Genomic DNA, 137,919 nt, shown 5'->3' with positions numbered 1-137,919 from the left:
GAAAGAGGCTGTAGAAATAATTCTTCCATTTGTATGAAGTCACTATCTCATTTTCAGTCTATAAAGCCAAGAAAAGAAGAGGCTGCATGAGTAAAACTCTCGGGCAACAGGCTAAGCTGCCTGCCAAATCCGGAGGGAGCTGCGGCAAGATGCAAAGGGAGGGAACCTCTGTCCACACCGAGAAGACAGGTGCTGGAACGGACAGCACGCCCTGCCCTGAGCCAAGGAGACAAGCAAGAAGGCAACCTCGAGTCAGGCCTAGCCTGGAACCTCCCGCTGAGGACAAGAGGAAAGGGGAGCTGGAGAAGCCCTCCAGCCTGGGGCAAGCCATGAAGACTTCTAGAATGGCAGATTGTCCTCTATATCCAAGTAATATGGCTGGAGGGGGCATGCCCACCCACCCCCTCCATTGCTTTCAGGATGACGGTTTGGGTGATGATGGCATTCACAGCACTTGAACTGGGTGGTCTGTACAAATCACCTCTAATTCTCACAACATCCCCCTCCCCATTTTACAGATGATGAAATAGATGCAGAGAGGTTAAGTAACTCACCCAGAGTCCCACAGCTAATCAGTACCAATGATCATTGGAGGGAAAGAGAGGACTCAATGCCAATGAGCCTAACCACAACCTGGAAGAGCCAGGAAGGCTGCCCAGAGGCATACTTCTTTGGTGGGCTTCTGGAACTACGATCGTGTGTGCCCATAATTCCATAACCCTAGGCAGGGAGGAGCTATGCCATGTTTCTAGTCACTGAGATTTACTTCCTCCAAAGGGAAGCCACAATGCAGTATACAGAATAATGTCCCCCGAAGATATCCTCGTCCTTATCCCCTGGGACCTGTGAATGTCACCTTATGTGGCAAAAGGGGTTTTACAGATGTGGCTTTGTTACAAATCTTGAGACGGAGAGGTTAGCCTGGCTTTTCCAGGTGGACCCAATGTAATCATAAGGGGCCTTACAAGGGAAAGAAGGAGGCAAGAGAGAGAGGGAGATGTGGCAGCTGAAGTCGTTGGAGAGAATGATGCAGCCGCGGGCCAAGGAATGTGCCTGACCTCTAGAACCTGGAAAAGAAAAGGAACAGATTCACCCCTGGGCCTCTGGAAGAAACACCACTCTGCCCACATCCTGACTTCAGCCTCAAGTAGAGACCCATTCCAGATTTCTGACCTCCAGAGCTGTGTTATAACACATCCGTGTTGTTTCAAGCCACTGAGTTTGCGACAGTTTGTCCCAGCAGCACAGGAAACAAATCCAGACCGGGGTCAGAGCTGCCTGGGGCTGTGCCCGCGTCCTCACGCAGGTTCCCGCCAGGGGAAGACAGTCCAGCAAGTCAAAGTCCTTAAAGGCGAAAGTGGTTCCAGGTTCATTAAACCGAAGAGGCAGTATGGGGAGATGGGGTCCATGCCCTTTATCAGCTCAGGGGAGCCAGCAAACTTTGGCCAATCTCCAGCTGCCTCATTAACAGGTGAAAAAATATACCATATACCAACTCCAAGAGTTTTGCTAAGAAGTTTTTTTGCAAAGTGTTAAGTGGTCTAAGAATATACAGTGTTCATTTTATGATGCCCATTTTTCATAAAAGACAAGCGTTTCCTTTCAGGTTAGTGAGCACCTTTACCGCCTCCGGTCAGGACCAGTTCTGACCTGAGAAGCCAGATCCCTCCCTCCCTGGCCAGAAGTCCACTCCCTCACCCACGGTCTACACCTGGGTCTGCTCATGCTGGGTCACTTCTCAGTGCCCACAACTGGCCAGGTAGAGGCCTGCATCTCTTCAGCAAAGGTCTGGACCCCACAGAATTATAGGGAAAGAGCTGGAGATTTGGGAAAGAGTTGGGATGGGTTTATCAGCTCCCTACCTCTCCTTTACCCACCCCACTCCGAGGCTCCCCCCTAGAGCAGGAGACCCAGAGCCGTCCTGGGACAAAGACTGAGCCTCTGCCAAGAAGCTCCACATCAACACTGGGGCCAAAGCCACACTGACCGTGGAATAGAATGACCAGGGGCTCCTTGCCCTCCAGCATGGCGCAGGGGGGGCAGGAAGAGGTCCAAACGTATAAGCCAATGGTTCCCAGTCATTTCACCAAAAGGATGCCTTTTGATACCTCCCCACCACACCCCCCAAACATTTGAAAAGTCTGGGCCATTAAAATATCATAATCAATAATATATCTTTCCATATTTTTATTATTACTCAAGAGCGAATTAACCAACTGCCAGTTGGGGCTTCTCTTTAGCAAAAGAGGCCAGTGTTGCACCAAACTGATATGTGATTCCAGTCAAAAATCAAAGAAAATATATTTGAGTTAGCTCCTTTGGACTGATCGCACACACTGCAAAGAGTTTGAGGAACCCCAGGATTACTTCGAGCTTCTCAAGCCCTGCGGACACCTAGCTAGAATCCCAAGTAGTAAACAGAACCACCAAAGCCACAGAGTCCGGTGCAGGGGAGGGTCACGAGGTCATGCAAGGTCCTTGCCCATGCTAATAAAAAGTGGAGTCAGTCAAACCCTGCCATGCTTCACCTGGGGACAGCTTCTTGCCGACTCACGTCCATCTCCACCTCCTCCTTGACTCCCTCCTTCCTCAAGTTCTCATGGCCTTCCAGGAGCAGGGGCTCCCTGTACTAGCCTCCATACCCCATTTCTAGCAGACGGGTACCCCTGTCTTTTCTCCAGAGACTCCCTCCAGCCCACCCTCAGTGGATTTTACTTCTGCAAACCATCACTAAGCCCCTGAACAACTGGCTTCATATTTCTGGATCACAGGTCAAGGTCAACCACAGGTCAAATAGAACAGGGGTCAGCTGGCAAGTACTGAGTCCATCAAATCTATGAAGCTGGGGTATAATAGACAAGCACAAAGCCTTGAGCCGATAAAGCAGAGAAGACAGGGAGGAAGTCCGGGGCCCCCTACAGAGCAGAAGCTGTTCACTCTCCTCCCATAGCCTTTGGGCCCATGTCTGCTGCCAGAAAGACACGGCTTGCTGGCCCTGCTAAACCCACGAGTGCTGGGGAAATAAGGATGGGCAGGCCTTCATCCCTGCCTCGTCTGGTAGAGCAAGCAGGGCAAAGGGGTCATGAGGAACCTCGGTGGGGGGGCTCGGACAGAGGTGCGAGCAATTGTACCTGATGGAAACAAAATACGGAACAGCCCCACGTGGGGATATTGCTCGGTCGTAAAAAAGAATGGGACTTTGACACACGCTGCAACAGGGATGGACCTTGAGAACACTGTGCTGAGTGCATAAGCCAGTCCCAGAGGGCAAATATCATACCCTTCCACACTCAGGACGTAGTCAGGATAGGCTCATTCATAGAGACGGAAAGAAAAAGAGAGGCTACCAGGGCTGGCGGAGAGGCAGGAAGGGGGGGTTACTGTTCAGTGGGCTGGGGATGCTGAGGAAGTTTGGGGCACAGACAACACTGACAGCTGCCCACCACGGGAGTATCGTAATGCCGCAGAACGGCACACTTACCCACGGTTAAAATGGTATTAGCTCATGTTTATTTTACCACACAAAAAAAAAGTTGTAAAGAAATAAAATAGAAAGCCCTGAAGAGGCAATAGTCAGTTCTTCTCGGGGAGGGGGAACTGTGACCAGGAGGTGGCATTTCAGGCAAGCCAAGGGAGAGATGGAGGCCCATCTGTCCCTCACATCTCGGGTACAGAGACCCGAGGAAAGATGATATTTACTCTCTGCTCAGTCACTCTGCTCATAAGAACCCTCTGTGGCCCCCTCTGCCTATCACCCTTTCCATACTCTTCACTCTAGAAAAACAGAGACTGTCTACACCTCCTTCTGGGCCGAGATCCGTACAACACTCTAGAATTGAGGGGCCCCTGCTCATAGGGCAACTGCATCCTCTCCATCCACCCATGTTTCCCACACCCTTCAACACCTGAGTCAAAACTTTTTTTTTTAAGATTTTATTTATTTATTTATTTATTTGAGGACGAGAGAGCATGAGCAGGGAGAGAGGCAGAGGAAGAATTAGACTCCCACTGAGCAGTGAGCCCCACTTGGGGCTCCATCCCAGGACCCTGAGATCATGACCTGAGCCAAAGTCAGATGCTTAACCAACTGAGCCACCCAGGCACCCCTGACTCAGAACTTCTTATCTCCCCAGAAGACTCCTGAGCACTCTCTTTCCTCTTCCTGTTTCTCTATTTCCTATCCCGAAAGGCAGGAGAGCGTGGAGGATTAGAGCATGCCCTGCGTTCAAAGCCTGGCTCTGCCAGCAAATAGCTACGCGACCAATTACTTCACCCCTCCCTGCCTCAATTCTCTGCACTGTAAAACGGGATAATAACTGCATAGGACTATGACAGTTAAAATGAGAAAATCCACATAAAGTGTTTGGTGCATAAGAGCTAGCAAATGATAATTACTATTATTATAACAATTACATATTGCTTTGGCATTAACCTTTATTTTTTTAAAATATTTGAATGGTAGCTCAAGTATGTTTAAATGCCTTATTTAAAAAAAATGCCTTTATCTTTCTTTATTGGCATGGCAAAATTATTTATATAATTTCTGAAAGGGCTTGAGAAAAAATCCTCACTCCCCAAAAAGTTATTCACAACAGCCCCCTCCTGTGTGCACTCTTCTCTGTTCAGAATCTTCTCGATGCTTATAAATTCCGTTCATTCCATGCTCATTTTTGTAATGCTGTGGGAGAGGACTTTTCATTCCCTTGGGCCCCTGTAAAACGTCCCCAGCAGAGCACTCTGCCTTTGCTGGGCATTCTCCTGGGGGGTGACCCATCGGCTGCTCTTCCCTCCAGCCCTCTTCCAGGCCCTGGCTGTCTGCATTTGTGAAGGCCTGTGTGGCTCTGAAGCAGGGGGGTCAGAGCCAGGGGCCGGCGCTGTGTTTAGGACATTAAACCATGCTGGGCGCATCAGCCCTCTCTGGCACTCAGGATGTCAATCTCGGGCCGGCTGCCGTCTTCTGCAGAGGCTCCCAGCCAGCCCAGTGGGACGCTCGCCTTTTTCACTTGAGTCTTGACAGTGGGCACAGATTTAATGATTGGAAAGCACTTTGAGAATTCAGAGTGCTCCATAATTGCTAACTCATAATCCCCAAATTGTTCTCCGTGTGGCTGCGGGAGGTAAAGCATCTGCCCTTGGGAGGGTCTTTGTTAGTGTACCCCCCCCGCCGCCCCCATCAGAACCCGGGCCAGGCAGAGGCAAAGGGGGCCTCTGACCGTAGAGGAGTGCCTGCCTCAGATGCTTCAAAGTGTGCTGAGAGCAAGGCTTCTCTAAGCGTGAGCCAGATGAAGGGGGCTTGATAACAAGGCAGATTCTTGGGCCCTTCCACACCTACTAACTCAGGATCTCTGATGATAACCTCGGAGGATAACCCTAGACAACTCTCATTCACACTAATTAGAGTACTAACGGAGAGAGGGAGATGCATGGGTCTGGGGTCAGAAGGACCTGGGTTTGAGTCAGCCCTGACCCTTATTGTCAGAGCTCCTCAGGCTCCTGACACGAGACCCATAAGATCTAGTTTGGGCAATGCAGCACCCCCCATGTCCCCCCAGGACATGTGCTTTCTAAGACACGTAGCAAATTAGAGGGCCTGAATTGTTACTCTACAAAGAACTCTATTTGACCTAGTACTTCCCAAACTGTCTAACCAAGGAAGTTTCCTTCCTTCCATCGTTAATGCCAGGATCATCTCACAGACTTCGTATCTCAGGAGATAAAGCTCACGAAGGTCCTTCCTGGGAAAAGTGAAGCCTGGGGAGTGAGGGACAGCATGTTAAGGCAGCGGTTCCGGCAGGAAGGAGCCCGCTCCTCCCGCACCAGGGTCCTCGGTTCAGTTTTCCGCAGATCTGCCGCCTGGAGTGGACATGTCACAATAGCGAGGTCACCTTCCTGCTTCGGGTAATTTCCCTTGGAGGCAAGACAGATCCATTTTTAACAGCTCTTCATTTCAGCAGAGAATGCCCTCCCGCCTCTGATGGGGGCTGGGGACCAGGACTGGAAGGGAGGCTTTGTTCTTCTGACCAGTGCTGACAGTTTAATTAAACCCAGCTCCAGACGGGGTCAGCGGGGTCAGGCATTCTTCAACAGGACTCCTGCAGAATATCACATCCACGCCCCTCCAGCCACCAGGGCCCTGTTAATGAGCTATCCTGGTCCTTACAGCAGGGATATAAATAAGGGGAAAGAGGTGCCCTGGGCTGCCTTAATCACCCACCCCCACCCCTTCCAGGTCCAGCAGAGACACAAAAGGTTGATCTTGTCCGGACGCATATTGGTTTCAACGCTAAAAAGCCGCCCAGAGGAACTGGGCTTCCAGAAGTGGTTTCGGGACGAGGAAGAGAATTCAACCAGTGAGAGGAGGGGGCACAAGGTCGCAGCACAGACCCCTCCCCAGATCCGGGAGGACAGAGGCACGGAGGCTGACACTCGCTGTGCTCCGCACCCAAGCATGTGTGGAGACGGGGTTTTGCTGATGTAGGAGAAGTCATGAGGTTCAAACACGTCTGACCCCTGTGTGCATCCACGAAACATCTCCACATTCTCTTGTGATCGATGTCAGGGGATGAGGCCAACCCCAAATCCAGATAACCTGCCACCAGGGTATAGCCACCCTGGCAGGAGACAGGGGTCCAGTCAGTGAAGAATCTGCCCCCACCCACTCCATGCTGCTGTCGGTCGGAGACGAGCGGATTGCTCTCAGAAAGCACTGATGCTAAGCCCTCCCCTCCTGGGCAGACAGTGCCTACCCGTCTGTCTTACACAGCGCACTCCACGTGTTCTCAGCACCGAGAACAGCGCCTGGCCCACAGGAGGCCCTGGGTAACCGGTAGACGAAAGGGTGGGCAGGTGGATGCGTAGGGTTACAGGTGGATTGGTACACAGGCAGGTAGAACTTGAAGGGGTGGGGAGCTGGCTGGGGGGGGGTGGTGGTTGTGGGTAAGCGAGTGGAAGAGTGGATGGGTAGGCGGATGGATTAGGTGGGTAGGAGTGTGTTTGATGGGAGGATGAGCGGGAGGAGGTGGGAGGGTGGAGGGCTGGTACAGGGTGCAGAGACAGATGGGCAGATGGGTGGGCTGACTGGTGAATGAGAAGATAGGTAAGTAGGAGCGCAGATGAGTGGGGGGTGGATGTGTGACAGGTCGGTGGTGTTGGGAGGTTAGGTCGGCAGACGAGTAGGTAGATGGACAAGGAGGTGGATGGGTGGTGAGGAGAGGCTGGATGGGGGGGTGAACGATGTGGAAGGATGAGACTGAGCATCAGAGAGACCACGGTTCGAATTTGGCTCAGTGCCTTGGGCATGTCACAAACCCTCTGAGCTTGCACATCTTCATCTGTAAAATGGGGGAAATGCCGACCTCAGAGATGTTCTGAGGATGAAATCAGATAATATTTGTTGGTTGTCCCCCATGAGCCTGGCACAGAATGATCTTCCATTTGTTCTAACCATTACTGTAACAGCTGTGGTTCCTGAGACCTTTGGTGACGGTCCTGGGAGACCCGGGCGGTGAGAGGACGTCACAGGATAGGCACACTTCTGCGGGGGCTCCGACTCCCTCTACCTATAAACAAGGGGTGGCTGGATGCTCTCTTCTGAAGAGGTGGGGGAGTGAGGGTGCTGAGCCGGAACTCGGGGCCCACCCGCAAGGGGGGCATCCCCAAGGAAGCAAAGAACACACGAGTAACTCCAGGGCCCTAAGAAACATTTCTGGGGCAACTGTGCAATGCTGGTCCCAGGACCCCGCGGCTGCCTGCTGGGCCCTGCTGCTGGCGAGCACGCCAGCCCCCCTCCACAGCCCCTAGGGGTGCCTCTGCAGGCGTGCCTCATGACGTGCAGCCTCTCGTGAAGGGGAAGTTTAAACCTGTTGGGGGAGGTCCCTGCCACGCGAGGGGGTGGTTCTACACGAAGACAGACGCCGGTGGACCAGCGGCAGTGGACAAATGCTCAAGTGTAGGTCAGCTTGGAGGCTCTAGTGCCGCCGCCAAAGCAGGTCACCTGTGGATTTACCTCCTGTTCCCTGAGCTTCTACTACGGGCCACAGAGTTTACACCTGCCGTGAGAGTGGGTCACACCTTTCCCCAACCCCCACAAAGGCCTGTGGGGTAGCTGGAATTCTCTCTGTCTGATAGAAGAGCAAAACAGGACTCCCGGGGTTAGAGGAAGCCCTCCGAGGTCACTCGGCTAGCACTCACTTTAACTCCGACCACAGAGGCTTTCCAGCGCTCGTAAAAGGTGGGAGGTCTCCTACCATAAAAACCACACACACTTCTTACAGAACATCTGGGAAACACAGAAAAGAAAAAAGTCACCCAGAAACATTTTACAGTCTCTTTCTGTGCATTCTTTAGAGTGATTTATTTAGTGATTATATTGTCAGTATAATTTTGCATCCTGGCTTTTGGTAACACAAACATTTAGCTGCATTACTTTACATCTTCCACAGAGACCACATTTAATGAGGATATAAATATTTCCTCAAGCAGATATACCATAATTTACTTAACTGTTCCCCCAACGTTGAACATATATTTCTATATTCAGTATTCTATATTTCAATGTGGGAATATTCTATATTTCAGAATAGGAATACTCTACATTTCGGGGCACCTGGGGGGCTCAGTTGGTTACACATCTGCCTTCGGCTCAGGTCATGATCTCAGGGTCCTGGGATCGAGCCCCACATTGGGCTCTCTGCTCAGCAGGGTACCTAGTTCTCCCTCTCCCCCACATCCCTGCTTGTACTGTCTCTCTCTCTGTCAAATAAATAAATAAAATCTTAAAAAAAAAAAAAGGAATATTCTACATTTCAAAATTCTAAATAATGCTGTAATGAACATGGTTGTGCTCATGTTTTATTGTTTCCTTAGGCTAGATCCCCAAATGTGAGATTTCAGGACCTTTGAAGGCCTGGTATCTAATTCTAACCTGATCACCAAATTGCTCTGTGGTCCAAGGCAAGTCACGTCTCTGGGCCTCAGCTCCCACATATGGAACGAAATGGACAAACCAACACAACACGGGGGAAATATTACTGAAGAACAGCCAGTAACGGGATTTTAACACCTGGCAGCCACACACACAAAGTCAACCTAAATATGGATTGCGCCATCCAACACACTCTGTGACCGCACCTTACCTACACATTTGGTCTCTCTCAAACCTGTTTCACGCTGATTTAGCATAACAGCCTCTGCCGAAAGTCCATGATTTGCTCCAGGTGGGAAGGATTAGCAACGGAGCCCTCAAAGCAGAGGGGAGGTCAACAGGTGAGAGACCAGGACCACCAGGCCCTGCCTCCCCTCCTACCCTGCCTCCTAAGGGAATGTGGTCCCCTCCAGTTCCTGGAGGAGGAATGGGCTCCCTAGTAAGACAGCTCCAGGTGATCCCACAAACCCTCAACACAGCTCGTTGGTTCGGGAATGATCTCATGACCAAAGGTGAGCCAATCAGATTTTTTCCCCAGAAATCTGCAGCTGGGACCTGAGACGTGGGGATTAACTCCAAGGTCACAGGAAGTAGGAGGGGAGTCGGCACTGTGGCTAACCAAAGTCACGGCGGAACTGAGATGCTGCGCATAAGCCCAAGATACTGGTCGGCAGGGAGAAGCAGGACAATAATGAGATATTCAGAAAGAACTAGAATCACTGTTCACCTCTCAGTTCTGGTCCCAGCAATACCTCACTTCCTGTCCTGGGGAGCCTGTAAGTCTGCTGGTTGTGCCTCGCAATACCCCACCACCCTTCCCATCACCAGCCTGCGCAGGTTTCTGTTTCCGGAACCCAGAGTGCCCAAGTGCTCCTCGCCCAGACCAAGCGAACCAGGAGAATTATCAGAGATGTTTGCATTGCCAGGTGCTCAGGTCAATAGACTGAAGGTGGAAATGGGACAAAGAATATTGGCAAATAAATCTTTAAGCACTTGCCCCTGCACCCTTCCTTAGCACAACAAAAGCAACTCAGTGAGCCAGAGCCCAGAGACAAACAACCAGATCAATAAAAGGGTTTGTTTAACCACTTCCCCCAGGATGTGCACTTTTGAGATGGCCTGAACTGGAGGGGCGCCAGGTGGCACTGAACCAGGTTGGGCCCAGTCATGAACTCAAGTCCCAGACTGACCTGAGTGGGGACACTGCACAGGAGTCCTCCCCAAAGTCCTGCTGCCTGGCACACCTGTGCTTACAGATGAGCTTCAGAAATATTAACAGGGGAGCTAGGAAAATAGTTTCCCTTCATCAGGTCTGGCTATGCTCCTGGAACATCTCCTGTGGAGAATTAGGGACACACTGGCTAAAAAGAAAAAGCAGTAGGTACTGGGGAAGGGTTCTGGTTCTAGAGCCTGGAAATACTCCCCAAAGAATCACCAAGCCTTCAATCAGGCGGCCCTTCTCTTGGAAGTCCCTCTGTTCGGTGCTGATTGGCCCCCTCCACAAGACAGCCAGCCGGCCACAAGGGTGAGAACATCCAATGTTTCTGGAGGCCACTGCCTCCTCCAGTTCCCAGCCCCATAGGATGCCAAGAGCAGGAGTCAGGCAGACTCTTATCTTCTTCAATGGCTTTTCCACTCCTTGAATGGAGTTCCTTATGCCAGCCTTTAGATATAAAATCCAGTTATTTAATATTTGTTAAAGCATAGAAGCACTTTTCTTCAGTAAAATATGAAGCCATGAAGAGCACTGGGTGGGGAGTCCCAAAGGAACTTGACTACTGACCCTGAGAAGGTCACTTCACCTCTCCAACCTTGACTTTCATCTTGACTTTCCTCGGCAGTAAAACCATGAGGAACTGTCTGCCTCACAGGGTCACAGGTGTCAGATGAGACAGGTGCACCCGAGTGCCAACTTCCCTGCAGGGCCATTTGCTCACCAACACTGTCAGGAACAGAGCGAACACCTGCTACAGGCCCACCGCAGTCCTGATGCTTTATATGCACAATCTCAACTCAGCCTCACAATAGCCCAACCGTGTACAGGTAAGAAAAGCAGGCCCTGAGAAGTCAGACCACCTGGAGTTACACCTTGAAAAACCCAGGACCACCTGAGCCTTGATTTTCTACTGCTCCAGGCTACCCAGCCGTTCCACTAGGGATCCAATTCTCCAGACACAAGTCAAGAAAGCAGCCGTATGGACCACACAGTGTCACTGCTCTCAGGAGGGGACCCCACGGACATGCAGGGCACCAATGACACTGGTAAAAGGTAGACCCAAGAGCTGGAGACAGACAGAGACCCCTGCAGAGCTGTCCTCTTCACGCCAGCCTCAAGAGCTGGTGGAAGGCTCCGGCAAAAGATGGCAGCCCCTCAAGAGATGAATAGGGCTGGAAGTAACCTCAAGGAAAAGGCGAAAGTTTGTGAATTTAGATTCACATGAGGGGGTCTTGGATATTTTAAAGTAAATGAGGGATGGAAAGAAGCTGTGTCCATCGATGAACAAATGGATAAGGATGTGAGAGGTATAGATATATAATGGAATACCATCCAACCATGAAAAAGAACGAAATCCTGCCGTTTGTGACCACATGGATGGACCTTGAGGGATTATGCTAAGTGAGATAAGCCAGACAGAGAAGACAAGTACTGCATGGTATCACTTATATGTGAAATCTGGGGGAAAAAAAGAAATCTAAAAACAGTCAAACTCATAGAAACACAGAATAGCAAAGTGACTGCTGAGAGCTGGGGGGAACAGTAGGAAGAGGCAGACAACAGGGTACAAACTTGCAGGGGTGAGATGAATAAAGTCTGAGGATCTAATGTATTACATGACAGCCGCAGTTATAAGACCATCTTGCATAATTGAAAGTTGCTGAGAGTAGAACTTAAATATTCTCACACATACACAAAAGCCAAACAAATAAATAAAAGGATGACCGTGTGGAGTGATGGATGTGTTAATTAACTAGATGGGGGACCCTTTCCTGTGTATAGCAAGTCATCGCAGCGTACGTGTTAAGTAACTTTCAGTTTTATTTATCCATCCTCCCTCAATAAAGCTGAAATCTCAAAATAAATTTTTAAAAATTTTTAGTAAAATAAAAGAGAGAGGGTCAAAGCAGGTGCCCAAAGCTCAGTGGCAACCACGTCCTGCACACACAGGCTCTGAAGCCCGGGTGGAGGAAGACAGTGATCAGGGCGGCCAGGGGAAGGGAAACCGAGCAGGCAGATAATGCTGGGACAGTGACAGCAGACGTTGGAAAGGTGAAGAGGGCTTGCAGAAAGGAAAAAGAAAAGTACAGGAGGTCAGCAAGAGAAAGGATGTTCAGGATGAATTTTTGCAGAGACAGAGCTGTGATAATGCCCTTGAGAGCCAGCTTCCAGAAAGGACCGGGCAGAGAAAACAGGAGCTGCTGGAGCCTGGGCAGGGCAAGGCCAGCGCCTGCACGTGACCAGTCCCAGCACAGACTTCAGGTTAAAGCCCTGGTTAGAGAGATGTTAGGGCAGATACCTCTGCTGGGAAGGGCCTCGTGCCTTAGCACTCAAGGCAAGTAAAATGCTCCCCGCATGTGCCTGGCACCGAATGAAAGGCCCAACCTACCGAGTGACAGAGGACTGAAGAAGGCCTAGCTCAGGACTGAGGGTGGCAGAGACCAGCGGAAGGGCTCATCACTGAAGGTCACTGTGGCGAGCCTCCAGACCAGAAGGAAGAAGAAACAGGAAGTGACCTGAGAGACCATGTGGACAGCTTCAAGACAAAAACTTGAAGGCAGTTTCAAGGACACAGGGGCTGCCCCATGGAGACCCCTAGGTTCATCAAGAGCTCTGGAAGTCGTGACATGTGTGCAAAGAATTGGCTGTGTTGAATCCAAACTCCAGGAGCCCGCAGTCACACCGTCAGCACTCAGGCAGTCCTGGGCTGCCATCTCCCACCCAGCCCCCACACCTCAGTCCTGTCGAAGTCACCTGCTGCCTCTTCCTCCACCTGGTGCTGTCCTACAAGCCTCTCCAGAGAAGACTAGCAGCCTTGCTTCCGCACACACAGTGCTCTGCTGGCCACGCAGAAGGTCCCAACAAGGGGTTTTCAGGTTGTAAATGGAAATAACTAAAAGAACTCAAAAACCTCCCAAATCAAAATTCAAAATCCTGACAGCCCTTCAAAAATCTAACGAGAGGGGCGCCTGGGTGGCACAGTTGGTTAAGTGTCTGACTGTTGGTCTCGGCTCTGGTCGTGATCTCAGGGTTATGGGACTGGGCTCTGCGCTCAGGGTGGAGTCTGCTTGGGATTCTCTCTCCCTCTCCCTCTGCCCCTCCCCCCAGATCATGCACTCCCTCCTTCCCTCTGGAATAAATAAATCTTTTTTTTTTTTTAATGTAACAAGAGTACACAGTTGTTCTATATGCTTACAGAAAGCAAAGGTAAGAAAAACATAAATTGTTGGGAAACAGATTTAGGGCTCAAACTTAAGAAAATGTTTCTAATATGCAGATCTGTCCAATAATGCAACTGACTGTCTGGGGAGAGAGTGAACTCCTCATCATTAGAGGCAGCCAAGCAAAGACTGAAGGACCACAGGCTAAGGAACTGCAGAGGAGATTCCTTAGATAATCCCTAAGGTTCTGTCCAACCCGAGACCCCACAAAGTGAAATAAATGTTGAACAATTACAGCCACATTCAGCAAATCATAGAGCAGCAGAATTAGCCACTACCCTTGAAGCTTGAAAGAAGTACATTTACAGCAAATAAAAGTATGACTTTATGCCACAGTTGATAAGCTTCCAGAACTCACGACTCCGATCTGACACTAGAAAGAGATCCAAGAAGGGCTTCACGGAGTGAATCAATATTCGACCCAGGGCAGGTTACCAAAGGCTGGGACAGATGTGCAGGGTTGGAAAGCCTGGCATTATGGCTGACAAGAACACCCCCCCCCCAGAACATTCTGCCACCTGCCCAGTCAGAGTCAGCACGCAGAACTGAATGAGCTGTGGATCCCGGCAGGTGCGACCGCTGAGAAACGACCCATGGAACGAGGTTGAGGGAGAGCCCGGGCCCCTCTGACCAGATGCGCCCCCCCACCCACGCCACAGCCGCAGTGTCACTCACAGCCTCGACAGAGCCTGGTTATTCTGGAACAGCAGTTCCGGTAACAGGTGCAGCTGGTTCCGGTTCAGTCGTCTAAAAGAGAGAAGAAAGGAAGAGTTGGAAGGTGCCTCGACGTCCGGGAAATCCAGAAAGCTCTGGGTTCCGAGTGAGAGGGCACAGGTTCACATCCTAACAGGGTCACTGTGTTGCCTCCAGGGAAATGAGCTTCCCTGGGCCTCGGTTTCCATGAAGTGCGAGTCCGCCATCCGACACTGGGGGAGGACGAGCACCGGAAGGAGCTCCCCGCCAAGGACCTGATGGGTGGCGGGCAGTGGACGCTTCCCACGATTTCCGCCCGCGCTCCTCAACATCATCATGTTACATGCGCAACACCTGCTCGAATCCATGAGGCACTGAAATACTATCTTGGCTTGTGCGCTGAACACCTGACTCCACTTGAAATGGAAGCAGGGGTAGAACTAGCCCCACGGTTCTGATTGTTCATGGCTTTCACCCATGTTTGCCTCGGTGGCAACCTAACTTTTATTGTTTGCTTTAGGTCTTTTTCTCAACCTGAAAATCGCGCTATCGACTTTTTTTTATTATTTAGGAAAATGCATGCTTCATTCTTTACAAACCTCAAATAATAGAAGAAAAAAGTATTCGGCCACCTGCATTTTCCTCACTCGACAATCTGTGGCTTTCTGTCCGTGCAAAACAACAGAGAACAAGCCCTTTATTTTTAGGGACTAGGATGCCCGTCATTTCTCATTGCTCTCCTGGTGGGAAGAACAACTCAGTTTATACACACAGGCAGGAGTGGGAAGTCTGGCTCTGGAACTTGGCCTGGACGGAGGATGCAACGCGGAAAGAACCCAGACTGGCCCTAGGAAAGCAGCAACACCCCACGGAGGTCAGCAGCCTGTCCTCTGACGCTGGAGGACGACTCCTGCCCATCGGGGGAGCGACACCTACACGTGTGGAAGCTTGGTATTCGCACACTGTGGTCCACGGGCCACCGCAGGGGCTTCGCCTGGGAGTTGGTAAGAGCTGCAATATCCCAGCCTCTCCCCCAGGCCTGGGGAGTCAGACTCTGCATTTCATCAGAATTCCCAAGTGATCCGGGCGCACACAGAGGCTGGAGAAGCTCTGGCGTAAAATCCAGCCCCACCCACCAGACCACAGCACAGTTCGGGTCTCGCACGACCATCTCCTTTAACGGCGCGGGACGAGCATAAACCAATTCTACACAAGCCTTCTTGTGCTAGGGGGGAGCAAGAAACGTAATTGTCTGTGGCCAACGGTAACCCGTCTGTGGTTACCTCCTAGGAGGTCACCCTTCATCTGATATGAGAGAAAGGCACCATTTTCCTGCACGGTGCAGACAAGGAGACCAGCTGGAAGAGGTTAACTCAAAAGGGCAGGCTCCTGGGGAAACACATCACTGCCCTGGAAAAAAAAAGGGACCACCACTATAATCCTTAAAGCAACAGAAGTGGACATCAGATCACCCCAAGTTCCTTAACCTTGTCCAGTAAATTAATCCTGTATTTACACTGCCTGGTAATCATTGGTTTTCATTCTGTTTTGTTTTCCCCCAAGACTTTCTCATTTTTCCAGCTTCAATTTCTGAAAACACTGCAGAGGGGGGAAAAATTCAATAGCCAGTATAAAGCAGAAAATCAAAGAACAGCAAAGGAGGGCCCTAGCACGGTGAAGGAGCTGCAGGTACTAAGAACAGGGGCAGCTGTAGTGGTGACCAGTCCTTCTTAGCCCTCGGCACGTGCCAGGCACCGGGACGAGGGGAAAGCGGAAGGCGCAGGTGGGTTTCTTTCTCTTGAGTGTGACAACAAGGGCTCACATTCACGCACGTACCCTCGCGCCTTCTTCTCGCAACAACCCGAGGGCAAGTTTTACCTCTACCATCTCGCCGCATGCCTTGGCTCTTAATAGGCGCTCAGGACGTTTATTGACCTGGCTGAGCTCTCTGTGATAGCTGAGGGAGCTGGGATGCCCAGAGGTGAGGGACCCACCCTCGTCACGGCCAGGTACTAGAGCCGGGTTCTGAACAGCTCCTTTCCCCCGCATTGCACACTGGCCCCCCCTCGGCCAGCACAGGGTGGCTGAGCGTGCCACTCTCCCTCCGTGCCCACGGCACGCCGACCCTTATGGCCAGCAGGACTGCACACTTCCACTTCTATACTCAAGCTTGCAGGAACTGCTTACAAGAACCAGCTATGTCTGCTCCCAAACCTACCTATGCCAGAGGTGCTTATAATTATAGAATGTAATTAACTGTGACAGAAGCGAACAAAATACTCCTGTGAAAAGAGTCATCTCTGTGAAAACTAAATTGGATGCTTTGGAGAAAGTCAATAAACCAAAAGCTGTTCATTAAAGGGCTGTTGAATTAAGTAAAAGATTGGGCCAGGGGCAGGAGGGTGACAAAAGAAACTCGGGGGGGGGGCACCTGGGTGGCTCAGTCGGTTAAGCATCTGCCTTCAGCTCAGGTCATGATCTCAGGGTCCTGGGATCCAGCCTTGCTACAGGCTCTCTGCTCAGTGGGGAGTCTGCTTTTCCCTCTCCCCTACTTCTGTTCTCTCTCTCTCTCATATAAAGGAAGGAAGGAAGGAAGGAAGGAAGGAAGGAAGGAAGGAAGGAAGGAAGGAAGGAAACAAAACTCGGAATTCTTCACCCAGATTGCTTCTAAGGGTCTTTTAAACATCTCACTCCATCTTAAAGAAACCAAAACCAAAAATCTTAAGCAAGTAATTTGTGTGTAGTGTAGGTGAGGAAAACAATACAGAACTCCAGTGTCATACTAAGAAGAAAAGCCTTGGGGAGGGGGTGGAAGGTGGGGGAAGAAGGTCAATAAATGCTCACTTCCATGTTTGCGCTTAAAATGGAATGTTTAGGGGCGCCTGGGTGGCTCAGTCATTAAGCGCCTGCCTTCGGCTCAGGGCGTGATCCCAGAGTTCTGGGATAGAGCCCCACATCAGGCTCCTCCCCTGGGAGCCTGCTTCTTCCTCTCCCACTCCCCTGCTTATGTTCCCTCTCTCGCTGGCTGTCTATCAAATAAATAAATAAAATCTTTTTTAAAAAATTGAATGTTTAGAGTATGTGCGGTGTTTATGACTGCCCGCTTTATTCAACTTGTATGATTGATGGATCACCACAGGTCTCCACCAAGTCAGAAGAGAGGGTGCCAGCTGTCCGCAGTGAGCACCAGACATCCCCGGGGACACGGCAGTCACACCCTCCCAAGAAAAACCGCCTGCTGTGAACTTGCGGGGGACCCAGCCCTGAAGAAAGGAACGGGAACAGGACAGAAGGGACAAAGTCTGCAGTGACAAGTCGTGACTCAAAAAGGAGGGCCCTGCCTCCCACCCCCACCATGTGTCGGCCCCCCGCCCACCATCCTTCCTCCTGCAGAGCTTGGCAGCACCAGAGCGGAGCTGCAGGGGTTCGGTCCAGGTCCGCATCGGGTCATGAATGTGTACTTCGTTCTGAGCCTTTGAAAAAAACAAACACGGCATTCATCATCCATTCTCGCTGCAGGCTCCTTATCGCTCACTCCTAGGCCAGGATGAAGAACGCAAAAGAAAAGACCACCTTGATTTTCTTCCAGGCTGCAGGAAGGCAAGAAGACAACCATATTCTTCTCCCTTTCTTTAATACCTTACTTTCTTTGAAGTAAAAGAGAAAAGTGAGGTATTAGGTCATAGTCATTAAGAGCTCAGGCTTCAGAGGCAAAATGATCCAGGTTCTAATCCCCTCTTCTGCACTTAATTACACTTAATCACCAAGTGCCTGAACTTCAGTGCACCTCTGTTTCTCATCTGTAAAATACCACTGACCACAGCGTTGTTTTAAGGATTAAATGAGATATTGTAGGGCAAAGAGCTTATCCTGGTGCCTGGCATAGAGTAAGGCAATCAACTGTAGCTATAATTATAATTATAAACTCATTGTAAGAAAATCCATAAAAAAGATAAGCACAAAGAGTAAAATTAAAGTTATCTGATATCCCACCACTCAGTGCAATGAGAGTTAATCTTCCCAATTACTTTCGCCCTCCTGTGCTCTATATACATATAAGTTGATGTGATTTACATAACATCACTCCCTGCCTTTTTCATTTAATGCGTTATTGTAAGCACATTCCAATGGCCTTAACTGTTCTTCAAAAATGTGACTTGATACCCTACGTCTCCACCAAAATGGCTTTGTCCATTTTTGTTGTCGTTGTGCTATTTAAATGATGTGCAAAGAATATCCTGTATACACATTTTTAGCCACGTCTCTGATTACTGCCTTAAAATAAAAGGGACTTTCTGGTTTAGAGGGCAGGAACTCTAGGACTCTTGGCACCTCTTGAGAGCCAAACCAAAGCAAAACAGTGAGACCAGTGACCCCCGTGAGTGTGCGTCCACCCACCCCCATGAATGTGTGTCCATCCCCCCTCCACTCACACCACATTCCTTTTTTTTTTTTTTTTTTCATCATTGCCAACCTGAAATGCAAAACTTGATCATGACCCATTTGAAAACCAAGCTCTGGTTTGGAGAAATCATGTAAGTCAGAAATATCTCCACCTTCCAGCTTCTGTGCTGTGGCCCTGAACACCCAAGACCCAGCGTCTCAGGTGGCCGCTGGGTCTCCCCGACAGTCCCCTTGGCACACCAATTCTTCCACACAGCCACACGAACGGGAGGATGGACAGTAGTCATGCCTGGGCTAGGAGGTTAGAGGAAGCAATTTCACTTCCTCTGTACTGCGTGGGGTTTTTGCCATAATTTGTTATCAAGGAAAAACAACAAAGAGAGTTGCATTTAGAGGTATTCTAACATTTTTTTTTTAAGATTTTATTTATTTATTTGACAGAGAGAGACAGCCAGCGAGAGAGGGAACACAAGCAGGGGGAGTGGGAGAAGAAGAAGCAGGCTCCTAGCGGAGGAGCCTGATGTGGGGCTCGATCCCAGAACACCGGGATCACGCCCTGAGCCAAAGGCAGACGCTTAACGACTGAGCCACCCAGACGCCGAGAGTTGCATTTAGAGTGTGGGGTGCAGACACCCTCCAGCTTTGTCCTCACTGTCACACCCTGTGATGATGCCATGACCGCTTCCCTGGCTGTGGCTGCCCCTGGCTCCTACCAGCCAGAGGGAGGCAGGTGGGGCATGCTGTCCTCTCCCTGCACCCTGCCCTTGCTGCCAGACTCAGCTGTCATGTCCCCTCAGCGCTACCCCACCGCCCTGAGCCTACGCCCACAGATACTCACAGCCGCTCCAGCTCCTTCATGTCGTCAAAAGCCCCCCGCTCCACCACTCCAATCTGGTTCTCCATCAGCTGCCTGGGGAAGCAAAGAGACAAGGACAGCTAAAAGATGTTGCACAAGGACTCCTAGCAACAGCTGGCACCAGGAAATGAACCAGGAGCAGGACCCAAGATACACACAGACCCAGGGCCTGGCCTGAGCTGACAAAGCTGCCCCCCAACCTTGCAAATTCCCAACAGGTATCCTCAGCACCCCCAGGCCTGACAGCAAGATACATTTCCAACCCCTGAGCCTGCGTGGACCCCTCTGCAGCCACCGGGGCCACAGGGCACCAGGGCACCAGGCCGGGGCTCCAAAGGCATCCTTGTTCCAGGAAGCCGGGACCCAGGCAGCAGGGGTAACTCCGGGCTTCCGGCGCCCCTGCCCTCCTTCGGCCCAGAGGGCGCATGTCCAAGGGGCAGAGCCGGGGGATGGGCCAGTAGCAGGGGGAGGGGAGCCTGTGCCAACTGGGCAAAGCCCACACACGCAGCAAACATACTCTGCAGTTGGCAGACAACACCCCCTCTCCCTGCACCCCTACACCCCCTGGCCCCATTTGCTGCCAGCTCCACCACCTGGCTCCATGAGACCGCACCTCCTCACCGCCAACGCTCCCCATGGCCCAGAACATCCGGCTGGCGGGCATTTGCTGGTTGCATGGTATCTTTTGAGATCGTCACGTATACTTTTCTCCCTGCATTTTCCCCAGTCCAGTCCTAAGCAGGTGGCTTGGGGTCCTATGTGGACCTCAGAGGAGGTTTGGGGGAGGGCAAGGGGCAGAAGCTGCTACCACACACTTCTCTTCCTCCACCTTGTTTCCAAAAGCCTGAGCTGTTGAGGAGCTCATGCTGGAGGACAGAGTGGGTGAGGGATGCCAGGAGGGAAGGAGGGTTTTCCCAGACTCAGAAGAGATTCCTGGAGCCTGGGAAGGACTCAAAGGTCAGTGGGTTCTGGAGCAGCAGAGACCCCTGCCCAGTGACTGACAGCTATGACCCCAGAGAAGATGGAGACCACAAGGTCCCCAGCCCCACCAAAGACCCTCAGAGCGCCAAAGTAGTTCTGAAAGAACTCAGGCCCGAGGACCCTTGCACTACCCTGGGAGTAGGGGGGTGAGGACCCTATGATTGTCTAATGTTGAATGCATCAGAATGCATGCATGTGTCTGAGAGCCGCAGAGGAGGAAGAGATGAAGGGATCCACCCCTTCCCCTCCTCACTCCTCACCCCTACCCAGCTCGACAAGGGAAATGCTACTGATGGCTCCTTTGCTGGCTAGTGGCCAACCCCAATAGAGCCACGCCTGTCACTCTGATATCTGCCACTGTCAGGCACCCGAGGAGAGCCACTTCTGTCCTCAACTGCCCCCACTCACCTACCCTCTCAAGTCAGGGGGGCTGTAGCCTCACTGGGGAGTCTTTCTGAGGCACAGAGTCAAAAGAACTATGCAGACTGTCATGGACTGGAATGCATTTCCCATAATTCATACACAGAAGCCCTAACCCCCAGCATGATTTGGAGATGGAGCTTATAGGGAGGTAATCAAGGCCTAATGACGTCAAAATGGTAGGGTCCTAGTCTGATAGGACTGGTATCCTTATAAGAAGAAGAAGAGACACCAGAGACCTCACTCTGTGCACACACAGAGGAAAGGCCATGTGAGGTCACAGCAAGAACGTGGCCAAGAAGAGAGGCCTCACTATGAACAACCTGGATGACACCTTGATCGCAGTCTTCTAGCCTCAAGAACTGTGAGACAATACATTTCTGTCTTTAAGCCAGCCAGTCTGTGGTCTTTTGTGAGGGCAGCCCCAGCAGACCAAGCCAGAGACCTAAAGCTTCCTCACGGTCACCCGGTCTGCCCTCATCCCAGGATAAGACGCCCCATCGTCCAGCCCAGGTCCTGCCAGGCGGCGAGCGCTGGTTTCCGCGCTACGCCCACCTCCTCAGGCCTGTGCACGGCAGCGGCTGCTCAGCTGAAGCCTGACTCCCCAGGGAGAGGCCGTGCTGGCCTACAACACTACGACCCACAGCCAGGGGACCCACGGGGCCATTGCCTGGGGGGGGCAGGAGGGCGGTGATAAGCAGGGGCCCGTACTCACAGCACCCGCAGCTGCTTGAGCCCCACGAAGTCGTTTTTGTGGATCCGAGTGATGTTGTTCCCGTTGAGTTCCCTGGTGGAGGAAAGAAGAACAAAATGGTGAGAGGCCCAGGGCGGGCCCCCACGTCAGGGCTCAGCTCCACACTCCCGGTCCACTGAACTCCAGCCTGTCCTCTCACCAATGGGGCTGGGTGTGTCCCAGCCAAGCCCTGGGACCCCCACGTCTATGTCAAGGCCCAACAAGCCGGGGCCCATCCTTGCAGCCAGGGAAATGCACGGGGCACAGGCTCGCTGCTGGGAGAGCTGTGGGAGCCAAAGTCCTGGTTTTTGCCCAGAAAGAGCTCAGGCTGATTACAGAGACAAGAAATTCACGCAGGGAAGATTTTGGAAACTAGCCGAAGGGAGGTCATTCAGGTGGATCCCCCATCTATAAAGTGGGGATAATAACTGTGACTATCTCAGTGGGTTAGCATGGGGCCTAAACAAGTACAGAGCATGGCCTGTGCTGGGAAAGGGCCCCCTTGCAGAGAGCAACGCTATCATCTGGTGGCATAGGCTCCTACAAGCTGTCCAGAGTCAGAACACGAGAGAGCAGGGTGGGCCACGCATTTTAAGGAGACTGAGGACATGGGACTCAAGCTGAGGCCTAAAAGACAAGGCAGATGTGCCCAGTGAGAGGGACGGAGTGGACATTCCAAGAAAGAGCATCCCAGAGTATCTGGGGGCTGAGGGAGGAGACAGGCGGGGGATCAGGAGCTATGGGAAGCAGCATTGGGGGACTGCAAGTCCAAATCACAAGCAAGCAGAGGAAGACAGGGAGCCAAGGAGGCCTGCAGGCAAGAGCCTACCACGAGGTCAGTCCTGCATCGAGGGGAAAGAGGGCAGGGTAGAGGAAGGGAGAGGGCCCACTGGCTGGATCCCAGGGCCAGGCCTGAGCTGCAGTGGCTCCTCTCCCCATTCTACCCCAGCCTCTGGCCCCTCCTCCCTTCCAAGGTTACATGTGTTCCTCCTTGGCCCTCTCCAGCCATGACCTGGGCACCTTGGACATGGAGCCCACCGGAGAGGCCATCTGGCCCCTGCTGAGCCTCCCAGGGAAGCTCACTCGCCTCTGCCAGGCCACTTCTCTTCACAGGGAGCTCGTGCAGCCTCAGAAAAGCAGGTCCTTCCAGGAGGCAGCTACAGCACTCCCCAGGAAGTTCTTCCACTGAGCCACACACAGCAGAATCTCAATCGGCCCTAGCCCCACACCCAGCTGTCACCTCCGCATCTAATCTGTCTCCCTGTGGCAGCTCTGTGTTCACATCCACGCCACCTCCTCCTCTTTCTCACCACGTCACAGTCACTCCTGTGCTTGGCAACAACCTAACTACCCCCATCCCAACGCACATGCGCGCACACACACACACACACACACACACACACACACACCCTACTCCCCTGCAGCCCAGCTTCCTCGCTCACCAACCTGGTCAACCCAAATCCCAGCTACTTTGAAAACAGCAAGGTCCCTCCCCTGTAAGCATGTAGGAAGTGTGTTTGGCCTAGACGATGTTCTAGAGCTGCACCCCTAAAACCCCATATTTTAGTTTCCACAGACTCCAGAACCCAGGCTCTACGGACCACCTCATGAGGGGCTGGAAAGTAGTGAGAGCGCCTATCTTACAGACGAGGACATTGTGCCTCAGAGAGGTCAGGTGTCTTCCAGAGGTCACCAGCTGCTACATGACAGAGCAGAGTGGACACGGCCATCTGATCCGAGGGCCCAGGCTTCTTCCAGCAGGCCGGGCCGGGGACAAGCGGATAACGCATTCAACCCATCACTCCCTCTGCCTTCCCCTGAGCCTGTCTCCTGAGCCTGAGCAGCAGCTGGAAAAACTCATTCCCTCCACATCTCTTTTCAAACAGGATCTCTCAGAGGGGCTTGAGGCCTCTCCAAGGTAACGGGGCCCCTGATGAGAGCCCAGACTGAGCCACTTCCCACCCTAGATGCTGTGAGAGGCCCTCTCCACGTGAGACAGGCTCTTTTCAATGTGAGGGTCTTTTTCTTGGACTAAATATTCTTCCCCGAAACAGCCACCTCTGAGCCTCCCCTGCACCACGCCCCAACCTACTCCTTCTGTTCACAATCGTGCTTCCAGCATCGAGAACATCCTCAACAAGAGCTTCAAATGGGTTCCCTCTGCAAGCAGGGCTGGTTTCCTTTCACCCCCAAACCCAAAACCACAAGGAATTTTTGGTTTCAATTTTTTTATCATAATGATATATCGGCACTGATGACAAGAGCAAAAACGCTAAACGTAAATGGACATCAGCAGAGCAGCATTTAGTTGACCTTCCAGCGCATCTGGGAAACCAGATACTACAGAGCCTTTTAAAAGGGTACAAATCAGGGACGCCTCGGTGGCTTAGTCAGTTAAGCGTCTGCCTTCAGCTCAGGTCATGATCCCAGGGTCCTCCCTGCTGCTTCTCCCCTGCCTGCCGCTCCCCCTGCTTGTGCTCTCTCTCTCTCTCTGACAAATAAATAAATAGAATCTTTAAAAAATAAAAATAAATAAAAGGGTACAAATCAGCTTGTACTAACAGGGTAAGATGTCCATGATATAGTTTGTGGTATAAGGGTTACAAGACAGCTTGTATTCTATGAGCCCGCTCGTAAAAGCTACACACATGTCCATCCTGGTATGTGCGCAAAGCGAGCTCCCTGGGGGCTATCTGCCACATATTAATGCCCATAACTGTTAAATGGTGGTTTTAGTTTCTTTTTGATACTTTTCTGCACTGCTTGAATTTTTTTTTGAAGATTTTATTTAGGGGCACCTGGGTGGCTCAGTCGTTAAACATCTGCCTTCAGCTCAGATAGTGGTCCCGGGGTCCTGGGATCGGGCCCCACATCGGGCTCCCTGCTCAGCGAGAAGCCTGCTTCTCCCTCTCCCACTCCCATTGCTTGTATTCCCTCTCTCACTGTGTCTCTCTCTCTCTGTCAAATAAATAAATAAAACCTTAAAAAACAAATAAATATTTTATTTATCCATTTGAGAGAAAGAGAGAGGAAGCACACGAGCAGAGGGGGAGAAGCAGAGGGAAAGGGAGAAGCAGACTCCCCGCTGAGCAGGGAGCCCAACGTGGAACCCAATCCCAGGACCCCGAAATCATGACCTAAGCCAAAGGCAGATGCCCAATCATCTGAGCCACCCAGGCGCCCTTGCTTGAATTTTTCAATTTACATCTATATTTTTATAAGCCAACATAACAGTCAAGTTATTGCATTTAAAAATAAGAGAAGGGGCGCCTGGGTGGCTCAGTCATTAAGCGTCTGCTTTCGGCTCAGGGCGTGATCCCAGCATTCTGGGATCGAGCCCCACATCAGGCTCTTCCGCTGGGAGCCTGCTTCTTTCTCTCCCACTCCTCCTGCTTGTGTTTCCTCTCTCACTGGCTGTCTCTCTGTCAAATAAATAAATAAAATCTTTTTAAAAAAGTTTAAAAAAAAAGAATTCTAAAAAAAAATTAAATTAAATTAAAATTAAAATAAGAGTAATACAGGGCAACTGGATGGCTCAGTCGGTTGGGTGTCTGGCTCTCGATTTTGGCTCAGGTCATGATCTCAAGGTCCTGGGATCAGGCCCCTGGTCAGGCTCTGTGCTGGGCATGGAGTTCTTGGGGTTCTCTCTCCCCACTCCCTCTCCCCCCCACCCATGCCTGCTCTCTCTCTAAAGAAAATAATAATAAAATAATTAAAAACAAGAGTAATACATGCACATTGTTGAATTTTTTTCAATTTTCTGAAGAATAAAGAAAAAAATTAAAATCACACATAAATTCATCACCCAGAAATAACCCCTGTTAATATTCTGGAATAGTTTCTTCCAAGCCTGTTTTCTTTGGATACGATTTTTATAGTTGAAATACTTTAATAAATACTGATTGAAGACTTACTGTTTGCAAAGCATTTTGCAAGGTTCTAAAGGTATGGGGATGAGTGAGACATACATGGTACGCACTCCTTCCACAATGTTATACCCTGTTTGTTCCCCACTGATCATTTTTGAATGGCCATCAATTACCCCTGCATTTGAATATACCAAGTTACTGGGGTATTCCTTGAACCCTGGCTACTGGACACCTGGGCTGTTTTGATATCGTTCAATTAGCAACGGCACTGCACAAAGCTTGGTGGGCATTTGGGAGGAATACTTTCCTAGATCTGGTATTACTCAGCCAAAAGTCATGAAAAACCTGGTGAATTTTAGAATAACTGCCTCATTCTTTCTCGTGGCAACCATGGTTTATAAGACAATTGACTTCAATAATTGTTCATTTCACAGGCAACAAAACTGAGGCAAAGGAAAATGTTAAGACTTATCTGAACAAGGCAGGGCCCAACATAGAAGTCAGGAATCCCTGAGAATGGAATTCCCACGAGGTGGGGCGGGGGGCGGGGGGGTCTCGCAAGGACTTCTGGTGACATCATAGTCACATGCCTCTCCTCTTACCCTTTGGCACCAGCCCCCCTGCTCAGGCTCCAGACCTGTTCCTTAGCCCAACATCAGGTGGCCCCACCCCCTTGCTTCTGGCACCCCACCCCACCTCCACACAAGAAAAAATCTGGGACAGGCAGGCGAACGATGGGGCAAATACAGCCTCTCTCTCAGGAGGCCCTCTGCTTCCGGACAAGAATGTCCACGGACACCCAAGCCCACCCAGCCCCCTGCCTCCCCCATCAGCGTTGCTCTCTAACCCAGGAGCTAAGGGCCTCCTCTCAGGGCAGCGCCCTCTGGAGGCAGGCTGGGAGGCAGCAGCAGCTCGGATCAGGCACCCAGGTCTGAGGGCTGCTGCTAAGGATGCATTATCGCCACTTGGGCCCAGAGCATGACCTCCACTGGGCAGCCCACCCTCGCCCCATCAGCAGGAAAGCCCACCAGAATCGAGTTTCCAACGTGGGCCAACCACTTCCCCTCAAGCCCTCAGCAGAGGATGATGGAATGAGGCAAGGAGGTCATTTTTCTCCAACATGATTCCTCCAACAGGTGGTCCTTGAGTATTGCCATGGAGACACCCCCCGCCCCCAGCAAGCCGTCTGGGAGCAAAGAAGCTGGGAGAAGCTGCTGTGACCTTAAGACCTTTGCAGCCAGAGCAGCCAAATAGGGTGGGCCTCCAGGGGGGTGCCAGGCCTGGTTTCCAGGAAGAACCCCTATCCAGAGCTCCCCAGGCTCCCTGAGGCTCTTGTGCCAGCGCCCACGTCCGCCACTCCCCCCTGCTGGGCGCCCACAGTGGGCAGGCTTGGAGCCTAACTCCAAGCACGCTTCATCTCACACCGCCCTCACCAGTGAGTCCAGTCCTGTTCTCTCTACCTTGCTGAGGAGGAAACTAAGGCACAGAACTGATGAAGCGATTGCCCAGGGCCACACTAGGGGTAGGGCTAGGATCAAACCCAGGCCGGTATGATTCCATGTTCTTGCCCTCCCCCCATCATGATACCTCCTACCAATGACTCTGTCGAGCCCACCCCTCACCCCAAGTGCTCATGAAAAACAACTTGGAGGCTTTGGGTAGGTAACCCTGGGGCCCTGCACTAAGACCATGTCCTCTGCCTAAGCAACAATATCGGGGGTCCCCAGTCGGCTGAGCCTCGTGTGTTCCTAGTGGCTAAGAGCTTAGCCTTTGGAGCCCAACTGTCCAGCTTCAAATTCCTGCTCCACCATCACTAGCTGTGTAACCTTGGGCATGTAGCTTAAATTCTCTGTGCCTCAGTTTCCCCATTTACACAAGAAGGATAATGGTAGTACCCACCTCTTAGAGGTGTGGTGAGGTGTGAATGACTTAATATTTATTTCAGAGAGGGCCGGGCAGAGGGAGAGGGAGAGAGAATCTCAAGCAGCCTCCCCACTGAGCGCGGAGCCCGAAACAGGGCTTGATCTCAAGACCCCGAGATCATGACCAGAGCCGAAAAACCAAGAGTCAAACGCTTAACCGACTGAGCCACCCAGTGACTTAATATTTCTGAAACGCAGAGAGCAATGCCTGGCACACAAGCACACACACGTGCCCTCTGCATCAGTTTCACCTGCTGCAATTAGGGCACTACTCCAACTACTGCCTCAGCTTCCCTCATGGATACGGCTCCACCAGCTCGGCTCAAGCTGGTGCCCCAGGCACGGCTCAGGCTGGTGCTGGGGCCCAGGGCCGCACTGAGCAGGGAGGGGCTGGCAGCTGCCCACGCTCCGCAGGCCCCGGGATGGGAAAGCCCGGTGAAGGTGGCCTATGGCAGTTCTCTCTCTTGCAACAGTGAGGAGTGTGCGTCCATCCTTCTCCCCCAGGAGGAAATGCACCCCAGTGGCAGATGGCCCTGATTTCCATCAGCTCCTGTGTGGTCCTCGCCTGAAAGAAAAGCCTCAGTGGTAGAAGATTTTGGAGAAAATCCTCTGAAGCAAAGTTACCAAGATAAAAACAAAAAACACACAAGGATTCCTCGAATCCTCTCAGGAAACAAAAAGCGGACCCCCAGTACCTGGGTGTTTGGGGATACACTGAAAGCACGAACCCTCGGCTCTCCAAGTGCTGCAGGAATAAACAGCCCGGGTCCCTCGCGGTGTGTTCTAGGGGGTCCCACATGCCTCACGAACATTTCTTGCCCTAGAGCTCCACCACTTCTGTACTAGTTCCCTAAGGGACCAGAACCTTCCCACAACGCCCCAAGGCTGCAACAGCAGCGGGGAGGCTCAGGCCACCCTCCAAATCCCTTCCTGCAGGATGGCCAAACAAGGAAACACAGAGCTCTGACTGGGGCCAAGACAGGCCTCTGGGCTGGGCGCTGTGCCTCTTGGCTCTGTCCCCCGAAGTCCTCTGCTGGCCAAATCCGCGGCGATGAGTGCCTGCAGAGTCTGAAGGGAGAACGGAGGGAAGGAAGAATGGGCCTCCGGACGTCAGACCGAACACCCCAACCTGCAGGCCGCCCCACTGCACGCCCACGCCCTAGTGCCTGGAGTGCCCGGGGCCCCATAGAGCCTCCTCACTGGGCGCCCCACATTCCCTCCGGCTCCCCTCCGATCTGCTCTCCTAGCCACAGCCGGAGGGATCCTTTCAAGATGCAGATCTGATCGTGTCACTCCCCACTTAAGCCCTTCCGTGAATCCCCATCGCTCTTGGAATTGAGACAAAAATCTCCTCACCAGGAACTACAAGGCCCACGTGGCCTGCCCCACATGCCCCGTTCTGATTCGCTCCCTCCTGTGGCAGGGCCTTTGAAGGGCCATCCCTTCTGCCTAGAATACTCCTTCCTCTTTGCCTGATTCCAACTCTTCCCTCCAGCGGGTCACACTCCCTATCACAGGCCTGCAGAATACCCCAGGCCCTCCTCTGCAGCTTGAGCCAGAGGCAATCTGACATGGATCCGGGGGCTTCCTTGACTGCTCTCTCTGCCCCTACAGGGGTTTATAGCTCCTCGAGGACCTGGACTGTGCTGGTTTCTTCTCACTATTGTATCCTCAGGACCTAACAGGGTAGTGGCACCTCAGAGATGCTGCAGGGAGTATTTCTTGAAGGCATGAACAGATTCGCATTAAAATGGACATATTCCAAACAGCATCGGCTGAGGGGGTTTTCTGAGTTTCCCTGCCCCCCAACACAAAGGGAAAAAAAGCTACACTGAGAAATGTTCCCCCTCGGGGCACCTGGGTGGCTCAGTTGGTTAAGCATCCAACTCTTGATCTCAGCTCGGGTCTGGATCTCAGAGTCATGAGTTCAAGCCCCATATTGGGCTCCACCCTGGGTGTGGAGCCTACTATGAGGAAGGGAGGGAGGGAGGGAGGAGAAATTCTCTCCCTTACGAATCATTATGTTGTACACCTGAAACTAATGTATCACTGTATGTCAATTATACTTTGACCTAAAAATAAATAAATCTGGGGGGCACCTGGCTGGCTTAGTCAGTAGAGCATGCAACTCTTGATCTCGGGGTTGTGAGTTTGAGCCCCACGCTGGGAGTAGAGATTACTTAAAAATTTTTAATTTTTAAAACAAAAAAAATCAAAAATTAAAAAGAAATGCTCTCCCCAAATGGACATGTGCCAAGAAAAGCTCCACCCACACAGGACACTGCTGTGTTACCAATGACTTCCCACACAACCCACAGGTTAAAAGACGGATTTTTCCTCGGTAGCTCCCACAGGAAAATTGCGACCCCCAGGGCTTCAGCTGCTCCACTCCTCTACTTCCCTCAACACACGGGCACTCCTGACGCAGAGCCTTTGCCCATGCTGCTCTCTCAGCCCAGAACTGCCCAGAACAGTCCTCTTCTCCTCACCGGCCCGCCAACACACACCCTGACTGACCCCGACCCTCCTTCGGGCCTTCGGTGGAAACAGCTGTTCCAGACCAGCCTCCCCGATGCGTCCGCTCAGCTACTCCGCCAGAGCTGGGATTGGAACTGGGAGTCGTGTGCAACACGAGCCCTTTGTGAAAGGCCAGTCCCTCTCCTGCCAGGCTAGGAGGGGAGAGGGCACCCGTGGTCTGCTCTATGCCCAACACCCTCAACACAGTGAGCGTTCTCTAAATAGAGTGAAAATAGGCCGACTGAGCAATCCTGCCCACCGCGCCCAGCTGCTGCTGGCTTATCTCAGCCGACGCGCGGCCCACTCTCCCATCAGCTGGCGGAGCCTTGCCCACAGTCCTCAGGAATCAGTGGGTGGGTCATGATCGGGAGGCTCCCCTGATCCGCTCCTCCCCCCAGCAGAGCCCACAGGCCTGGTACCAACGCCCCGCGCCGGGACTGCCCTCCAGCGCGCAATAAATCCAGAAGCCCCAGAGACGAGTAGTCAGGGGCCCCAGGCTGGGGCTGAGTTGCTACGGGTCCTGCTCTGCCCGGGGCTCCCGGGGACCCGGCTTGTCGCCTTGGCTTGAATACTAACAGTATCTATCCTATCACAACCAAGCCAACTCATTGAAGCCTCATGACAGCACCGATTCAAAGGTTTATTATCAGTTCTGACTCACATTATGAGGAGACTGAGGCATAAAACACGTAAGTGACTTGTTCAAGATCAGCTAGCTGGTAAGGACGTTAAGAGGCAAGCCCAAGCATGTCTGACTCCAGGGCCCAGCTCGCTCTTTCTTTTTTTCTTTTCTTTTAATTTCCAATAAAATACACATAACAAAATTTACCACGTAACCCATTTTCAGTTCGGTAGTGTTAGCATATTCACGATGTTGTACAACAGATCTCCAGAGACTGTTTTCATCCTGAAAACCCGAAACTCTGTTCCCATTAAACAATAACTCTCCACTCCTCCCTCCCCCTTGACCCTGGCAAACACCGTCCTGCTTCTGTCTCTATGAATTTGACTACTTTTTTAAAGATTTTATTTATTTACTTGAGAGAGAGAGAGAGAAAGCACACGAGAGAGAGAGAGAGAGAGAGAGCGCAAGCACACGCACAAGCCGGGTGGAGGGCAGAGGGAGAGGGAGCAGCAGACTCTCCGCTGAGCAAGAAGCCTGATGTGGACTCGATCCCACGACCCTGGGGTCATGACCTGAGCTGAAGGCAGACACTTAACCAGGCGCCCTGTGAATTTGACTCTTTTAGATTCTTCATATAAGTGGAATCATATAGTATTTGTCTATGAGTGGCTTATTTCATTCAGCATAATGTCCTCAAGGTTCATCCACGTTGCAGCATGTGACAGGGCTTCCTTCTTTTCTAAGGCTGAACTACATTCTACCGCACGTGTGCATACACACGGTGTGTTCGTCCATTCTACTGCGGACGGACACGTGGGCAGCTTCTACCCTCTCGCTCTTGTGAATGATGCTGCAGTGAACATGGGTGTACAAATATCTTCGAGACCCTGTTTTCAATCTTTTGGGTGTCTACCCAGAAGCAGACCTGCTGGGTCATATGGTAATTCTGTTTAATTTTTTGAGGGATCATCAGAATGGTTTCCAAGGGGCTGCACCATTTTACGTTCCCAGAAACAGTACACCAGGGTGCCAATGTCCCCACATCCTCGCCACCAACTGTTATTTCCTGTCTTTTGAGAGCAGCCATCCTGATGGGTAGGAGGTGGTCAGGGCCCAGTTGTTAACCCCAATTCCGTGCTGTAGTCTATTCTGAGGTCCAGACCGTACAGCAGTCTCTTCATGACCAACGCCTGGCCTTGCTCTTGCCAATCCCCTTCCTAGGTCTGGGGCCCACCCCTAAACCACAGCCCTGCAGCCGGTGCCCCACTGCCAGCCACCAAGCCTCTGGGTCCACTGCCTGTCAGCCCTCTCTCCACCCACTGCCCACTCCAGGCCCATGAGAGGTTATCCGCCAGCTAACTCACCGACACTGACCTCCATCTGCAATGCCACCTCCCTGCCTCCCCCCAGCTCTGCTCGCCACCCCCAGCCTGAAGCTGGACACCCTCCCTGAGCCGGCCCGCACTTAGGTCCACCCCGTAAACGTGTGCAGGTTGGGCTCATTCGTGGCCAGTTTGCCGCTATGCTCCTGCGCTAAGCCCTGGCAGGGGTTCTATAGGTGCCGAGTGAATGTTTGATAAATGAATGGATGCAAGAAGCCAGGACTTACTAAGATAGGTGGTATGGCAGTCTGATTTAAAAACCAAACACGTACACGTCTCAGAGCCTCACGGCTCGGGGACCCTGGGCACCCCACTCACCAGCCATCTGTGCCCCCGAGCATATGATGCACCTTCCAACCTTCTCCTCATAGGCAGAGCGGTGACAATACCTTCCTCCCAGGACCGTTGTGAGCAGTAAAAGGGCAGAGGAGGGTAAAGCATCGCTCTGAGACTGGTCCGGGGGATGGGGGGGGGAGGACTCTCCGTGGTGACCGCAGACACCACCCCAATTCCTCACTGCCACTCTCCTTCTCTGACCCATCTCCCCCATCCCCAATTGTCTGGCTCCTCCTTCCCAAATCGCTCCCCTCCCCTCCATGCTCCAGTCCACCCGCTCCGCCTCGGAGCTCCGGCGTGTTCTCTCCTCCCACAGACTTCCTCACCACCGACTCGCTCCCAACCATCTGCCTTGCCTCCCACTTCTCCCAGGAAACCGGCTACCCAGCTTGGCCGGTGACCCCACCACCACAGGTCCAGAAGCTGTTCTCGGCCCTGGTCCTCAGACAGCCTGGCTGCTCTCCCAGGTTAAGCCTCCTCCTCATCTCCAAACTCCTTCTCTGGCGTGGGCAACAACTCCCGGGCCAAGTTCAGATGCACAAATGCCAGGAGCGCCCCCAGCCTCTCCACCTTATCCTCCTTGTTGTCTGCCCTCTTTTTTTTTTTTTTTAAATTGAGATATACGACTGACATACAACATTATATTAGTTTCAGGCATACAACATGTTGATTAGATGTCCGTATATATTGCAAGATGCTCAGCGCGGTGATGAGGACTTTAAAGATCTACTCTCTTCGCAACTTCCAATATACAATAATATACAATATAGTATTATTAGCCGCTGTCTTCACGCTGTACGTGACCTCCCCAGGAATTACTGATTTTATAACTGCAAGTCAGTACCTTTCGACCACCTTCAGCCGTTTCACCCCCTGCCATGTTACTGTGGGCAGAAACTAAAGGCGGTCCTCATGGGTCCACAAAGGATGTACTTTCCTCGCCAGGAAACCCCAGCAAGGAGCAGTGTTTCTCATGTGGCGCTCTGGGCACCTCCCGCATCTGAAGCACCTGAATCGCCTTTGCCAAAAACCTGCTGAGTCAGCGTCTCTGGGATGGGTCTGGGAATCTGCATTTTATAGCAGCTTCCCAGGAAATTCTTTCTTTTTTTCAAGATTTTATTTTTTAAGTAATCTCTATACCCAACATGGGGCTCAAAACCACAACCCCGAGATCAAGAGTTGCACGCTCTCCTGACTGAGCCAGTTAGGTGCCCCCCCCCCCGCCCGGAAATTCTTATTCCCGTTGAAGTTTCTGTTCCAGCTCTTCTCCAGGAGGCTCTCCCAACTGTGTCTCCAGTCCACATACTCTACAGAGTAACCATCCCCTATCCCCACCCTTAGGGTCATCTTCTTCACGTAGCTGATTATTGGCAATTCAAACAAAAGAGGTAGAAGCCAGCTTCATGGCTTCTCCTCCAGGATCAGCCGCCCTCCCCAGGTTCGCTCCATTCACAAAGTCATTCTCCCAGGCTGGAGCCTCGGGGCCCCATGACCCTCCTATTTGCTCTCTCTGCACCTTCTGCCTCGGTCTCGATCTGCTTCCTCCTGTGCCTCAGCCTCTGTGGCCTAACTCCACGAGGACTGTGGCCACGGCCTGCTGCTGATGTGACAAATTACCACACGCTCAGGGGCTTAAAACAACACAGATGTATCCTCTTACAGCTCTGGAGGCCACTTTTGGCTCGTGGCCCCTCCTGCCACCACTCCCACCGCTTGCTTCCATTGTTACATCTCCTCCTCCCGGGTTGACCCTCCTGCCTCCTCTCTCTTACGGGGACCCGGGGATGACGTCGTGCCCACCCCGATAACACAAGATCTTCTCTCATCTCGTGATGCTTAGTTGCATCTGCAAAGCCCCTCGTGCCACGTCAGGTGACACAGTCACAGGTTCCCAGGATTGGAACATGGACATCTATTCGACCCACAATGACAATGTCTTCTAAAGCAAAGATCAGAAACATAAAATGTCCTACCAAATGTTTAAAAAAAGAAAAAACAACTCATCGAACACACTTTTGTGAGCCCCTACCATGCACCAGGTAATGGGAATGCAAAGATACACAAGACACAGCCCCTGCCCTCAGGAAACTCAAAACCCAAGGCACCCATCACACAAACCAGTTTCTTAAAAAGCAATAAAGTGCTCTTCCCTACTGAAGAATTCCATTTAATAAAGGTAGAAGGAATGAGGGAAATAGAACATCAAAATTGGATAATAATGGTTGCAGGCAAGATCCATTAATGGGTGCTAAAATTAGTAGGTGAGAATTTGAGGACAAAGAGGCAATGGCAATCTTAACATATCTCTCCCAGATGTTTATTAACTGCAGAAGCAAATTCAGGAATGTCACAGGGAAGAAAACTGGCAGAACACCATCGTAACCAAGAGATTAAGGTTAACATCCCCAGCAATGAGACGTATCAGTGTCACCGGCCCCACGATGGGATGCCCCGAGAAGGGCACACCATCCCTATCGCATTCCGGCAGAAATCCATAACCTCAATCCAATCAGGAGGAAACAGCAGACAAAGCCAAACTGAAGAGCACTCTACAAAGTAACCTACCAGTACTTTGCACAAGTGTCCACGTCATGAAAAGCGAGAAAAGACGAAGGAATTGTCACAGACTAAAGGAGAATAAGGGGAAATGACAACTAAGCGCCATGTGGAATCCCGGCCCAGATCCTGGAATAGAAAAAGGACGTTATTGGAGAAGATGGTAAAATCCACATAAAGTCCGTAGCTTAGTTAGTAGTCCTGTACCCATGTTAATTTCTTAGTTTTGATCATTGCACTATGGATAAGAAAGATGTGAACACTAGGGGAAGCTGGGTGAAGAGTATATGGCAACTCTCTTTGTACTATTTTTGCAACTTTTCTGCAAGTCTAAAAGTATTTTAAAGTACAAGTTTTCAGAAATTTTTAAAGAATAAAAAATACAGCAATGGCAGCAAAACCATTGTCACGGACAAGCCAGAAATCACAGTCATGGTCACCATAACCAACTGTTCTCCCCACCGCCAGCTGGTCTCCTGTTCCGTTTATCCTCCACACCAACAGAATGGTCTTAAACCATGATTTTGCAGTTGTCACCCTCCACTCAAAACCCATGGGGGTAAGTGCTCAAAGGGTCTTCTCAAAAGGACACAGGGGGAGCTTGAAGGGGCTCCCACCAGCCAAACGTGGGACACTCTGAACAGCAAAATAAATAACGATAGTAACAAACTATAACCCAAAGAATAAAATAATAATCCATGAGTCCATACAGTAATAAACTGACAAACAGATGGAGGAGAAGGGAAAGTTCTTTCTTACAGTAGAATGCCAACTAATAAACGGAGAAGAAATGATGAAGTTAGAAATGTCTCAGCAATGGGCATTACCACTACCGAAAGTTCGATGAAGAACAGGATAGTTACATAGCCTCAAGGTACCCCCCTACAAATGGCTTATTAATAATAAAGGGCTCCATCCCATGACCCATGCCATCATGACCTGAGTCGAAACCAAGAGTCAGACACTTAAGCAACTGAGCCACCAGGCGCCCCTAATCTTCTTTCATTTTATTTTTTTTTAAAGTAAACACTATGCCAATGCCCAATGTGGGGCTTGTACTCCTGACCCCAAGATCAAGGGCCGCATGCTCTACCAACCAAGCCAGCCAGGCGCCCCTCCAACCTAATCTTAAATAGTTCCCAAAAAACTGTACATGTGTATAATACATGATAAAGCAAATGGGGGAAAATATAAACAGTTGAATCTGGACAACAGATATATAGGAGTTCCTAATACTTTTGTTGCAACTTCCCTATAAATTTGAAATTATAACAAAATAAAAAGATACAGTGGCACAAAGGATTCTTCTGGGGTGATAAAATATTCTAAAATTGGATTGTTGGTGACATTTGCACAACTCTGGAGATTTAAAAAAATCACTGAATAGTTTAAAAAAAAATTATAAAAATACACACACACTCCCTCTGTTGGCTCCCTATTTCCCAGCCCCACGACCTGGTGCCCACCCGTTACTTGAATCTCCTCTCTCAGAACTCACCAACACAAATGTGCACCCCACCGCCTGGATCTGCTCCTTACCCTCCTCCCCAAATGTATGGCACACACCTTCTGATGCCCCAGATGCCCCCACCCTCACTTTAGCTCTGTCCCTCCTGAGGCCCTGCCCAGCCCTCAAGCCCCATCAATGCGGGGGTCCAGCCCTCCCTTCCACCCCCACGCCCATGTCCTCATCTCTAACACTGACCGAGTACCTTCTATGCACCAACATTATTATAACCACTCGACATGGAGTATTTCATTCGAACTCACAGCCCTGCAAGGTAAGTGCTATCACTGGCTCCACTTTACAGATGAAGAAACTGAGTCACCAGTGAGCCAGCTGGGATCTCTCGGGTGATCGTTGAAGGAGGCAGGATTCAAACGAGGCTGTTCTCACACCAAAGCCTGCACTGGCAGCCACTGCACTCTGCGTCCCTAGAGACATCTTTACGCATTTGTTCTTCTGCAGACAGACCTTTCTCGCCCACCAGCCTGCAAGCTCCCTGGGGAGCCGGTCCACACTCTGGACCTCTCTCAACACTCTGCACCCGGCAGGTGCCCAACAGCTGTTTGTCCGCCACAGGCTGGGTTCCAGAAAGAAGAGGAGGGGGTCGCAAACTCCATCAAAAAGAGGAGCCAGTTCTCCACCCCCCCGAGCACAGCCCAGCTCGCTGGCTACTGCCCAAAGTCCGGCCGTCATCTGCTCTGGGTAATAAGTATTTGTATGGCGATAATTACAGCATTTGGGGAGAAAATCCCATTAAGCGAGAGCCCTGCCGAGCTGCTAATGCCGGCACAGAACGGGAGGCGGCAACTCCGCCGAGCTCCCGTCTGCTTCCAATAATGCAGGAGCTGCCTGTCCCCACCGCCCTTCACCCGGCCCCAAAGAGCACGGCCGCCCCTGCTGGCAGCCTCGAGCAGCCAGGGCCACCGAGGGCCAGCCCCCTGCCTCAGAGTGGGCGCGGAGGCAGCGGCAGGGTGCACAGGGGATCCAGGGCATGGGGGGCTGCACAGTGAGGGAAGAGGGAGCAGGGCCAGGCTGGGATCCAGCCCTGAGTGGCACCCTAGTTCCTTTCCTGTCCCTGCAATTCTGTCACCTTAATAACAATAATAATACTACCATTAATGGGGCACTTGCTGTGTGCCAGGCCCACTGCAAAGTGTTTCTCCCAGCACTGCCCTAGGTAATCCTCACAACCAGCCTGTCCTTTCAACCAGCAGGCCCTGTAATCGTCCCCACTTTAGGGGCAAGGAAACAGCAGTGCTGGGAAGTCACACATTCCTCCGGAGCACTGCCCCAGTTTGCAATTCCGTGTTTATTCTCATATAGTGCCATTCATCGCTTCCTCCCTTGCTGGACTAAAACTCAAGAAGGGACAGGCGGTTTGGGCTTCTGTCCGGCGCCGTTCCCTCAGCACCATGCAGACATTCCATAGACAGCTATCTGTTGAATGAATTAATTAAACCCCATAATTTGCCCAAGGTCCCCCCAGCTGCTGCGTGGCAGAATGGGGCTAACATCGCAGGCAGTCTGGCTCCAGAACCATGCCATCACACCATCCGCCCTGCAGAGAATCCCTGCCTGCTACCCCCCTGCTCCTTCTTCCAAACTGCAGGAGACGGAGACAAAGGTGCGTGGGGACAAGGAAGGAGTGCTCCGCTCAGCCAGACTCCAGGAGAGCAGGCTTGCGGCATGGTCAACACTCCTGTGCTCACCTCCCAAGCTCTCTCCTGCCCCACTGAACCCTCAAACCTTTGCTTGAGCTCCTCAAATAATAAAAATAATAATAACATCAACACCTAGTTAAATCACAAAGCATTTTCACACCCCAGCCCTGTGCCAAGCACGCCACCAGGCCGTCTACATTCATTGGCTCCCTTAACCCTCACCACCAACCTGCAACACTGTCATTATCCCCTTTTACAGATGGGGAAACTGAGTCTCACAGCAGATGGAGTGATGGCACCAGAGGCCTGCCTCCAGTCACGCAGAACCCAGCAATAAGCCCAGGGCACCTGCTACTAGAGACGCAAGCCCCACCTAGAGGCAGCCTCCCCTGCACAGTACAGGTCTCCGTTGCAGGAGACCACGGTGCAGACATGGCTTCCGTCTGGCCCCCTGACCCCTCTCCATGACCACCACCCAATCATGATTTGGCATTCCCAACAGGCTCCCAGACAATCCAGCTGGGGTGCTCTGGGAAGTCTTCCTTGGGCCTTACCACCCAGCCCCATTGAATGGGGCCTCCAGTTTCACGGGGCCAAGCCGGGAAAAGGCAAGGGCCCTCCAGGCCTCTGCAGCAGGCAGGGAGCTAGGGCAGTGGACCAACTGGCCAGGAGGCAAGAGAGCAAGCCCCCAAAAACGGACGAACTGCAGACCACACTGGGCTGGGAGTGCAAATGGAAGCCAGTGGGCCTTCCAGGGCCCTTCCTGGCCTTGTCATCCTCGGGCCTCTCCTATCTCTGCACCCAGGACCCACAAGCCTAGAATGTCAGTAACCAGGGTGGAAGGGAGAAGCGGTGTCCCCCCACGCTACACTCTCTTACCACACTCTCCTGGATGCTCTAGTCTAAAAGGCTTTTTTAATTTAAAAAAAAAAAACAAAAAAACAGAAATTCAAAGTCCTTGAGTGGAAGAAAAGACAATTAATAGTGGCCATGGCTGGGTCCCTCTGAGGCTGAATTCTACAAAGAGATGAAGCTTCCAGGCCTCCTCCACCACACCCCTAACCCTCACTCTGTATTTTAATTGTTCCACTGCTGTGAATTATTCAGCATCCTCACCCAGCCCACCAGCCCCACAGCCCCTCTGGCCGAGCCAATTTCCTCAACAGCTCTGGGACCTGCACAGCCTCTTCCCAGAAGTCCCCGCAGCACACCAATTTCTTCCCACTTGCGGGGATAGGCCTGGACCCGGAGTTATGGGATATAGGATCATAAAGTTGCCGGGCCTCACAGGCTGCCATAGAAACTGCCCACGAGACAAAAGGCGAATGCACAGCTGCAGTCTCTCCAAATTTCACAGCCTCAGAGGCTGCTGTTCTGGGCCTGGTCCTGCACAACACCCGTATCAATGAGAGAGAGCCTTTGCTACAGTTATTTTGAGTCTGCCTGGGCTCTCACCAAGGCCTCTTTTCGGGGTATTCTTTTCTTCCTCAAATGGCTCTTTCGAGGCCTGCCTGCTGCAAAGACAGGCTCCCTCTGCTTTCTACATCCTTTCCCCACCCAAGAAGTTTTACACACAGCAAAGACCAGATCTCCCCTCACTCCTCCACAATAACTCACCCGTGGACTCCATCCCTGATGTCCCCAAAGGGAAAATCCAAGAAGACAGGCCTTCCTGACTCTTTCCAACCTTCCCACCCTCAGGCCTCATCACATCGGACTGGACACGGCACGCTGCGGCCCCGGACAGCTGGTCCGTTCACCCATCAGTCTGGCTCGGGCGCACCTGCAGGCCCTCTGCTCAGGCATTCCCTCTGTTTGGGCTGCCAGCCCTCTCTGCTTAACAGGCTCCCACCAACCACTGTTGGGTCCCAAAGTGTGTAATAAAATGGCCCATCCTTTGGGGTGCCTGGGTGGCACAGCGGTTAAGCATCTGCCTTCGGCTCCGGGCGTGATCCCGGTGTTGTGGGATCGAGCCCCACATCAGGCTCCTCCGCTATGAGCCTGCTTCTTCCTCTCCCACTCCCCCTGCTTGTGTTCCCTCTCTCGCTGGCTGTCTCTATCTCTGTCGAATAAATAAATAAAAAATATTTTTTTTAAAAAATGGCCCATCCTCTGAGAAGCACCTTCCAAAAGAAGGTGCTTTTCTTCCCAAGAAAAGTGCTTCCCACCCCAGTGCTCTCCACCACAGCCCCATCACACTGCCAGCCTGGCCCTCTCCCAAAAGCTGTTAGGTGTTCCATTTGGGCCTCTCCACTATACATCCCTTGAAGACAGGGACTTGCTCACTCCCTGCTGGAGCCTCAGCAGTGAGGGCAGTTCCTGGCTTTGTAAATGTTTGCTGAATTAAATAATGAGACTCTTCTCCTGACCCTATCATAATAATGCCTCTCACTCAGTGAGCACCATAACGAACTAGGCACTTACCACACTTTATCCTTGGTCCTCGCAAGAACCAGAGATTTCAGTATCAGCAGCCCCATTTTCTGCATGGAAAGCAACTAAGGCTCAGAGAAGTTAAGTAACTTGCCCAAGGTCACACAGCAACATAGGCAGTTGGACCCCAACTCTTTCTTTTGCACTAGGAAATTTCACTTCCATTCCACTCTGATTGCAAGAGAGCTCAAGAATTCTGAATATCAAAATAGACACTGTCCTCAAAACTAAAGGTGGAGAGAAAGAGCAAGGAATGAGATGAATTCAAGATTCAGATCCAAAAGCAAAGGCAAGGGGCTACCGTGTCTCAGACCTAGGCTGCTACCAGGATAACAACTGCAGGAGAAACGCCCTGTGGATGATGTGAAGGAACAGAGGATAGATCCAGAGTGAATAGGTGTGGAGATGACCCTGCAACCTCAGGGGTCCTCTGCACAGATTTCCAACCCTCAGTCCCTCTCCATGGCCACATAGCATAATGCATAGGAAACCTGATTTGGTCCAACCTCTCTCCACACCAGCATCTCTCCCCAGCCCCACAATACACACTGTCTGCACACACACACACACACACACACACACCCCGATTCCCATCTAAGATTGCATCTAGATTGCAAATTCTCTGAAACCTCCACGGGAATTTTTCAGACTCAGCCAAGAAGAGTCTGGGGCAAATGTGTGCTCACTAATTGCTGACCTTGGTACAGAGTTTGATCCAGGAGACAGCTCTCCCCGGGGTCAAATTTCTGCCTCTGGCCAGCTGGGAGCCATGAAAATGTGCTCAAGTTATTGAAATCTGCACGCCTTTCCTGAGAGCCACTGCAGTTGCCCAGGAGCGTGGGGAGGAGTATGCAGGTTTCAAAGCAGCCGGCAGCCTTCTCCAAAGTCCAGTTCAAAAATCTCCTGAGGCAGTCACCTCTGCAGGCAGCACAAAGACCCCACATGTGACCAAAAATCCACACACATGGCCCACGTACAGGGACTCTCACAACCTCCCATTACTGAGGTGACACCACGGATACTAGGAATTCACACAGACACACATTCTGCAGTAGAATCTAGGAAAGTGAATTATATAGGTCCATAAACACACACACACACACACACACACACACACACACACTACAAAGCTCGGCGGGTCTAGAAAGGGCTGAGTTTCCTCAAGAATTTAGAAGTGAGAGAGAACGAGGGAAGAGAAATGATTTTTTAATGACTTTTCATGGTCAATGTCTCCACTCAAGGCTCCTGACCTCTCAGCATGATTCAGGGGTCTCCCAGTCCAAGTCACACCTACCCCTTTCTTGCTGCCGATGTAACATACCCCAGGCCCCAAACCCAAATCCCTCAGGCCCCATTGTCTGCCTGGGTTGGGGATGGCTGGATGTGAGTTGGGGGACCAATGCCTGACACCTGCAAGAGAAGAATTCTTAAGGCTCTGGGGCAAACAATGGGTAGGAAGGGGAAGACTGGAAACTTCAACTCCATCCCATCTTGCTGCCCATCACCTGCCTGCTAGCCCTCAGAGCCCAGTCCACACAGGCTGCTCAGAACACAGCCAAAGATCCATGTGTCCAAAAGGAGATATGGTCCCTGGCAAGTGAGGAGCTTCCCCCTTGGGTGCCAGGCAGGCTTTCTGGCACCAATTCACAGCACCCTGGAGGAATAAAGTGCTGGCACAGTGGGAAGGGCCTGCCAGCGCTGAGTACAGGGTGCAGGTGTGAGGCTGGGAGCTGACAGCCCCGCCAGGGCCCTTTGAATCCCAGGAAAGGGAAACAGTGATGCTGCCGGCTCCTGGCTCCGGAAGGGCCCTGGCAGGCACTGACCCATCTATTGGCTGCGGAGCCCGGGGCCCCAGCGGTCCTGCTCCCACCCCAGCCCCGAACTGCGTCTGGGTGGGAGGGCAACCTCGGGGCTCCCTGGGGAAGGGGGCCGTACTCACAGGCGCTCCGTGTTCCGTGGGATGTTCTTTGGGATGGCCTGCAGCCCCGTGCCGTGGCAGTCCACCGTGGTGCCGGTGCAGGTGCAGAGGGCGGGGCACGCGGTGGCACCCAGGCGCCACGCGGCTGCCCACAGCAGCAGCCAGAGCTCGGGCCGGACGAGCCCTGCCGAGGGCCCCCTCCGGGGCGTCAGCGCCATGGTGCCCTCACCGCGTCCCGCTCCTGTGCCAGACGGCGGCAGCCGCTTACCATCCCCGTCCGGGGCGGCCTCCAGGTGCAGTCCCGGGGCAGCGCCACCGAGGAGGCTCGTGCGCGGCGCCCTCACGGGCTGGGAGGCACCTTGCTCCTCCAAGCGACGGCGCCTGTGTGCGGACCGAGGGAGGGCGCCTTGGGCGGAGGGCGCTCGGCTCCTCTCTGGTTTCTCGCTGGCTGCGTCTCCCTCTCTCCCTCCCTCCAGCTCCCAACTGACTGCTGCGAGGAGGAAAATGGGCAGGCCCCGCGCGCGCACGCACCCCGCGCACACACACACACACACAATCACACACACACACAATCACACACTCACACCCGCACGCTCACTCCCACCCGGCAGTCATCCATCAATCGAAAAGCACACATCCAGGGCCAGACTCCTCCCCGCCCTCCCCCAGCACCCCCCGCCCCCGCCTCCCGACGACCACTCGGCGGCTGCAGCGAGCAGCGTACAGTTTCAAAGGTGGAACCTTCGAGGCGCCGCGAGCGGGCAGGGGGTGCGGGGGGATGGGAGGATGGTCACGACCCGACCTGCCCAGTCTTGGTCCTGGCCAGCTACACACACACACACATACGCACACACGCACACACACACACACCGCGAGTATGTGCACACTTAGACGCACGCACTCAGAACGCGCAGCCCCCGCAGCTGGACCGGAGTGGGGAAGGAGATCTTATCTGGCCGCCTGGACCCCTTCCCCAGGGTCACAGACATGCTTTCCCCGACGGCAGAAATGCTTCCCAGGCCCGACCAGACTTGCTTTGTCAATACTCGGTGAAAGCAAGCCCCGTGCCCCAGCTCTCCAAGCCACCTGCCTTGCTTAGCCTGGGACTTGGAGGACAGAGCCTGGGGGCGGGGGAGGAGAGAGTGTACAAAAGCCCTCGGCCGAGTACAGCCTTCTCTCCTGCCTCCACCAGGATGGCAGCAACCCCACTTGTCTGATGGGAAGACTGAAGCTAACTGCACCCAGATGAAAATGGCCCTCACTTGGACATTTGTACTTCCGGGAGATATTATTTCTGCCCATTGGGCAGGTGGGGGTAGGGGAGTTGGCAGAATATCAGTGGGGGTTGGAAATCCAGCAAATACCTTCCTCCACTCACACCAGCATTCTTCCATTTCTGACAGATGAAAACGAATATTCAGTCCTGTCATCCGAGGACTGCAGAGAGGGCTGGAAAAGGGCTGGGTGGCCTGCTTGGGAGAGAAACTCCACGGGCCACCATTGTGAGACCCCAAGCTTTTACCCTCCTTCGGGCAGCGACTTTTCTTACTCTAAGGCAGGTATAGACATAGGTGTGGGCATGGGTGTGAACAGGAAATCCAGATAGGGAGAGAATTATCCTCAAGCCCAGAAAAGATGAAGGACCTTCCCAAAATCAAGAACAGCCACGGTTTGCTTGTGCTCTACAGGACCCAGACATCCTTTGTCCGCCGATCCCCTGATTCTGGACCAGCTACAGGCTGGCAAGAAGAAACACTTAAGCAGCTCAAGAAGCACCACCCTTCCCAGGAGTTGGCTACCCGGGTTTCCCCCTGGCAGAGACCTGAAAGAAAGGTAGCTGGTCCGAGATGCCGGGGTAGGCGCAGCAGGGATGCCGCTTGTCAGAGGGGGCTGGTGGGATGTGGATAGGCCGCACTACATTAAAACCTTCTCCCCCAGGTAGCCAAGACTTGGGGTTTTCTTTGTTTTTCTTTTCTATCTTGATGAAAATTTTACAGTAGCTCTACTGTCATAGCACAGATAGAACTGTGGCCAGTGGGTCACAACTAATGTGGCTGGTGTTATGGGCTTCTGACCGTTCTTTTTTAAAGTTTTTACACACTCCTGGCCTGACCTGCATCCAAGGCCATCGGTTCTTCAGCAGCAATTCAATGACAACTCAGGAGGAAGGGGCTTTCTCACAGGTCCCCAGGGGGTGTGATCTTAGAGGAGTGTCCCACAAATTAAGCCAGCGCTCCTCCTCAGCCTATGAGGGCCCCCTCACGCCTCTCCCTCACAAATTTCTCCTGCTTCTCCACAGGGTGCTCAGCCCCCTCTCCTCACCGGCCCTCCCCAGCTGCCTCTGGCAGAGTTAAACCCTCATTCCTCTGAGCCTGCTGCTTTGTTTACCCCTCCTAGCTGGAGCTGTTTACACATGTGGTTCCTTCCCTGACACTCCTCCGGGGGCAGAGCCCGCCTCTTACCCCCCCACGGCTTCCTCATTTCCTCATTTTGGCACTTAACCCAGCACCTGGCACTTAGTAGGCCTGTCACAGACAGCACTCAAGACTGTTGAAGACGTCCAGTTTCCAACCTTCTGCTCCAGCGATGTCTCCCCAGCCCCGTGACCTCAGAGGGTGCCCCAGAAGCTAGGACCCATGTGGGGAAAAGGGAGAGTGTTGATTAACTGGGCCACATGCCCTGGGGGTTTCAGAGTGGTCCCGTGAAGGGGTGGAAGGAGGGGTGGGCGAGGGCAGGGGGTGGCAAGATCAGCCCTGCCTGTGTCTCCCAAGAGCCAGCCAGTGCCCTAGAAGCTTCTAGACTAGCCTGGACAGTGAATCCCAAATTGTCACCACCCGGCAAAGCCTGCCCTTTCCTATAAAGGGGAGGAAAGGAAAGAGGGCCCCCTCAGACCCAGGACAAAGACTCCCCTCGCCAGCTTAGTCATGGGAGGCCCTGCCCCAGCAGCCAGGCAGCTCCCCAACTTGGCTCCTATCCCCAGTTCCTCCACCCCAGAACCTGGCTGGCTCTCCAATCTGGGAGGCCGCTAGCCATGAATGAACGCAGCTCATTAGCGTTCCTAGCACATTTACTCGTGAAACAACCGCCTGGCCAGCAGCTCACCCTCCACCCCCACAAGGCTCTGCTGGTTAGTTTCCTCTCCCAGGCCCCTCCCTCTGTTGGATCTCCCTACCCACTCCCCACAGCAAGGCCACCTGCTCCCTCTGCACGGGTGGGGAGGAGGCAGCCCTGTCACGTGGCTTCTGCCAGGAATGCTCTGCCAAAGCCCACTGGCCACCATCAGGGCAACCCCGGGGCGGGGCGGGGCGGGGCGGAGGTCTCCCCATCCCGGTGGTGGGAATCTTCTCCAGTACCCTCAGCCATGCATGCTCAGGAGTTGAGGGCCACCTCCTGCCTGTGACTCGGCTAGACTTTGGTGAGTGCCTCCTTCCAGCTTTCTGCACAGGGCCCTCTTCCTGCCTCCAACAGCCCTTCTGAGGCACCAAGAAGCAGAGAGCCTGGGTAAGGCTGTGGAGCCCAGGGGCTTGGATTTCTGGACTGCAAAAGGCAAGAATGAGACAAAATGCCTGCTAGCTGGGCATCTGTTAAACACCATTTATTAAATATCTCTGTCCTAAGTGCCTTGGCAAATCAACAGGGAGTAAGAACCAATCCTGGCCCGCACTGAGATCACAGTCCACTGGGGAACAGAAAGAGGAAAGTCCGCTCTGCATGATTAGTTTGGTAACAAGGAGTGTGGAATTGCAGAGAAGCCCCAGAGTGTGGGGCTCAGGGTAGGGCCAGAGGGCTCCCTGGAAGAGGAAGCACTTGAGCTGAATCCTGAAGGATAAGTAGGCTTTGGCTGGGCAGCAAAACAGGAAGAAAAGCTTTCCTGGGCAAAGAGAAGGGCAGAGGTAAGGCACACAAATGGTGCAGTGTCCTCAGTGGCTGAGCTGGGGCAAGTGCAGCAAGGCTGCAGTGGGGTGGGGGTTCAGGTAGGAAGTGAAGGCAGAGGTCAGAGAGGGGGGTGGGGGAGGGGGGAGGACGAGAGGGAAGGCACATCGATATATCGACACATCGGGCCCTGGTGCAGCCCTTCTGGCTTTACTGGGCTTGCAGAATTCCCTTGCCTGTCCCCGTACTCAAGCACAAGCCCTTATATGTATGTGCCTGCCATGCACTATCCCTGGAACCGGGGGCAGTGGGGGCTCCCAGGGAAGGGCCTGGATGATGGCCAGGGAACAGTTTCAGCACATGCTTCTACTGCTAGGATTTTTTTTACCTGTATAGTATGACTTAACCTCTCCATCACCACCAATGCATTTTTAAATCCCCTTGGATGCTTATTATAAATGCCAATTCCCAGGACCCACCCCAGACCTTCTGAATCAGAATCTTCACTATTAGCACACTGGGGAGTGAGGCGGTATGATTCTGATGCAGGTGGCTCCAGAGACCATGCTCTAGAATCGAGGCCTGGTGTTTTGGGTTAATAAGTTTGAACTTGGACCTGAAAAGTCTGGGAGCCACTCAAGGAAAGGGCCCAGCAAGGACAAAGGGTCTGAGGCCTCTCTGCCTCCCTCCTCTCGGATTTCCACACACTCTTAGAAGAATGAGACACAACAAAGAAAAAGATAGCCACAGGGGACTGGAGGGGAGGGGACAGAGCCATGTGACACTAGTGCATCATAGCTTCAATCACAAGATGTCAGAGCTGGAAGGGGATAAAGAAATGATCAAATCTAAATACCACCGTACAGTTGGCAGCCCAGAGAAGTGAAGCAAGCAGCCTAACCTCGCATGGCAAAGGAATTGCAGAAGTGAACCATGAACACGGCTGGATCTTGCTCTGCTAGGCCTCACATCTGGGGAGAACACAGCATTCAGTCCATCCTGGGCACTCCTCTTGACCCTGCAACCCCCACAGGGACTGAAAAGCCAGGGGTCCCTGGGAAGTCATTCCAGAAGCACTCGGGATATTTTAGCTTTAATCTCTAAACCCCTTGATGTACTCAAATTTGAAGGAGGCTGGCTGGACTGCTTGAGGCTTTCAGTGACAAAGCCTAAAGCAGAAACAAGCTCCTAGACTTAAGATCAGTGGCTTTTACAGAGGGTACCACATGTATGCAGGACAACTCTGACAGATAAGAAGCAAGAGAGAAGCAGAGAGGAGAGAGAAGAAAGAAGGAGAGGAAAGGAGAAAGCAGGGGGGAGAGTCTGTGCAGGCAGCAATTTGCTCATTCATTTATCAGACATTGATTGCATGCCAACTGTGAGCCAGGCATTGGAATGTAAGAGATTTTTTTTGCTTGGGATTCATTGGGTTTCTTGTATCTTGCTCATGGTTTTCATCGAATGTGAAGTTTTCAATCATTATTTCTTCGAAAGTTTTTTACATCCCCTCCTCTCCTCTCCTCTCCTCTCCTCTCCTCTGGGGACCCCACTTACACGTATATTAGGCCACTTGAAGTTGTCCAAAGCTTACTGATGCCCAGTCATTTTTTTTAGTCTTCTCTGTGTGTTTCATCTTGGCGAGTTTCTAGTGCTGTGTTTTCACGTTCATCATCTTTCCTTCTGCAGTGACTAATCTGCGGTCAAGCCCATCCGGCACAGTCCTACCTCAGACATTGTGGTCTGCATCTCTAGAAGATCTATTTGGGTGTCTTTTTCTCTTCCATGTATCTTCTTAATGTGTTTATGTTTCCTCTGCCTTCTCATGCATGTGGAATATAGTTGTAATAGCTACGTCTATGAATTCTCTTATCTGTATCCTTTCTGGGTCAGTTTTGTTTGCTTTTTTTCTTCACTTGGGGTCATATTTTCTTACTACTCTGTATCCTGGTAAATGTAGAATGGATGCCAGACATTGTGGATTTTACCTTATTGGATGCTGGACATTCTTGTATTTTTAAAAAATAATCTTGGGCCTTGTTCTAGAACAGAGTCAAGTTATTGGGAACAATTTGATCCTTTCAAGGCTTACTTTTAAACTTTCTTAAGCAAGATCAGAGGAGACTTTAGAGCTGACTTTTCCACTACTGAGAAAATACCCTTCTGAATATTCTACTCAATGCCATGTGAATTCAGAGGCTTTCTACTCTAGCTGGTATAAACACCAGCGCTGTGGGAGCTCCAAGGATTGTTTTTTCCTACTCCATTTGCATGGAACTTTCCCCAGCTTCAGGTAGTTTACAGTATGCCCTGATTGGTGCTCAGCTGAAGACTGGGAGTGGGATGGATCACAGGCAGAAACCATCTACAAATCCCTGGCTGCTCTCTCTCTCTTTCTGCAGCAAGTTGTTCTCCCTTCTCCCGAGAACTCTAGCCACCTTGGCCTCCCAAACTCTTAGCTTCAACTCTTCAACTCAGCTTCATGCTGGGTTCCACCTCGGGGCCCCTCTTGCTCTGTGGCCTGGAAACTCTCTAGCCTATAAGCCAGGTCAATTATAATCTTCACCATACTTGTTTTTCCTCTCAAAGGAATCACCACCCCACATTACTAGTTGTCCAATGTCTGAAAACAGTTGCTTCATTTTTTTGTTTTTTTAGTTGTTTAAGGTGGAAGGGTAAATTTGGCCCATTACTCCATCCTGCACAGAAACAAAGTTTGTAAAAGATTTTTAACAACACTCTGTACCCTTTAAACACTCCCAGCATGCTAGGAAGATACTGCCAAGCAAACAGCCACTTGACTCTGACAAGTACCATGAAATTGGCCAGAGAGGAAGGGGCCTCAGCCACACGGGGCTTCTCTCACTTTATAAAGCACCTCACACTCCTTGCATAGGACAGTCCCTATGCCAGCATGCTCTTTCTGCTGTTCTCAACCTGGCTTAGTCCTCCTCATCCTAAGCAGCACCTCCTCAGGGAAGCCTTCCCTGATCCTGGGTTGAGCCCACCCTCTCCCCTGTCATGCAAACTCCTGGCTCCCATGCCACCTTCAGAGCACTGATACTGTCATTTGTAATCACTTGTTTATCTAATGTGTCTCCTCCCTCCTAGGCTGGAGCTCCACGAGGGCAGGTTGCCATCATCTTGTTTCCTAATGCCTACTTTAGGGACTGGAACGTGGAAAATGCTGAATAAATATCTGTTTACTGAAACACAGGGGCTCATTCAGGAGAGGTGTATCTTGAGAATAAAGGTGCAAAAAAGGCAGATCTCCTGTCAAAATCAGGGCAATGAAGAGTCATATTTAGCTAGAAAGAGAATTCCCCAGGGAGCAGTGAGTTAGGGTGTTGGGGGGAGAGCTGGATGCTGAGGGAACCGGAGGCCAGGCTGAGACCCCTGGGTGTAATGAGCCACTGGATAGATGGGAAGAGTCAGCACAGGGCCCAGGCTGGGTTCCTGGGAGGAGCCTTTGGGATGAAGAAGAGCCTACAGAGCATTTATTAGGGAATGTTCTCAGGATCAAGGTTGTGGGAGGGAGGGAAAGGGCAAAGATTGCACAGAGGCGATGCTGATCTACGATGTCATTTCAATAGCAGGCTTAATAAGCTCTACAGAAAGCTCTGAATAGAGAACGCTTTGCAGTGTCCCAAGTTGTGGCGATAGTGCAGGGCCTTTGTCCCATGGCATTGACCAGTCACTGGACCAAGGCTGCTCCTGAAGGGAGGTGTAACCCTGTGTGAGGCAGTTTCTCAGCTAAGGGCAAACCCCAGAGAGGACTGACTGCTGAGGACCATCTTCAGGCAGCATTTCCAGAAGCTGGGGGAAAGTCCTTCATTCCCGAAGGTTGATCTGGGAATGGGGTAGGAGAAGGCCCAGAGGCAAAAATAGGCACAGAGCCTTTGGCATGACTGGGAGTAGCTTTTCCAGGATGGAGATGAGACTGGAGTGGTGGTCAGAGGGGGACAGATCTTGAAGAGTAGATCTGTTGAGGAGTTGGGTCAAATCCCAAGGGGAATGGGAAGCCATCTTGGGGGCTTAAGCTGAGGAGTGAGACATGATCCATTTCTCTACTCTACTCATCCTCTGATTCAGCCCCTGCGCCTCCTGTGGCATGTGGGAGAGAAACAATCCTGCTTCAAAGCACATCATGTACCCAAATCCAGACATGAAAAGGCAGAAGTATTCTCTATCCTCTCCAAAATCCAAGAAGATGACAGAAATTGTCACCAGGGAGCTCATTAATCCCCCCAAGCTTCAGGGGCATCGTTTGTTAACAGCTAACCAGAAACTTCCACTGTGCCTATACATTCTAAAGGTTTATACTATTCCAAGAGTTTTACATATTAAAGCATTTAGTCTTCCCTACAAATTTATGAGGTAGGTACTATTTTTATAAACCAGAAGCTGGAAGCACAGAGAGGTTTAGTAATTTGCCCAAGGTCTCACAACGTTTGAGTGGCAGAGGCAGGATGTAAAATGGGGTTAAGCTCTACCTCCTGGAGAGAGAGTGGAATTGAATGAAAGGTACATATGAAAGTGCCTTATGCTGTGCTTACGCATGGTAAGTGTGTTCATTTTTTTAAGAAAGTTTTTAAATTTTCTGAATTTAATTTTTTTAAAAACTGGTAATAATGACGGCGTGGAGAAAAGGTCTATCTAGAGGAAGTTCTTTTTGATAAACATTATATGGTTAATTTTAGAGGATTCCCTCCTCTCCTTTTTCCTTAGTGCTACAAATGAGTGCCCTCTGGGTCTGCTTGGCAACATAACCCACACAAAGACCTGATACCCTCAGAACTTTCCTTGCCATCCGAGAGTACAGGGATCTTCTAACCTCAAATGTGGCAGTCCTTCTCAAACTGGCAAAGTCCCAAGTTTAACAGGTGATAGTCTAGAAACAGCAATGAATTTAATGTCAATCTAATTTTTTTGCAGATAACATGAACTTTTTTTTAATTGGAGTACAGTTGACATAATATTATTTTAGTTTCAGATGTACAACATCTGAATTTGACAATTATATACATTACAAAATGCTCACCATGGTGTGTATTTGCCTATCACTATACAAAGTTATGACAATATTATTGACTATATTCCCTATACTGTACTTTTCACCCTCATGATTTATTTTATAACTAGAAGTTTGTACCTCTTAATGCCCTTCACGTATTTCATCTATTCCGCTCTGGCAACCACCAGTTTGTTCTCTGTATTTATGAGTCTGTTTCTCTTTCTTTTGTTTGTTCATTTGTTTTTTAGATTCCACATATAAGTGAAATCATATGGTATTTGTCTTTCTCTGTCTGACTTATTTCACTTAGCATAATACCTTCTAGGTCCATCCATGTTGCCATCAATGGCAAGATTTCATTTGTTTTTATGGCTGAATAATATTCCATTCATATATCTATGTATATATACATATGGCATCTTCTTTATTCATCTATTGATGGACACTTGGATTGCTTCCATACCTCAGCTATGGTAAATAATGCTGCAATAAACACAGGGTGAATATATTTTTTGAATTTGTTTTTTTGTTTTCTTTGGTAAATACCCAGAAATGGAATTACTGGATGGTGTGGTATTTCTATTTTTAATTTTTTGAGGAACTTCCACTGTTTTTCATAGTAACTGCACCAGTTTACATTCTCACCAACAGTGCATATGGGTTCTTTTTTCTCCATATCCTCACCAACACTTGTTCTTTTCTTTTTGGTACTAACCATTTGGACTGGTGTGGCGTGGTATCTCACTGTGTTTCGATTTCCATTTTCCTGATGATTAGTGATACTGAGTATGTCTCATGTATCTGTTGGCCATCTGTATGTCTTCTTTGGAAAAATGTCTATTCCGGTCCTCTGCCCATTTTTAAATCAGATTATTTGTTCTTTTGGTGTTGAGTTGTATGATTTCTTTATATTTTTTGGGTATCAACCCCTTATCAGATATATCATTTACAAATATCTTCTCCCATTCAGTAGGTTACCTTTTCATTTTGTTGATATTTTCCTTTGTTATTCAAAAAGCATTTTAGTTTGATGTAATCCCAATTATTTATTTTGCTTTTGTTTCCCTTGTCTGGGGGAGACAGATCTGGGAAGATATTGCTGAGGCTGATGTCTGAGTTTATTGCCTATGTTTTCTTTAGTTTTATGGTTTCAGGTCTTACATGTAGGTCTTTAATCCATTTTGAGTTTTTATTTATTTGAGAGAGAAAGAGGGAGAGAGAGAGAGAGAGAGAGCAGGGGTTGGAGAGGGGCAGAGGAAGAGGGAGAGAGAGAATTCTAAGCAGGCTCCACACCCAGTGCGGAGCCTGATGTGGGGCTCCATCTCACAACCCTGAGATTATGACCTGAGCAAAATCAAGAGTTGGAAACTTAACTGACTGAGCCACCCAGGCACCCCCATTTTGAGTTTATTTTTGTGTATGGTATAAGGAACTCATCCAGTTTCATTCTTTTGCATGTAGCTGTCCAGTTTTCGCAGAACCATTTGTTGAAGAGACTGTCTCTTTCCCATTGCATATTCTTGCCTCCTTTGTCACAGATTAATTGGCCATATAAATGTGGGTTTATTTCTGGTTGCTCTATTCTATTCTATTGATCTATGTGTCTATTTTTGTACTAGTATCTACTATTTTGATTACTATAGCTTCTTGAAATCTGGGATTGTGATACCTCCAGTTTTGTTCTTCTTTGGCTATTCAGAGTATTTTGTTCCATACAAATTTTAGGATTATTTGTTCTAGTTCTGCAAAAAATACTGGCATTTTGAAAGAGATTGCATTGATCTATAGATTGCTTTGGATAGTATAGACATTTTAATAATATTCTTCCAATCCATAAGCATGGTATATCTTTCCATTTATTTGCATCATCTTCAATTTCTTTCATTAATGTCATATAGTTTTCAGAGTACAGATTTTTCACCCTCTTGGTTAAATTTATTCATAGGTATTTTGTTCTTTTTGATGCAACTGTAAATGAGATTTTTTTAAATTTCTCTTTTTGCTAGTTCACTGTTAGGACTAGAAGAAATAGTGTATAGAAGAAATGCACAGATTTCTATATATTGATTTTGTATCCTGCAAATTTACTGAATTCATTTATTAGTTATAATAGTTTTTTGGTGGAGTGTTTAGGGTTTTCTATATATTACGTCATCTGCGAATAGTGAGAGTTTTACTTCTACCTTACCAATTTGGATGCCTTTTATTTCTCTTTCTTGTTTGATTGCTGTGACTAGGACTTCCAGTACTATGTTGAGTAATTGTAAATCTAATTAAAAAAAAAAAAACTTACCAAACATTAACATTATTGGGATAGCCTCTTCTTTTATCCTCTTTTATATTTTCCATATTTTCTACAATAAAAAGGCATAACAAAAAAAAACCCATTACTTTAGAAATAAAGATGTAATCACTAGATTTATAATTATTGCCTGAATAAAATTACCACTAAACTTAATATTCCAAATTTAATTATTTTATGAGCAAACTAAATTCTGAATAATACATTTTACACCCCTGCATTGAAGAGCTGTTATAAATCTGCGAAGGAAGCTTTAAAAATAAGTATGGCTTATATGAAATATCTAGAATAGGCAAACTCAGAGACAGAAAATAGATTAGAAGTCACCAGGGGCCAGAGGGCGGGAGGAATGGGGAGTTATTGCTTAACAGGCACAGAGTGAGTTTGTTTGAAAATAGGGGTGATTGGGGCGTGTGGGTGGCTGGGGCGCCTGGGTAGCTCAGTCGTTAAGCATCTGTCTTCCGCTCAGGGCATGATGCCAGAGTCCTGGGATTGAGCCCCACATCAGGCTCCTCTGCTGGGAGCCTGCTTCTTCCTCTCCCACTCCCCCTGCCTGTGTTCCCTCTCTCGCTGGCTGTCTCTCTCTCTATCAAATAAATAAATAAAATCTTATAAAAGAAAGAAAATAGGGGTAATGTTGCATGGCACTGCGAAACTAATTAATGCCACTGAATTGTACACTTAAAAATGGTTAAAATGGAGATACATGATAGATAGATAGATAGATAGATGATAGATAGATACCACAATAAAAAATAATAAGTGATGGTGCAGTTAAGGGAGAGGCTGTGCTCCAGAATGCCTGTCCAATCACTGGTCTCACCAGCTGCCCAGGATGGGCCCAAAAAATGATGAAAACAGTAGTTATCACTAACAATAAGCGACTCCTGCCCAGAGGTAAATAAGCTGCTCACCGTCACCCACGACAGGGACAGGGGATTGAACCCTGGCGTTGTGACTCCAGACGTCACACCTTTAACCCATTTTACGGCACTCCGCAACAGCAAAACTGTCTGCTGAAGATTTCATATGACATGAATCATCTGTAGGTAATGCTGCAAGGGAGGTGCTCTCTTCCTATTTACAGACAGAAGTCTGAGCCTCAGGGCGAACTGCTTGCCGGGGTATCCAGCTGGTGGGGCCAGGGCTCCACTCCCAGACCCAGGCCCGGCCCCGCAAAGGCCTGACAACGGTGTAAATGACTGACCGCAGATGGGAAACAACCAACGCAGTATTTAAATGGCGTTGAGGAATCGGGGTGGGGGGAGGGGGTGGGGTTGGAGGAGGCTTGGAGGGTTTTCAGGCAGGGCAGAATTTTTAAAATCAACTATTAAGTTGCTTTGGGCTTCTGCCAAGGCAGGTTGGGTCCTTGGAGCGTCTCTCATCTTCAATGAACATTCATCAACTGGCCCTGGGCGGCCAGGGGAGCGTCCCAGAACGCAGGGTCCTGAGCAGGTTCGCAGACACTTGCTCCCCACAGGCTCCGCCTGGCAGGACACTGATGGGGTGCTGTTGCGCGTTCCGGGAGAGGGAGAGACGGGTCAGGGCAGCGAGGACGCGCGACGGCGGGGTGGGGCCTTCTGGACCCGCCCCTGGGGGTGGGCGGTGTCCGCTAAGGGGGGGGGCCTCCAAAAGCACGCAAAACAAGCACTTTTGTTGGATATATCAGGACAGCGCCTCTGGACAAATGGGGATGGGCGCGGAGCAGAGTTCATCTGGGAGGTTTCAGGCACCATCTGCGAGGAGCTGAGGGCGGACTGTACCCAGGGAAGCGCCGAAATGGTCCAGCTCTGTGATCCGTCCAGTGACTGCAGCCACCCTGTCCTGTTTCCTTCTGTGAGGACAGATGCATAGCACCCCGGCGTAGCACAGCTGAATGATTCTCCAGAGATAAACCCTGCAATCTCCCCACTTCAGCCCCATTTTACAGATCAGGAAGTAGAGCCCCTAGAGGAGAAATAACTAACCCAGGGCCACAGAGCTTATTGGCTATCTAACGGCTTGCGCACTGTTCATGTTTGCGGTCTAGCACCTCACCCGGTACCTGGGGCCCAGCGGATGCTCAATAAATGTCTGTAAAACCATAAGGAACTGGAACGGGAGCTGAAAACTCAGGTCCTCAATCCTTGAGGAAAGACAGAATTTAGAAATCCAGTTATAATGACAGTCCAGAGCCAGGGCAGCTGGCGGCTGGATAAATGTGCCCGACCAGGGCCCCTGGACCTCTGCCCAGGCAGCTCCACTCCATTCTGCTGTGAAAATTACTTCCTTACCCCTTCCTCCAGCTGTCCACGCCAGGGGCTTAGGGTGAGGAAACCACCTGAGGGCTTTGCCTTAAAACCTTAGAGCTGGAAGGAACGTTCCACAGCCTCTAGTTACAGTTCTGTGTAATGTTTTCTTAAATGATTTTCATTAAGTTTGTTCAATAAATATTGTGCATCCACCATGAACAAGGCTCTGCATTGCTGAAACAAGAAGTGTGATCTTTGTTAAAATCAGACCCAAGTTTGTAAGTCAGGATTTTTCTACAGCCAGAGGTATTTAGTGAGCAAACGTAATAAACATTCAATATAAATGGTACATACAGCAAGCTATTATTTCAAAAAGCAGAGTTAAAGCTAAAGGAGGTCATTTTTTTAGAGAAATTATTGCCTTCTGGATGGAAAAAAATCATAATTTCCAGGCGTAGAGAACTGATCAATGGAACGGGGAAGTATCCCAAGGCTTTTTCCAGCAGATACAGGCAAGATCTGTTCTAGGACAATTAAAGAGAGCTGAAGATTTGACATCTGGCAAAACAAACCTAGACAAGCCCCTGAAAAATCAAGAAAGAATTAGAGGGAATTCCAGATTTGTTCAAGCTTGCAGAAAACCGAAGTTCAATTATGCGATTGAAAATATGAAATATTATAAAAATATTAAAATAGTGGAAGGTTAGAGAACAAGCTGCCTGGTTGTATAAATGTTTACTTTTAAGGACTGTGCTAAATTGATGTCCAGGCTCAGCGTCAGAGTCCAACAGCTCCCTGTGGACTGGGAGCCCGGCACCATGTTTGATGTGAACAGAGACTGAGTTTACGTTTGATGCAATTCAGTGCTTTGTGAATAGAAATCCAGCTAAACATTCACCTACGCTATGAACCAGCCAGTTCTCTTCTAGGTAGAACTGGAGGTAGAGATAGAACTACAGACAGAGATGCAGATAGAGATGCATTACCGTCTTACCTCTGCGGCTATAACAAACTACCACAGGCTGGATAAAGTGGGGGTGCCTTGAACAACACGCATTTACTTTTCATCATTTTAGAGGCTGGGAAGTCCAAGATCAAGGTGCCTGAATGCCCAGGTCCCTTTCCCTGGCTGGCAGACAGCTGCCTTCTTGCTGTATCCTCACACAGCAAAGAGAGGAAGGTCTGCAGCTTCCTCCTCTTGTTACAGAGACACAAATCCCATCCTGGGGCTCCCCGGCAGGTCCTCATCTTAACCTAATCACCTCCAAAAGGCTCCACCTCCTAATACCATCACACTAGGGGTTAGGGCTTCGATACATGAATCTGGGGGGATATAAACACTCAGTCCAGAACAATGCCCAACAGACCGAGGGGTTTAGTCCACCAAAAGACACGCACAAAAGGAGTTCTAGCAGCCTCATTCATAATTGCCCCAACTTGGAAAGGGCTCCAGCGCTCATCAACAGGGAAATAGATAAACAAATTGTAGGGTATCCATACAATGGAATAATGGGCAAGAACAGGAATAAATCACAGAGGCAGTCTGCCGAGTGAAAGAAGCCTGACACTAGCACTCCTATTGTTTAATTCCGTTTATATGAAGTAAAACACAAGCAAAACTAATCTATGCTGATAGAGGTCAAAATAATGGTTGTCTCTGAGAGAGGAGTGACTCAAATTCTTCCGGGCGTCTGGAAATACTCTATTTGATCTAGATGGTAGTAATATGTGTGTGCGTGTAAAAAGACACCAAGTGGTACACTTCAATTTAATGTATTTTATGAAGGTTATGCCCCAAGGAAAAAGGAAAAGAACTTTTCTTTCAGGGATGACAAGTACATGGTTGGCAGGCTGCCCTTATCCCCTCCCTCGTCCATCGATACTGATTAACCACCAACTCCTTCTCGCTGAGCTCGGCTTCAGAACCGTTCGCAATCCAGCACTCCGGCCAGGTGGCTCCGAATCAGAAACCACGAGCATCTCCTCCTGTGCGTACACAAGCACCTTAATTAAGATACGCCATCATCTTCGATTCGTTTAGCCATGTTTGGGGAAGCCTGGCTTCTACTCGCTGACTGGTGGCAACATCCCTGCCTTCCAGATACAGTTCCCAGGAGGAAATGCCTTCGGAAGCTGGAGAATGAGAGCGCGAGGGACACACGGCTATCCCAGGGCGAGGTGATGAACTCAGCACCGCAGGTAACACTGGGGCCTGGCAAAGGCTACAGTTTGACAGGGGCCCATGTTACCATGTAGAACCAATTGGCTTTTTTCTCTGGTAGCAGGGAACAGAGAGGGATAAAAGAAAAGGCTGCACTGCAGGGAATGACAACCTCTTGATTTGTGCAAAGTCTCCTAACAGCTGGAAACACAGCCTCCACGTCAGGTCTCGTTAGGGATGCTAACTGCCTGTGAGCTCACTCTTCACAGCTTACAAAATCCCCTCCATCCTCCATCAGACAACCATGTGATCTGGACAGAGTGGGAATACCCACCCCCATCTGAAGTAAGAAAACTGAGGCTTAGAGCTCAGAGATGTTGCATGACCCACAAACCTTCTGTTAACCAAGCCAGGGATTCAGGATTCACACCCAGGTCTGCCTTCCTCCTAAGCCCATGCTCCTTCTTTGTCTTTTCCTTTAAGTTGTTATTTTTACATCAAAGCTATACATGCACCGATATGGTCAAATTATTCTGTAAGATTAGTTATGAAAATGGCAGGTGTCCCCACCCCCTACCACCACCACCACCACCACCATTTCTCCTCCGGAGAGCTACCAACTTTCACCTCTCACAACTGGTCATTTTGGAATTTATCTCCACCATGTATGAAAATAAATCCACACCTAGTTAAGCCACTGTGGCATTTCAGCATCCTGAGATCACAAAGAAGATCCCACAAGCTTCCAGAAATAGTAAAAATAACATCACCTACAAAGAACTAGGGATTAGAATGGTCTCGGTTCTCTCAACAGCAACAACGCTGGAGCACAGACGGCAAACTGTGAAGGAAGAGGGTTCCCAACTTAGAATCCCATACGCAGGGGTGCCTGGGTGGCACAGCGGTTAAGCGTCTGCCTTCGGCTCAGGGCATGATCCCAGCGTTGTGGGATCGAGCCCCACATCGAGCCCCACATCGGGCTCATCCGTTGTGAGCCTGCTTCTTCCTCTCCCACTCCCCCTGCTTGTGTTCCCTCTCTCGCTGGCTGTCTCTATCTCTGTCAAATAAGTAAATAAAATCTTTAAAAAAAAAAAAAAAAAAGAATCCCATACGCAGCCAAACTATGAATCAAATGTGAAGGTACAATAAAGACATTTTCATACATTAAAGGTCTCAAAATGCTGACTTCTCACGTACCTTTTTCTCAGGGAGCTCTCAGAGGATGCCAAACCCTTCACACCAGGTCCACAATTGTGTTGCTGCTATCCCTCTTCTCTTTTCTCTGTCTTTACGGATCTTGAACCTTCAAAATATCCTTTTTCTGTCAATTTAGTAGAATTTTAAGAGAGTGAAAATGGACATATTCAATCAGTTATCATTACCCAGAAGTTCTCTGCTCTTTTATTGTTTTCAAAGCAGTGGACTCTTTCTTCAAACAAAATCCTATCAAAAGACAAATATCTAAAACACACCAAAGCAGTATTACATTGGTTGCAGTATGGTTTGTCTCCATTGGTTAACTGTTAAGAAAGTTGCTGAAACTAATTAATGAAAAAGGAGTGAGCAAACTACAACAACACCATTTTGTACCCATAAATTAATTAATGGATCCAGGCATTGAATATCAGCTGCTGTTAACATCACCCCTTACGTGCACACTCACAAAATGACAACACAACTCTGCGTGCACCTTTTGTTGAAAGAACACACCACCACTTACAGTTGCCAAAAAATCACAGCCTGAATTGATCAGGCCTCTGTATCCTACTACCCATTTATTGGAAATACAGATGCTGAACTGCATGCATCACCAATATGCAGTCAGCAAAATCCGGACTGGGGAAGGTCAACTGGTCCAATGCCCTGGGATCGTCAACATATAATTAGCAGAGGGGAAAAGGGATGGAGGGAGAATCTTTGGGTTAAAAAGACTTTAAAGACATATCAAATAAAAAAGTAGGTAAGTACACACCCATGTTCATAGCAGCATCATTCACAATAGCCAAGAGGTAAAAGCAACTCAAGTATCCATCCACAGATGAACGAATAAACAAAATGTGGTCTATATATGCAGCGGAATATAATTCAGCCTTAAAAAGGAAGGACATCCTGTCACGTGCAGCAATGTGGATGAAGCTTGAGGACATTAATACTGAGTGAAAAAAGCCAGTCACGAAAAGACAAATACCGTGCGATTCCACTTACATGAGGTAATCAAACTCATAGAGACAGAAAGTAGAATGGAGGTTCCCAGGCGTGAGGGAAGAGGGACTGGGAGTTGTTCAGTGGGTACAGAGTTCTAGTTTGGCAAGATGAAGAAGTTTTGGAGGTGCATGGTGGTGATGGCTGCACAACGTGAATGTACCTCACACCACTGAACTGTACGCTTGTACACTTAAAATGGTGAAGATGGTGAATTTTATGCTGTGTGTTTTTTACTACAATTTTTACTACTAATTTTTTTAAAAGTGGGTAAGACTAAATGACGAGTTTAAGAAGGTGCTCTTGGGTGGTAAAGTCATAGGGAGATGCGAGGCAGTGATTACCACAGAAGTCAGGAAGGGGAGCTACTTTTGGGGGAGAGGAAAGGAGGTGCCTTTGGGACAGAGCACAGAGAGGCTCGTTGATCTAGGTGCTGATTTTCCAGAGTGGTCGCCTTATAAAAATTCACTATGCATTTGTCTTCTGTGGTTTTCTGTATCTGTTTCAAGTATAATTTAAAAGTAAGGGGAGGAAAAAAAACCTGAGAAGAAAGAAAGCTGCTACAATCCTGACTGTCAGCCAACATATTCCGTTAAAACAACCACTTCATCTGAATTAAGAGAGGAGAAGTTGGGAGTGAGGCAGCCTGAAGCTGGGCCTACCAGCTCCTCTTCACCTCTCCCTGGCTGAATACTTGTGCAAAGCCCCATCTGTACCGTGTCTCCTCCCTGCCTCTGAACCCCCGGTCCTGCTCACACCTCTGTCCCTGGGGACTTTCTCACAGAGCTAAAACAGCCAAACTCTGCCAGGGGTCACAGGGAACCGGCCTCAGCAGCATGACAACTCAGGGTCTCCCCCACACGAGGGCACAAAGTTAAGACTCAGACACCTTTGTTGTCAGCTGTCACGTTTCATTTTCTGGTTCCCAAATTCTCTAATGTGAATTCTGCTAAAATCTTTGTGCCACCATAATGTGCCATCACAGGGTCAGGATTGGAACAGCTTTCTGTCAGCCTGCGGTGATGAATGTCCCAGTGCGGAGTCCCTGATGCTCACGCGAACACAGCCCCGAGCGTGCCCGGGACGATGCCGTGGCGCAGTGAGTAAGAACGCAGCTCCTGTTCAGACCGCCTGGGTCCAGATCTGGGCTTTGCCACCTGACCTCACACAACAGGCTACTCAGGATCTCTGGGCCTCTGTTTCCCCACAGGTGAAGTGAGGGTTTGTAACAGTATTTATTCTATAGGGTTGGTACAGGGCCTCAATAAGCTGAAATATGTCAAGTCTTTAAAAAGAGAGCCTGGCTCAGGGTAAGTGCTCAGTGCTTGTCCTTATTTCACGTAAGGACACAGCCCCAGGCTCACAAGGCCAGGGAGGAAAAACAGGGAAGAAGGGAATCCATTCATCTACCGATCTTTCCCATGTCCTGGAGATGGGAGAGCTTGAGAAGTCTTGCTGCTTCCAGACCGGCTGAGTTCATACCTCGAACCGAACATGACTGAAAACCCAATTCATGAGCTCCCCTGCCCCTCTTCTCCAGCCTGATCCTCTTCCAGTGTCTTCTACCTCTCTGAACAGCAGCAGTGTCTATCCAATTCGTTGAGCCAGAAACCTGAGGGGCGCCCTATACTCTTCCTTTTTCCTCACCTCACTACTGACCCCTCTCCACGACACATGGACTTCACCTTCTAAGCACATCACAAGTCATTCCCCTGTCTCCCTCTCCCTGCCATCTCCTCCTGGAGGCTCATGCCACATGCCTCTCCTCATCACTACCATGGCCATCCTTTAAATTTCCTTCTATGATTGTTTGACTAGGATCTGCCTCCCCCACTAGACTAGAAGCTCCAAGAGGACAGGCGCCATGCCAGTGTTCCTGACCATTGAGTACTCACCAGCTTTTAGCACATGCTGGCACATCGCAGGTGCTCAGTGAAGATACACAGAATGAGCTAAATACTAGAGTAAAAAAGGAGCATGTTTCCCCCATGTACATGTCGTAGCCCACGGGAGGCTGCCACCGCCGCAGCCCTTAGGGCCTTCCCTGCAGGAGCCACATCTCCTCTCTTCACTGCTCCCCACCATTTCTCATGTCTGCCTGCCCCTCACAGGCTCCAGACCAAATGGGGTGGACCTAGACTGTGTCCTTGAACTGAAGCAGCCATGGAAGCCTGGCCCCTCTGGCCCCACTGAGCCAAACCCCCACCCTGCAGTCCCCCACCCGCATCCCGGTCAAGCCAGTGAGTTTGGGTACTTCCCCAAAGTCAGGAGGAAAGACACGGAGCCAGCCATCTGAAGAAGCTCCATCGCCGAACCTCGTCCTCCCACTCTGCTGTAACGCTGGAGCAGAGGGCTCACAGAGTTGTTTGGTGAGTACTTACTGAGCACCTACTAGGGCCAGGCACTGTGGGAGAAAGCTGGGGCACCTCAGCGGACAAACACGGCAGACACAGCCAACAGCCATTCTCCCCTTCCTCCTCACCAACATAACCAATTTTGTTCAGTCCCATGCCCCAGATCCCTGGGGTGGGGGTACTTTATTCCTCTCGTAGATGCTGATTTAACAAAGGGCATATGACCATTTTAGCTGATGGCACTTGAGGGGAAGTCTGCTGGGAAGCTTCTAGGCAAGTTTCCTCACTCTTACAAGGGGAGATAAACAAGAAACGCCTCCTCCTCAGGCCTACGTTGTGATGACTGTAGCCGGGGCGGCCACCTCAGGACCTTGAGGAAAATGGACGACACTCTGAGAATGGCAGGCTGAAAGACAGGAAGAGCCTAGGTCCTTGACGACTCCGTTGAGCTCCTGAATCCAGCGCCCCGGAACCGGCCTTGGTCTATTACGGAGTGACACAAGCCTTCATTGTTGAAGCTGTCCTCTGATGAGTTTTCTCTCCCGTACAGCCAAAAGCCACCTAGAGGGGCGGCACAGGCAGCCAACACTTCCTGAGCAATTGCAGGAGAGCAGGCACTGAGTAGTCCTCTCGCACACTTCCCACTCCTGCCTGGAGCTGGAATTGATCGTGCCCATCCTACAGCTGAGGAAGCTGAGACCCAGGGGTGGAGGAGAACTTGCTCTATCACATACCGAGTGCTGGTGGACTTGGAACCAAAACCCAGGTCGTCGGCTCTCCTACCACCACACCAGCAGAGCATATGGGTTTGACCACCATGTTGGTCAGAACTCTCCATTACAAGTATAATAGGTGGGAGCCAGGCCAGACTAAGCTTAAGAGGCATGGACTGGCTCTGTTCCCAACTACAGACAAAGCAGAGGGATGGCCGGATCCAGGAACTCAGACCCCATCTCCCTCTCGTCTTTGCTTCTCTCTGACACCATGCCTCAGACCCGCTCCCTGCGAGGCTGGAATCATGGCCACCAGCAACCTTGGTCTCGCATCCCAACGGTCAAGGGCCAAAAAGGACAGGGGTCTCACTTTCCTCAGTTTGAGTTTTATCAGCCAAACTTGGGCCCCATGCCTTCACCGTATGTCTGGATCCTGAGTGCCACCTTTGTGTTCTGGGCTTGGCCACTCCAACCTCTCTATGCCTCAGTTTGCCTGTGCTGAACTAAGCAGAGTGGCAGCACCTGCTTGGCCGGACTGCGGTGAGGGTCATTCACGCATCCAGCACACACTTCGTGCACACCAGCTATGGGTCAGGCAGCTTTGGAGGTGCTAGGGCTGCAGTTACGGATAATGAGACCCAAGCCCTGCCCTCGTGGAGTTTACAGTCGAGCAGGAAAGACAGATATTAAATAAACAAACACGGGAATGAATATCTCTGTTACAGCTCCGCTAAGTGTGCTAAAGGACAAACACAGAGCGCAATGGGAGAGAAAGAAAGAGCCTAGTCTGATTGAATGCATAGCATTAGAAAACCAGACCCCAGGCATGGAGTAAGCATTCAGTCTAGGGTAGCTATTACATAGGTTTTCCCTTGGCGTCTTCCCAGTCACCTCACGCCCACAGCGACTTACTGTGAGGAGAGCTAGGAGGACTGGCGGCTCTGCTCTCCATCTCTGCGACCAATTACAAGCCTCCTAGGGGATGGAGCGCAAGTGTGACACATGCGTTGGGACAGCACGAGTATAGCAGGTCCCAGGGCAGCCTGTTCCTGGTGGATGGCACACACCCAGCTCTCGGCAGCCCCTTCCTGGCTCCGGCTGAGGCTCCAGGGGCTTCTCAGGCTCCAGGGTCTCCCAGGCTCCTTCCGCTGGCTCCGCATCAAACCCTAAATGAAGGAGTGCTGGAGAGAGATTTACTGCATAACAAGCCAACTTTCCATTCACCATTGCCAGGCTCTGCTGTCCCCATAGCTCCTGGCCATAGGGACAAGGGCCCTGCCCCTGCCCCAAGCCTCTGGGTTGTCTAATCATGTCCTGGTGGCCGCCTCTGGAGGGACCATTTGCAAAAATCTCTTTGTGATCAAAGGATGTGTCTGTAGAACACACTCAGGCCCTCTGGGGTTCCACTCCCATCTCTCTCGTACAGACATACTGTTTTTTCAGGGAAGACGAGCCAAGAGCTGCTACGTTAGATTAATTGCCACAAATGCTGACTCCATTCCTATAACCATCATCATTGCCATGAGCCCAGCTCAAGCCCTCAGGAGCCTAATTGGGACTGTGGCGCCGGCGCATCTGACCTCCCGGCCCCCAGCTCTCCCCCTGCCACCATGCAGACAGCCAAAGGGGCTGCCTGGCACACACATCACTCCGCCATTTGCCACCTTCCATGGTTCTCTGGATCTGAACAATCTGAACCAGCCCCCTTAATATGGCCAACAAGGCCTCCTGTGATCTGGCCCCCCTAACATTTCCAACTGTGTGTTCTCAGGAAACCATTCAGGGTTTTCCCAGATCATACGCTTCTTTCATCCAAGACTTTTCCAACACATGCCCTCCTCTTATACGAATCTGTCCTTTAGATAATGAATGCCTCCTATGTGCCAGCCTCTGTGCTGGCTCTGGGATGCGACAGTGAGTCACACGGACACAGTCCCTGCCCTCAAGGAGACCATGGTCTAGTAGGGGAGGCAGACATCAGTGAAAAACAAAGAATCATCAGAGTTTATAATTACCAAAAGTAGTGAGAGCTGTGAAGGAACCATGTAGGATGCTGGGAGCGCAAGAAAGCTGCCATGAGATGATGTTCAACCTGCCATGGGATGACGAGTAGGTACATCTGGGTGGGGGCCTGGGGTTGGGAGAGCTTCTGGATGAAGGCCTGAGGCCAGAGGGCATCTGCAAGCTCTGGGATCTGAAGGCCTGGGTAGCAGGTGGGCAGAGAATGTGCAGATGGGCTGGAGGAGGAAGTGGGAACAGCCCAGCAGATCAAGTTAGAAGACCATCCTTGACACAGAGGACATGGGGGAGTGCTGAGCTGTTCAAGGGACTCAAACAGGGCATGAGCCCTCTGGACTGGGAGGGGGTAAGAATGACAACAGGGAAGGCTAGGGAGATATGGCGGGGACTGAGCTGACATCACCACAGTTGAAATGCTGGGTCAAAGAGGACTTTTTTTTTTAAGATTTTATTAATTTATTTGACAGAGAGAGAGACAGCCAGCGAGAGAGGGAATACAAGCAGGGGGAGTGGGAGAGGAAGAAGCAGGCTCCCAGCGGAGGAGCCTGATGTGGGGCTCAATCCCAGAATGCCGGGATCACACTCTGAGCTGAAGGCAGGCGCTTAACGACTGAGCCACCCAGGCGCCCCTTTATTTTTTAACTTTGTATTATGTACAGAGATTTTCTACTATGTATGTGTAGGGGGGGTTAGCACCACAGCCCCCATGTTGTTCAGGGGTCAACTGTATTCAGAGGTACCCCAAAGTTGCAGATATAGCTCTTTTGCCCCCACTTTGCAGCAGCATCCCATCTTCCCTTTGGTTCAGAGGCACAAGGAGCCCAGCATGGCTGGATGGCAGTCTCAATTCAATGGACTCATTGTTGTGTCCCCTGATGGAAGCATACCTCCATTACAACTGAGGCCTTCCAATGAGCTAAGCGCCAAGTTTCTGCAGGTAAGTTAGAGGAGTGACTTGCCTCAAGGTAACTTGACTAACTTAACTGACCTTAACTGAGGGTAAGTTAGAGAACAAGGAAGGACCCTCCCCTTTCTTCCCACTCCTCGATTGCTGTGGGAGACAGTCACAGATTCAGAGCATCCAGTGTGCGTCCTGTAAGGCAGAACTCAACCTTTCAGGACAACTGGTACCATAACCAAGCCTTTAGAAGACCATCCCACGTTCCATCAGGCCAACTACTTCAGGGTTACAGGGCCCGTGGTAAGACTAGTGAATCCCCATGAGCACAAATCTGTTGTTGCACTGACGCTGCTCTGAAAGGAGACCCCCTGGTCAGAAGCAACACTGTGTAGATGACCGGGACAGGGAGTGAGGGATTCTGTGAGCACACAGATGGTTGAGCTGGCAGAAGTGTTCTAGGCAAGGGTGGAAATCCACATCCAGAATAAGGGTTTACGCCAGTGAGGACCAAACCGATGCCTTCCACGATGGAAGGGGTCCAGTGTAATCAATCTGCCACCAGATGGCCAGCTGACGGGTCCCCACCACCTTCAGAAATGGTAAGCTTCTAAAGTGTCTGGAGGGGGGCGCCTGGGTAGCGTAGTCGTTAAAGCGTCTGCCTTTGGCTCAGGGCGTGATCCTGGCGTACCAGGATCGAGTCCCACATCAGGCTCCTCCGCTAGGAGCCTGCTTCTTCCTCTCCCACTCCCCCTGCTGTGTTCCCCCTCTCACTGGCTGTCTCTCTGTCACATAAATAAATAAAATCTTTAAAAAAATAAAAAATAAAAAAATAAAGTGTCTGGAGGGCATTTCTTTCCTTCCTTTCCTCATTCATACAATAATTTTCTGAGTGTCCCCCTGTACCCCAGTCCCAGCCTTATGCTTCTCCTATAAATGGCACAGCAGAGGCTGGGCTCTTGGCTGTGATGTCAGGCTCAGGGTTTTTGTACAAAGAGACAGAGAATAAGATGGCTGCAGCTGCCACTGCTCCTCAAACGAATGACATGATGGAAAGAACACCGGACAGGGATGGGGCGCCTGGGTGGCTCAGTCATTAAGCGCCTGCCTTCGCTCAGGGAGTGATCCCAGGGTCGAGCCCCACATCAGGCTCCTCTGCTGGGAGCCTGCTTCTTCCTCTCCCACTCCCCCTGCCTGTGTTCCCTCTCTCACTGGCTGTCTCTCTGTCAAATAAATAAATAAAATCTTAAAAAAAAAAAGAACACTGGACAGGGAGTTGGAGCACCTAACTTCTAGTTCTAGACCAGCCATCAGCATCCCTGTGATGTGAATAGAGGCACATTGCTATGCCAACCTCAGTTTCCCCATTCTCAAAACAGAGAGAGAGGTGCCTGGGTAGCTCAGTCGGTTAAGAGTCGACTTTTTTTTTTTTGTCAACTTGGAGCAATCCCAGTTATACAACTGGCTCCAGGCACACACAGATCCAGCTGCAGGTGTTTATTTCTAGAGTATGTTCATAATGGTTTGCAATCTTTCAAGCTCACTTCTGACTAAAATTTAAACAAATAAATTAAAGACAGGGAGATTTAAGAGAGGTCCCTGCCCCCAAGCTCTAACGCCTGATGCATTAACTGGGGGAAGGTCACCTCCGCCATCTAGTGGTAGAGGTAGTGATTACAGGCACACATACTTCATAGGAAGAAAAGAACGTGAAATGGATTGCTGTCGAAATAATATTGTGGGGGTGGGAAACAACCAGGAGATTTAATTAGTCAGCCCCAGGGCTGACTGTATCACAGCTTTGCCTAGATAACAGTGAGCAAGTTCCTTCACTTCTCAGGGCCCTCGTTTCCTCATTCTTAAAATGGATTAATGATACCTCTACCACGGAATCGTGAGGATTAAATGTGATAAGGCATATAAAATACCTGAGATGCAGTGGTGCTCAGAAGCTGGTTCCCTTCCTCTCAGAGCCGATCAAAATGGGAGAACAACTAGAGCAGGCGGTCTCCCCAGGCACTGTCAGAGGCTCTTGATTTACTTCCCTTTTCCTACGTTATTGCTAAGCTGTGGGTGCCATGGCTGGGTATTAGCTTCCCTAACTTCGAAGGACCAGCTCCAGCAGCAGCCCTCCTGGGGACCCCACTCGGCGCCGACTGCATGCCTACACCAGCACCAGCTCGCTCACACTCTGCCAGGCAAGGCTGAGTCTGCCTCTGCCTCGGGGTCACCAGGCCCATACACCTGCTCCTCCCCTTCCTACAGGGAGTTGTCCCCTGCCCCTCCGGTCCCTGTATTCCACACCCACGACTGGTCACAAACTGCGCACCCACTGCTACCTCTCCATCGGCAGTTCTCAGGGTGGTCCCTGGACCGACAATATTAACACACCTGGGAACCTGTTAGAAATGCACCTCACTGAGCCTCAGACCAACTGACTCAGAAACGCCAGGGGGGAGGGCCCAGCAATGTTGCTACATGTCCTCCAGGTGACTCTGACACGTGAAGTTGGAGAACCACTGCTCCACAAAGCCCCCCACTCTGCCAGACCTATTCCCCTCAGATTCCTGGCGTCAGGTCCCACCTTCTCCTCTGCCACCCCCTCCATCCAGTGACCCCCTATTCTATGATGGAGAAACTCTCCCAGCACCTAAAACCATCCTACACTCTTCCCCTTGCCCACTTCATCTACAGTAATGTTGAACAAACCTGTCATTAGCAAACTTCAATATATTTATCACTCAAGCAGACCACTTTCCTATTTCTTGCTCAACATTTTTAAATTTGACACTAATTCAAACATACACTTTATCCTGGTCCTAAAGAATCTATAAATTCAGACAATATGCAAGTTATATTTTTGTTGGGCACTGAAATAAACACTATTAAAATTTGAGCAGTTCACCCAAAGTACCACGTAAACATTACTTTGGGGAAACAATGCCTGAAGTGTAGTCTGGCTCTCTCAGAACACACTCAGACCCACCCTGTCCATCCCCCGGAGCCTGCATGTCCCCTTTGCCTCTCCTCTAAATCCACACTGTTGTCAGTAATATCTTCCTGGGCCATTTAGCACCCCCACTCATTAGCCCCACCCATGACACTGATACCCTGAGAACTCCCCATGAAACATCACCAGTTCAGGAAATATATATAGAATGACTCAACTCTGGGCCCCCGAGATGTCCACTTCTGATCCACAGCACACGAGCCCCCAACATTAAATATTCTGCCTAAGCACGACCTCCAGGAAGGGTCCCTGGGCCTCCCCTGTCCCCATCTTTCCACCTTCTCTCTGCACCATCCCACTCCCTCTCCCGACTTTCCACCCTCACCAAGGTCAAGAGCCAAACATTTAATTAGTACCCAGTTAAAAAGCAATCCCCTGGGGCACCTAGGTGGCACAGTGGGTCAAGTGCCCAACTCCTGGTTTCCGCTCAGGTCCTGATCTCAGGGTTGTGAGATCGAACCCTGCATCAGGCTCTGCGCTCAGTGCCAAGTCTGCTTGGGATTCTCTCTCTCCCTCTCCCTCTGCAGCCCTCCAGGTGTGCACGCGCGTGCTCTCTCTAAAATAAATAAATAAATCTTTTAAAAAATTTTTTAAATAAAAAGCAATCCCCTTCATGCCCCTCAAAATACACACAGACACACACACTTTCTCTCGAAGCATAATGTAGAGGAAAGTACAAATATTGTTGAGTGTGGGGCTCAGTGAATCTTCACAAACTGAACAGGCCTGCATAACCAGCACCTCCGAACTCCCTCAAGCCCACTGCCTGTTCAGCAGCACCCACTGGCCACCCTCCGCCCAGAGTAACCACTCTCCTATCTTCTCATGGCATACATTCATTTTGCCCATTTTTATACTTACATAAGTGAAATCATACAGTATGTTCTCAGCCATATTGTTACATGTAATTGCAAATCCTTGTTCTCATTGCTGTGTAGTATTCCACTGTAGGTATATTCCGTGTATTAGTTTCTCATTCCTGCTGTAACAAATTACCACAAATTTAGTGGCTTAAAACAATACAGATTTATTATCTTACAGTTCTGGAGGTCAGAGGTCAGAAATGGGTCTCACTGGGCTAAAATTCAGGTATCAACAGGGCTGCATTCCTTCCCAAGGCTCTAGGGAAGAATGTTTCCCCCTTTTCCAGCTTCCAGCAGCCACCCACACTCCTGGGTTCATGGCCCCTTCCATCTCCAAAGCTGGGAATGGCCAGTTGAGTCTAATACTGCCACCCCTGCTTCTGACTCCTCTGTGCCCCTCTTCCTCATTTAAGGAACCTAGTGATGCATTTGGCCCACCCAAATAATACTGGCTAATCTCTTTATTTTAAGGTCAGTGGATTGACCTGTTATTCCCTTTTGCTACCTAATCCCCCCTGCTCTGTCACACAGCATGTGCACAGGACGGGAGCCTTGTTCTGCCTACCACGTCCACCACGCAGGTATCAGTCCACTGCTGATGGGCATCTGGGTAGTTCCAGTACAAATCTGTTGGTGAGCGTATATCTGTTGGGTATAAACATATCAGGGGGACAGCCAAGTTATAGGTTAGATGTTCCACTTGAGTAGAGGCTGCCCGTTTTTTCCAAAGTGACTGAACCAACGTAACATTGCCACCAGCCACGCAGGAATTCCAGTTGCGCTCAATGTGGCAACATTGGACATTTCCCGAGGCTCTTGCTGACACCGGGGACTTCCTTGCCACTCTGCCTTTCTTCATGTCTGCAGGGCCCAGCAATGTTTCACCCTGACCATCTATTCATCTCCATTTCTGTTTCCAGAATGCAAGACCTTGTTGGAGAAAATGGTCATTTTCAGGGCATTTTCTGATCTCAACCTCAAATTCGTATGAATCCTTCTGGGCACTTATGGCCATTCAGCTAAACCTACTATTTACAGAATCTCAGGATGACAGCAACTTCAGGGGCCACATGGGGTCCATCTCCCCACAGAGCAATCGTGTCACATGCACCAGGGTCTCTCATGCTGCTGTGCCGTTACTTGGGCTGTTGCTCCCGCACCAAAATCCCTTTCCACAGGCTACTTTTCACCATCCTTCATGGCACATGCCCTCCAGATAAGCTTCCCCAAACCTCTCAGTGGGACCCTATCTCAGTTGGACCCCTCCTCTCTGCTTCCACAGTACTCGGCACTCCTGACCACCTACCCACTCCCACTGCACTGCACCACCAGGGTCAAACCAAAATGGTGGGACATGGCTCTCGCCCTTACGTCTAGCATGCAAGGTCAGCAAGCTCAAACACACCTGTGTTCATTAAGGATGGGCATCACCGCTACTGGCACATTTTCATCCAGGAAGGACCCAAACAGCTTCTCCAACGGAGAATCATTCCATTATTGGACAGATCTGATTCAGTTCAGCACATTTACTAAGAGCCTCCTATATGCCAGGTGCTGTCCTAGGTACTGCAGAAACAGAAAATAAGGAACTCGGGCTTCCGCAAGCTAGATTCACTCTTTCCCGCCATTGCCTCAGAAACAGAAACATGTAACAAGGGCCCTTCCTCCTCCACATGGGAACGCTCAGATATTTAAAGTCAGCCAGGCAGTGAAAGGAGGCATAGTCAACATTCCAACTGCAAATCAGGCAACGGGATTAGAGGCTAAAGTAATCTCCAGTGATAGAAATGAGATGTAGCCTGGGGCAGGTACATGGGGGGATTGACTATAAAGTGGCATGAGAGAACTTTCTGGAACAATGGAAATGTTGTACATCTTAATTGGGGTGGTGGTTACAGGGAAGTACACATTTTATCAAACTGTATGCTTAGAGTTCCTTTAAAAGGAAAGATGGATTCAAGTCCATATGCAGGCACTCACGGCCAGTCACCGGATGTATCACCTCATTTCTAACTGTAAATCTCCATTTCTATCTGTAGAACATTGTTTGTGAGCTAATTCGATGACTTTCAGGCCCCTTATTTAAACAAATTCTTACTGTAAACCAGAGACAAAGGAGCTAGCTCCCTGGCTGAAGTGGGCATGGGCAATCTGGTGGTATCCTTCCAACCCCTTCCCTTCCTCGCAATGAGAGGGTGCCATTGTCTCGAAGTCCCAACTAGCTCTGACAGGCGCTGCTTCTATGTCTCTGCTGAGGATTTGCCTCATGCTAAATATATCCCCTTTTCCTCCCTACCATATGGTTTCTAGATTCCTCTGGAAAGAGTAGGCTTTTGTGCTCCCATAGAAGAGGGAAGCAGAGACAAGCAAGAGAGCCATGCCTCTCCTCTCTGTTCCCCTCCTCCTGGTTCATTCCACACAATACCCACAGCAAGTGTTCAAGAAGGGGCTGCAACACGAGACCTCTCATCAATGGTCAATTCCAGTTACATTAAAGTACTTAATAAAGCCTGGATTACTGGGTCATTATGTTTCCGGTAAATCCCGGTGGCTTTTCATCAGAGAGAGGCAGAAGGCCTGGCCCTAGGCCTCTAAGCTGAACAGAAAAATTAATGGGTCTTTATGCCCAAGATAGTTGGTCATGGGGAGGGAGATCACATTTTTAATATTTTCTCTCCTGCTCTGACCAGCCCAACTTCCACTCGTTTTGCTTTCAGAGAATTTATCACTAGTTCCCTGCATTTGAGAATATGAAGACCCTTCTTAACACCCACAAATTTCAGTTTGTACACTTAACAGCTGCATTTTGATCCATATAGAAACTATAGGACACACACACACACACACACACACACACACACACACACACCTATTGATTTAACTTAAAAAATATCTTGATGGATCACAACACAGACAAACACTGACGGGCAGAGTCGCCTCCGGAAGAGGCAGGCCGTGCTTGGTGCACACCTTGACTTGAAGTCCCCTCCTAGTGATCCCATCAGCCCCCAGGGCTGTGCACACCCATGAGCTGGATCACACTGAGGCATTTCCATAGCCAGCCCTGGCAAGCAGGAGCTAATCCCAGAAAAGCCAGTGGATAAACCTCTCACCACTTTCCTTGCAACTTTCCGTCCCCTCTCCAGGGTGGTCTCATGACTAAAGGAAAAGAGAAGACATGGCCACAAGTGCCAATGGAGTTGAGGAGTAGGTTGGTGGCAGGGGGGAGAAAGGACAGCCTAGGATTAGAGCCCCAGAGGTTCTGGAACATAGCGATATAACATGAGCCATTTATGTCACTTAATATTTTCTAGCACCCATGTTAAAAAGGTAAAAAGAAACAAGTAAAATTACTTTTAGTAATATAATTAGCCCAATATATCCAAAATATCATTTCAATGTGTAATACTTATAAAAATTGAGACATTCTAACATTCTTTTTTTCTTACTAAGGCTTTGAATTCTGGGGTGTATTTCACATGGAGAGCACATCTCAGTTCAGACTGCCACATTTCAAGTACTCAATATCCACATGACTAGAGGCTACCATATCAGGGAGTGTGTATGAGGAAGCAAAGAAATGAGGACAGACTCTCCCTAAGCAGTTCCCAGCAGTGGGGGCGGGGGGTGAAGGGGAGGCGGTGGTTATGGTGGACACCACCCTCCTGTAGCTCGATGCCACTCCTGACAGGCACGCCACTCCTGACAGGCACACCCGCTGTCTCCCAGAGCCAGCACTGAGCCGCTCAGAACGTCCCGCACGGTCCCAGAGCCCAGCCGGAAAACACGCACCACAGTGTCATACAGAGGATGCCGACTGGAGCTCGTGGGCCAAATCCGGGCCGTGGAGGAGTTGCGTTTGGCTCCCACAGTGTTTTTCAATCTCTTGAAGCAGTGGTTGTTTTCATAACCTTATATTTCCTTCTTGCCTCTTGTAGACATTGGGTGTGTAACGCCTCCACAAGACCAGTTCTTGAAGTCAGGCGGTCCCAGATGTTAATCTTGACTCGACCACCTTTCAGCTGACACCGGATACATTAAACTCTTCATATGTCTTCTACTATAAAACTGGAGATCACAATACTTCACAGAGATCTTTGACTTTAGTGAGATCAGGAATTAATTGGCTAACGCAAAGCTGGGTACATAGTAAGCACTCAGTAAATGATGGTATTAGTTTTCATTCACAGGAGACTTGAACTCCTTAGAGCCCCTACCACAGTCCTATTTCAATATGGGAAAATCGGGAAGTATGTACACAGCAGGAGCTCTCAAAAGCAACCTCCACTTACATACACAGATGTTGGGGACAGCTTCTGCATTCATAATTTTTAGACAGTCTGTTTCCTTTCTCTGTTGCCCACAGGTATGGTTCAACTGAATTTAGCAGTCTTTAGTACTAAGACACTACAAATTTTAAAAGGCTTATTTCTGGGAACAAAAGGAGAAAGCTAGCAATGATACCAGCGGACCCTCCTGCTAACCCTCATCCCGGTTCCAAGGTGGAAGACTTGGAATCTGGGCACTGGATGCTGCTGGTAAAAGATATTAACAACCAACTTGGACCAAGACTTGGCCATTGCTCAACCCCAATTTTTGTTTTTGCTTTTTATGGGGGAAATTAAGAGGCTGGGACTTCAAAATCTCTAAACAATCATGATGAACTCTATACCACGACCCTCTAGCCTGGGGTTCATCCTTCCTTACCATCTCCACGCCCATTATGCTTTTAATTCAGAAATGTAAGTAGGAGCAAAACGTGGGCAGCTGGCCACAGGGACCAGCAGCCACAGAACTGGCCCAGGAGGAAGGGGAGACTAAGGAAAACTCTTCCCAGGAAAACTCTGTTTTCCCATCTTCCCTCTCTGCTGTTTAAGGCAGATTTGCTTCATTACTTTCTACAGTTTGCATGTTGACTATGTGCTCAACACTGCACTAGCCACTTTGATCCTATTTTTCAAAATAACTCTGGTCCCCTCCACCCTTTTTCTTTTCTTTCACATTACTCCGTTTCCTGTGTGCTATTTGTAAGAGTCTCTCAACGCTTCCCTCTCAAGAAAAAGACATGGCTCCTTTACAGTAAATAACAAGTTGGTTCTTGGGGGATTAGGAGAGGGACACAGTTCTGAGCAGCACTTAGAGAACCAACATGGCAAAAAAAAAAAAAAAAAAAGGAGCGCATGGGTAGATAATGGAGCAAAGACAACTGCAGGGTTTTTATTTGTGTTCCAGATTTAAGTAACTCCTTTGTTATAAAAAATAACTATGTCAGGGGCGCCTGGGTGGCTCAGTCGTTGGGCGTCTGCCTTTGGCCCACGGCATGGTCCCAGGGTCCTGGGATCGAGTCCCACATCGGGCTGCTCCGCTGGGAGCCTGCTTCTTCCTCTCCCACTCCCCCTGCTTGTGTTCCCTCTCTCGCTGGCTGCCTCTCTCTCTGTCAAATAAAGAAATAAAATCTTAAAAAAAAAAATAACTATGTCAGCATCAATAACCTGCTGATTATAAAATGTATTCTTGGCAGAGAGAAAGAGAATTAACATCTAATGAATACTTGCCATCTGCCAGGCGCTGTGCAAGGCTAGTGGTTCTCGGTATTTTAGTGGTCAAGGACTCCTCTGGGATTCTTGTGGAAACTATAAAATCTCTCCCTTAGAAAAATTCAAATGTACACAAAATTTTACATAGAATCACAAGGGCAAACAATGTTCCAAAGCACAATCACAGACTCCAGATTAAAACCTTTTGTGCTAAGCCCTTTGCATCTGAGAGCATGTCATTACTGAGACAAGATACCATTATCCCCACCTTACAGATGAGGGGACATCCCCAAGGTCACATACATAATAAGCGGCAGAAACATTTCAACCAGAGTTGTCTAAACACTACTTGCTGTCCTAGATAAAAATGTCATTTGGTTTTGACTGTTATTATAACTGTCACTCCTTATTTTTAAACGAGGAAATAAGATTATGTGCGAAACTGAAATCTGTGCAAAACACTCTAGACTCAGCCACAGGACATCAGAAAGCTCAGAATTCCCAAGGATTCCAATCCCATTTCCTATCAGCCAAAAGCCCCACTCCCCCTGAACTCACCCGTCCAGAAAGAAAACAAGCCAAACAGGTGCTTTTCTTAGGTTTCACAGGCCTCAGAACAAGAAGCAACCTGTCAAGAATATCTCAATAAAAATGGGGGGAAATTTTTTAAGAGGCAACGTCTCCTTAAGATAATCTATCAGTCAAAATGGGAATTAAGAGACCAGTCAAAGCATACGGATATGAAACAAAAGAAATTTAATTTCAGAATATTACACGAATAACAAAGAAAGACAATGCATATGATTGTTTCTTTACAGTTACATATATATATATATCTTATAATATAGTCAAACAAAAAATGGTGAAACAGTTAAGAAACCTTGTTTCTCTTGTTGAGCAAGCTCAGGGAGAACCAAGGGTGACCCCTGCTGTGAAGGGCCCCGGGCAGGAGTATTTATCCCAACAGGCTCTGCCAGTCTCCAAGCGTCTGGGGGGAGTGCTCAATGGCTCTTCAGCCCCCCTGGCTGTGGCCTCGCACACTCGTTTCCATGACAACCCAAGCACTCAGGCTATTATGTACTCACCTCCTCACTAGCCCCTCCACTGACTCTCCACTAGTGTAAAGATGTCTATCGGATTTGGCTGTCTAGGTAAGCTAGCTTTTCCATAGGGAGTTTTAGATTGGGTTAGTTACCACTGGTCTGAAAAGCTTGTGGATTTTAGGGACCCAAATTTTCCCCAAATTCTAGAGCAATCTTGCCAAACGCCAGAACCCAGGTTTAGATCAATGTCCTGTCTTCAGTACAAAAGCTTCAGGGAGGAGGGGACAGGGATGAGGATCTCCCCGGGCAAAGGAGTTCTATTTAGAAAAGACCTTCCAGCATTTGTGTGAGGCCCTGTACGATGTAAGCCAGCAGCGAGAGCCTGGAGAAGTCCGTTCCCAAAGATGGCTTCCCAGTTATGCACAGTCCCCACAGCTGGTCACTGTGGGGCACAGGGGCAAGCACAAGTTCTCCTAGAAGGCAGTATTTAAACCACATCCCAACAGAGGCTCCTGTGAGGGAAGCTGCACAAGGCCACTGCTCTCTGGGAGGAGAAAGGCTCTGCTCTGACACTCCGGGATCTGCTGGCTTCCTTACAAACCAACTCAACGGCCGCCTCTGGATCACCGGTGGTCACCACAGGCGGCAGCCCCGCACTACTCCATTCCCCCCAGGTGCTCCCCGGCAGGGTACTCAGGTGAAGAGTGGGTGGCGGAGCTGCTGCGGCTTCAGTTACAATTCGTTAAGCAGCAGCTCCTGGAGCATGTTTTGGCGCTCAGGGGCAATCAGTATCTTCTAATCTCACTGTGGCAGTGGAGGTTTTCAAACCAGATTCTGCACACTAAAAGGTCAGAAACTCCACTGTCCATGGTCTTCACCGACCCCACTAGTGTAGCTCACCCAGTGATCCGAATCGAGGAGGTGCTCTGCGTCTTCATGCTCGTGCCCGCCGGCACAAAAACACTACCCTGACGCCACATCAGAACCCACCACAACTGACCGCAGAAAGAAATGAAATGTTAAAAGCCGTAAAAGGAGGCATTTCCAAAGAGACTGTTCCAACATGAAAAATAAACATAGCAGATTAAAAAAACATAGATTAAAAAAACTGTTAAATACTGGCTCAAAAATACCCACCCACCAAGTCAAAAGGGAGACAGTACCCCGCTGTGGCAAATGAGGAAGGGCTTTTGTCTTTGAGGTCCCCATAAGATTCCACAGGATTAGAACACTTACATATTACAAGGCAGAAAGTTATGCTGTTTATTTCTCAAATTTGGATTCCAACTGGATCACAGCTTCTATTTAAAAATGACCTATCACACCCTTTAAGCAAGGGAAAGTATTTTTAATAAATAACTTAAATGAAACACACATACCCAAATTCACACATGAAGCGCCCAAGGCGGCGAGCTGTACAAGCACGTGTGCGGCAAGCATCTCTCACACCGCTCTGGCTCCGGCGCACTGCCCTGGGATACCAATGCCATTCGACCGAAGAACGTCTCCTCCATCTCAGCTACCTCCCTCAATAGAACCCCAGAGCACACCTGATGACAGGAAGGGACCAGGTCACTGCTCTGCTCTTCCCACCTGACGCCACGACATTCTGGGATGAACCACTTCAGTAAAGAAAGGAAGTAGCGGGTTAAGGGAGAACTCTAGTTCAGTCTGGTCATATCAAAGCAGGCTCTGCACTCCCTGGTAGCTGGTGCTTATTTTCTCAATAAGGAAAAGCCAAAGAGAAACCTACACAAATAAATTTGCTAACAAGTATTTTTAAGAATGACATAAAAATGTTCTAGAGAAAGGGGCTTCTAAGCAGGCTTACACTCCTCACCATCTACGGTTCACAATCCATCGAGCTGGAAGGCCGAATTTCATCCTTCTCTTCACACTGCTGTTACAGCAGCCAACGAAACAGGAAGTATGGAAGAGAGGACTGACAGCTGGACACAAAACAAACCAAACCGTGCTCCCCCAGCGGCATCCTCCGTTTCAGCAGAAACGCAGCTTTTTCAGGAGTTTAAAGATAGTCAGCAAGTCCCACCTCGCTGGGCAGCTGCTCCCCCGCGGAGCCCGACTCGGCTCCGGCACAGGGTGAGGGCCCCCACACAGCTTCACAGAGCAGGCCCACTCGAAACGCTCTCGCCGGCCACGTGCTGCTCTCTAGGCAGTGAGTAGTTACACCAGACCGAAGCCACGCCGCTGCTTCCCTCAAACACACGCGAACATCCCCAACCCAGTCAAAGCCCCAGCCCCACCTCCGAACTACTCCTGTGCCCGTCCTGACAAGGAGAGGGGCGGTGCGGCAACCCTCCGCAAACACTGGTGATAAGCCCCAACCGCTTCCAAAGGAGAATGTGCTCTTTCAAATCCTCTCAGCCCTGCCGAGAGTGATGCCCACTTCCTCCCTGGGACTCCAGTTTGCTCTCAGGAGACAGGCTAGCCTGCACACCTGACCCCTTAGAAGGATGCACTATAATCCCACCCACGAGGAGTCACCCTGGACTTAAAGCCCGAGTTTCCAATACATTCAGATACTTCAGCAAATCTCTATTGAGCCGTCAGTGACTGTCCTTGAGTCACAGTGATTTGGCACGAAGTAGTGACGCCAGAGAAGTTTTAGGCGAGGGGAGACTGAATGAACGAGACGAGCTCAGCAACCACACAAGTACTTTGGCGGCACCGAGGAAAGGGGAAGAGAGGGAAGGGAGGGAGGAAGGGACATAGTTTAATAACTGACATTTGTTAAAAGATGGTATCACTCTGAACTCTCCTTTTTCAATAACGCAGGTCAAATACCCTGCAATCTCAGGTCCAAGAAATAACTTTTGTATTTTCAGGAAAGCTGCAAGTTCTTTGGACACAAATGTTATTGAGGAATACGGCTTCATGAGATAAAGAGCTTTCCCAAAGCTTAAGGTGAAAAAAAAAGGGAAAGACATCTGTCTTAGGCACAATTTAAAGGACCTATTCAAAAAATGGCTTTAAAAAAACAAACAAATAAACAAGAAACAACCAAAATACCACCCATACTACCAAAACAGAAAAAAGCCCCAAGTTAAAAAATAATATCAATCCGCCAAGATTGACAGTACTTAAAAAAAAAAAAAAATCACTGGTAGTTAAGCACAGCTTTCATATTTTTAAAAATAATATCTGCTTAAACAAATACATGGAATGAGCACTGGAGCCCACCTGGTTCTGCCCATTTACTGTTCTGTGTGAGCTGGCTGGTTAGTGGTTTCCCCAATGTTTTCAAAGAGAGAGAAAGAGAGAGATGCCAGCACCCATTCAGGAGACAGAGTCTGCAGACATTATCCAGTGAACGGGGTTAGAGATATCAGTCAGGTCATAGGATTAGCTGACTTTCACGATGCAAAACGCAGCAAGCTGCTAGTCCTTTGTGAGCAGTAATGATGCCTGGCCCACTAAAGAGAAAATTCCAGGTGGACAACAGGAGCACTCTGGATCCTTTAGAGGAATCCTAGGTTGAAAGAAAAACAAGAACATTAAGCACATTTATAAATATTTCTTTTGGCAAACATCCCACCTGAAAGCTAGAGAGGCTATACTTAATATTTTCTACAAACTGAGGGTTAAAAAGCTTAACTGAGAATTTATGACTTTCTACCAAGTAAACATCACTTTGTCTATGTGCCCTAATCTCAGCTCATTAAAGCAACTTAATAGCGCTAACAGCTACCATTGTACTAAGTGCATAATTTGCGCCAGACTCTGCTCTGAGTTCCTTATGTACATTATTTCATTTATCTTCACAACAATCTGTGCATGAGATAATGTTCTTGCCATGTTACAGGTGAAGAATCCGAAGCCTACAAAAGTTAACTTTACCCAAGATAAACAGATATAAGCAGCAAAGTTGGGAGTTGAACCAAAGCCTAACTGAAGGCAGAGCTCACGGCCTTACCAAGGCAAATAAATGTTTACTAAATGTCTACTAGAGGCAAGGCACTGTCAGTACCAGGAGGAAGAGAAGAACAGAAGACAGGAGGCCACAAATGTATTCTTAAGTTTGGCCCTTGTCTTCCAGAAGAGAAACTAGCTACAGATATCAGACGATACATGTGAAGTAAACAACTACAATAAATCATACTAAATGTCAACGTTTTAGTAGTGTCAATAAGAGTAAAGGAAAACATACATCTGGCTGGGTTAGCCAAAGAAGGTTTCAAAGAGGAGGTGTGGTTTAGGTTGGGCTTTGCACAATGGGTAAGATTCTCACTACTGAAAATAATGCCCATTAATAAGAAGGTACTAAATCAGCAGTTCTCATCTGGGGGTGAGTTTGCCCCCGCCTCCCCAGGGGACACTTGGCAAAGTTTGGAGGCATTTGGTTGTCAAAACTGGGGGAAGAAGAGTGCTACTGGCATCTAATGGATAGAAACCAGGGGAAGCTGCTAACCATGGTACAATGTACAAGGCAGCTCCCCACGACAAAGAATTATCTGACCCAAAATGTCCACAGTGCCACGTTGAGAAACCCTGTGCTAAAGAAACGTCTTTTCGGAGTGTGCTCTTGATGACGATAATAAAATTACATTATTTTCCTCAAATAATATTCCTTTTACAAAATCACCATGAAAAACCTCTAGTTACATTCATTGCATAAAAGAATTAGACGGCAGGTAAGTAGATCTGTGGCCATGGAAATTGGAAGAGAGTTCAGATCTGGAGATGCAGGTCTGGGAGCAGTTATCCTACAGAGAAAATAGAGCTGTGGGTTAGCCCAAGCTGCTGAGAGGTACAAAGCAAGAACAGAGATAAGCAGAGAACTCAAGATAGAGCACTTAAAAACACAAAGAGGAGGGGTGCCTGGGTGGCTCAGTCAGTGGAGCGTCCAACTCTTGGTTTCACCCAGGTTGTGATCTTGGGGTGGTGAGAGTGGGCCCTGCATTGGGCTCCACGCTCAGCTTGGAGTCTTCTTGTCCCTCTCCTTCTGCTCCTCCTCAACCCCACTCGCGCACTCACTCTCTCTCTCAAATAAATAAAATCTTTAAAAAAAACAAAATGAAGAGGGGAGGGGTAGGCCAGCAATAGTAAGCTATCACAGAGATGGGAAAGAATTCACAAGGAAGAACAAGAATAGGGTAGCATCATGACAGCCAAGCCAGGCCTTTCAGGATGTAGGAAGTAACCAAGGAGAGAGCAGAATGAAAATGCCACTGCCTAATCCAATCCAAAGTGTTCATTATGTGTGGGCCCCCACTTTTCTGAATCACTTTTTTTTTTTTAATTTTTAAGTAGGCTCCATGCCCAACGTGGGGCTTGAACTCATGACACTGAAATCAAGAGTCACATGCTCTGTTGACCAAGACAGCTGGGCGCACCTGATTCACTACATTTTTGAGAATCAAATAAAGCTATATGTTCTGTCCTCCAGAAAAATATAAATAGGCACCTACACACAAAATGACACCAACAATACCCGGAACTTGATCAGAGCCCTTAGGAGTCCACACATAACAGCTTAAAAATCCCTGTTCTAAATCTTCTTGCTAAAATATGAACTTGGCTTATTTCCTTAATGCATTTCTCTCTCCTGAAAGTATAACTGTCAATATAAAAAGACTTATCATTTCTTGATTCTTTTTTTTTAAGATTTTATTTATTTATTTATTTGAGAGAGAGATCACAGAGGGAGAGGGAAAAACAGACTCCTCACTAAGCAGAGAGCCCAACGCGGGGCTCAATCCCAGGACTCCAGGATCATGACCTGAACTGAAGGCAGACACTTAACTGACTGAGCTGCCCATTTCATTTCAAAAATGAAAGCCACAAAAGGTATAACTGATAAAACAATGTATCCTTCAAAAATAACTTCTGTGTAGTTTTGATTCACGGATACATACGTGGAAATATATAGACACCCATAACTCAAACACCCAACTCCCCTCAATCAGACAGCCCTGCCTACAAGTTAGAAGCAAGATGGAAAGAAAAGAGCGTTCAGATAATTCATTCAAAGATAAAGAATGAGACTATACTGAGATCTAATCTTCTAGAAAAGAATAAAGATTTATACATAAAGACTGGACTTTGGTTCTCTTTCTATTGCAGACTCTCAAATCGTAATCACGCTCATGTGTCGGTAGTAAAATGCACGTGTCAAACCACAGCTCACTTCATCTGCCACACATGCCTTACAAAACAGACCAAGTCTCAGCCGCTTCTCTCTAGTCACAACTATCGCTACCTGTTAATGCTTCTAAAACATTATTTCAATTAAGCCTCATAAGAAATCTGTGAACTCGGTATAACTATTATCCTTATTTTCAGAGGAGGAGACAGGCTCAGAGAGAATGAATGGTTTTCCTGGGCCAGAGGAATGAGGACTCAAATCAGGTGTAACAGCAAACCCCCGGTCCTCCCAGTGGACCACACGGCTTCTTCAGCGGAGAGCACCGCAGCCGCTGCCTTTTACCAGAAGAGCCTGGGCACAGCAGTCCCTGAGCCAAAAAATCTTTTTTGTCCTAAGTATCTTCAAAAATATGTTGTATGATATGATTTCCAGGGTCTGTCAGCTGTTTATTAGCTGGAAAGCCTCACTGAATAAACAAGGCTAAAGTCTACACAGAAAAAGAGCGTAACTATTCCATGTTTATTGAGCATATTCTCAGCACTTCTGCACTTGGTGTCACAAATTAGTTTACACTTGCTTTTAATTTGCTTAACAAGTATTCTTAAGATTTTTTTCACATGTGTCCCATCTGTCCAAGAATGCAGGGACCGTGCGGGTCTGTCTTCACAGCTCTACCCCTCAGCACCTGGGACAGTGCTGAGTAGCCGATCAATAACCATCTGCTGAACAAACCCAAGGGCAAAGACCCAGCCTGACAATTTTATGTTGCTTCTGACCCTGGGAATTCAAAAACTGCTGCTGACAGACTAGATGCAGACAGGACTTACGCTCAGTAAGAACACAGAATGAGTACAGTCAGTACCTTTTTTCCCCTCTTTCTTCCCCTCAGACCATTTCAATCTTGTTGGTGTCATCGTGACAGCTGGAGAGCCAGAAAATAACTGTAACAAGAACATTTTACAGTGGCTTAAAAGTGCTAATGTCATTCCTACAGACAGACTTTACTAACAGAAGAATTATTTGCTTGTTCAATTTCCATGTGAAGAGTTTTACTGAGGCTGATTATATTTGTATCATTAGTCTTAACGGATTTTATTGCTGGCTTAATGAACCAGCATGTGCAGGACATCTAGAAGGACTCCCCAACAGATAATGCAGTGCCAAGTAGGCCCAGCTCAAGTGCTACTTGCCCCACAGAGCCTCCCAGCAAGAACTATTCCCTCCAGCACTTTGCGGAGCTCTTTCACTGTCTTTGTCATCTCCGCATATGACTGGCTATATCCTCCTGGCACTCCACATGCGTTTGTTTTGACCATCAACATACATGAAAGGACTGAGAAAAAGGCACAGTTGAATGGCCCAGAGAAACAGAGTAAAACAGACAACAGTACATCAGTATTTCTCCTTTCTACAAATGTACACAAAGAGGAAGTCCAAAGAACAGTATCTTACTAAGTTCATATTTTCTTTGCTGGCTCTCTTCAATTCACCAATGGCTACAGATTCCGGAGTAGAGTACTTGTTTTTCTTTTCTGACATCATCTGATTTCCCAGGACCTTCCGCTGATTTAGGAAGAGAAAATATGTGATTTATAAAGATCTACTATATCTGTATTACGGCTAAACTTGTCCTTAAATCTACAGTTTCTTAGTTTAAAACAATTTCACTTTCTGATAAACTCTCCTAGGCCATCTTACACAAGGGAGTCCAAAGCATGTTACAAAAACCCTAAAATCATTGCCTTCCTTTAGGTGATCACTTTTCCTCTACATTTAAAATAGCTGAAATATAAGAAAGTTTTATAGTCGATTTAACCTAGTTAATGCAGGCCAATTACAGTGTGCTTCTGAGACCATTAAAAAAAAACACACACACACAGTTATTTACCAGTATAATTTTTTCCCCAAAAACGTGTTATCTCTGCCAGCTGTTAAGAGTTCCCCTCCTACTCTGGGATACTTCCACTGGGTCCCCTCTAATACTGCTTCCCTGTCATGTCCTCGCACAGGATTAGAAAACTTGGGAGAAAGTCTTTGTTTCTAATACAGCCACAAGAGCGTAGAGGCCTTCTAAGGGGGTCACATGACTATACTGTCATTCAGAGCAGGACTAAAAGCCCTTTCATCTCTGAACAGCTTAGAAGCTGACATAACCTACTGTAACAGCTGATAGTGACAATTCTACCATCTTTGGGGAAATCTTCCCTTTTTTCTTCTTACAGAATAAGTTTAAATCCCCAAAAACGAACTTAGAACATGAAACTCTACAATATAAATCTTAGCAGCAATATTAAGAATATTCCAATGTAATAAATTATTTACATGAGAGGGATTCTGGAGGAAAAAGTCTAGCCCAAAAAAGGGATCAAAGCAGAATAGAAATCAAATAGCTAAAACACAACAATGCTGGAAAAATGAGACCACTACATCTTCCTTTCAGAAATCAGCTATCACCTCAGAGTAAGCTGAAATGGGAATGCCAGGAGCCACAGGACCGGCTGTAAAGCTTCCAATGAACTTTTCTTTTTTTAAAGATTTAATTTATTTATCTGAGAGAGGAGCACCTGGGTGGCACAGTTGTTAAGCGTCTGCCTTCAGCTCAGGGCGTGATCCCAGCGTCCTGGGATCAAGCCCAGCATCAGGCTCCCTGCTCCACTGGGAGCCTGCTTCTTCCTCTCCCACTCCCCCTGCTTGTGTTCCCTCTCTCACTGGCTGTCTCTCTGTCAAATAAATAAATAAAATCTTTTAAAAAAATTTTTTTTAAATATTTATTTGAGAGAGAGAAAGAGATAGCGAGAGAGAGCACATGCAGGGAGGAGGGAGAAGCAAGGAAAAGAGAGAGAAGTGGGTTCCCTGCCTGAGCAGGGAAACCCATGTGGGGCTCGACCCTGAGATCATGACCTGAGCCAAATGCAGCCACCTAACCAACTAAGCCACCCAAGCACCCCTCCAATGAACTTTTAAAAAGACATTTCAGGGGCACCTGGGTGGCTCAGTCAGTTAAGCATCTGACTCTTGGTTTCGACTCAGGTCATGATCTCAGGGTGGTAAGATTGAGCCCCAAGTCGGGCTCCACGCTCAGTGCAGAGTCTGCTGGAGATTCTCTCCCTCTGCCCCTCCCCCCAACTCGCATGTGCACTCTTGTTCTCTCTCTCTGAAACAAATAAATAAAATCTTAAAAAATAAAAAAAAAGTGGAGCATCTCCTTAAAAACAAATAAAGACATTTCATTACCCCCTCGCTATTGAGCAGAAACCACTATTATTAGCTCAAAAGTCTCTTCATTTATAACAAAAATACTTTATCCTTCTGTTTCATAAAACTTGTTAACATTTGTATTTAAAATTATTGCTCAAAAACATCTTATCCTGATAGAGTTATAAGTTTTTTATAATTCTAAAGTCCGAAATTCTCTCTCAGTAAAGAAATGAGCAGCTGCCGAGAGGATACTTCTTATTTACATTTCAAGCCACACTTAGCAATAAGCCACTACAGAACTTTCTTTCACTAAGAAGAGAAAACTACACCCATCTAGCTTCAGTTAATGTTTGACACATAGAGAAACCTTTATTTGACTAATAATTTTTCTTGTTATCAATCATCTCAATGACAGGAAGTCAGAAGGAATGACAGACTTTCAAGTAAAACGAACCAACAAGGATGTTCATTTTATGAACTACACCTAGCAGGTATGAATATACTGCTAGGGTTCTAGCAAAATAAATTACTTTTTAATTATAGTAAAATATACATAACACAAAATTTACCATTTTAGCCATATTAAGTATATAGTTCAGCAGCATTAATTCCATTCATCTTGTTGTGCAACCATCACCACCATCCACCTCCGGAACTTTTTCATCTCCCCAAATAGAACCTGTGTATTCACCAGACAATAATTCCCAATTCCCCCCAAACCTTAGTCCATGACAACCACCATTCTACTTTCTTTCTCTATGAATTTGACTATCCTAGGTATCTCAAATAAGTGGAATCATATACTACTTGTTCTTTGTGACTGGTTTATTTCATCTACCATAATGTCCTCAAGGCTCATCGATGTTATAGCACATGTTAGAATTTCCTTCCTTTTTAAGGCTGAATAATATTCCATTGCATGCATATACAACATTTTGTTTATCCATTCACCAGTCAGTAGATACGTGAGCACCTTCCACCTTTTGGTTACTGTGAATAATGCTCCTACAAACATGGGTGTGCAAATATCTGTTCATGTCCTTGCTCTCAATTCTTTTGGGTGTATACCCAGAAGTGGAATTGCTGAATATTTAATTTTTTGAGAAATTGCCACTGTATCGTCTTATCCATGACAGGCACACCATTTTACATTCCCACCAACAGCACACGAGGGTTTCAATGTCTCCACAACCCCACCAACACTTGTTATCTTCTGGCTTTTTTTTTTTTTAATAATTTTTTATTATATTATGTTAGTCACCATACAGTACATCCCCGGTTTCCGATGTAAGGCTCGATGATTCATTAGTTGCGTATAACACCCAGCGCACCATGCAATACGTGCCCTCCTTACTACCCATCACCAGTCTATCCCATTCCCCCACCCCCCTCCCCTCTGAGGCCCTCAGTTTGTTTCTCATAGTCCATAGTCTCTCATGCTTCATTCCCCCTTCTGATTACCCCCCTTTCTTTATCCCTTTCTTATCTTCTGGCTTTTTTAGTAATAGTCATCCCACTGTGACTTGCTATCTCACTGTCGTTTTGATTTGCATTTTCCTAAAGATAAGTGATATTGAGCATCTTTTCATTTGTATATCTTCTTTGGAGAAATGTCTAAGTCCTTTGTCCATTTTTAAATTATTTTTTCCTGTTTTTGTAAGAGTTCATTATATATTCTGGACATTAACTCCTCAGATATATGTTTTACAAATATTTTGTTCCATTCTGTGACTTGCCTTTTCATTCTGTTGATCACAAAGGACATTTTGATGGTAAGCAAAACTAATGTCTCAGAGGCTACTGGCCCCCATAGATCAGGACTGAGAGTGAATTCTAAACTTCTATTCATGATAATAGCTAAGACCAAAATGAGGTTTAGATGATGTAGCAATGGCTAACAACTGCAGCTTAAAGAAAAATATATATATTACAAGGTATTCATTCTTATTTTTCATTTTAATCAGAGCTCCTTACTGTTGCTGGGTTTATAGATTTTAATAATGTTAAAACAATTTTAAAAAGTAAAAGAGCAGAACACAGAACTGTGCTTAATCTCTCTCCAAACTAACCTTGCCTGAGTTCATGCCTGAAAATCTAACCCCATTATCACGTTATCTACTGCCACCTGATGGCAATATGCCTTAACTACAAGTTCAGATCATCCATGAGGACGTGTAAATTGAATCCGCAAGCATAGTGATGGCAGCAACAGCACAGAAGTAGATATTATACTTGTTTTAACAACAAGATTTTTAAGTAATTTGAAGCAAAGGAAGAGAATATACAACTGATTAAAATATTAAGCTTACAAAAATTTGAGTTACCTAAAACTCACTAGCCTATCAAAAAATCCATTTCCTAACCATTTCCGTAAGTCAACTCCCTCGCTTCTCCATAGCTTCTGCAAATTGCGCAGTGAAGTTTGTAGCACAAACCAAAGAACTCTCCACATGGCTCAGAAATGTGGACTCTGTCTTCAGTCCCAAAGAGAAGGAAGGACCTTTCTTTTACACTCTAATCATACAGCCCCTTCTCCAATTTGAAATGCAGCAAAATGCTGTAAAAACTAAAAGTTTTTCCAAACTGTATCCTTGTCCTCTTACAAATGAGCCCTTTACAGGATCCCAAAGAATAGAAGAAAACTGTTTATGCATAAGAAAAGTTAGACTGCTAAGCTTCCTCTAAGTCAGTGCTGAAAACGATAGCACAGCATACCTACCTTAATAAGGCCACTGAAGGAACGTGAACGGGCTCTTTTCTGTACCCGAGGAGTAGAAGATTCTCGCCCTGGTGTTTGGGTCACAGATTGCTTATTAAACTAAGAGAGAACAAACATTTTACTATTATTTCCCCCATAAGGGATAGGATTCTGCAACAATCAATACCTAAGTGTAAATATCCAGAAAAGTCCAGGAATAAGTGAGTCAGTACATATATGATTAGTAGGTTGGCAAGCAAAACTCAAAGGCAGAAATGATGTTGCCAAAAAAAGTCAAAATTTATTAAATTACTCTAAGGAGACTGCACTTCATTTTCCTTTTTCTTATGTACTATAAGGCTGGAAGTGTTACCCTTATTTTACAGATATGGAAACCCAGAGAGTTATATAATTTGCCCAAGATCTCCAGCTCGTAATCAAGATTTTTTTGCAGAAAGTATCTTGGACATAGAGAGTGACTAGCACACCTAAAACAGCCCTTAATTTAACATAAATTGCTTAAAGAATAAAGAAGTTACTAAAGCTCTTTAAATGGACATCTAGCATGATTGCTTGCCAGCATTATTATCAGAAGAAATACATCAAAATAAAAAGTGGTCAATTTTATCAATATCAGCTCTCTGTTTGATGGTATCTAACATGGAAAAATGGAAGACATAAAACACTGTATCGTCTTATTTAATGCTTTGATTAGCCATTCATCTCCCCAGTTAAAAAATGATATCTTAATTCTTCTACTTGTCTGCCTTTTCTAACTATAGTTTTTAAATATGTGAATTGTAATTTTGCAAATTTTTATCAGTTCAGGTTCAGCTCTGGAAGTTTTAAAAAAATGACACTTTTCATGCATATTACACAGGTACCAAAAAGTTCCCGAAGTTAATTATCAGAAAATTTAGTCACTTCTAGGGGCGCCTGGGTGGCGCAGTCGTTAAGCGTCTGCCTTCGGCTCAGGGCGTGATCCCAGCGTTCTGGGATCGAGTCCCACATCAGGCTCCTCCGCTAGGAGCCTGCTTCTTCCTCTCCCACTCCCCCTGCTTGTGTTCCCTCTCTCGCTGACTGTCTCTCTCTGTCAAATAAATAAATAAAATCTTTAAAAAAGAAAGAAAGAAAGAAAGAAAATTTAGTCACTTCTAAAGAGCTTAGAAAGTAAGCATCCCTCCTGGATATACTGAGACAAGTGACAACTCATCATTCCTGACAATGTTGGCCAGGTGCAATAAGGGGGGCTCTCTTGTATCCAACTGGTGGGAGTATTAATAATTTTCTGGGAAGCTATTTAGCAATGTGTGTCTAGAGTCTTTTCAAAATGCATACAGTAGTCCCCCTTTACTCATGGTTTTGCTTTCCAAGGTTTGTTACCCATAATCAACCGCAGTCCAAAAGTAGCATATCCTCCTTCTGATATATTGTCAGAGGGTCAGTAGTAGCCTAATGCTGTGTCACATTGCCTATGTCATTCAGCTCACTTTGGCTAATCACATACGCATTTTATCATTTCACATCATCCCAGGAAGGGTGAGTATAGTTATAGTAAGATATTTTGAAAGATAGAACACATTCACATAACTTTTATTACAGTATACTGTTATACTTGTTCTGTTAGTTATCATTGTTAATCTCTCACTATGCCTAATTTACAAATTCAACTTTATTATTAGTATATATGAATTTTAAAAAAAACATAGTATATATACAGTTCAGTACTATCCATGGTTTTCAGGCATTCACTGGGGGGTCTTGGCACCCCACAGATAAGGAGCAGGAACTACTGTATTAAAAAATAGACATACCATATGAAGTTCTTACCCCAAAACTAACTGAATAAATAAAACTAATGGTATTCAGATCGAGCTTCTAGAATTACATCTAACTACAAATTTATCATAAATACAGGGGACTAAGGAACATGTTCGATAACACAAGGGTGCAACCAGCAAAATCTAGACTGTGGAAAAAAAACTATATGGTTTCTTTCACAAATAAAGGGGGCAGAGAGAGAGAGAGAACGTGTAAATGTGTGTGCTTAAATGCAGTGTAGTAACCTGGATTAGATCCTGGCACAGAAAAAAAGATATTAGCAAAAAAACTGCTAAAATCTGAATAAAATCTCTCAAGTTAATAGTAATATATCAATGTTAATTTCTTAGTTTTAACAATGTCAACACTAGGAATGAAGGATACCCTCAGTGAAGGGTACGTGAGAATTCTCTGTATTATCTTTGCAACTTTTCTTTAAACCTAAATTATGTCAAATTTAAGTTTATCCAAACAAACTTTGGCAATTTTTGGGGGGGAAAACAAGAAGAGGGGAGAGAAGGGGGGACCTATATATTAAAAGGGACCCAATAGCTGTGTCCAGGAAAAAAAAAAAATGCATACTCTTTGGTCATCCCACTTCTAGGGAAAACTCTGCAATGAAAATACCTATGAACAGGGGCGCCTGGGTGGCACAGCGGTTAAGCATCTGCCTTTGGCTCAGGGCGTGATCCTGGTGTTACAGGATCGAGCCCCACATCAGGCTCCTCCGCTATGAGCCTGCTTCTTCCTCTCCCACTTCCCCTGCTTGTGTTCCCTCTCTCGCTGGCTGTCTCTATCTCTGTCAAATAAATAAATAAAATCTTTAAAAAAAAAAAAAATACCTATGAACAAAAATGTATAAGCTAAAATTATCTAATTCCCAAATATGTCCAATAGTAGGCAAACTGTATATACATTAGGTTATATGTGATGAAATATTATGCAGTTGTCAAAAATGTTCACAGCCTTTTAAAATGACATGGAAAATGATCATGATATAATGTTAAATGAAAAAGATAGGAATTTTAAAAACTGAATATATATTATGATCTCAAACAAAAGGAGACAAATGTCAAATACATATTCATGGAAAGAAAAGACTCATAAAAGAAAATACTCCAAAACTTTTAGCAGTGGTTATCTCAGGATGATTACAGGTGATTTTTCTTCTTCACACTCTTCTGGAGGTTGCACTGCTTCTACAGTGAATATTTATTATTTTTATAATCATAGAGAAGAATCGGGATATAGTAAAAGTATAGTTTCGTCAAAATAAAGTGGCAGTATTTTAAATGTAGGCAAGGAGTTCACAAGCATGCATGAGAAAATGCTTATGCTGTAATGTTTAGTGAAACAGAGAGATAAAGCATGTGGTATGATCCGAACTATGTAGAAATTTATTGATAGGAAAACGACCGAAAGAAATACCCAAATTGTATACCCTGGTGGGGATGAATGATTTATTTTCTTCTTAACCTTCTCTATGATTTCCCATTTTTCTAAAAATAGCGAAAATGATGTTAGTTTTTCCTTTGTATTATCTTTAACCCTCTGCTTTCTTGATGACAGAAGTCATGACACTTGTTCCACCTGAACTGCTGTCTTAGTTTCTATCAAGAATTAAATCACTACACTGCTTTGAATCTGCGATAATACTAGGCCAACACCCTTGAAAATTCCAGTCATAACACAATTTGTTAGATCTCAAACTAACTTCAAAGAGCATAACAGAAAACTTCTCTTGAAGGACTCAATTGTTAAGAACAGCTCAGTTCCACATTTTCTGAGCACATGGTTATGTCCAGCCCTATGCTTCAGATTAGGCATAAAAAAATAAATAAAAACACAGACTTCCCTCAAGAAGTTCCCAGTTGAGTAAGAAGTCAAGAGACTGACTTTGCCTGTTTAGCTAAAATTCAAGAGGGACTGAGACAAAATAAATTTCCCGAGAAAGAAACTAATGAATTCATTGGGATTCACTCAAACTACGCTTTGAGTCTCAAAATGGCAAATGAAGAGAACTAATTTTGCTCCCATTAACTCCAAAATAAACAAATGTAGCTACCAGAATTCCTACTTTCTAATATCAAACTAGGCCCCTGAATTTACAGTGTTTTCTAGCTGCAAATAACTCATTAGTAAGAACTACCACTTTTGCTCTGCTATGCCAGCCACTTTACATAGATTCTTTCTAATCTTTATATAGTCATGAAACATGGACATTTCAATTACCATTTTAAAAATAAGGAAACTGAAATTCAGAAAGATTAAATTATTTGCCAAGAAAATCTGAAGGATTTAAACTTTGGAATATATCGCAACTGCTGGTTCTCTCTCAGCATGCTTGGTACATGACCAAATTACAGAAACTCTAACCATACTTGGATCCTTCTGTTTAACTCTAGAAATCCAAGAGACTCCACTCCTTTTTGTAACGGGACAGTAGTACAGAAACTACCATTGAGGTTCCATTGACAAGTTTTTTTCCTGGCCGAGCCAACCTTGGGCCAATAAGAGCCAAAAATTAAATGAGATTCTTAACAAAATTCCCTAGTGATTCTACAACCGTGATCACATTCCTAAAGCCCCATCACTGTCTGCCTGCCTTCAGGTACCTGTCTAATAAGCTGTTTCTTCTTCGCTGACTCGGGCATGCTGTGAACGTGTTGGAACAACTCTCTCAGTGCCTCTTCCGTACGCTGCTGGGTCTCCTCCTGGTGAGAGCAGGAATCTACCCAGTTCCGTTTCTGAGATTTTGCCAGTTGGAAGGACTTAGCAGGACATGAAGCTATCAGATCAAGATCATCCTAGAGAATATTGTAAAGAAAAGCAAATTAATATATCCTGCCAGCTTTGTTTTCAGGTTCCCACAACCTTGAAACAAAGAAGGAAAAAGAAGTGGGGAGGGTGGTATACTCTTATACCTAGGACTAAGAAAAATCTAAATATAATTATCACATGAAGAGAAACCTGTAATTACAGACTATATTAATAGCTGACTCCCAAGACCTGCTTAGGGAACCTAAACTCATTTAGAATATTGCTACCAAAAATTATATTTATATGAGTTCAATTTTCAAAGCATCTTTTAATTGTACATAACTCTCACTGCTTTCCTATGAGGTAATCAGGGAAAGTATCACCATTCCCATTTGATAGAAGAAAAAACTAAAGTTAAGCTCTAAGTTTAAAGTAATTTAGGTACTAAAGTGACAGACCCATCCTGGAGACCAAGTGCACAGGCTCTTGGGTGGTGCTCTTTGCTACACATAGCAATATGATGGGATAACTACACAGCACTGGTGGAGGAACAGAAACAACTCTCTAAGAAAAGCTACACTCCAGGGGCACCTGGGTAGCTCAGTCGGTTAAGTGCCTGCCTTCGGCTCAGGTCATGATGCCAGTGTCCTGGGATCGAGCCCCACGTCAGGTTCCCTGAAGGAGCCTGCTTCTCCCTGTGCCTCTGCTCCTCCCCCTCGCTCATGCTCACTTGCTCTCATGCCTGTGTGCTCTCTCTCAAAATAAATAATATCTTTGAAAAAAAAAGAAAGAAAGAAAAGAAAAGCTACACTCCAGTTAAACTAGTTGAAATCAAATACTGTTTTCCTGGTCACACCAAATATTTACTAAATGAGAGGCAGAAACAAAGAGGAGCAGAAACAGCAGTGTAAGATGACAGCTTGAGTCCCTAACCAAGACAGACTAAAGGAGATCATCAAAGAGTATTTGTGAAGTTTTTTAAACTTCTCAGTTTTAAAGCTTAATAATTATATATAATTTTATTAATAATCATTACACATTTGCTTTCTAAGTTTATACGGTCTCAAGTCTTTCAGATGTTTGACAGAGTGTTACCACTGAACCTGAAACAAAAATGTATTATAGAAAAGCGTGATTTATTGCTGTAAAATATTTAATACATTTGCTATTTACAGCCTGTTTATGTCATATGCTGTAGGAATGCAAAGGGGCTTTACGAAAACCTTTAAGCATGCAGTCTAGGCCATCACTCATATGTAGAGGATACCATCTACCAGTGGAGCACATCTGAACGGAAACAAGAAAACTCTATGTGGGGGCACATATAACTTTCCTCTCAGTCTTTTTCCTTATCTCAAACTGACTAGATAATTTTGAACTATAACAGTAACAATATTTTACTTTCCATGGCTTTACTGTGACTTCACACTTTGTTTTAAAACTCCACTAATCTTAATTAACTCTCTCCTTGTTTGGGCTAAGAGCAATTTCCTATTCTTACCTTTGAGGCTTGAGTTCTGGAGCCCAAATAGTGCAATCTGGCACATTCCCGAATATAAACAGGAGCCTGGGGAGGATATAAAAAGAAAACCAAGAACAAGTAGTTAGCAGTATCTAAAATTCTTTCAGACCACAAAAATAGTGATTCTCAAAATAATCTGACTGGCACATTATTTCAGAAAAACAAAAGATCCTTAAAACGCCCTATCTCATAGCTTCCTTTCTCTTGCCACCAAAATGATATCTCAACAAATCTGACATGAAAACTGTTTTTGAAAAGATACTACTGTAGTTTTAAAAATCAAATATGGCATGTACATACTCAAATGAGCCAGAAACAAAAATATAGACATTTGTAGTAATGCTTATCTTTGACAAAAACTACCCCAAAAGGGGCACCTGGGTGGCTCAGTCAGCTAAGCAGCCAGCTCTTGATTTCAGCTCAGGTCACCATCTCAGGGTCCTGGGATTGATTCCCTTGTGGGGCTCCACATTCAGTGGGGAGTCTGCTTGAGTTTCTCTCCCTCTGCCCCTCTGCAAGCATGCACGTGCTCTCTCGTGCTAATAAATAAATCTTTTTTAAAAAGTCATTACAAATTACAAGTGGTCCCCAAGTCACATTTTTAAATCACTATACAGAAAATACCATTTAGAATTACTATATGGTAACAAGAAACAAGAAAAAATTTAGCTTATTGATATATTGCCCAGAATTCTATGACACATACCCTGATACAATCCTAGCAGAAGTGTCAAATAATAAACCACTATGGGAGAGAATTCGGTAACATCTAAGGAAATCACATTTGCATTTACCCTTTAACCCAGAAATCTCACTTTTGGAAAACTATCCTGATGATACAACTCCAGAAATCAAAAACACACTTGGATGAGATTAATCGAAAGATTAAACAAAACCTAAATGTCTATTATTAGAGGACTGCTTGAATGAATTTTTACACATCCATATAACACAGGACCATCTAGTCATTAAAAATGAAAGACGAGAGGGATAAGGGACAGAAGAAACACTTAATGAACTAACAGGAGTGACTTCCAGTATCTACTGTTGAGTGAAAGTTACAGAACAGTATATAAAGTACCTGTGTAAGAAAGAAGAGGAAATAGGAACATACATACATATACACACTTACTTGTTTTTACAAAAAGAAACACAAAAGGAACTAGGATATAAACCAGAAAATAATGAAAACGGTTAGGACAATGACTGAGATTTATCTACTAAGTATAACTTTTTGTGTAGTTTTGACTTTTGAACCATGTAAATATTCTACAGATTAAAAAAATACAATTAAATCCAAAAGGAAAAAAGGCAAACCCTAAAACTGAACACAAACACAGATAACATACACAGAAAAAGAACTGTTCTACCTAACTTTTGAAAACTGTATTCTGACTATACATCCTTAGTGACATATATTCAAGGGAAAAGGAACTGTAAGGAAATCTTAAATCTTAAACTTCCATCAGCAGGTTTACATAGGCTTATTTTTGAAACTAATTTTTTTAATATTTATTTTATTTTTTATTTATTTGAGAGAGAGTGCGCAAGCAGGGGTGGGGGGTGGGAGGGCAAGGAAGAGGGAGAAGCAGACTCTCCACTGAATGGGGAGCCCAACACGGAGCTCGACCCCAGGACCCTGAGATCATGACCTGAGCCGAAGGCAGACGCTTACTGAGCCACTTAACTATTAGCCCCAAAACTAATTATTTATATACTGATATTTTACATATTGAAGGATAAAGCAAACAACATATAAATGCTATTAAAATCTGGAATTTGCAATGCGCAAAACAGATACAAATATAAAGTAAAAGAAGTCAAGAAAAAGCTCTGGAATGTTAAATCTGAATTTGAAATATTAATATGAACTAATGATTTCTTTTTATAAAGAATTTTAATCTACTTCTTGCCCTCAAAGACCCTAAAAGCAACGATACACCAGAAACAATGAGTATAACTAGTGTGACTCAAAGAAACCAGGGCTCCTTGAAGAAAATAATTGATTCCAGGCCCAGGGCAGAGCAAATGCAAAGTGAGCTGGGGACATTTTATGCCAGGAAGGAAACACTCAGACTAATGGAGTCCTGTCAAAAAGACACAGCAGGAAGAGCTTGCAAGGGCTCTCACTGGCCAAATTTGAGACAATTTGAAAATTAAAATTAACGACTCAAATTGACTAACACTTTGAATAACTACAAACCTATAAGTCTGTAGAGATGTTCATAAAAAAAGAAAAACAGAGGAAAGGAAAGCTCTCTTCCAAAGAAAAAAGTCAGCTAATAAAGATTAAACAATAGAATTAGAACACCACTGTTTTGTAATACCCAATATAATTATAGATTCCAGCAGGATTACCAATGGAAGCTGAAATCATTACATTAGGTAATCATCACCCTGCAGGTGACTTACTAATTATGAAGGGAAAAATGTACCTTTGTAATTGAGAGATGTGGCAGTTAGCAAAATTAGCATCACTGAGAGTGAGACAGTCTGACATCCTGTGCCTCCTGATGTGATGCAATATGATGCCATATGATGTACACAAACATCGCCTATGAATCTTTGCCAAAAATGTTTAACGTGAATCTAATCAAGCCTCTAGACCTAACTTAAGAGTTTACAGGAACTACAAAAAAAAGGGATAGAGGAACAAGTTAAATAACTTTGAGAAAACCATAAGACAAATTTACAATACAGAATATTCTATAACTCAACTGGCCTAAATGCTTCAACAAATCAATGACATGAAGGAAAAGCATAGGGACTATTCCAGATTAAAAGTGAAATAATAATCAAAAGCAATACATAAACCTCAATTAGCTTATGTTATTAAAAATAGCATCTATGAAATACACTCAGGACAACTGGGGGAATTTGAATCTGTACTGAATCTTAGTTAATATAATATTCTTATTAATTTTCTAAGACATGATAATGGTACTGTGACTATTAGGAGAATGTTCTTATTCTTAGGAGACACATGCTTAAGTATTTATATGTGAAGTATCATGATGTCTGCCTTTTACTATCAGGGGTTCAGCCAAAAACAAAAACTAAAAAAAAAACATGAATATACGGAGTAAGATAAAGCAAATACGGCAAATGGTAACATTTGTTGAATCTTAGAGTTATGTAAGTGTTCACTGTTTTACTCTCACAACTTTTTAATCTATATTTGAAAAACTTCATAATAAAGGTTTTTTTAAAAATGTCTTGAGACAAAAATATTATGACATCTACAGTTTAATTTTTACCTTGGTAAACTGTGAGGCAGAGCTCAAAGCCAAAGGAAATTTGCTCCAAACAAGAATATGACAGAGCCCACACCACTTATTCTACGAAAGTCATTAAAACACACACACACACACATACACACACACACACACACACACACACACACACACATGTATCTATCTGGTCAGTCAGTGCAGCATGCGACTTCTGATCTCAGGGTTGTGAGTTGAGGCCCCACATCGGGTGTAGAGATAACTTCTAAAGAAATTAAATTTTAAAAAAAGCAAAAATAAAAACAAAAACACCTCTGCCCCCCAAAAGACACTATAAGCTTAAGAGATACCCAGAAAGGGAACAAGAAGCGGATGGGCTTAAATGAAAATCTGGAGGTGTTAAGTATTTTACAGTTCAGAGGGAATCAATAAAAGACCTTCCCACATAAAATGGGAATTGGCCTTAACTGTAGATAGTTATAAGTCCCTAAGGAAAGATGTTGTGACCCGTGTTGGGGAGACAAAACAAGACTGGGTCAGGGACACGTGGGTGGCTCAGTCAGCTAACTTTCGGTTTCAGCTCAGGTCGTGCTCTCATGGGTCATGGGATCAAGCCCCACATCAGGCACCATGTCCAGTTCTGCACTCAGTGGGGAGTCTGCTTGAGACTCTCCCCATCTCCGAACTTCCTGGGGTGGGGTGGGGGCGCACCACTCTCTCTCAAATAAATCTTAAAAAAAAAAAAAACAGACTGGGTCAGAGGGACTGATAATAGCAGAGGATAGAACTATAAATAGGAGGAATTTTCAGGAAAAAAAAAATACAAAGAACACAGAATGAGACAACACTGAATCTGAGGATTAGGAAGTTAAAAGTCCACCCAAAGAGGCCTGAGAACAAGAAGACACAACAAAGTACAAGAACAACAAACCTGGGGTAAAACAGGACCTCAGAATAAGTGATAGAGCACATAGAAAAATCAACCATTCTCCACCCAAAGGAAAAGGCCGGGGAAGAACCCAATCAGACAAAGTGGTAAAGCAGAGGCCCATAAGGACAATAGTTCTGATGGGAATATCAAAACGGAGAGACCTAGGACCAAAATAGATCTCAAAAGAAATGTTCTTTCTCTCCTTCAGACATCAACAGAGGCTCTTGGCGTGCTCACACTAGCCTGGAAACAAAGTTAAAGTAGCAAACAAGAATCAAAGCCCCAGGGGCGCCTGGGTGGCACAGCGGTTAAGCGTCTGCCTTCGGCTCAGGGCGTGATCCCAGTGTTATGGGATCGAGCCCCACATCAGGCTCTTCCGCTATGAGCCTGCCTCTTCCTCTCCCACTCCCCCTGCTTGTGTTCCCTCTCTCGCTGGCTGTCTCTATCTCTGTCGAATAAATAAATAAAATCTTTAAAAAAAAAAAATAAAAAAAAAAGAATCAAAGCCCCAAAGAGGAGGAGCTGAAAAGGGATCTATAAAAGGAAAAAGAAGAGTGAAAAACAGAATGTTTGAAAGGGTCTAATAATTAGACCCTCTAAGATTTGTATGATTTCTATTCTCAAAATCCTTCACAGTGATATGTTATCTTACATGGTAAAAGGGATGTGCTGGTATGATTAAGAATCTTGCAATGGGGAGATTACCTATGTTATCCAGATGGGTCCTTAAAAGCAGAGAACCATTCCCAGCTGTAGTTAGAAATAACAGAGAGATACAACATTGCTAGCCTTGAAGACAGAGGAAGGGGACCATGAGACAAGGAATGTGGGCAACCTCTAGAAGCTGGAGAAGGCAAGTAAACAAATGCCCTCCTAAAACATCCAGAAATGAATGCAGCCCTGCCAACCTTGATTTTAGACCAGTGAGAATCATGTAGACTTATGACCTACAGAACTGTAGGTCCTAAAACATCCAGAAATGAATGCAGCCCTGCCAACCTTGATTTTAGACCAGTGAGAATCATGTAGACTTATGACCTACAGAAATAACTGTAGGTCCTAAAACATCCAGAAATGAATGCAGCCCTGCCAACCTTGATTTTAGACCAGTGAGAATCATGTAGACTTATGACCTACAGAACTGTAAGATAACAAATTTGTGTTAAGTCACTTAAAATCCTTCACAGTTAAGTAGACTTCATTGTATACTTGAATTACGTACACACTGAGCAATGGACAAGCAAGAAAGGACAAGCAAGAAAGGACAAGCAAGAAAGGACAGGTCAAGAGATCAGAAGGTGGAAGGCTAGAAACCCTGGGGTGCAGTGAGAGCTCTGAGATCTCTCTTTTAACTTGTGAGTGGTAGACTATGAAAAGTTACCCCTACAGCAATGGTAGTAAGAGAATTCAAAGAAGGAGAGTTCTATTAGAAACTGCATCTAGGGGCGCCTGGGTAGCGCAGTCGTTAAGCGCCTGCCTTCAGCTCAGGGCGTAATCCCGGCGTTCTGGGATCGAGTCCCACATCGGGCTCCTGTGCTGGGAGCCTGCTCCTTCCTCTCCCACTCCCCTGCTGTGTTCCCTCTCTCGCTGGCTGTCTCTCTCTGTCACATAAATAAATAAAATCTTAAAAAAAAAAAAAAAAAAAAAAAAGAAACTACATCTAGAAATTCCCTATTTTGATTCACAACTACTGTCAGGGAACTATCTTACTCTCCATAATCACGTTTTGGAACTAGTTGTTCCCCTCAACAGGAAGTATATAAAGAACAGGTTTGAAAGATCTTTCTTCATTATTAAACACCATTCATTCGGGGCACCTGGGTGGCCCAGTCAGTCGAACATCCAACTCCTGATTTCAGCTCAGGTCATGATCTCAAAGTCGTGAGATCAAGCCCGCATCAGGCTCCCCAGCCAGCACAGAGCATGCCTGGGATTCTCTCAATCTCCCGGTCCCTCGGCCCCTCCCCGCTAATGCACTTGCTCTCTCTCTGTATCTCAAACAAAACAAAATTCTTTGTCCTATTGTCCTTTGCCTACTATTCTAATCCACTTATCTAGATCTTGACCTCTAACTGATGATAATCTTTGACTTGAGCACCCAAGCCCTAGATGCAGCCCTGACCATTTGTCTTCCAGCCTACTAAGTTCTGACCTTTCATTTCTAAATTCTGGACTCTGGATCACTCACCATCCTATAGTCAACAAATCCTAGGGTGGCCTCTATGTTCACACCGTGCATTTACTACAAAGCTACAGTCATCACAATAGTGTGGTACTGGTATAAAGACAAACATATAGACTAACTGAATAGAACACAGTCCAGAAATAACTCTCACGTATGTGGTCAAATAATTTTCAATAAGCATGCCAAGACTATTCAGTGGAAAAAGGACAAGTTTTCAACAAATGATGCTGGGAAAACTAGATATCCATAGCAGAAGAATAAGGCTGGACACTTACCTAATACCACATAGAAAAATTAACTCAGAATAGATTCATAACCTAAATATAAAACCTAAAACTATGAAATTATTTTTATTTTTTTATTTTTTTAAATATTTTATTTACTTATTTGACAGAAACAGACAGCTAGCGAGAGAGGGAACACAAGCAGGGGGAGTGGGAGAGGAAGAAGCAGGCTCCCGGTGGAGGAGCTTGATGAGGGGCTCGATCCCTTAATGCTGGGATCACGCCCTGAGCCAAAGGCAGACGCTTAACGACTGAGCCACCCAGGCACCCCATGAAATTATTTTTAAAAAGCATAGGGCAAGAGCTTCATGGCACTGGATTTGGCAATGATTTCTTGCAAATGACACCAAAGGCACAGGCAACAAAAGGAAAAAAAAATGGGGACCTTCACAAAAAATTACCAATTTTGTGTAGCAAGACTCTATTAACTGAGTAAAAAGGCAATCCACAGAATGGGAGGAAATATTTGCACATCATATATCTATCCAGATATATATAAAGAACTCCTACAACTCAACAATAAAAGAACAACCCAATTCAAAAATGGGCAAGGGCCTTGAACAGACATTTCTCCAAAGAAGACATGCAAATAGGCAACAAGCACATGAAAAGATGCTCAAGAGCTCACTAATCATTAAGGAAATGCAAATCAAAATTACAATGAGATACCACCTCATAACTATTACCAAAAAAACAAATAACAAAATAAGTGTTGGTGAGGATATGAAGAAATAGGAAACCCTGTACATCACTGGTGGGAATATAAAATGATACAGCCACTATAGCAAACAGTATGGCAGTTCTGTTAGAATGACCATGTAGGGGCGCCTGGGTGGCTTAGTCGTTAAGCGTCTGCCTTCGGCTTAGGGCGTGATCCCGGCATTCTGGGATCGAGCCCCACATCAGGCTCCTCTGCTGGGAGCCTGCTTCTTCCTCTCCCACTCCCCCTGCTTGTGTTCCCTCTCTCGCTGGCTCTCTGTCAAATAAATAAATAAAATCTTTAAAAAAAAAAAAAAAAAGTTAAGGACGTAGCAAGAAGGGGAGACTGGAACCTTCAAAAAAAAAAAAAAAAAAAAGACCATGTAATCCAGGGATTCCACTTCTGGGTATATACCCAAAAGAATTAAAAGCAGTATCTCAAAAAAGACATTTGTACACCCACGTTCATAGCAGCATTATCCACAAGAGCTTAGACATGGGAGCAACCCAAGTGTCCTCGACAGATAAATGACATGCAAATATGGTATATACGATGAAAGGGATATTACTCATCCTTAAAAAAAAGAAGGAAATTCTGACAAATGCTACAACATGGATGAACCTTGAAAACATGCTAAGTGAAACAAGCTAATCACAAAAAAGTGTGATTCCACTTATATGAAGAACTTAGTCAATTCTCTCTCAATTCTCAGCCTTTCCAGTGGCAAAACACTGAAATTCACTATCAGGAAAGTGTGCTCTAAAGAAAAGGCCAAGAATATGACTACACAACTTTTTGTTTGAATCTTAGAAACCTCAAAAGGTCAAAATTTTCAGTCACACAAAGGGCCCTTTCAAGAGAATAAAGATCCTCTCAATCAAACCAGAGAGCCTCTAGGAAGGGGAAAGGTATTGTCCCCTAGTCTTCTCAGCAGGAGACCATGTTAGAGAAGGGTTTGTCTTCGAAAAATCTGTGTATGTGGCTTTTGTCTGATGGAGTGAATCCCTATGAAATCCACAGAACCATTGAGAAAATTTTGTGGGCAGAAACACTGATAATTTGTACTAAAAGGGACAAAGAATACAAAATGAAGAGAGACTCTCAGAGCCTCAAAACTCTACCGGCAGGAAACAGGCAGGATAAACTCACTCAACGGCCAATACACACTGCCCCTCATGAAAAAGGAAGGATGACTCGGGGTGGAGCCAATTATCCTACTCATCTTCCAGGTACCTTCCTATTCCTCCCCACCTTGGTCGTTTTCCTTGGGTTTTGCCACTGTCCAATCTGGCTTCAAGTCCCAGTCAGGGCCTTTTTATTTAGTTATCCTTATAGCCCTGCTGAGGATCCCACCATGTTTCAACCTCCTTGTCCTATTACCACCCAAATCTCACCCCTTACCTACCTTAAAAAGTTTCTGGGAGTGTTTAATCATAAAAGCCATCCCATTGTTTAACTTTGTGATATTCTCTTGAAGGTCATTTGCAGTGACCTATTCAGAGGGAAAAAAAAACAAAAGAGGGGGATTAAGAGCTGGGAAGTAGAAGACATACTCCATTTACTTACCGAAAAGCTTGTTCTTTCAAAGGTATAGTGGCTTCCTTCTCTAACAAAGGTGCCTCTAATGTGTTTAATTCTGGAAAGGCTTTTTGGTTCAGCAGGCTTCTACTGAATATGACATAACCTAGGAGAAATCACAGTCCCTAAAGTCACCAAGAAATCCTTGAAAACCAATCTTTGTTTCTTAATTCTGCTTGAGAATTATACATGCAAGCAGAGTTGCTAAAGAAAATCTCGTCTGGGATTCAAAATGGGCAGGAAAAACAGAATCTATACCAACCACCAAGGACACTGACTCTTCAGAGAAACTGGAGTTTCTCCAAAGGTGAGAGAACTGTCACTACTTATTGATACCAAAGGTGACACCTGTTTCTTAAAAACACAAATGGTCACTGATTTTCTTCTTGTTTCTCCTGACTTTTTTAAGCACCTGAGCATCTCTACTATCCCAAAGCCCTCGTCTCTATTACTTAATCTGTTTACTTTTACCAAGATCTCTTAATATCTCTTTTTATAGGCACAGATTACTCACTTTTTTCATAATTTCAGTTGGCTGGTTCTAAAATTCTTTCATTAGGAGGCTTGATCTCCTTAATATGGACAAATGTTGATGTGCCCTTTCTTCTTACCCCCACCCCCAACCTTTGTCTGGGCAGAGGTTCTTCCTGGCCTAGAACATCGCATTTTTTTCACTAGTTATTTGTTAGGTAAAATGTTCCACACAACTACTTTCCCTTTTTTCTTTTTCTTTCTTTCTTTCTTTTTTTTTTTTTTTTTGGCAAATTAAACTCCATGAGCCCAATGTGAGGCTGGAACTCACGACCCCAAGATCAAGAGTCACATGCTCTACTGACAACCAATCAGGCACCTCACAACTACTCTCCTTAATCTACCTTTTCTCATTTCTTATAATCCCAAAAATCTTTTATAAGTCACCATATCCTATCTATTTCTATTCCAACAACCTCATGAGATAAGTGATAAAGAACTAATTTATGCCCAATTTACAGAGGAAGAGCCTAAGCATAAAAAGGGCAAAGGACACAGATAATATAGCTGATTTGCAGCTTCCAACCCAAATATTCTGGCTCCCAATTCCATCATACAGTAAAACCTATATTATGAATGGGCAGGAACAGGGGCACCTGGGTGGCTCTGGCTCTGTCAGTTGGCCATCTGCCTTTGGCTCAGGTCATGATCCCGGAGTCTCAGGATTGAGCCCCGCATCAGGCTCCCTCCTCAGCTGGGAGTCTGCTTGTCCCTCTGCCCCTCACCCTGCTCATGCTCCCTACTCGCCACCCCCCTCTCAGATAAATAAATAAAATATTTAAAAAAAATATATATATATATATATATATAGGAAAAAAAAATTAGTTCAATAGACTTTTAATAATTTATTTCTCACATAAGTCACTGAGAAAGCCATGGTCTCAGTAATAAAAAACACATTCAGCTTTTTCCAAGGAGAGCATATCTACAGGAAATAGAAAAGTCAGGATAAGGCAGAACTGTTCTATATCATCTTACCTAAAAGTTTAAATAACATTATCCTGTAAAATTGTATGGCTCTAGTCTAAATTTATACCACACAATTTTCAGAAATCAATCTAATTTCTCAAAAGGCTTCCTGTTAAGAAGGAATATACAATGACCAGCCAAAATGAGTATTCTAGTTTAGTCAGGAGCTATAATTTTCCACTAAGAGCTTCCATTAATAAATTGTCTTTCATGTTTATCAGAGATTGATTTATACATGAGGTTACAAGAATTGGCCCCTTCAGGTTTGATGACTCCCAAATGAACTAATAAAGTATGTTCTAACCTTGCAAAGCTGAAAAGTAGACTTTGGACCCTTGATAACCTCACCAAGGTACAGCCAGAGGATGAGGCCCAGCCCAAGAGAACCAAGCAGTCTTTGCTCTTCCCCTCAACACTCACGTTTTTTGGCCACAGGACATGGGGTGCAAACATAAGGGCAAGGTTATAGGCAGACATCTTATTCTTGTCTTGTTTCTTTGCTGTCTGGTACAGGAGATCAAGCAATAACTTCAGCAAGTTACGATTGGGTGGAGGGAGAATGAGGAAGAGCAACTGGAGAGCCTCAATTTGCCGCTCCTTATCAGGTACATTGGTCTTGTTTCCTTTGTCATCAAACTGCATCAAATCTTGAGGACAAAAGAAATGATTGCAAAGGAGGGAGAAAATATAAGCAAGAAAAATCAACATGCCTACTATTATCCTCCCCTCACCTCCAATCAAAAAAAAGAAGAAGGAAAAAACAATCAGACATAAACAGAGATTAGAGCAAAATATAATAACAAAATAGTGTCAGTACAATTCAATAATAAAAAGACCAAAAAAATTTTTAAATAGGCAAAAGACTTGAATAAACATTCCTCCAAAGAAGATATACAAACGGCCAATAAGCATTTGTATACTCTATATCATTAGCTATCAGGGAAAAGTAAATCAAAAACACAATGAGATACTACTTTATACCCACTAGTATGGCTAGAACCAAAAAACCAAAAATAACAGGTGTTAGCAAGAATGCTGAGAAAATTAACCCCTCCCACATTGCCAGTAGGAATGTAAAATGGTGCACTTTCGAAAAGTTTGGCAGTTCCTTAGAAAGCTAAACGTAGTGTTACCATATGACCCGGCAATTCCATTGCTAGGTACATATTCTTAGGGATATAGAGAAATGAAAATATCTCCACACAGATCTTTGGCAATGCCACCCCTTTCACTTTTCCTCACCCAGATATTTTACTGCTAAAAGAAATATGACAGTGAATTATGCGCTGATAATGGGATGATCCACACAGCTCCCCCATGGAATCAAAATCAGTTTGTCCCCTAAAAGGCTACCCAGGTTATCAATAACAACAGTCCCCAGATAACAGAACTTCAAAGGACCCAAATAACCATTTGGATATAATTCATATAGGCCTGAAAATGATTATAGTGTGTTGTTTAAACTATTTAACTTTGATAATAATTCCAAGTTTAGAAAAGGCAGGTAATATTTCTAGAAACTATTTTTTCCCTGTTAACATGAAACTGCAAACAAAACTCCCTTCCAGTTATCAGCAAGGCATACCACATGCTGCAACTGTGCCACACCTCAACATGATCACAAGGAACAGTGAGTCACGGGATGGGGGAGTGGAGGATTGCAAATACTGCACTAAATTAACTCAGCGGAAAAGTAAACAGAATAAGCATTCTTCATGTTAACACTTATAAAAAAAATCAATACTTTCCATATCTTTTTCAAGATCCAACTTATTTCTCTCCAAAATAATTATAAAGTTATATAACATTCTAATAACATTTATTCACTTGTATAATCCAGATTGTCACTGAGAGTGCTAAAAAAAAAATCTAATCTTATTAGATTTTAGAAATTCAAGCTAGTTTTTTAAGTAATAAAAATTACTCAAGAGGAAAAAAATCTTGTATTTTCCTTAAAATTAGAAAAGAGAGGAAAATGTCCAAAGGCAGAAAACCAAGTAAATGTAGTATGGATTTTGATGCCATGTGCACTTAGAGCCTGTAGCAGCCTAAGAGCTGTGCAATTTAAAAATGAATTCCCTACCACACAGACATAAAAGGGAATGAGGAAAATATGAGCTGAAAATGGAACATCCTCCAAGACACACTGAGTGAAAAAAGCAAACTAGAGAACAATGTGTATTATAACCTACCATTACATAAAAAGAGAGGAAAAAGAATATATGTAAGTATTTGTTTGTAAATACCTCTGGAAGGATACACTGGAAATCAATAACCTTGGTTGCCTCCAGAAAGAAAAACTGGGTATCGGGAAAGGGAGGTGGGAGGGAGGCTTTTCACTGTACACTCTTTTGAATCTTTTGAATTTTGAACCATGTGAACATATTGCTTATTTAGAAAACAAATAAATTTTCAAAAAACAACTTTCCAAGATTAGAGATGATCTCAATTGAGGCATAGTAATACTTAGCTAAAGCGCCAAACCAAGGCAAATATAGCAAACCTGTAACCACCTCAGGTATGTGAATCGATCCAATGAAAAGCATTCATTTATTAAGCAACTAAAATATTCAAAGCACAATGCTAGGATCCATCAGGGATATAAAAATAAATAAAACCCTCGGGGCGCCTGGGTGGCGCAGTCGTTAAGCGTCTGCCTTCGGCTCAGGGTGTGATCCCAGCGTTCTGGGATCGAGCCCCACATCAGGCTCCTCCGCTATGAGCCTGCTTCTTCCTCTCCCACTCCCCCTGCTTGTGTTCCCTCTCTCGAAGGCTGTCTCTCTCTCTTCAAATAAATAAAAATAAAATCTAAAAAAAAATAAAATAAAAAATAAAATAAAACCCAGAATTTAGGGGCGCCTGGATGGCTCAGTCGTTAAGCGTCTGCCTTCGGCTCAGGGCGTGATTCCAGCGTTCTGGGATCGAGCCCCATATCAGGCTCCTCCAATGGGAGCCTGCTTCTTCCTCTCCCACTCCCCCTGCTTGTGTTCCCTCTCTCGCTGGCTGTCTTTCTCTCTCTGTCAAATAAATAAATAAAATCTTAAAAAAAAAACAAAACAGAATTTATATCAAAGAAGCTGATTTAGCAAGGAAAACACCTGATTAAATCAAATGTAATTAGCCAATACTACCCAGAGAGCCCAAAATATCAGGAAGTCTTAACCAGTTTTGGCAGAAGTACTGCTATGGGTTACAAACGACAGAAAATGCAAACAACTTTACTCAACCGAAAGAAATTTATTTATTTACATCTCCTTCTCACCTACCATACTCACCAGCAATTTTGAGGTGTGCATGGAAATGTTTATGAGTCAGCAGAGGCTCAGGTAACTCTCCCAGAAACATCTTCAGCAAGGTAGCGACGTCATTTGAATGAAACTCCCCTGATTCCAAGTCAATATCAGTTCCACTATTGAGAGCATCTCTTAAAATCTGCTGTCGGACACTATTCCCTGGTACTCTAAACAAACCCTCTACTCTCAAGTCTGTTTAGCATGGAAAAAAGAGAGGACATGAAAAAAGAAGTTACAATTAAGTCATCTAAAAGACTACACTCGAAATACCTTTTATAAAGACCTTGAAGGAGGTTTTCTTCCCTTTTTCCCAAAAAAGTTTCGAACCTACTGGCCCCTGAGGAGACTTATCTGAACATCCCTGAGCACCTGGAAAAGGTCTGCCCAGGACCAGCTAAAATTGGGGACTGAATTTAACCTAAACAATGACTAGAATGAGCTTGAAAGATAAGTTGGAAGAAAGCCAAATCTCCCAGAAGGCCCCTTCCCTTTGTCTGGAGGGGCTGAATTCATCTGTGGAAGTTTGTTGCTCCTGTAAATCGTTTCCCAGTCCAAAATGAATCGAGAGTCCCTGCACTGCCTCAGATATTAAAATTCTAACCGGTGAGATCACCTTTCGGTCTGAGATTCCCAGAAGCTTAGGATCATCCCAACTGAACTGTTTTTCCCTTCTAGTTAGGTTCTAAGCTAATCTAAGAGGAAAAAGAAAGATGAGAACTATAGTTTTGGTTTGATCTGGAAGAACCATGAGAGTTCATGTTTTCAGTATAGGCACATTTTTATTTTTGTATAGCCCCCTAATTCAGGGGTTCAAGTTCAAATGCCTAGACGGGCAGGCAGATAATAATAATAAATGAAGGAATGGGAACCAAAACAAACTAGAGAGCACATACCCGTGCTCCACTTGATTGTGTCCAAGTGGGGGCCCAGGATACTAGATCTTTCTGTCATCCAAAGAATTAGAAAACCTGGACTTTCCCCATTCCCCACTGATAACTAATTTTATTTTTAATTTAATCCTTTGCCAACCAAACAAAATATGAACGTAGAGGACTCAAGTCCTTACGTTATTAGTTTGCAACCTCTGCTCTAGCTCCTACCACAGTGCCACACATAAAATATCATAAATAAGCATTTGTATTGAATTTATCAAAGCATCACATACACCACACATTCCACATACACTCAACTGGACCAAGCACTTAGAGCAAGACATAAGCAGCATGACTACCACAAAATGAATAGGAATTAAGCAAAGAGTGTATCTGAATTATAGAATTCCAGAGATGAAAAGTATCTTTGGTGAAAAATCATGTTCCCTTGAGTAAAGATTATGATTCTTTAGAGACAATGTATTTTTCCAGGAAAAAAAGCCTAAGTCAAGGTGAAAATGTGATTTCATAGATACTATCTAATTTATCTACATCTTAGAGAGTATAAAACAAACCAATATATGAGATGAAATTTAGAAGGAAATATATTTAGAAACATGCCACCTAAAATTATCATTGGTTAGTGTCTTTTGTTCATTGGCACCTACTAAATCAAGGAAGTTAGCTTTCAACAGAAAACTGACAACTCTTCATTAACAAAGAACAACAAACTCTTGAGAAGTCTTACTTTTGTGTAGATACTCAATCAGTTGGTATATCTGGGCAATGCCTTCCTCCGTCAATGGGGATCCAAACACCACTCCTTTTTCTAAAAAACCATATGACAGGACAGAGTTATATTTTCCATAAATAGTACAAAGTCATCATTCTTAAAGCCACTCAAGCATCCTATGTTACAGTTGAGCAAATGCTTTCACAGGTTAGTAAACAAAACCTTAAAGCTGGAAGTACACCCAAAAATGCAACAACAACTCTCGATCAACTCTCTGCAAGTTTAATATTAGACTATAGGTTCCTTAAAGACAAAGACCATCTTCTTATTTAAGTAACAATACCTAGCATGTTGATATTTAACTTAAAAGAAAAACAGGGAGTCACCTGGGTGGCTGAGTCGGTTGAGCATCCAACTCTTGGTTTCAGCTCAGGGCTGAAGATCATGCCCTGAGACGAAGCCCCGCGTTGGGCTCCAAGCTCGGACAGGGTCTGTATAAGATTCTCTCTTTCCCTCTCCCTCTGCCCTTCCCCCACTCGAGCTCACACGCTAAGATAAATAAATAAAACCTTTAAAATAGATAAATAAATAAACAGAATTTAGAATCATGATTGTCGAAGTATGACAGATTATCCCCTAGCGCTGGTATAGGGCCTGATCTGTTATAATATTTAAACTTTTTTTCTACCATAAATGATTTTCTTATACTTAATAAAACAGTACCTCCTTAATATCTTATCAAAAGCCGTGCCACAATTTACTTTCTGGGAAGGCTTTTATTTTGTGTGACTCATAGGTATTTGCCTTATCAAAGCAGTCCATAGAATGAAAAAATTCGAGAACTGCAATAAAAAATGTTCAAACTTTCTTTACTGTACTCTCTAGCTATGTCATAGGGTATGAAAATCAACTAAATTATGTCATCTCTCTCAGGGACTGATATGCTTGCTTTAGTTTAGCTACTTTTTAAAATTTTTATTGCTAACTTAAGATTTTACTACTTAAGAAAATGAGAATGACAAAAAAAAAAAAATACTTTACATAATAGCAACTCAGTGAATGTACAGATGTTAGGAGGTGAAGAGACCTGCCCACCCTTCACAGACATATGCCCTACCCTTTCGTTTGAGAGACATTAGAGACCGGAAGAATCCCGCTGCTGGGCCAGCCCCGCCAGGCAATTTAAGGTCCACTTCCCCCATCAGCTGAGCCAACTCCGTTCCAGGTAAGTCAATGAGCCTTGTGATATTGCTGACCACCAACTCGGTGAACACTTCAGGGTTCTCATGTCGGAGTTTCTCCACAAAAAAGTCAGGATTGAAGATGATGGGCTGCCCTCGAAGGGAAGAGTCATTGCAGATAACAAAATTACAGATGGCATCACTGAAAAAAACGAAACAGAAGACACTTCAGAGTGATCATTTTTGCATGTTTCTCACGCTCTCTTAGCCATACAAGTATTCGCTCTTTCTATGGGTTAGTCTACATACTGGTCTTTTGAAAAACCTAATCTTTAATCTGCTCACTATACAAAAGAAGACAATTTGAGCTTGTTGCTATTTAGGTTACACCCCCCTAGATACGCAGGAATTTCATTTCATGAAAAGATACCAAATAACCTCTAAATATGACCCAACTCCCTGCTCAGTGGAGAGTCCACTGAGCTCTCTGCCCCTACCCTCTCTGCTAGTGCTCATTCGGGCTCTAATAAATAAAATCTTAATTAATTAATTAATTAATAAGACCCGAATTTGCCCCTTAATTTCAGGCATATGCCATAAGAAGATATAGATCCTTCCAGCCTCCCAAGCCCAACAGTATATTAAATTTGCTAGTCACATAGAGCACATTTCCTTAAAACAGCCAAACCCTGAATTTTTACTGTTAAACACTTGTAAGACACCAGACCTGCAGCTGTTCTTCCTAACACAGCAATGGGTAATATTAAATTAAGGCCTTCTTGGGACTACAGCCAGTACTGTACATGCGGTGTCCCAACTGTTGACAGCACGTTTAGGCCAGTCTCATATGCCACAGAAACCACATGACAGTAAGCATGAACCTATTTAAGAGCTAAATGTGGGGCGCCTGGGTGGCACAGCGGTTAAGCGTCTGCCTTCGGCTCAGGGCGTGATCCTGGCGTTATGGGATCGAGCCCCACATCAGGCTCCTCCGCTATGAGCCTGCTTCTTCCTCTCCCACTCCCCCTGCTTGTGTTCCCTCTCTCGCTGGCTGTCTCTATCTCTGTCGAATAAGTAAATAAAATCTTAAAAAAAAAAATTAAAAAAAAAAAAAAAAGAGCTAAAACTACATCTAAATAGTGTAGTAGACATTTTGGAGACATTTACTCTGCCCATAGGGTTCTTTGGTCCCTACACAGGTGTCTTCTTTATTTTTCTTTTTTTTTTTTTTTAAGATTGTATTTATTTGAGAGAGAAAGAGAGGGAGAGGAAGAAGCAGATCCCTCCGCCAAGCAGGGAGCCTACACAGGCGTTTTCTAATAATCAGCCCACTTTAACTGAAACAGCTGCCCTTGGATTCTGTTCCTCATAATCGAAAGCCTTCACCAGAATGGAAGGCATTTACAAGTATATAAAATAGATATTAATACCACCTTATCCAGGTCCAGAAATAGGTTTTATTTTAAAATCCTTCAACTCTGGATGCCTCTGCCCATCATCTAAGTCCAATCTTTGTTCAGACAGGTTCTTCTCTCTAGGGCACTTGGAAAAATTCTTGTTTTTAGATCTAAGGAGCACTTGCTCCTAATTTCACTTTTCTGTCATTGAATAATACTAAGCAGATACATTCTGTTGGCCCCGATCTTAGCTCATTTTCCACTCCCACATTACTCAGGCTATATTCCTGGCAAAGCTCCTTTGACTCTCAAGAAATATTTTCTTCCAGGGGCGCCTGGGTGGCACAGCGGTTGGGCGCCTGCCTTCGGCTCAGGGCGTGATCCCGGCGTTGTGGGATCGAGCCCCACATCAGGCTCCTCCGCTGGGAGCCTGCTTCTTCCTCTCCCACTCCCCCTGCTTGTGTTCCCTCTCTCGCTGGCTGTCTCTATTTCTGTCAAATAAATAAAAATAAAAAATCTTTAAAAAAAAAAGAAATATTTTCTTCCCTATTCATTGTTTTCCAATGCCTTACTATACTCCTTTGTACTTTTAACATGTTACATATAAGACCTATATTATTCCATCTCCGATAGCAGACACAATACTACTTGTTTGTATCCATTATCAATCATCTCTAATGGCTTGTTCTAATCCTTATTATATAAACAGTCATATATTATATAACTAATGAGTAGATAAAACACAAACCAAAAGAACAAGTCATCACATCTGTCAGGCAAAACTGAAATTCATCTGACACATATAAACATTCCCACGATAAAAACAAACAAACAAAAAAAAACAATTACAACTTAAAAGTCTTCCACAACATCCTAGGTACCAAAAAACTGTTCCAGGAAAAATGACACTCTAATATTAAATATTAGTAATCTATAATCTACTTTGTCAACACTACATGGATAATTTCTAATAATGGTATAATTAAAACAAGGCATGGGAAAATTTCAAAGTTCATCACTTCCTCCTTGAAAAATTACTACATCATTTTAATCAATAGTCCAAATCTTCAATTGGTAGCTACTAAATTCCTTCTTTTCTCTGAAATGATAAAAGAGAATTCACATAAAAATTTAAAATTACGAACATGTATTCTCAAGCCAAAAAGTCATTAAAGAAAGAAATCTAAAACTGCTTATCGACTTGACCTTTTTATACACAAGGTAAGGTTATTTTTCCTGTAAAGGTGCAAATGATTATAAGGCAATTAAAATCAAAAGCAAGTGTATCCTAAACCATTGACAAAACCTCATTTTTTAAATGTCAGCTTATTTCAGTTTAGAAACATGAGTCAATATAAAACTACCGTTTATAATCACTGCCAATGAGAAATCACTACTCTGAGAGAGCCAGAAAAATCATGAAATGTGTTAGCACTAAAAAGAGTCTTATAATTTACTGAGTCTAAACTATCATTTTATGGACTTCACATCCCTTTTAATTCTGAAAAACAGATTTCAGATCAAATTAGTTCTAACATATAAATACGCATGAAGAGCATCCGTTACATTCCTGAAGTAGAAACACATACAGACATACAACCTTCAGACCTTTATTTTCTTAATATCCGGAGCAATATTCAGTTAAGATCCTAAAACTTCCATCACAGATGACCCTCCAGCACTAAACTGGATCAAAAACAAAAGTGAGAAAGGCTCTAGAAGCCCAAAGCCCTAGCTTCACAGTTTCTCAATAGAGTCCTTCCTACCTGGCCATCACCCCCAAGTCTGCCCCTCTCCTAAATAGGTAGAACAGGCAGAAGAATAAGTAAGTTCAAGGCTCCCTCTACCTATTCACAAAGAATACCAGGAAAAGTTCCCTTGAAGTCCTAACCCACAGGTAATAACCAATCTCAGTCTCTTTTCTCCTGCTTTTTCTCCCCTTCCTTCCCATGATCATTCACTCTTGTTTTACCCCATTTGAATGTCTTTAACCGAGGGGGTTTTTTTCTCCTTTTTCACTTTTTCTGAATGGAGCATCTATCTGGTAAGACAGGATATAAGAGAGAAATGATTTAAAAAGAAGTAAAATGGAAGATGGGAGACAGAAAAGACAGATACAGTGGGTTACATTTTTTAATTACCGAATACGACACGGCCTGCTAATCCCTTTCTACAGAATACATAATATCACAATATAAAGCTGAGAATATCAAGGAACATGGTTAATAACCTAAGAGATTTCTAGGACTAAAGACAAGAATTAAACAAAAACAACTTCTTACTCTACAGTATCTTATTTTAAAACAGTCTAAGTTTGCTCAAGTTCAAGAAAAAAAATTAATTTCTTACATAAGTGCTGAAAGCTTCTGATGAGGCATTGGTAAATCGAAGAGACAGGAAAAAAAGCTTTCTCCTTGTTTTTCATGACAAAGGAACCTCCTTTCCCTGCCCCATCACAGCCTACATAAATTCCAGACATGTTAGAGGACACAAGGACACATTATGGGGCCTGAAAGGCAGTACTTATCACGACTCTAAGCACTCATTTGCGAGTAGGAACAAAACAGAAATAAAAAACTGGACCAGTTCATTGTATTTGCCAATGTGTAGATAAAGCTCAACAGTAGTCTCCCATCACACTGAAAGCTGTATTAGACAAAACAATCATATAATGTAAGACTATAAGGACAAGTACTTGTATAGTATGGAGGGAAGGATGATCCCTACCTCACATCATACACAAAAAAAAAGAAAAAAGATCTAAATAGGAAAAGCCAAACTTTAAATAGTTTAGAAAAGAACGAAGAATAATAAATGAGGCAGAGGAAATGTGTCTTAAACAAGGCATAAAAAAGCACAATCCACAAAGAAAGACTGATACATTTAACTACATTAAAATTTTAAATGCGTGTACAACAAATGACATTATGAACAAAGTTTTTTAAAAATGAAGTCAAAATGCATCTGGAGAGAGGAACTGGATGAAAGAACAGGATTGGGAGAAAAACTTTTCACTGTATGTTCTTTTGTACTTTCTGGATTTTTTATTCATATGAACATATTACCCATTCAAAATAAATACATAAATAGATTTAAAACCTTAAAATAGAAAGCCATAAACTGGAAAAAATTGTCATGCATATAAAAGGATTAGCATTCAGAATTTATCAGTCTAAAATTTTACGTCTAAAAATTATAAGAAAAATACACTCAAAGAAAATTAGACAAAAGATATGATCAAATAATTCATAAAGGAGGGGCCCTAAGTAACTAATAAACATGAAAAGAATCTTAACTTTAAAAGTTACAAGGGTAGGGGCACCTGGGTGGCTCAGTAGATTAAGACTCTGACTTGATTTCAGCTCAGGTCATGATCTCAGGGTTGTGAGACTGAGCCCTGTGATGGGCTCCATGCTGGGCATGGAAGCCTGCTTACCATTCTCTCTCTCCTTCTCCCTTTGCACCCCCCCCCCACCTGCCCTACTCATGCAAGCACACACCCTCTCTCTCTCTCTCTCTCTCTGTAAAAAAAAAAAAAGTTACAAGGGTAAGCAAATTGAAGAATGGTATCTTTCCCCATCCATCATTTTGGCAAAAACTATCAGATTCAGGCAATATCCTTTAATTCCTAGTTTGCTAAGGGTTATTTATCTATTATCATGAGTCAGTGCTTAATTTTATCTATTTGTTGTGCATTTATTGATATGATTTTTCTCCTTTATTTTGTTAATGTGGTGAATGACACTGATTAATGTTAAACCAACCTTGCATTTCTAGAATGTTGTTATATTATCCTTTTTATATATTGCTGAATTTGGTTTGCTAATAGTCTGGGTTTCTCCACATACATTCATAAGTGAGAGTGTCATGGAACTGTTTTCTGAAAGTAGAAAGTTCCTATGAAATCTTTCATAAGCCAAAATGGCATAGAGTGAAGAAGCAATTACCGTTAACTTACATGGAAAATTTTTTTAGCATCCCCAGACCCCAAAAATAGCCCTTCTTAGCCCTTTTTGATCCCTTAGGACCTATTTTGCTGGTGGATGCACAAAATAAATCAAGACAAAGCACAGATGCCCACAGACACAGTTCAAAGTTACAGCAGCTTGCTGCTGAGAGCCACTCTCATTGATCAGGGTCTCAGCGGCCTCTATAATGGCTCGCTGGAAAACAAACTCTAAATGCTATTGTCACTTTTCGTCTTGTTTTGTAAAAGTGGAAATCTTTCAATTTCTTTGGGTTAGTGAAAACAGGCACTAATGTAGGTCCTGCCTAAAAGCAAAGAGGCCTAACACAAACGTTCAAAAAGCAGGGGATACCTGTACAGTCGTGCGACGCCCCCCTCCACAGTTTCACTTTCTGTGGTCCACAAGCAGATAATCCCCCTCTTGACCTATCAGAAGGTCAACAATAGTCTAACAACTATCAAGGGTGCCTACACCACTCACCTCACTTTATCTGATTACATAAGCATTTTATCAGTTCACATAACCACAAGAAGAGTGAGTATAGCACAAAAGGTATTTTGAAAGACCACATTCACCCAGCTTTCATTATATTATTATTGTTCTATTTTAACATTATTTATTGCTCCCTTTTATCTGGTTATTAGATAAGAGACTTCTATTATACCTAGTTATTAGATAAGAGATCTCTTATTAACCTCTTAATGTGCCTAATTTATAAATGAAACTTTATCATAGCTGTGCATGTATAGGAAAAAAGTATATATGGGGTTCAGTACTATCCACAGGTTCAGCCATCCACAGCGGAGTCTTGGAACATACCCCCACGGACAGAGGGGGACTACCATATTGTATTCATTAGGTTTTACATCAAGGTTGTGCTGGCCTTATAAAATTAGTTGGGAAGTAGGTCTTATTTTTCTACTTTCTGAAAAAGTTTAGGTGAGATTGGTGTTATTTCCTCTTTAAATGCTTGCTCAAATTGGCTGAAGAAGCCATCTAAACCTAGAGTTTTCTTTGTGAGGTTTTTAACTATATATTCAATTGATGGTACAGACTATTCAAATTTTCTATTTCTTCTTATATTAATTTTGGTAAGTTGGACATTTCTAGGAATTTGTCTATTTCATATAAATTTTCATATTTTATTGGCATAAATTTGTTTTTAAGATTCTCTTAGGAACTTTTTTTTTTAAAGATTTTATGTATTCATGAGAGAGGAGGGCTCGAGTGAGAGAGATCACAAGCAGGTGGAGGGGCAGAGGCAGAGGGAGAAGCATGCTCCCGCTGAGCAAGGAACCCGACACAGGGCTCAATTCCAGGACCCTGGAATCATGACCTGAGCCGAAGACAGACACTTAACCGACTGAGCCACCCAGGCGCCCCTCACTATGTAACTTTGTAGTTCTTAAGAGGAACAATTAAAAAGTTCCTAAGACGGGTGCCTGGGTAGCTCAGTCCGTTAAGCTTCTGCCTTTGGCTCAGGTCATGATCCCAATCTGTCTTCAGCTTAGTGTCCTAGGATGGAGCCTCAAAGTCCGGTTCCCAGCTCGGGGAGCCTGCTTCTCCCTCTCCCTCTGCCTGCTGCTCCCCTGCTGGTGCTTGCACGAGGTCTCTCTATCAAATAAATAAATAAATAATCTTTAAAAAAAAAAGTCACATAGTGATGTCTTCCTCTTTGTTCCCGATGTTGATAATTTATGTTTTCTCTTTTTTAATTTATGAATCTTACTAGAGGTTTATCAATTTTATTAGCTTTGTCAAGGTTCCAGCTTTTGATTTTGCTGTATCCCTCTATTACATGTTTGCTGTTTATTTCATTAATTTCTGCTCTTATCTTTATTACTTCCTTTCTTTACTGGATTCAGGGTAAAGGTGGTGCTGCAAATCAGTGGGGAATGGATGACCTTTTCACTAAGTGGTGCTGGAACACTTGGATATCTATAGAGGGGAAAAGTGAAAATTGATATCTATCTCACACTATACACAAAGATCATCAATTCCAGGTAAATGGCACATCTAAAGGTGAACAGCAGAATGATGAACCTACTAGAAGGTAACATACAAAAATATACTCTTGAATGGAGGATGGGGAGATTTTTTAAATAACTTTAAAATAACACATTAAGGGACGCCTGGGTGGCTCAGTTGGTTAAGCGTCTGCCTTCCGCTCAGGTCATGATCCCAGAGTCCTGGGATTGAGTCCCACATCAGGCTCCTTGCTCAGCAGGGAACCTGCTTCTCCCTCTGCCTACCACTCGTCCTCTCTCTGACAAATAAATAAATAAAATCTTTCAAATAACATTAAAAATATTAACCACAAAAAAAGATTAATACATTTGAGTTCATTAAAATAAGAACTTGTGGGGCGCCTGGGTGGCACAGCGGTTAAGCGTCTGCCTTCGGCTCAGGGCGTGATCCCGGCGTTCTGGGATCGAGCCCCACATCAGGCTCCTCCGCTATGAGCCTGCTTCTTCCTCTCCCACTCCTCCTGCTTGTGTTCCCTCTCTCGCTGGCTGTCTCTATCTCTGTCGAATAAATAAATAAAATCTTAAAAAAAAAATTAATTAATTAAAATAAATAAATAAATAAATAAATAAAATAAGAACTTGTGCTTATCAAAAGACATCATTAAGAAAGCCAGTAGGAAAATATATCTGTAATATATAGCAAAAAAGGGCTCGCCTGAATATACTAAGAATTCCTACTAATCGATAAGAAAAAACAAATGACCCAATAGAAAAACAGACATGAAATTTCAATAAAATCTCAAAAAAAAAGAGTAGCCAAGGGGCACCTGGGTGGCTCACCAGGTTCAGAATCCAACTCTTGGTTTCAGCTCAAGTCATGATCTCAGGGTCAGCATGGGGTGTGATTGAGATTCTCTCTCCCTCTGCCCCTCCCCACCACTCATGCTTGCGGACACTCATGTGCACTCCTTCTCTCTCATTCTCTAATAAATAAATAAATAAATGGAATCTTTAAAAAAAAAGAATTTTCACTGAAACATTAATTTCTAAAGAGCCAAAATATCCAGCAGAATTATTTTTTAAGTTGTGGTGTATATAATGGTATATTTTACAGCAACGAAAATGGACAAACTCCAGTCATATGCACCATCATGGATGAATCACATATAATGATGAGCAAAAGAAGTCTCACACACACACCCACCCACACACTACTGACTGAGGATGCAATGACATTTACATCAAATTTTAAGAATAGACAAAAGCATATTGTTTAGCAATACTTGCTTAAGTGGTAAAATTATAAAGAGAAGCAAAGATATAGTTACCATAAATTCAGGATAATGGCTACCTTTGGGGGATAGTGACTAAGAGGAGGCAACAGGGCATGAGGGGAATTTCCAAGGTGATAGCAATTTTCTTGTGATAAGTCACTGAGCTATGGAAAAAGGGAGATTCATTTGAAGTAAATATGGCAAATGTTAAGGTTTGTTGATGCCGGGCAATAGGAAAATATTGATTATATTATTCTACATACTGTATCTAGAATCACATCTTTCGAGACAAATTAAAAAAAAAAAAAGTAGCTTTGACCTAAATCTTGCTACTACTTGATGTAAATATCATAGAAAATCAGAGTTAATAGTAAAGGTTAATTTCCTCATCACAAAAGTTTTTGCATAGATGACCAGAACCAGGAGAATTAGTAGTTAGGTATGCAGGCACACAGAAATAGCAAGGACCCTAGTATTTAAATTATTTTTTTTTAAGATTTTACTTATTTATTTGGCAGAGAGAGACAGCGAGTGAGGGAACACAAGCAAGTGGAGGGAGAGGGAGAAGCAGGCTTCTCAATCCCAGGACCCTGGGATCACGACCTGAGCCGAAGGCAGACCCTTAACGGCTGAGCCACCCAGGCGCCCCGCGACCCTAGTATTTAAATGCATGTATTAGGCAACCATCCCAAAGAAGGATAAGAGGCAAAGCTTATCAAAAAGGATAATTTGGGGGCACCTGACTGGCTCAGTCAGTAGAACATGCGACTCTTGATCTCAGGATTATGAGTTCAAGCCCCACGTTGGGTAGGGGAAGGGAGGGGAGAGGAGGGGAGGGAAAAAAGAAAAAAGGGTAAATTGTATTACCTACTTATCATCTGCTATGATTACTCTTACCACTAGATGGAACTCTACATGTAAGGCGATCTGCTTAGTGACAGGACTAGAAACAGAATCCTCAGCTGAAAAATCAATTACAAAATAATGAAATGCAAGTGCTTTTCAAGCATGTTAAACTCATGAATCTGCAAAATTCAAGGCAGTGGGAAAAAATAAAAAATTTATCCTGCAGATGTATCTTTTGGCTGACTGCTACCAAAACTGCATACCCACAAAACGAAATGTTTCCTCCCTAGTGAATTGCTTAACTTGATTTGTTCTCCAAGAACCACAACCTTGGCAACATCTATCAAAATACGAGCTATATTTAAAGTTGTCTAAATCTCACTTACCACCCTAAGAGAAGTATGCACTCTCCTACTACTTTTTCAACCCTCTGGCTTTGAAACATGACTTTCATTGTGTCGCCTTCTGGGAGAGTTGCTAGATAAGAATACATATAAATATTAAACAAGAAGTTATTATTCTTCCCTTTTTCTATATATCAAATTTAAACTGGTATCATGAAAGCTGTATATATAGAGAAAGGATATAACAGGCCCCGTGTGCCCAAGCTGGCAGGATTTTTAAATAACAGTAGCAGTTCAAAGTTGGTAACTAGTACCACAAGACTTCAGGAAATTATATTCAATTTCTTAGACAAAAATTTTGAAACATTCACATCCTAAGGGCTGCCCTTAGAGTTTTTGTCCAAGATTTTGTAATTAGGACCTGTTATCTCTAATTTAGACTCCGAAAGTCTGCAAAACCCTATCTGACCCCTATATTTGATCTCAAACTAATTTCAAAATACTAGAGCAACTTAATCTGAATTAAACTAGTTAGAAGTTATAGAATTCCTGATTGCTTATCTTCTTAATCTTAACATTTTTTGGAAACCTGACCTAAGATTTTGACCTATGGCATGACAACGCAATATCATGCCATTTCTCAGTCAAGAAAGCAAATTATACTTCCTCCGAGTATCGATAACACAAATTTACTGACATGTATTTACTTGTCAATTCTTATTCTTCTGGGTGTCACAAGAATTGGTATTTTTTTTAAGGTTTTATTTATTTGCCAGAGAGAGAGACAGAGCCCAAGCAGAGGGAGCAGCCGGCAGAGGGAGAAGCAGGTTCCCCACGTAGCAGGGAGCCTGATACAGGACTCAATCCCAGGACCCCTGGATCACGACCTGAGCCAAAGACAGACACTTAACCAACTGAGCCACCCCGGTGTCCCAAGAATTGGTATTAATTCTGTTGCCATCACCTCTCTTAATTTTTCTCCCTCAGGCAGGTGTACAATAAGAAAGTTTATTTGTATTCGAAAAATAACATCAAAATTCCCTATTTATTTGGAGTAAGTTCTATAAAATGCTTTGTTGACAATTCGGTGTCTCTCTTACCATTATCTAAAAGTTGTTTATCACTCAGAAAAGTATAATCCAAACTTCAGGAGACTCTTTTCCGACGGACTTTAGATGACATGAGCCTCAGGCAACTAATACACAGAGTACTTCTATGTATGGTCAGATTAGGTTCCAAAAGACTACTTCTAAATCCATTTGTTCCAAAGTCCAGAGTGAGCCTATCCAAGAGAGACAGACAGCAAGTGCTTCTGCTCTGGCATGTGACAGTCATATCTCACACAAGTTCTTAAAACAGAGCTTCTATTACCTTATCAATATTCTACAAACCTAATCATAAGTCTCTTCATCAACTAGCATAAGAAGGTGAAATCCTAGTTACTCATGGGTCATTTAAAATCAAACTAACCACGATCTACTGAGTGTTCTGTAATTTTAAGAAATTCTAAGATATAGGGACAAGATACTAAGCTAAGTTTCACCTCTGGATGCTTAAAATTCACTAAGCTTTTATTCTTTTTTCCCCCACTACCTCTATTTTCAAAAATACAAGTAGCCAATTGCAGATACAATTAGCACATGAGCACCTAGGAGGCCCAATGAGATGACTTTGAAAATTAGGATGCAAACAAGTTTTGTTTCATTGCATTTGCATACACACACACACACACACACACGTTAGCCTTTGAAGCATCACTATTTTAAAGAGATCTTAGGGCAACTGCTAAAAATCCTTTGAAATTGGAAGCGATTACAAGACTTTTTCACTGTAGTGAGTCTTAAGCAACCTCCACTTTGGGGAAACACAATATGCTTTCCCATTCAGTCTGAACGATACCAACTGTTGAGATGATGTAATGCTGAAAAGATGGCATTCTAATATATGAGATTTTATGGTGCATCAAGTATATAATACTTCTGAATATTTTTGAAGTATTTCAGAAAATACTTTTTAAAATTTATATATTCTACCATCTTTTCAACACTTCTTTCTCAACACCTAAAAAGAACGTATTGTGTTGGTTAAAATCTTTACGCTTTAATAAAATTTAGGCTTTATCCTCTGTACAATCTTAATATACATATCCTGTATTTAAATTGCCAATAAAAACTGTTAACACAATGATGTAAGTATACATTTCACATCGGTGGACTTTGAGAGAGCTTGGTCACAAGGATAGCTGCCACAAAATGACCTTACCCAAAGAAAAAAAAACAAAGTAGGCCTTGGTACTTTAGTGAAGAAACTATTATTGCAACCAATGGAGGGATTGTAGGGATTTCAAAATGCAAAAAAATTTAAAATGGTAAGTAGACTTAAGTATACAAAAAAGAGCCATACTTCAAAGCACAGCCTATAGTGCATGTAGTGATCTCCAATTAAAGTATAAAGGAAAGTATTTGATGATAACGTCAAGTATAACATTACTAAATTGTATCACTGTATACTTTCCTGGTTTCTGATCTTCCCCTAATTCTTAAGTTTCCTGTTATTTAGTGATTTATTCTTCAGTTTCATTGCTATTACTTACTCAGTTTAACTTTGTAATTGTGTTCAGCATTAAAACCAGTGAAGAACTTTTTAATTATATTATCCCAGTATCTTTAGGTTAGTTTTTAAATTAACGAGTTTCTCCCCTCTCCAAAGGTATGATTAAGACACATTTAGCAAATGTAGCTCTCATTATTGTGGCATGCAATTATAAATTTAATATTAAGAACTATGTGATTTCTATATTTCATTCATGAATTTTTTCTTTTTATTGATACAGATAGAACCCAGCTAAGATGCCTTTATCTCTAATCAGATGACATATTATCTTAAAGCTGTCAAATAATGTTTTACTTCCTTATTATGACACATCTCAGAAATTTGAACAAAGATCAACCAAACTATTTTAATTTTCTATGGGAAAAAATAAGAACAACAAAAAGAGAAAATTGGAATCATATAATCAGGAACATTTCTGAAGTGGATATAGCTCTACGTGATACCTTGGACATTTTCTGTTACATTGGGAGATATTGATTTGTTATAGATTGGCTCAGATTATTATTGAGGGTTTTTTAAAAGATTTATTTATTTGAGAGGGAGAGAGAGAGCAAGAGAGAGAGCAAGCATGAGCAGAAGGAGGGGCAGAGGGAATTTCAAGCAGACTCCCTGCCTACTGGGGAGCCCAACGTGGGGCTCAATCTCACAACCCCAAGATCATGACCTGAGCCAAAATCAAGAGTTGGACCCTCAACTTACTGAACCACCCCAATACCCCTATTACAGTGTTTCTGTAATCTTACTGAGTCCCAAGAAATTAGTTTTATGCTATGTAATACACTCTGGTCAGTAAGCAAGAGAAATAAAGTCCAAAGTTGATTAAATTTATTTGAAACTGATCTATATGCCTTTAAAGGAAACATCTCATTTCCATACTTGTGTATATAAGCAATATTTTAGTTACATATTAATTTTTCAAAAACCAAAGGGTTAATACTTCAGCACAACTAAATCAGCAGGCAGGTGACTGAATTTTTCTGTGGTTCTATATCATTCTTGAAGTAACAAAAAACTGGTGTCTAGCTTTCAGGTAATAATTCAGCTTGACAAATCACCTGTATTTAATCTGGCAACTGATACTGTTATTTATTACGTTTTCATCTGATTATCTTAAAAGCTATGGCTTTATATAGTGTTATAGTTATGAATTTGACACTAACACACTTCCCATTATAAAATATACTATTAACCCACTTCATACTTGAATAATTATTTATAAGATAGATCACAAAACTTGTGAGCATCTGACAAAATTCCCCCCCCCCACTGTATCACTATAGTTTCATACTTAATTATAGAAAAGATAATAGTTTCCCTACAAGATTTTAAGTAGTAGCTAAAGACCACAGCACAAAAGATAATACAAGATCATTAATTGCCAAATCCATGGTACAGACAATAAAAGATGTACAAATTTAGAAGGAAAAGAGAAACTTTCACCCTTAGACAAAAGTTGAGATTTGAGGTAGGTCTTAAAGATGAACAGGGCTCGGATAGTGGAAAAAATAAATAAGTAGTACTTAAATAAAGGGGCTTTTTGTTTGATTTTTTTTTTTTTTTTTGCTTGGTTGGTTTTTTAAGAAACATAAAATATGCTCTCTACATATTAGTGGCAAGCCCTTTTCAAAACATAAGCTTAAATAAAGGGGGGCTGTGGGGCGCCTGGGTGGCACAGCAGTTAAGTGTCTGCCTTCGGCTCAGGGCGTGATCCCAGCGTTCTGGGATCGAGCCCCACATCAGGCTCCTCCGCTATGAGCCTGCTTCTTCCTCTCCCACTCCCCCTGCTTGTGTTCCCTCTCTCGCTGGCTGTCTCTATCCTGTCGAATAAATAAATAAAATCTTTAAAAAATAAAAATAAATAAATAAATAAATAAATAAAGGGGGGGTGTACAGAGGGATTACTAAAATAATGCAGTGGACATCTGTTATTTTTGCATGCCCAACATCTATCTTCCCCTTTCTCTGGTAACAGCACCCCAATTTTCCTTTGGGCAATAACTTCTCCCCACCTTTCAGTATATGTGGTTTAGTGGATTGACCCTACTCCCTGGGCAGCAAGTGTGATATGAGATACAAGACCCATGCTTAACTAATCGAAACATTCTATCCTCATTGATTGAGGCAAAGGCCCACAAAGTCAAACCAGGGGAAAAAAGACAGCTCCAAGACTCTTGCTGGATGCTAAGATTGCTAACCCTGTGGAATGCCAGACTGAAGCAGCTGGTGGTCCATTACTGCCATCTTTGGTGAAGAACTTGCTTTTTCAAAAAGGAAATACAGAGGAAATCAGATCTAAGAAAGTAAGAGACAGATGCCTAGTGACATTGAAATTGAGAATTTCAGTACAGATTAAGCCATGCTTGATCTACCCCCCAGACTTCACAGTTTCTTGAGCCAATCAATAGCATCTCTTTGCTTAAGTTAAAGTTGCTGTCACATATAACTGAAAGAATCCTAACAAAAATGTTAAAAATGTCAGCTGCGAGTATAAATCCCAGCCCCTCTGGTCATTCTGGTTATTCTGCCTCCCTACCTCCTCCTTGGGAAACCTCTGTTCTCCGAGATCACTTCTCGCTGGCTTCATTACCACCACTGCCTCCAAAGCCTGCCCCTGTGGCTGTGGCTGGCAGCCTCTACTAGAAAGTCACCCACTCTTCTCCATATTTTCCTTTTTTAATTTTTCTCTTATCTCTTGTGCTTCTCCCTTCTGTACCATCTTTCCAATGCTCAGTTTTTCAGAAGCCAGTCTTGGTTTTCCTTACAGATGTGAACTTCTGTTCAGCCAAATGCACCAAACACAGCACACAGCATGCAGCCTTTGGTTCTTCAGCTCAACTCATTTCAGCAATTTTCATTGTTCTACATTATTCAAAAGTTCTTTTAAAAAAATAGCAAAACCCTCCGTGTGCCTGGGTGGCTCAGTCCATTAAGCATCCGCCTTCAGCTCAGGTTGTGCTCTCACGGTCCTAGGATCAAGCAGATGGAGCACCAAGTTGGGCTCCCTGCTCAGCGGGGAGTCTGCTTCTCCCTCTCCTTCTGCCCCCCCCCCACCCAGTGCAGTGAGCGCGCTTGAGCGCGCTCTCTCTCTCAAATAAATGAATAAAATCTTAAAAAAAAAAAAAATGAGGCAAACTGATATACCTACCTTGTATATTCTTCGTGCAAATTACCAAATTTGCATTTATCAACTGGCTTCTTGTGAGCCTTAAAGGAGTTAGTATCCTCAAACCCATCTAATGGATAAAATAGTGTCTGGACTTGCAATAACAACAAAAACAGACTGTCACTCTCTGATGACCACACAACCAACCAGCAACCTCCACCTTTAACATCTGTTAATTTCACAAACTCTACCAAAGATTAGAAGCAAAGAAAAGTAAGCCACTTACTGGTTTATGTGGATCAATTTTAAAGACTTTACTTATTTTTTTGAGAGAGAGCACGGGCAGGGGTGGGGGGCAGAGAGAGAAGCAGACTCCCCCTGAGGGAGCTGGACCTGGGGCTTGATCCCAGGACCCCAGGATCATGACCCAAGTTGAAGGCAGACGCTCAACCGAGCCACCCAGGCCCCCGAATTTTAAAATTCTATTTCTTCTTCCCCTCTCCTTCCACCAAGACTGGCACTGTCTACAAGTATAATGACCAAACTCTCTAAGCCAGGTAATTGATAAAAATATAAAATTATTCAGATTCAAGAAAAGACCACTGAAGAATCTCTTCATCATTACCCTTCAGATAGGATTTGACAGCACAAATACAAAACTGGATTCAGATATATTAAATCATGGTTTCCCACTTGTGCATGTGAGAACAGGCAAGTCTTCCTAAGATCAGTAAAGGTTCCATCTATTACCTTTCTTTTAGGGCCACACTGCTATCTTATTAAAAAAAAAAACAATATAACAAAAAAGTCTTCAGGAAATTATGTGTTTAGTAACTAATATTCCATATCCAATTAGCAGAATACAGGACCCATTCCCCATCTATGGGCACCTTCCTAATCCTCCAAAACCATTTCCAAAATGGGATGCAAGCATCCAGTAGTCTGCTCCTATTCCTGCTGTTCCTAAGTTCTAGGAGCAGGCTTTGGCCCCACAACTTGGACACTGCTGGCATAGTAATGACAACTTATGACAAATGTTATCACTACCACAGCTTGCTTTGCTTCCCTCCAACCCTGTATATTCCCATTTGCTTTTCCTGGTTCACAGCAGGTTTCTTTTTTCCTTTGAATATTGAGGTTAAAAAGCCTGTGACTCTTTGTCATCAATTTCCCCTCTTCATCTAATAATAGTTACCACTTTTTTTATATATCTTTTCAATTCAAAAAGTACCGAGCTGTATTTCCCTACTGCCAATTATGTGGGGAGGTGGCTATAATTCCTTTCCTGCTTTAGCTTTTTCTCTCTTTGGCCTTTCAGAGTCTTAACTATTTTTATATCGCTATTGGTAAAGTGGATAGTTTCTATTTGTGGATTCCCCTTTAGAATTGCCCACTTAAGAGTAACTTGAAGGTATAATTAAAGTTAGTTAAATTTTAAAGTGTTATTCTACCTGATAAAGACCAGAAAGAGAGGGGGAAAGGTGGCTACCATCAACAGGTCAAAACAAAATTCTTAAAAGGCAGAGCAATTTTTTTTTTTAAGATTTATTTATTTATTTGAGAGAGAGAGCACACAGCAGGAGGGTCAGGGGAAAGGAGAGAGAATCTCAGGCAGACGTGGAGCCAGATGCAGGGCTCGATCTCAGGACCCTGAGACACGACCTGAGCGGAAATCAAGAGTCGGGCACTTAAACAACTGCACCACCCAAGCGCCCCCAGAGCAACTTTTTCTTATTTAATTCTTTGATTAAAACAATTTAAAGCATTGCTAACTATTAGAAGCAGGCTTAAAATAATGATGAAGAAATAGAAAGCTAGTTCTTAACGCACGATCACATATTCTCCATTCAATGTGCAAATATATACTGATCTGCGCAAATCAGACAATTCTTTCCTCTTTACTGAATAAATACAAAGGGCCCCACCACCAACAGAACTTTAGAAAGATTAATATCTGCAGGGAAAAACATAATATGTATGGTATTTATCACCACAAGGAGTATTTTATGTCTTAGATAGGACTATTATTCATTCAGTATTGACCATCTACACAAAGCTAAGCGTTGGGAATATGTAATAAAAATATACATGTGTCCTGCCCTCAAAAAGCCTTACAGAAACCCAAATTCTCTTTTACAATATGAAATTAATAAAATAGTTTCAAATTCAGATAAGATTCTGTGAATACCTGTTGATCGTGTAACTAATACTGCCACTTAAAATTTAAATTGAATTGGCGACATTCTTGAAAGGAATTCAAACTACTCCTGCTACAGAATAATGTTTGCCTTCAGCGTGTTCATCACAATTCAAGATCTTAGAGCAGGATGACAGATGAGCTGATCGAATTTATCAACCCCCTCTACAGTTTCCAGGCAAAAATGATCAACCATTTATAGGCACCTCTGAGAGTGAAAAACTCTTCCCTATAAGATATTAACACATTCAAACATGTCTATCTCAGCTAGGGAAGGAATCCAGTGCCCACTCATAAATCCAGCTTCCCAAGACTTGGAATCTCCCATTTGATACAAATGGCACCAAGTGACACCAAACCAAAGGATTTACGCTTTACACTGAGACAATGTAAACAAGCTCACTTTACTAAATTCTAATATATATGTAATCAGTTAAGACATGTAAGGTCTCAGGACGCCTGGATGGCTCAGTTGGTTCAGCTTCTGCCTTCAGCTCAGGTCATGATCCCAGGATCCTGGGATGGAGTCCCGCACAGGGCTCCTTGCTCAGCAGGGAGCCTGCTTCTCCCTCTGCCTGCCGCTCCCCCTGCTTGTGTTCTCTCTCTCCCTCTCTGACAAATAAATAAAATCTTAAAAAAAAAAAAAAAAAAAAGACATGACAGTCTCAAGACTGTGGCAAGACCACCTGGAAATTCTTTCTGGAAAAAGCCACATTTTGGTGTGCTACAGCGTTTCACCCATTCATGCCTGCGGTCTGGCTTAGGAGCTGAGATCCAGCCTCACCTCCGCTTGGTCCAGCTGATGCTCATGTGAGGTCGGCCCGTGGCGCTGGCTGCAGACCAACCAGTTGCCTTTGCGCTGAGACTCATTTTGGTGGTGAGGAAACTCAAGTCCAGAGCTGTTAAGCGAATTTCCTAACGTCACACAGTGCTGGAGAGAGCTCTGTTAGTACCTTCTAATCTGCTTCGAGGCAGTTTATTGTGTTAAAGTCGGAGCAAGGAAGTGTCCGTTAGAAATGGGTTTGAGTTCTTGGGCCAATCATAAAAATTATGATTTCCTAAACTGCAGATCCCTCTGATCTATTCTTTAGTTCTATAAGGAAAAAGAAAATCTATCATGTAGAACTGGTGATTATCTGCTAGGCTCAGCGCTACGCTAAAGACTGTCTAATTTAATCCTGACATTCTCCGGAGTAGACATTATTACATCCATTTAAAGGTAAAGAAATTGAAACAGAGAGAGGTTTAAAAATTGGCCTGAGTACTTTACTCTTTTTGGTGCTATTGTAAATGGAATTGTTTTCCTTATTTCCTTTTCAGATAGCTCATTTTTAGTATATAGAGAAATGCAACTGATTTTTGTATGTTGAGTATCTTGCAACTTTACTAAATTTATTAGTTCTAACAGTCTGTCTTTAGGGTTTTCTATATGTAAGATCATGTTGTCTGCAAACAGGAACAATTTTAGTCCTTCCTTTCCAATTTTGAAGCGTTTTTAATCCCTTTTCTTGCCTAACTGCTCTGGCTAGGACTATTTGCATTATTCCTTATCACAGTGGGTTTTCACCTCACAGCTGTCAGGATGGCTATTATCAAAAACAAAAACAAAAACAAAGGACAACAAGTGTTGGTAAGGCTGTAGAAAACTGGAACCTCTGTACACTGCTGATGGGAATGCAAAATGATGCAACTGCTATGGAAAATAGTATGGAGGTTCCTCAAAAATTTCAAAATAGAATTACTGTATGATCTAGCAATCCTGCTTCTGTGTATTTATCCAAAAGTACTGAAATCAGGATCTCGAAGAATTACTAGCACTCTCATGTTCACTGAGGCACAATTAATAATCACCAAGATTATTAATGTCCATGGACAGATGAATGGAATGGCAAAATGTGGTATATGCGTAGAATGGAATATTACTCAGCTTTTAAAAGAAAATTCTGCAACAGGTGACAACATGGATGAACCTCACCGACATTATGCTAAGTGAAATAAGCCAGTTACAGGAAGACAAATGATTTTTCACTTATATATATGAGGTATCCACTGATATGAGCTTATCCAAAATAGTCAAATTCATAGACTGAAAGAGTGGAATGCTGGTTGCCAGGAGCCAGGAGAGGGGGAATGGGGAGTTACTAATTAATAGGCATCAAGTTCTAGTTAAGCAAGATGAATAAGCTCTTGAGATGTGCTGTACAACATTGTACCTACAGTCAAAATACTGTCTTGCACACTTAAAAATTTGCTAAGAGGGTATGTTAAGTATTCTAAACCACAACTTAAAAAAAAATTTTTTTTAATTGGCCCAAGAACTCAAACCCATTTCTAACGGACACTTCCTTGCTCCGACTTTAACACAATAAACTGCCTCGAAGCTGATTTGAAGGTACTAACAGAGCTCTCTCCAGCACTGTGTGACGTTAGGAAATTCGCTTAACAGCTCTGGACTTGAGTTTCCTCACCACCAAAATGAGTCTCAGCGCAGGTCGGTCTGCAGCCAGCGCCACGGACCGACCTCACACGAGCATCAGCTGGACCAAGCGGAGGTGAGGCTGGATCTCAGCTCCTGAGCCAGACCGCAGGCCTGAATGGGTGAAACGCCGTAGGAGGAAAGAACAAAGCCTGGCCCCGCTGGGTCACTATGACCCAAAGGAAAAGCGTCAGTACGACCAGCCCACGGCCTCGTTTCCTAGGCAGCTGGACTAAGAACTCGGCTCACCTCGGGCGGGAATCGCGGGCTGGCACCTCCCCTTCACTCTGCGCTTCAGTCGCCATCTTAGTCAGCTAACTTCTTTCACCGCCCCCATCTCCGGCCCCGCCCCCACGCCTTTGGATTGGCTAAGGTGTTTCCCCCTCTTCCGTGCGACTGGATGACTAAACAGTTTCATGATATTATTGGTCTATTCAAATACCTAACGGTCATTGGTCGCCCCCAGCCCCGGCGGAAAAGGGTTGGGGGGGAGGAGACCCAGCCCCGAGGCCTGCTGGGAGTTGTAGTTTCGTGTTTTGATGAACTTTTCCGATTCCACCTACTTTTGAAGGTTCTGGACAGAAATCCCCAGCCTACGCTCAAATTAAGTCCGGATGAGAAATCTCAGAATTGCAGAACTGCCGAATTTGAAATCGATTTTAAGAACAACTCTAAAATGCAAGATTCATTTTCTGTCTTGACACAAAGAGAGGTACCTATAAGAGTAGGTACAACGCGGCAATCAAGAAGTACTTAACTATTGCATTTCGTCCACAGCCAGCTTTCTTCAGACAGCCGCACAGCATAGCGGTGGGTCACTTCTGCTTTTTTCCACACGCTCCCTTCCGGCTACGCAGAGAACCCACAGGCTTTGCCTCTCTGGTCTGAAACAAGGAACCAAAAGCTCCCTAACTTTGTCCCTGACTGAGCTTTAATGCTCCGTGATAGAAATAATGATAATTATGCTTGCCCTCCCTGATTCATGGGCTTCTTGCAAGGATTAACAGAGGCAACAGATGTGAGAACGCTGTAAACTTCAAGCGTTAAGGTTTTTTTCTGTACTAGTTTACCATGTCGGTTTTTCTAGGGATATTTTTCCTGCGGTTCCTTCTGACATGCTTTCGCCTGAGGCTCGCCCAGCGTTCTCCTCCTCCACTAAGCTCTATGTGTGTTTCAGTTTCTCAACAAACTCTTCCCTGCCTCAAGCCTTTGCACTTGCTTTTTCTGGCCGGCCCATTTTTCCCTTTATTATTGGTCAGATCTCAGCTTAAATGTCACTGGTTGGGACGGCTTCCCATCCATGTGGCCCCCACTGTATAAATCAGTTTGCTTACTAGGCTTTCACAGTGCACTCCGTACTAGCCCTTCATAGCTCTTATAACAAAATTATAGTTGTTTGTGTGACTATTTATTTCATGTGAGGGTTCCCAGCTAGACTTCCTACCACATATGGGCAGAGACGACATCTATTTTGCTCCCTATGGCTCTGGCACATAGTGACCTTTCAATAAATAGTTTTTGAACAAATGAATAAACAAGTCCTCAGATTATATGATCCAAAATAAAAGTTGAATCAGATGTTCTAATAGGTTATTTCAATTGATGAATTCATATTAAAAGTTTGATGAAAGTGTAAAAATAAAATTGCTTTATTTTATGTGTATTCTGTGTTTTATGGTTAACAGATTTTCTTTATTGAGCAAATACATAAAAAGAAACACAAAATTCAACGAACATGTATTGGTGAAATTATTCATTGAACCCAAGACAGCCTTGGAAAATCCAGGCTGCATATTTGGTATATATACAAAGCAAGGAATACAAGGCTCAAATTCTGCAAAGACTTTCTCCAAAGTACAAACAAGTTTTTGTCCAGCTCCCCCCCCATACCCAGCACCAACTGACTGACTGATTGGATTAAATTGATGCTTTCACACAGAAGAAATGTTCAAAACTGTAAAGTATTACTGCTACAACCAAATAGAACAACACACAATGCTATTTCTGGCTTATCTGTTTGGATGACATTTTTATACAAAGCCCTTAATGTTTGGAGAAATGCGGCCCAGTCGTTACGGGCACGGGTTCTGGAGTCAGTAAGACTTTCAAATCCTAGCTCCAGTACTTCTAACTGTGTGACCGACAACTTACTTAACTTCGGATTCCTTTTCCCCCTCTGTAAAATGAGGATAAAAATAACTCTCAGAGCAGTATTGTGAAGATTTAAATGAGATAATCTCTGAAACGCTGCTTGGCAGCAGTGTCTGGCACATACTAAAACGAGATATATATTGAAGGTAATGTGATGAATGTTAAGAACGCTAAACTCCCTTCACAGATAACACTTCTATCTCCACTGCCGTGTGATAAGGACCATACATGACACATAGTTACAGTTTAATCAGTTACCCTGGAGAGGAGAGCGTTCCTCCTCAAAACCAACTATTCCACTAAGCAAGTATTGTTGCCAAGTGCTGTCGAAGTACTCCCCAGCCAGCAAGCCTGCCCTGCTTCTGCAAGGGCGTCCTGGCTCCCCTGAAATCACCCTTACTCCATCGAGGTACGGATTGCCAGTCTGCCGATAAGCATGGCTGTCCTGCAGGTCATCATGAAAAGTTCAGAAAGTCACCTTGTTTCCAACGGTCTGGCTGAACAAAAGGTCACAGAAAAGTGGCCCCAGCCCTCAAGGAGTTACAGACTCGGGGAGATAAAATGAACACATATAAGTCACATACAACGGAAGGCAGATTAGAATTACCGAGGACAAAATAATAAAGCAGAGAAAAGACTCCTAGGAATTCAGAAGTATGGAGAAGGGAAGACGATCAGGTCTCCAAAGAATCCAGGACATGGATTTGAGTCTGCCACAAATGTCATTGCATATCCATCTATCTACCTCCAACGAACTTCAAACACCTTTTTATATTAATTACACAAATAACACATGAAGACGTTGCCCTTGTAAAAAAAAAAATTTAAATAATACAGATAAAAGCTCCCTTGTCAACCATCCCTGTATTCTAGTCCCTCCTCTAAGAAAATACCATTTTCAGTTTAGTATGTGTCCTTCCAGATCTTTTTCTATTACAGTACATTCATTCAAAAAATATTTATTAAATGTTTACTATGTGCTAGGCACTATTCCAGGTCTGGAAATATAAGGGTGAACCAAGCAAAGTCCTTCTCTTGAGTCATTTCTTTCCTTTTCTTTTTTTCAAGTTAATCTTTTTTTAGTAATCTCTATGCCCAACATGGGGCTTGAATTCATGACCCCAAGATCAAGAGTCACATGCTCTACCAACTGAGCCAGACACACGCCCCTTGATTTTGAAATAAATTGTGATGTACATATTACCTTTGTAAGTGCATGTCGGAGATCCGTGTCAGTACACGTAGATCTGCCATTACCCTTTTGACCTGCTGTGTAGTATTCCACCTTACAGATGCTCCCCAGTTTATGTCAACTACCTCCTCCAGACATAAAATAGGTTTATGTCAATCTGGATTGCAAGTACTAGAAACTGACTTTGGCTAACATAACAGAACCTGGATTTGTTGGGAGGATGCTAGGTTGAAAAGATGGCAGGGAGGGGGCTGGGGAGCCAAAAACACAGCCAAGGTCACACCATTCAGGGCCACTTGACTCAGCACAGTCACCCCTGCACTGATTTCCTATCTATCCTTGGGTCTCTGCATCACTCCATGGAGAGGAAGAGTCATGGGTGAGAACATCTGATTGGCTGCACCACAGTCACCTGCCTATACTCTTCTGCCTTGACTAGAGCCCTGTCTCCCACCAAAGTTCTCCCAGTGGGGAATTACCCACAAAAGGGGAAAAAAATTAAAGGACAACTGTGGGATACAAATCATTCCCAACTTCTTGCTTCCTGGGACACCTGTTTACTGTGGGCTGGGGCAAAGCTTAACCATTCAGTGTCCTTCAGACACACCAAAGACTAACACCTACATTATTCCATATGCCAAAAAAAGACAAGACTTAAGACAGAGAAGAAAGAAAGAAAGAAAGAAAGAAAGAAAGAAAGAAAGAAAGAAGAAAAGAAAAAGAAAGAAAGAAAGAGAAAGAAAGAAAGAAAGAAAGAAAGAAAGAAAGAAAGAAAGGAAGGAAGAAAGAAAGAAAAAGAGAGAAAGAAAGAAACTACCTCAGCTTTGCTGTGGAATCCCCTTCAAGACTGGCCACAGGGTGCGTGAAGGAGGGAACTCAATGAGGTGGAGAGAAGCGGAACCCATTCTGTGCAGCTAAAAACGCCCCAGGTCAGGGCTAAAACCCCAGGGGAAGAACTCTGGAGGTCATTTTCCCCAGCCAGGATAACGAGCTGGGAAACAGTCAGGTCACAGGCAAAAGGCTGGCGGGGAGAAACACTGGAAGCACACTCAGTCACAGAGCATTTGTAACTGGGATCCACCATCTGTCAGGCACTGAGCTCAGTGTTGAGCACTGAGCCATGAATCCTACCTCCAAAAGCTCAGACTGGTGCTGGGGGGTAAGGAGGCCAGGCTGCCTGGGTCTCAAGAGAGGCAGGGAACAAACCCTCTGAAAACCTGAAAGTATGGCAAGCAGCCAGGCCAGCGCAGGAGCTGGAGCTGAGGGAGGCTTGAGCAGGTCCTGAGTCTTGCAGGGTGAGTTGAACACTGACCAAATCATTTTGAGGCGGAATCTTTCTGGCCCTCTCATCAAAAACACCCAGGCCCCAGGTCAGGAGGCCCCAGGCGCTGATGACAAGTTTCAAAGCAGTAGCATATATGTGATGTTCAGGAGTCGGCAGGTACGTCATGAACTCACCGTGTGGCGTGTTATCTCCTCAGTCATGTGAGCTGAGGCCTGGATGGATCCTTTTTTCTGCCACTATTAACTCATACTCACGGAGACTGTTTTGGTACGGAGAGAATTTTGCTCATAAAGTCTATATAGTTATTAGGAGGCAGGGTGAAGGTCAGAAAAGTCCCCAAGCCTTCCCCTACCTATTTGTTCTCTAGACAGGAGCCTGCAGAGTCAGCTTCCAAGAGTCACCCCTTCAAAATCAGAAAGTAAAGGAAATTGTCCTACAAGGCCCTGTAGGCCTGTACGGTCATCCCCACCCACATGATCCAGCTTCTTTCAAGGATGTAGGAAGAGAGAATTGCCTTGCTCATTCATTCATTCATTCATTCATTCATTCATTCACACTTCAGTGTGAATTAAACGCAAGGATACTTCTTTTGGAACACGTGACTACAAAGGAACACTTCTAATTGTGGAATAAAGGGCTGGCTGCCCAGCTAAAATGACTTCACACAGCCATTTGGATGAGGAAACATGAAAAGCTTCTGGGGACTCAGTTGTGTCTCAGATTACCATCGCTGCATTTCTATATTTGTTTCTAGATTGTTTGATTAGTTTTGGCTTACCCCACTAGACTGTAAGCTCTGTGAGTTAAGGACTATATTTGGTTTTGTTTATCCAACTATGCATGTTGAATGAATAAAGGATCAAATGAATCAATTAAATCAAGGAAGTAATAAATGAAACAATGAGGTTACTCAGGTCTTATGGAAAAAGTACATCCTGCCAATACTGGACATAGGTTTTTGTTTTGATGTACCCAGCATCTCTTAAGGGGTTCTCTGCTTCCTTATCTCAGTCCATGAGTTTGGGGTATGACTGACCCTATCTCTGGCTAGAGAGATGGGCAAACAACTCAGGCCTAGCCTTCTCAAGGATCTTACAATCTAGACCAGCCCAAGTAACTACTGAGATGAAGAATGCTTCAAGAGTCCCACCGAGAGAACTGAATGGGATGGGAGAGCCAAGGGCAGAGGAACCACCACCTACTAGGGAGAGCAGAGACAGCTTCACAAAGGAGCTTCATGAACTGAGCAAGACTTAGATGGTTGGAGATTTGGAAGAAAACATTCTCTGCACAAAGAACAGGACCAAACATGGGAGACAGGAACATATGAAGTGCATTTGGAAGTTGGCAAGGGCCCAGTCTGACAGTAGCAACAGGCTTCTGTGGGAGTGGAAGACAAGAGAAGGTTGGAAGAGTGGATCAAGGCCAGGTCTCTGAGAGTTCTGGATACTGTTTTAAGGAGCTGAGGGTTTTCCTGGGGAGCCAATGTGGACATATTCAGAGTAGCAGTAGTGGGTGACCTGAGCAGGGTTGGGCATCAGGAAGTTGATCTACCAGAAGAGCCGATTANAGGGAAAGAGGCTGCGGTCCAGACACAAGTTGCATGAGCTCAGCCAAAGAAACATGAAGGAAGTTGGCAATGGGACCAGAAATAAGGCCTGACTACTGGCATAGGTACTGAAGGCCTTCCAGAATAATAACTAGGCAGAGTTAAAAGACCAGATTGCAGAGCCTGGGTAACAGCATGTGGATAGTGGTTTCAGAAAGGCAGGTTTTGGCATCATCCAAAACTGACTTTGAATCCTGGTTCTGGCACTGGTAGTCTGTGTGATCTTGGGCAAGGTTTCCTATCTGTGGGCCTTGGTTTTCTTATCCATCAAGAGGATAAAACCAAACTCAGAGGTTATTGGAAGCAAAGGAAATAATATCTGTAAAGCACTTCTCGGTATAGCTAATAGGTATGAAGTTTCTTTTGGGGGTGATGCAAATGTTCTTAAGTTAGATTATGGTGGTGGCTGCAAAATTCTAGAAATATACTAAAAGCTACTGAACTGTACAATTTAGACGGGTGAATTTTATGGTATGTAAATTATATCTCAAAACTGTTAAAAAGGATAATGAGTA

At 45.4% G+C, this 137,919-nt stretch overlaps 2 protein-coding genes and 1 long non-coding RNA gene across 3 annotated transcripts in view; all 3 read right to left on the bottom strand.

The window, feature by feature from the left end:
- SLIT1 (slit guidance ligand 1) overlaps positions 1 to 42,521 on the bottom strand; it is a 163,068-nt gene extending 120,547 nt beyond the window's left edge. The window contains 4 exon segments of the mRNA XM_040624555.1: positions 14,036 to 14,107; positions 19,296 to 19,367; positions 21,430 to 21,501; positions 42,195 to 42,521. Of these exon segments, the coding sequence (XP_040480489.1) occupies positions 14,036 to 14,107; positions 19,296 to 19,367; positions 21,430 to 21,501; positions 42,195 to 42,391 (413 nt within the window). The 5' untranslated portion in view covers positions 42,392 to 42,521.
- Positions 42,522 to 57,353: 14,832 nt separating this feature from the next.
- On the bottom strand, positions 57,354 to 64,905 carry LOC121101287. Its single transcript, XR_005833268.1, has 3 exons — positions 63,933 to 64,905; positions 58,949 to 59,072; positions 57,354 to 57,576 (listed from the first exon to the last, which is right to left on the bottom strand). It is a non-coding gene; the product is annotated as an uncharacterized LOC121101287 (long non-coding RNA).
- An 11,183-nt stretch (positions 64,906 to 76,088) lies between these two features.
- Positions 76,089 to 131,537, bottom strand: ARHGAP19 (Rho GTPase activating protein 19). Its single transcript, XM_008701693.2, has 12 exons — positions 131,417 to 131,537; positions 110,919 to 111,184; positions 109,817 to 109,897; positions 108,179 to 108,388; positions 105,324 to 105,550; positions 103,231 to 103,317; positions 94,475 to 94,540; positions 92,829 to 93,020; positions 88,414 to 88,512; positions 83,949 to 84,059; positions 83,359 to 83,437; positions 76,089 to 79,880 (listed from the first exon to the last, which is right to left on the bottom strand). The coding sequence occupies exons 1-12, from the start codon at positions 131,470 to 131,472 to the stop codon at positions 79,870 to 79,872; spliced, it is 1,485 nt and encodes a 494-aa protein (XP_008699915.1). The 5' UTR covers positions 131,473 to 131,537; the 3' UTR covers positions 76,089 to 79,869.
- Between the last annotated feature and the right edge of the window lie 6,382 nt (positions 131,538 to 137,919).

This window comes from Ursus maritimus, unplaced genomic scaffold (genome assembly GCF_017311325.1).
Source record: "Ursus maritimus isolate PB19 unplaced genomic scaffold, ASM1731132v1 scaffold_7, whole genome shotgun sequence".
Taxonomy (NCBI): Eukaryota; Metazoa; Chordata; class Mammalia; order Carnivora; family Ursidae; genus Ursus; species Ursus maritimus.
This window is presented reverse-complemented; position numbering and strand designations above follow the sequence as displayed.

Excerpts from the sequence above, each read along its gene's own strand:
- ARHGAP19 (XM_008701693.2), bottom strand. The coding sequence starts at position 131,472 with ATGGCGACTGAAGCGCAGAGTGAAGGGGAGGTGCCAGCCCGCGATTCC. Across the intron at positions 105,551-108,178 it reads TGCACACCTCAAAATTGCTG|ATTTGATGCAGTTTGATGAC; the intron begins GTGAGTATGGTA and ends TTTGTCCTCAAG. Across the intron at positions 94,541-103,230 it reads ACTCCCAGAAACTTTTTAAG|GCTCCTGTTTATATTCGGGA; the intron begins GTAGGTAAGGGG and ends TATCCTCCCCAG.